Source organism: Lepidochelys kempii, chromosome 18 (assembly GCF_965140285.1).
Source record: "Lepidochelys kempii isolate rLepKem1 chromosome 18, rLepKem1.hap1, whole genome shotgun sequence".
Classification (NCBI taxonomy): domain Eukaryota; kingdom Metazoa; phylum Chordata; order Testudines; family Cheloniidae; genus Lepidochelys; species Lepidochelys kempii.
This window is the reverse complement of record NC_136397.1, coordinates 23,290,545-23,412,440: the sequence shown is the minus strand read 5'-3', so window position 1 is coordinate 23,412,440 and position 121,896 is coordinate 23,290,545. Positions and strand designations below refer to the sequence as shown.

Sequence of the window (121,896 nt, the reverse complement as noted above, 5' to 3'; positions counted from 1 at the left end):
GTTGCAGGAGAGCCCCAGGCCGGCCCCGCTGGGAGAAGGCTCTGGGCCTGGGACTCACCGGCTATGGGACATGTGGGAGGGGGCAGGCTCCCGGCAGGGAGGGGCAGGAGCACCAGCCCCTGCAGCTGTGCTGCCCCTCCCCCTGCCCATCTGCTTCCATGCCAGCTAGGCCCCTCCCCGCATTCGCACCGCCCTCGGTAGCTGTCGTGGTTTCACACCCCCCGGACTCATTTCCAGAAATGGATTTCCTCCCACAAGGGCTTGGTGTAAAAGCCTCAGCTGAGCGGGTGTGAGCTCACTCGTCGCCAGGGGGGTTACTGAGAGCATGGATTAGCTGCTGCCTCGCTCTGCCGCTGGGTTGTGACCAGCTCCCGCGAGTAACCCCCGTACCCCGCCCCGGCATGAGCTGGCTTTCTAGGGCTCGAGGATGGAGAGCTGGGCCCTGAAGGCAGCTGGGGTAAGTCCTGCTCACTCTGGGATGTTCCTCACTTGCTCTAGAGTGAAGCAGGAAGCGCCCAGGGCTGGTGCAGCCTTGCTCTGGGAAGCTAGGGGGAAGTAGGAGAGGCCAGGAGATCTGGCTGGGGATGAGGGCCAGATCTCAGCATCGGTTAGTTTGGTTCCTACAGGCCAAAATCTGGTTTCTCGGTCTGAGCTGCTGCTTGGTATCTCAGGCATGAGGGACCCAGTCAGTGGACTGCTGATGCCCCCATGAGATCTTGGGAAGTTTACAGGAAGGCAGCTGAATTCACTGATGCAGGCATTGCTTTAGAGCCCCAGGGGCTTTCCAGGAAAGGGAAGACAGGGAGGAGAGAAAATGAAAGTGTGGGGGAGCCGCCCCAAGTTAACAATAATCATAAATTCATTCATCCCGAGGGCTCTGGAGCTCTTTACAAACTAGGTATGCCAGGATCACTTCCCCAACCCTAAAATGCAGCCGCCTCTGGGCTGCACACTGAGCCAGCCAGCAGAGAGCAAAGCTTGCTGTATTGTGTGTCAGGCTGAACAAACTCTTGGCGGCAGGGGCCGGGTCTCCACCCCATATGTGTGCACAGCACCCAGCCCATCCTGCCCTGGCTGCTGAGTGCCATCATGGTTCACATGAGCAATAAGGAGACCGTAGGCGCTATTGAGGACACGGGATGGGGTGTTTCGTGGGCAGCCCAGCTGCTGGTGTCAGAGTCCAGGGGCTGAGGCCTGAGTCCTGCGCTTACAGACGAAGAAAGGGGGCTGTGCTGGGGGGCCTGGCGGAGTCCTGCATCCTGCTGCAGCGAGGACTTGTGCTCTAACTGGCTTGGCAGGAAGTTGGGGTTTAGTGCCTTACATTACTTCACACCCTGGCCAGCGGGCTGTGTGCAGGGCTGCCGTCAAGTGTCCTGCTCAAAGGTCACTTTTTAGACCAAGCTACGGCGGGGTGGGACCGGGGTCAGCTGGTGCAGGGGGCTGCACTCAGCCGGGCTCGGGTGCCGGCGTGCTCCCTGTGCCAGCCGAGCCATGTACCTGTGAAGCCTGGGGGCCGCCCTGGGCTCACTTGCATGGGGCTGGGGAGGGAAGCAGCCGGCTCTGCCCCACTGGCTGCCTGCTTGTAGGAGCAGCCTAGGAACGTGGCTGGGGCCTGCTCACTTCCCAGGGTGCTTCTGTCCAGCCTCTGCTTGGGCGATAGGGCCTGGGGCTACCAGCTGCGTTTCCTGGCCTGGAGCCCCTCCCTGCTTTGCGCACTGGGCCCACAGCCGCTCGCGCTGGGGGGACAGAAAGGCTGTGACTTCAGCCCCTGCTACCAGCCTGGAAGGGCTGTTCTCGGGGCAGGACGCTCCAGGCCCCTTCCACGGGTGCCGCTCCCCACCTCCGCCCAGCCCTGCTCCAGCCCGGTTGCTTTCCTGCCGCCCTGCTGGGCCTGCTTAGGCGAAAGTGCTTTTCTTTAAAAGGGCAGCACCTGCCCAGCTCCCCTCTCCGCAGCTCTCTGCCCCAAGGGAACGGGGAGAAGAGCAGGAGCCCGGCTCTGCACCTGGCTCTGACAGACAGTGGCTGACTGGGCCCCAGCGTGGCTCATTCATGGGCACATGCTGGCACCCTGTGGGGCAACGAGCTGGCTGGCGTTGCCAGGACAAGGCCAGCTGCAGCTGGCCGAAAAGGCTCCACCAGGCGCCAGCTCAGCAGGGAGGCTGAGGAGACAGGTTCCCCGTCCCCTCAGCACTCGGCTGGGAGGGGCGTGGGGGCCTTGGGCTGCTACTGCCTGCAGTGGGGTGAGAGCTCAGGCCGGGGCTCTCCGCTGGAAATTCACTTGAGCAGCATCTTGGGGTGACGGAGTGGGGAGTGCGAGGGGGTGACGGGGCTGAGGGGTGGAACTGTGCAGCCACGGGGGGACTGCAAGGCCACAGGGGGCGCGGGTGTGAGCCTGCGGAAGCGAGGGAGCGTGGCCATGGCGTGTGGCGCGAGGCTCCTTTCAGGGCAGCCCAGCGTGTGAGATGGGTGCAGCTGGCTGGGGGAGCGGGCCCTGCCCTGTCCCTCACCGAGCGGGCACATGGCCCGTTCCCCAGCGGGGAAACACGAAGGCAGGCAGTGGGAGCCGCAGCAGCCGCCCGGGGGAAGATCGCACCTCGACTCAGCAAGGCACCACTGACTCAGCGAGGGGGGCGGGAGGAGGGGCCCAGGCCTCCTCCCGAGCCTGCCAGCGCCAGGCCACGATCTGATCATGGAGCTATGCAAATGGGTGAGTTCATGGGCAGGTTCCAGCACAGCTGTGACAGATTTAAGAGAAAATGATGCAGCCCTTTAATCGGGGCTATCTTCACCCGGAACTCCGCCCACGGGCCAGAATCTCCAGGAATCCACACCCACGTGGCGGGGCTGGCAGGGCCCTGCAGCCCCTTTGTGGAGTGTTCGAGGGCCTTTCTGGGGATAAGGGCATCCCCTGCCCTGGCACGGGGGTTGGGGGGCCAGGCTCTGGAGAGCTGTGCGTGGGAGAGCAAGGGGGCTTGACGCTGGCCCGCCTGGTGCCACGGGAGCTTGGTGCGTGGGCGGGGAGAGCCGTGGGCCAGCGGGGCCTGTGCTCAGCCACCATCTCCAGGTGCTGGGCGGGCAGCCAGCAGGGTCTGCGTTACATCCTGGGCACCAGACCCGGGGCTGGACAGCCCAGGGGCGCCAGGGCCAGGACCAGACCCAGCTGTCATGTCTGTGGCATCCCGCCCAGAGTGACAACACACCATGTACCAGGCTCTGTGGTGGCTGGGGGGCGGGCGTGTGGCCTTCGCCTGGGGCAGGCTCCCTCCTACCCGGGGTCAGGGGCTGTGGCCGGTGGGCTGGGCATGCATCTGAGGAGGAAGGGAGTCAGGGCCAGAGCCCATCAGCTGGCCCCACGGCCGGTGCTGGAGTGTGGGCTGGCTGCCCCGCCGGAGCCACTCAGGGAGCTGGTGGGCCACGCCATGGAGCTGGCTTGTATGGCTGTGTTGTGGTCTGCAGTGCCTGGAGCCCCCTCCTTTCTGCCCCCCCCGGTCAGGGCCCCACTGCGCCAGGCTCTGCCTGCGCAACACAAAGCCTCTACCTCGAGGCGCTCGCACTGAGGGCTTGGTGACCGTCAGCTCTTGGGGGGTGGGGGTGGGGGGGCACTTGTGCGCTCATGTGTGTGTGTGGGTGCGTGTGTGTGCGTGCAGCCCGCAGCACAACAGGCCCTGAGCCGCAGGGCGGCCCCGGGCACTAAACCCTGAGCGGTACCAGGGCGCGAGACCCACCAGCGCCCTGGTGCCCCGCAGAGGGGTCAGCCCAGCCCGCAGCTGGGCCCAGTGGCCTTGGCCCTGGCATGCTGCTCCCCTCCCTGCGGGGCTGTCAGGGTGTGGCGCTCCCCGGCGGCTCCGGAGGTGGTGTGCAGCCCTGACCTACTTGGGCGGCACGTACTTGGTGCGATACCATCAGAGGCGAGGGGGAGCTGGGCCCGGCTTCCTCTAAGGGAGGAAATCACCTCAGCACCACGGCAGAGATTAAATAGGAGACTGACATTAACCCTCTGCTGCCCTGCCCGCCCCAGCGTGGCCCCCTCCCACGGCCATGGTCTCCGCCTAACCCAGCAGAGCAGCTCTGGGGCAGGGGCTGGGTACGGTGGGGCAGGGAAAGGCGAGGCAAGGAGCCCCGAGTGCCCCAGCCCATGGGCACAGCGAGTGACATAATCATGTCCCATGGGAGGCCCTGGGCTCTCCCTGCTGCCCAGCCCTGAAGGCCAGCGGCCAGGCCGACGGGGCGACGCCTCCTTGCCCTGGGGCCAGTGGAAGTGGCCGTGTGTTGGGGGCTGGCCCGCCCAACGCTATCCCACAATGCCAGGCACACGCGCAGGCTGGTGCTGTCATTCCCGCTGAGTGTCCCATGCCCCCTTTCCCCAAAGCAGCCCCCACACCTCCCCCGCCCAGGGGGGAGCCGGGAAATCACTGGCAGCACGAGACCGCCCCCCCAGGTGCCCCTGCAGCCCCGGGGTGCCTCTAGCTCCAGCCACAGTGAGCCGAACAGCTGGGAGCAGCCCCAATGGCTCAGGGAGGTGGAGCCGCCTCAGCGAGGAGATGGGGCCGTGGGGTGGGGGCAGTCAATGCCAGTAGAACAGGGCCCTGGGGAGAGGCAAAGCCTGTCCCTGGTGAGGCACTTAGTGCTGTTGGGGCAGGACCTGGCCATGATGCTACCCGCAGCTCTCCAGCCCTGTAGGGAGGGCAGCAACACACACATCCCTGCCCTGTTCCAGGGGAATAAGGGGGGCCAAGGCGGGGCTTTGCTTGTGGCTGCGTGGCACACACTGGGCATATGTGAGAGCAGTCTAGGAGCCCCAGAAGCTGCCCATGGTGCCCCAGGGGCAGGGGCCTGGGCACCATCTCTGCATGGCACCACATTGCTGGTGAAAGAACATAAGAACGGCCTGACTGGGTGAGACCAAAGGTCCATCTAGCCCAGTATCCTGTCTTCTGACAGTGGCCCATGCCAGGTGTCCCAGAGGGAATGAACAGACCAGGTGATCACCAAGTGATCCATCCCGTCGCCCATTCCCAGCTTCCGGCAAACAGAGGCTGGGGTCACCATCCCCGCCCGTGCTGGCTAATAGCCGTTGATGGGCCTGTCCTCCCGGAGCGTATCGAGTTCTCGTTTTAAAGCAGAGCCATGGGGCCTGGTTCGCACTCGCTGAGGCTGTGTCTCAGGACTGCCCCGCGCAGCGTGGCCTGGCCACAGACTCAGGTAGGGCGCGGCGCTGGCCGGTTGCCCTGATCTGGGTAGAGCAGGGTGGCCAGGAAGTAAAGGAGCAGCCAGAGATGCCCAGCTCAGACTGGCTAGGTTCAAGCTGCTGAGGTAGAATATCAGGGTTGGAAGGGACCTCAGGAGGTCATCTAGTCCAACCCCCTGCTCAAACCAGGACCAATCCCCAACTAAATCATCCCAGCCAGGACTTTGTCAAGCCTGACCTTAAAAACCTCAAAAGAAGGAGATTCTACCACCTCCCTAGGGAACACATTCCAGTGTTTCACCACCCTCCTAGTGAAAAAGTTTTTCCTAATATCCAACCTAAACCTCCCCCACTGCAACTTGAGCCCATTAGTCCTTGTCCTGTCATCTGCTACCCCTGAGAACAGTCTCGATCCATCCTCTTTGGAACCCCCTTTTAGGTAGTTGAAAGCAGGTATCAAATCCCCCCTCACTCTTCTCTTCCGCAGACTAAACAATCCCAGTTCCCTCAGCCTCTCCTGGTATGTCATGTGTTCCAGTCCCCTAATCATTTTTGTTGCCCTCCGCTGGACTCTTTCCAATTTTTCCACATCCTTCTTGTAATGTGGGGCCCAAAACTGGACACAGTACTCCAGATGAGGCCTCACCAATGTCGAGTAGAGGGGAACGATCACGTCTCTCGATCTGCTGGCAAAGCCCCTACGTATACATCCCAAAATGCCATTGGCCTTCATTGGTGCTGGCAATGCCCTGAGCTGGGGCTGCAGGGCCCTGCCTTGTGCCTGCCTGACGGGGCCCACAACCTGCTCTCTGCTGGGCTTGCCCTACACCAGGTCTCCTCCCGGGGATGGGCCAGGCCCTGGGCCTGCGCTGGGGGATCCCTGGGCTCTCGCAGTGGCTTTGTGGCTCTGTGGCAACAGGGGGGCTGGACCCCGGGGGCTGACGAGCTGGGTGGTGTCCCTGTGCGTGGGAGGGGATCCCTGAGCAGGGTTGCCAGCGCCCCCGGTCATCGCTTGGGCCTGCAGGCGCTGCAGGGGGCTGTCTCCACACCAGGCCACGGGAGCGTCCCACCCCGGGCTCCAGTAAGCTGCCACGCCAGGGAGCTGGCTGCTGCCAGACCACATACAGTCCTTCTTGGGATGGGACCCGTGAGACCGGCCCCACTGCCGCCTGGCTCCCAGCAGAAAGGAGGCTGCTCGTGGCCTGGCCTGGCCGCTGCCAGCCCAGTCCTGCCTGTGCCCAACCCTGCCCCGCTGCTCCATATCACACCCCTATGGAGATGGGTCTGGTCCCACCCCGGTACTGAGTTTGGCTCTGTCGGGCGGCATGCGGGGAGTGCTGGAGGCCCAGAAGGGCGGTCGCATCCTGCCTGCACAGCATCCTTCTTGGAGCCGCGGCAGTGGGGGGCGGGGCCCTGCCGACAGCCTCAGCACGCTAGCTGGGCTGGGAGCCCCACTTCCGCTCTGCTGAGCAGCCTGCTGCCACGAGCACCGTGCCCGCCGACTCCTAGGAAAGTGGTTAGCTCAGAGCCACTTACAGGAACAACTGCCCCAGGATGCTTATGCAACACTTTTCGGTGCCCTTTCAGTGTTAACCACACGGCCCATTTCTCCTCCTTTACCAGAATCTGTACCTATGGCAGGAGCCTGGCCTGAGGTCGCCCCTGCTTCCGGCCAGGCACCTCCGCACCCAGTGTTCCCTGCAGTGGCTCGGTGAGCCAGAGGCTGCTCTGCGCAAATGCCACACGCCAAGTGGCTGACACAGGCAGGGGAAAATACCCAGCAGGGGCTGGCAGGGGGCATTCCCAGGGGGAGGGGGCTGAGTGCTCTGGTGGGTTAGTCATGCAGAGCGCTCCACAGCCGCCCTGCCAGGAAGGGCTCTGTGCAGTGCTCCTCGCTGGCAGCTTGGCTCATGCAGGTGCTGGCCCCAGCAGTGTTGCCAACTTGGGTGATTTTAGCACGAACCTCATGCTATTTGGTGTGTTCTTAAAGCTCCAGCTCCTGGAGTCAAGTGACTGCTGAGCAGCTCGCCTTTCAGTAACAAACCCAGCAAGTGTCCTGCCCTGCTGGGTGTGGGGCAGCGCCTGGAAACAAGCCCCAACTGCAGTCCACAGCTGCAGTGGCTGGGACTTGACGTAGGGATGTTTCAGTCAAACTCAGGCCCTAAATCCAGCTGGGCTCACGTATCACCCATGGCCCCAGCCCGGCTTTCTCTCCTGACCCCCTGAGTGGTCCCCAGTGGGGTACTTGGCACCCCTGCTACGCCACAGGACAGCTAGCCCTGCCCTTACATCAGCTGGGCACCTGCAGCGGGATCAGGCTCTGCGTTTGACAGCACGCAGGCTGACAGGCAGGGCAAGCCTGGGGGTGGGAGCAAGGGTGGCTGGGTGGGCTAAGCACCATGCTAGCCCCAGGCCCGGGTGCAGGGTTTTCCTGCCGCATCTCCCAGTGAGGTTCAGGACCATGGTTGTTCCAGGACACAGGCCCCTTGCAGCTGCAATGCACTGACTCCCTCTAGCGGAGGAGCTGGGGCACCCTCACCTAAGCCAAGTGGGTTTGGTTGCAAGGGCTGATCACTTACTACTGGAACAGTAGCACCAGCTGCGATCAGCCCCCAGGCCCCCTCCCCATTATAGCAGGCCATGCACTGACCCTCAGTGAGAGACAGTTCCTGCCCTATAGAGCCGAGGCAGACAAAGGGTGGGAGGGGAAACTGAGGCACAGGGTGCAGCCGGTTCCACGGAGACTTGCCCAAGGTGACCCAGCAGGTGTGGAAGGGCCAAGAATAGCACCTAGGCCCCCTCAGTCCCAGGCCCCAGCCCTCCCCACTGGCCTGGGAGAGTCGAGAGTGCATCTGACTCCTGCACTGCCGTGGGGGATGCTCCAAGGTTCCTTCTGGTTACACCTCCCCCAGGCTCCCATGCGACAGGGTCCCCCGGAGGGCAGCGATCACAGCACCTGCTGCTCTGGACTCCGCTGGAGCCTGGGTGGGACGAGGCAGTGGGCTCTGGTCAGCCTGTCCCACCCTCGGCGCCCCAGCGCTCGGTGCAGGGCTGGGCACGAGCTACAAGTGTCAAACCAGGGCCAGCTAATGAAGCGTTAGCTGAAGGCTCCTCTTGCCAGCTGAGGCCTGGCTGCTGCTGCTGACCTGTGGCCGCCCCTCGGTTTGAGCTCTGGGCTCCCAGAGGGCGCGGGGCTGGCGGGTGCAGCAGCTCCAGTCCCTGGCAACGTTCCCCTCTCTGTTCCTAGGGCTTTCTGGCTGCACTGCTGCTGACGGGCAGTGGGTTCCCGTTGTTGGGCACCCCGAAGCCACGGGCGGCCGGGGCTGCCAGCGAGCCCAGGAGGGCGAGGAGCCCGGCTGACTCTGCCGTGGGGCTGCACCATCACCAGCGGCACAAGAGACACGTGGCTAGAAACAACTGTGCGGCTGACCAGCTCTGGTACTCGACAGACAAGCTCTGCTGCCAGAAGTGCCCGGCAGGTGAGGCTCGGCACACCCCCAGCCCAGCACCAAGGCTGTGCCCGGCTCAGCGCTCTGCAAACAGGAGCGAGTCCGGCCCCGTGCGCCGGGGAACTGGGCCAGTGGTTTGCTGAGGTTACAGAGGCGCCACGGGCAGCGCCCGGACCTGACTCAGGGCTCCCTGCTCTAGTCACGGCACGAGGACCCCCCTCCAGGAAGGAATGGGGGGGCAGGGGCAGGGCATTGCTCCAAATCACGGGGCGCGCAGAGGCTGCTGCTGGCCTGGAGGAGCCGACCCAGTCAGCCAGCCCGAGCCCCTGGGTATCCCGGGCCACCCCCGACCTGCACAGCACCTGCGACTAACCCGCATGCTCACCCCGGCTGGTGTTGTTTGCAGGAACGTTTATGAGGTCTCCCTGCACGAGCCGTGGCTATGACACGGCCTGCGAGAGCTGCCCGCACGGCACCTACCTCTCCTTCCAGAACCTGGAGCGGAAATGTCGAAAGTGCTCCGAGTGCCACGCGCAAGGTAAGGCGCTGGGCAGGCCCCTCGCTGGGACGGGAACCCAGCCGCCCTAGCACTGAGCTGCCAGCCTCTCGGCCAGCCCTTCCCCACCCCACTGGCCGGGGCCCTCGAGGGGCAGGAGAGAGCCTGGGGAACGTGGGCCACACTCTGAGAAGGAAGCAGCCCCCTTCCCCTCCCCTCCGCACAGAGGCCCGCTCAGGAAGCCTGTCCTGTGTTCAGCTTCCCAGGTCGTGCTGAAGAACTGCACTGAGACCAGCGACATCGAGTGCGGCTGTGGGGCCGGCCACTTCCGGCAGTGCACGGACCCTACCTGCAGAGACTTCACCTGCCAGGAATGCCGCAGGTGCAAGGGCAGGGTCACCCTTCAGAACTGTGAGTGCCCAGAGCACTGCCTGCTGCCTTTGGATCCTGGCACTGGCCCCTGCTGCTGTCCCTGCCCCACTGCCCCCCACGCAGCTCCCCGCCTGCCCCCTGCGCTGCCCCACTGCCCCCCGCGCAGCTCCCCGCCTGCCCCCTGCGCTGCCCCACTGCCCCCCGCGCAGCTCCCCGCCTGCCCCCTGCGCTGCCCCACTGCCCCCCGCGCAGCTCCCCGCCTGCCCCCTGCGCTGCCCCACTGCCCCCCGCGCAGCTCCCCGCCTGCCCCCTGCGCTGCCCCACTGCCCCCCGCGCAGCTCCCCGCCTGCCCTCTGCGCTGCCCCACTGCCCCCCGCGCAGCTCCCCGCCTGCCCTGCTGCCCCCTGCGCTGCCCCACTGCCCCCCGAGCAGCTCCCCGCCTGCCCCCTGCGCTGCCCCACTGCCCCCCGCGCAGCTCCCCGCCTGCCCCCTGCGCTGCCCCACTGCCCCCCGCGCAGCTCCCCGCCTGCCCTCTGCGCTGCCCCACTGCCCCCCGCGCAGCTCCCCGCCTGCCCTGCTGCCCCCTGCACTGCCCCACTGCCCCCCGAGCAGCTCCCCGCCTGCCCCCTGCGCTGCCCCACTGCCCCCCGCGCAGCTCCCCGCCTGCCCCCTGCGCTGCCCCACTGCCCCCCGAGCAGCTCCCCGCCTGCTCCCTGCGCTGCCCCACTGCCCCCCGAGCAGCTCCCCGCCTGCCCCCTGCGCTGCCCCACTGCCCCCCGAGCAGCTCCCCGCCTGCCCCCCGCGCTGCCCCCCGCCTGCCCCCTGCGCTGCCCCACTGCCCCCCGCGCAGCTCCCCGCCTGCCCCCTGCGCTGCCCCACTGCCCTCCGCGCAGCTCCCCGCCTGCCCCGCTGCCCCCTGCGCTGCCCCACTGCCCCCCGCGCAGCTCCCCGCCTGCCCTCTGCGCTGCCCCACTGCCCCCCGCGCAGCTCCCCGCCTGCCCCCTGCGCTGCCCCACTGCCCCCCGAGCAGCTCCCCGCCTGCCCCCTGCGCTGCCCCACTGCCCCCCGAGCAGCTCCCCGCCTGCCCCCTGCGCTGCCCCACTGCCCCCCGCGCAGCTCCACGCCTGCCCCCTGCGCTGCCCCACTGCCCCCCGCGCAGCTCCCCGCCTGCCCCCTGCGCTGCCCCACTGCCCCCCGAGCAGCTCCCCGCCTGCCCCCTGCGCTGCCCCACTGCCCCCCGCGCAGCTCCCCGCCTGCTCCCTGCGCTGCCCCACTGCCCCCCGAGCAGCTCCCCGCCTGCCCCCTGCGCTGCCCCACTGCCCCCCGAGCAGCTCCCCGCCTGCCCCCTGCGCTGCCCCACTGCCCCCCGAGCAGCTCCCCGCCTGCCCCCCTGCGCTGCCCCACTGCCCCTCGCGCAGCTCCCCGCCTGCTCCCTGCGCTGCCCCACTGCCCCCCGAGCAGCTCCCCGCCTGCCCCCTGTGCTGCCCCACTGCCCCCCGAGCAGCTCCCCGCCTGCCCCCTGTGCTGCCCCACTGCCCCCCGAGCAGCTCCCCGCCTGCCCTGCTGCCCCCTGCACTGCCCCTGCTGCCCCACTGCCCCTCAAGCTGCTACACCCGCCCTGCCCTCCCCGCCTCGCTGCGTTGTGCCTGCCCCCCCCCAGCCTCGCTGCGTTGTGCCCCCCCCCAGGCTTGCTGTGGCCTCAGGCCATGGCCCAGCTGGCTGAGGGAGTGCTGCTCAGTGGTGGGCTGCCATCTCCGACGCCCGCTCGGCCTACAGCCCACGCGAAGGGCGAGGGAACAGCTTTGCCTAGGCGAGCACCTGGTGGTGTGAGCTCAGCGCCCGGTGTCTGAGCCGACGCTGACCCAGCCCCTCCAGCCCAGGAGCATGTGCCGAACGCCAGCTGCTGAGCCCCTGCCGACCTGCAGCCTGCCAGCGAGGACAGGCCTGCCTCCCTTACCCCCAGGCCACACCCCTCCTCGCTGGCAGGCGCTAGCTATGTGCAATGTCTTTCAGGTTCAGAGGAGGATGCCCAGTGTGGGGACTGCCAGCCTGGCTTCTACCTGGAGGGCAGCGAGTGCCGAGCATGTGCCACGTAACTACCCTGGGCTTTCTTGGTTTGCTTCCCCCTACAGCTCTCCCATTAGACACCATCCTAGGGGATTCACCCGGCAGATCTCAGCACACTGGCTGCAGATGCCAGTCCAGCTGTTAATGAGGCGAGCTCTGTGCCCCTGGTGGTCTCCATGCCTCCCGCTGGGCAGGGGCCCTCCAGCAGGCTGGGACAATAGTTATGAGCCCCAGAACTTCACAGTGATGGTTTGTCAGCAAACTCAGGCTGGGAAGTGCCTTATCTGCGATGCTCACCTGCCACAGTTCAGTCATCCCATCCAAGAGCAGAAGCACTCTCAGGTGACTGGCTGACCACTCACACTGTCACTAGCAAATACCAGTCCCTGGGGTTTGCAAAACCCCCTGGTGTGAAACGGACGTGACCCATCCAGCAGAGCCTGTGTGTGCAAGACATGGAGCCATGTGCAGACACCAGGGTGATGGACTGGAGAACAGAGACCAGGGCTACACTCCAGATAACATGGGGATTGTCTACATGTCGCATTGTTCCTGATTAACTCCTGTCATGGAGTCCCTGGGCGATGCTCGGGAACTGCTCCCTACGAAGCCAGGCAGGACTCTGGGGAAGTCTCCTTTCTGGGAGCAGCCTGTCTGCAGGGCACACAGCTCACACAGCTTCCCCCTTCCTGGGTCTGACCTCGGAGCATTCAGCATCCTCTGCCCCTCCATGCGCTTCCCACAGTGAGTCCGCCCAGGCAGGCTCCTGAGGAAGCCAGAGGGTCCTGCCCCCCAACTTCGCAGTCAGACGGGACTCTCAGCCAGCCAGTAAAACAGAGGTTTATTAGATGACAGGAACATGGTCTAACACAGAGCTTGTAGGTGCAGAGAACAGGACCCCTCAGCTGGGTCCATTTTGCGGGGCAGTGAGCCAGACAACCACATCTGCAATTCACTCCATGTCCCAGCCAGCTCCAAACTGACTCCCCCTCCAGCCCCTCCTCTCCTGGGCTTTGTCCCTTTCCCCGGGCCAGGAGGTCACCTGATTCCTTTGTTCTCCAACCCTTTAGCTCTCACCTTGCAGGGGGGAAGGGCCCAGGCCATCCGTTGCCAGGAAACAGGGTGTCGGCCATTCTCTGTGTCCAGACCCCTGCACACACCTGCCCTCTAGGGCTCTGCAATGATCATACACCCTTACTCCACCCCCTAGATACTTAAGAACTGCCTAGGGGAAACTGAGGCACCCCCACACTATTCAGAGGAAACATTAAGAACAGTCCTGCTTCGTCACAACTCCTTGGTCTGGAATCGGAGTGGCCACACATGGAGCTGGTCAGGCACAGCTAGTACACTTGCCATTCACCCCCTGCCTTAATCTGCATTGACTGTCATGTGTAGACAAGCCCCTAGTCGAACCAAACACCAGGGGGCGTGGGAAGGCATCTCCAAAGCCGCCCATGGAACGTGGCAGGCCTGGCGGTGGGACACTGGCCCTGACCGAGCCGCACCAGAGCTAGTGCCAAGATGCTCGCTCTCCCGGCGCTCTGGGAAAGGACAGGTTAGACGCCCACTTTCTGTTTCTCTTCACCATTCTCCTCTGCAGCCAGAGCCCCGAGAAGTGCGGAGAAGCGTGCGGCAGGCCATGTGGTGGCAGCAGCCAAGGTAGGTGGGAGGGTGGCTCATGGGGAGGCGCTGGCATGGCATGGCATGGCAGGAACGGGGGGTGTCAGGACAGGGGCGGGCGCTGGGCCAGGATGTGCTCAAGGGGCTGCGGGCTCTGCCTGGCCTACAGGGGCGAACGCAGGTCTACTCGGGGGGGGGCTTGGGGCGGGTACTGCAGGGATTCAGCGCTCAGGGGAGGCCCTGCCTCCTCGCACCATTGCCTAGCCAGGAGCAGTGGTATCGAGCCCCCGGAACCCACATGCTCGTCACCGGCCCCCAGCTAACCTCGCTGCGGCTCCATCCCGTCCCCTCCTGCGGCTCGCTGGGGCAGGGCCTGGTCTGAGTAAGTGTCCTGTGATTCCTGAGCCAGGCAGCCCCTTGTGCTGGTGTCCAGGGCGGTGTGTGCCGGGAGCTGCGGCCAGGCTGAACTCTGGCACTGCTGGGCAAGACCCCAAAGCAGCTGCACCGGCCGGAGCGACCCCAGCCTTGCCTAGGCTGTCCCTGGCGCCAGGGCTTCAAGGGGGAGGTGAGCAGAGCATGCTGCAGGCAACTGAGCTGGGACCTCCCCTGCGTCTTTGTTTCAGGCTTCGGGCTGGAGTACGTCCTGCTGGGCCTCATGGGGCCCCTCTTCCTGGGAGCACTCGTCATCTACCGCAAGAGGAAGATTCTCAGTAAGGATTCCCCAGCATCTGGTAACCCACCCCCGCGATGTCCTAGTGATTAGCCTTCCCCTCGCGTTCGACTCGGAGTCTTGCACAGCAGAGCCCCTGGCCTGGGCTAAGGGAGGCCCTGTGCTCAGAGTTGACTAATGGCTCCGTCTCTCTCCTCGCAGGTGAGGCCGCAGCAGTTAAAGACTCGAGGCTGCAACAGGTGAGAGCCCAGGCCGGGCACACAATAAATCTGCAACTAGGGTTTTTGATTTCAAAAGGGCTGACTTTCAAAAATTAAGGAAATTAGTTAGGGAAGTGGATTGGACTGAAGAATTTATGGGTTTAAAGGTAGAGGAGGCCTGGGATTATTTTAAATTAAAGCTGCAGAAGCTATCGGAAGCCTGCATCCCAAGAAAGGGGAAAAAATTCATAGGCAGGAGTTGTAGACCAAGCTGGATGAGCAAGCATCTTAGAGAGGTAATTAAGAAAAAGCAGAAAGCATATAGGGAGTGGAAGAAGGGAGGGATCAGTAAGGAAAGCTACCTTATTGAGGTCAGAATATGTAGGGATAAAGTGAGACAGGCTAAAAGTCAAGTAGAGTTGGACCTTGCAAAGGGAATTAAAACCAATAGTAAAAGGTTCTATAGTCATATAAATAGGAAGAAAACAAAGAAAGAAGAAGTGGGACCGCTAAAAACTGAGGATGGAGTGGAGGTCAAGGATAATCTAGGCATGGCCCAATATCTAAACAAATACTTTGCCTCAGTCTTTAATAAGACTAAAGAGGATCTTAGGGATAATGGTAGCATGATAAATGGGAATGAGGATATGGAGGTAGACATCACCATATCTGAGGTAGAAGCGAAACTCAAACAGCTTAATGGGGCTAAATCGGGGGGCCCAGATAATCTCCATCCAAGAATATTAAAAGAATTGGCACAAGAAATTGCAAGCCCATTAGCAAGAATTTTTAATGAATCTGTAAATTCAGGGGTTGTACCATATGATTGGAGAATTGCTAACATAGTTCCTATTTTTAAGAAAGGGAAAAAAAGTGATCCAAGTAATTATAGGCCTGTTAGTTTGACATCTGTAGTATGCAAGGTCTTGGAAAAAATTTTGAAGGAGAAGGTAGTTAAGGACATTGAAGTCAATGGTAAATGGGACAAAATACAACATGGTTTTACAAAAGGTAGATCGTGCCAAACCAACCTGATTTCCTTCTTTGAGAGAGTAACAGATTTTTTAGATAAAGGAAACGCAGTGGATCTAATTTATTTAGATTTTAGTAAGGCGTTTGATACTGTGCCACATGGGGAATTATTAGTTAAATTGGATAAGATGGGCATCAATAGGAAAATTGAAAGGTGGATAGGGAATTGGTTAAAGGGGAGACTACAACGGGTCCTACTGAAAGGTGAACTGTCAAGTTGGAGGGAGGTTACCAGTGGAGTTCCTCAAGGATCAGTTTTGGGACCAATCTTATTTAATCTTTTTATTACTGACCTGGGCACAAAAAGTGGGAGTGTGCTAATAAAGTTTGCAGATGATACAAAGCTGGGAGGTATTGCTAATTTAGAGAAGGACAGGGATACCCTACAGGAGGATCTGGATGACCTTGTAAACTGGAGTAATAGGAATAGGATGAAATTTAATAGTGAGAAGTGTAAGGTCATGCATTTAGGGATTAATAACAAGAATTTTAGTTATAAGCTAGGGACGCATCAACTAGAAGTAACGGAGGAGGAAAAGGACCTTGGAGTATTGGTTGATCATAGGTTGACTATGAGCTGCCAATGTGATATGGCTGTGAAAAAAGCTAATGTCGTCTTGGGATGCATCAGGAGAGGTATTTCCAGTAGGGATAAGGAGGTTTTAGTACCGTTATATAAGGCACTGGTGAGACCTCACCTGGAATACTGTGTGCAGTTCTGGTCTCCCATGTTTAAGAAGGATGAATTCAAACTGGAACAGGTACAGAGAAGGGCTACTAGGATGATCCGAGGAATGGAAAACTTGTCTTATGAAAGGAGACTCAGGGAGCTTGGCTTGTTTAGCCTAACTAAAAGAAGGTTGAGGGGAGATATGATTGCTCTCTATAAATATATCAGAGGGATAAATACCAGAGAGGGAGAGGAATTATTTAAACTCAGTACCAATGTGGACACAAGAACAAATGGATATAAACTGGCCACTAGGAAATTTAGATTAGAAATTAGACGAAGGTTTCTAACCATCAGAGGAGTGAAGTTTTGGAATAGCCTTCCGAGGGAAGTAGTGGGGGCAAAAGATCTATCTTGCTTTAAGATTAAACTCGATAAGTTTATGGAGGAGATGGTATGATGGGATAACATGGTTTTGGTAATTAAATATTCATGGTAAATAGGCCCAATGGCCTGTGATGGGTTTTTAGATGGGGTAAGATCCAAGTTACCCGGGAAAGAATTTTCTGTAGTATCTGGCTGATGAATCTTGCCCATATGCTCAGGGTTTAGCTGATCGCCATATTTGGGGTCGGGAAGGAATTTTCCTCCAGGGCAGATTGGAAGGCCCTGGAGGTTTTTCGCCTTCCTCTGTAGCATGGGGCATGGGTCACTTGCTGGAGGATTCTCTGCTCCTTGAGGTCTTCAAACTACAATTTGAGGACTTCAATAGCACAGATATAGGTGTGAGGTCTTTTTTAGGAGTGGTGGGTGAAGTTCTGTGGCCTGCATTGTGCAGGAGGTCAGACTAGATGATCATAATGGTCCCTTCTGACCTAAATATCTATGAATCTATGAATCTATGAATCTGGCCTGGGCCTAAATGCATTGAGCATGCTGACTGCGACCCTTTGTCTGCGCCATCGGCGGGGCCCATGCGGGGTCTGGCTGCCCATGGCATGCGACAGTGCTCGCCCAGCCCCCCCCACGCTGCTTGGGATGGTCGTGGCTGCTGGCCCTGCTTGTGCTGCGACCTGGAGGCTGGGGGCATTTGCAGCCATTTATGGCTAGTTTGGATCCAGGTGAAGGGCCGTAGTTCTCCCCTGCAGGCTGGTCATTGGCACGAGGAGATGCGTTCGATGGGTCTCAGCTAGTTCCCAGTGAGCAGGTGCCCACCCCCGCTCAAGGCCCCCTCACTGGCAGCCTCAGCAGAGGGGCTGGGGACTGAATGGACGAGGCACTTTCTCCCTCTTATTTCAGAGCAACTTAACCTGGCCCAGGGTGTCTGCCCAGCCAGGAAGCCCCCACCCCCTGCCCCGGCCTGGTAGGGAGCTGCCCCTTCGGCAGACTTCTCCCCTGCCCTGCCGCACCCGGCTGCTGGCTCCCCGCCTGCCAAGAGATCAAGGCTTCCCTCGCAAACAGTGGCTTCTTTCTGTTCCAGGTCTCAGCGTGTCCGTCTGGCACCGCAGAAAAGCCCCTGGAGTCGCAGGGTTTGCTCCACCTTCAGATCACGGAGCCATCGCAAATGAACGGCAACGCCTGTCCAGTCAGGCCCCTCGGCAGCCAGGACACCTGGGAGTCGCCCACCAAGCCCCAGGACACAGCAAGTAAGCCACGCACTGCAGAAAGGCGCCTTGTGCCACGGCACATACAGCCACCCAGCGGCTTGCCACCATCCAAGCCCCCCACCCGGGGCACCGGGGCTGGCACAGGCATGCCATACAGCTCATCGCTGGCTCCCCTTCAGCCCCTCCTTCTCTGCAGGGCTGCTGTGCCCCGGGCTCTGGCTGACGCTCTGTTCCGCTGTCCCGCAGGGCCCCTCCCTGGCGTTCTCCCGCAGGGCAGCAAGCTGTACGACATCATCAACACAGTGCCCGTGCGGCGCTGGAAGGAGTTCATGCGGGTGCTGGAGCTGCACGACGGCGAGATCGAGGTGGTGGAGCTGGAGTTCACCCACGTCCGGGACCAGCAGTACGAGATGCTGAAGAGGTGGTACCAGCAGAAGAACGCCACGCTGGAGTCCATCTTCTCGGCCCTGGAGCGCATGGAGCTGGCCGGCTGCGCTGAGGAGCTGAGGCAGCGGCTGCAGAGGTGCCCGTGAGCCTGCCCAGCAGCGAGTGGCTGAGGCTGCTAGCCAGGGCTGGCTTCCCCGGCTCCCCTCCATGGGTTCTGACTTGGGACGGGAAGGAGAAGGCCTCTCCCAGGCCAGTGAAGCCAGCCCTGCTGTCGCTGTGGGCAGGGCCTGCTGTGGCCTGGCGCTTGGAGGAGCAGGTCTGGCTGCTGCTCTACATCCAGGAAGCTGCGTCCCTGGCCCCGAGTGCGGGAGGGCAGGTCTCTCAACGCCCGCAGCAGTGTTGTGCCCGGGGCCAGCACAGGCCCCTCTGCACAATGGCGGCACTGGGACGAGAGGGGACACACAGCGGGCAGCACCACTCCCTCCCCTTGTAAGGAAAGCCTGCAAGTGCCACCCGGCTTCACATCTCTGCCCGCGAGGAGCCGGGTGTGCGGATGGCAGCAGAGCTGTGCCGGGGGTCACCCTGCGAAGGACAGCGGGGGGAGCAATGCACCCCTGGAGCCACAGACTTGGTGGTGGCAGCCGACCAAGGCAGGCAGAGGGTCGGTCTCAGCATCATTGCCTCTGTGCTGCTGAGTCACGCTTCCCTCGCCCGGCCCTCAGCCTCAGCCGGGCTCCATTTCCAAACGGGCCTCTCCAGAACCCCCGCCCCACAGGACGCAGGCCCTGGAGAGCCCTCTGCACCCTCCCTGGCCGTGCCCAGTGGCAGGACGCAACAGGCCCTCTCCTGGAACCCCAGCTTTCCCTCTGAAGTGGGAATCGGGGGCTTGATGGAAAGCCCCTCCCGCATCCTGCTAGGTTTGCAAATCAAACCCTGCTCACCAGCCCCAGGAACAGGGCATGGAGCGTTCCCGCACTGGTTTGCATTAAGCAGCCATAGCTAGGCTGAGCACCACGGAGCAGCCCAGTGCGGGGGCTGCAGGAGAAGCCCAGGAGGGCTGGAGCACCTGCTGACAGCTTAGTGCTAACTCTCCCAGCCGTGGCTGGTCGTTTGGGCAGCTTCCTAGATCCCATTGGCTAAGGAAGGGAGCGTGTCTCCTGGCTAGTCAGGGCACCAGGCAGTCCCCTGGGCCCTGCTGCTGAGTCAGGGCATGACCTTGGGCCAGTCAGCTCACCGCTCTGGCCCTATTTCCCTGTGTGGGATGCTGCTAACCTGCGTCAGGCAGCGGAGCTCACTGAGCCCCGGGGGCAGGAGATGCTGCCAGCAACAGGCTGGTCCTAGTGTCAATGCCCAGGGTTCTCTGGAGGAGGGGCTCAGGACCAAGCCAGATCAGAGTTGAGCTGAGGGGCCTCATCCTGTGCTCAGTGCTGACCCGACAACACGAGCACCTGATGAAGCAGAGGGATGACTCCTCTCGTGCTCCCTATGGGCTCAGCATCCCCTGGGGCTCCCCACTGCCCATACCCGGGTCCCTCGCCTGCCCCCAGCCTGCTTAGCGACTCTAAGCCACCCCAGGGAGATGGCAGCTGTTCTAGGGGCCTCACTCCAGGGCTTGCCGTCTCTGCTGAAAAAGGCACTTTGTGTGCGTGCCTGTGTGGCCAAACTCAGGAAGAAAAATGCTCGCCAAAAATGCTGCCTCCCCCGGAAAGAACACACCTCTGCACAGAGCCTTAAAGGGACAGGCAGCTGGGTGGCACGGCCCAGGAGACCTGCCTTGTTGGCAATCTGCAAAATTCCCCCATCACGTGGGAGCCTTTAAAAGCAGCTGGGCTGGATTACTGCCACCTGGGGCCTCTGCTCGGCCCAGGTGGGGGCAGGTTTTCCAATCCCCCAGTGGCCAGCTCAGCTGTGAGTGCGTTAGTCCAGCAGCCCCCGGGGGAGGGCTGGGGCGGGGGGATTGGAGCACTGTACCAGTAAGTATTGTTACTTATCTTCTGTAGACATTTTATGTCAATTATTTGTATTGCTGGCTCTGTCCTGCAGTAGCAGGGGCAGACTCGTTCTGTTCTTGTGCTGCAACAGGTCGGTGCCTCTTCCGAGCTGGGGGCTCTCCCCACTCGCTGAGGAGAGGTGGTGGTTTTGTACCTTATTTATACCCCATGTTGCCTTGAGGAAACCGATCAGAATTGGTTACATGTCACACCCACTGCTGCTGCTTCATAACTGAAAAGGGGTCTCAGCCCTCTTGCTGGGGAGAGGGGTGGGGAAGCCCTGCCTGGGTCTCTGCTAAGGAGAGGGTGCCTAACGATGGGTGTTTGTGGTGGGGCAGGTCATGCTGAGCCCCAGGGGAGCTGGAGATGCTCAGTGTCACTGAGGTCAGACCTTAGGTGCCCTAGCTCCTAGTGCTAGGGGCTTCAGTGAGCCGTGTCTCCGTGTACAGAGAAGGAGCAGTCAGCACCTTCCTGAGCAAGTCTCTCTGCTCCAGCTGGGCCTGGGAGCACAGGCTGCCTTGCGGCAGGCTGGGGCTGCGTGTTAAAGTGGGCTCTGGAATGCTGCAGGGAACAGCAGAGCTGGGGGACAGGGACCGGGCTCTTCCCCTGTGTCTGTAACTGACAATAAATCCGTGTGGTGTTGCCCAGCCTCAGGTGTGGCTTTTCCTCTGGGAGGGGCTGGAGGCCGGGAAATCCCCTGTCCCTGAGCTTGGGGAGAACCAGCTGCTCCCAATCCCTTATTTCTGGACAGTCCCAAATACCTCATGGACCAAGGAACCAAGCAGATGCTGGGGAGCTCTTGAAATGCAATCCAGAGGGCTGGGCTGATGTCAATGCATGTGGTTAATTTTGTTAGTGCTTAGCTAATGATAATATTTGCTAACTAATTACTGTTAAATGAACTAGACTCCCCTCTGGGCTGCCTTAATGAATTTAGCAAGCTGGCTCAGGGCAATTCAAACCCACTTACTCGGGTTGCCTAGGTCCTGCTCTCCTCCCCTCGCTTGGCTTTTTCTATCTGAAGTTTGGGTAGCTAACTAGAGAGAGGCAGGAATGCAAAGGGCCCAGCTGCCCTGCCACAGGAGGACAGGGAAAGGATGCTGCCTTCTGGAAGGAGTCCGTGGCAGGGGCAGATGCAATTGGAACCAAAAGGTCGGGTACCCCCGCGGGAGCTGACTCGAGGTTGTGTCTGTAGCAGGGCAAAGTCCTGGCCCTTGTCGCCTCTCCCAGAGTCCATATTTAGATAATATCAATTTTCCAGCTGGTGGAATCGGCCTTTGCTCATGAGCTGTCTTTGGCCTCAGCAGGTCTGTTGCTCTGAAGAGGCATTGTCCGGTCAGTTGGGGCAGGTTGGCGCTGGGAATCTGTACCCAGTGCTGCACGTTCATAGTCAAAGAAAATCCACGTCAACAAGAGAGAAAATCAAGGAACTGGCAGAAGCTGTCAGGGGGTGTCCTGTGCCCAAGCAGTTCCCTGGAGAAGGGGCAGGCCTGCCCCAGCTGGGCTGTGCTGGCAGGGTCCTGCCCCTGGTCACTTGTTCCTGCCCTTGCCATGGAATGAATATTGGGGGCTAATTTAAGTCTTGGATGTGACCGAATTGAAAGCAGAGCTGACCCCCCCCCCCCGCCCTAACTCCTGGGTAGGGGCAGCTCAGTGCTCTCTGCGTTGCTGGTCCGTGCTTTCCCCGGGTGGAGTAAGGGTGGGCAATCCCAGAAGCTGGGGCCCTGGGCACCCACCTCTGGGCCTGGAAGTGACCCGCTGGAACCTGCCCAGGCCCGGGACTGGAGGGGGAAGGGTATCAGTGGATGTCTGGTGCCTTCTTCCTGAAAACAAACAGATGCCCATGCGGCAGGGGCCGCAACAGGCTGTGACTCACTGGGCAGGTTGCTCAGCCAGCCCCGCACCAGGCATGGAAAGTCCCAGCAGCTTTACAGGGCTGGCACCCATGCTCAGGCTGGCTGCAGGGTTATCAGCTAGTGCGGGCTTCCCACCCTGCCCAGGATCCCAGACTAAGCACAAACCCACTGACAGGAGCCCAGGGCTTGGAAGGCAGGGCCCGGACCCACAGCGAGTGTTGGGGGCGGGGGTGAAGTTTGGTGGGCATGGGCCTGGAAAGCCAGGGGAGGAGGGAAGGGAGGGTTGGGCAGGGACCAGAACCCAGTGCGGGAAGGGGAGGGTTGCGGGGGCAGAGCCCAGGGGAGGGGGAGGGTTGGGCAGGGGTCAGTGGGGAGGGGAGGGTTGGTCAGGGGCCAGCAGAGTGGTTGGCGGGGGCTGGAGGAGAGCTGGGCCCAGCCAGTAAGCCTTGGAGTGAGGTGGGAGAAGCAATGTCCTGGCCATGCTCTGAGACTGCATTGGGCAGCACCCAGGCAGGCCCAGCATGGATGCAGGGGAGCCCCCAGGGATTCACAACAGGCCTCCCCCTTCCCTGCGGGGGGAAAGGCTGCCCCAGGCACAGGGCCAGGGTGGCGGTGAGGGCACACACCCAGCACTGCCCCTCCTCCCGCAGGCTGGCGCTCTGGCACTGGGACCAAGGGAGAGGGGCTGTTGGGGGAAAGCCACGAGGCCCAGCCAGCAGGCCTCATGCCCCGGTGCACACCCGGCAGGCGCTCGGAGAGCAGGGCCCTGGGCTGCGTGGATAGAGCTCGTTGTGTGGCGGGCGAGAGGGGACCACAGAAGGGAACAGGAAATGCCGGGAGGTGGTTAGTGTTTTATTGGTGAAGATGTAGAAGTTCTAGGTCAGAAACAAGCTGAAAATCTCCCTCTAGAAGCTCCAGGAAACACCAGACAAAAACGTACAGAAAACAGACCGGACCCCCCCTGTTCTAATGGCCATGGTGCCAATGCGGGAGCAGGGGCTAGACGTAATATGGCAGCTGAAGAAACGGCTCGCATCAGCCTGACAGGAGCACAGAACTGTTTTTAACTATAAATTTTCTTTTAAAATGTCCATTTTGCAAAATGAAAATGACACCCAAGCATGGTCTATACGCCAGCATCTACAGGGCACCAACAGAGCATATATTAGTAGCAACTGACTCTATGTACACAACGTTCAGCCTGTCTGCATGGCCTTGTAGGGTCTCCACTATTCCTGGTAAAAGTATATTTTATGGTAAACAAATGACTGACAAGGAGTGGAAAGCCTGTGCAAGGGGACACTTAAAGGAATGCTGTTTCGTATTAAGGTGAAGGGAAGGTTTTATGTGGAACAGAACAGGCTACAGAGTCGACCATATTTACAGTCATGAGGCGTTTCTTTTGATCCCATTCACAGCTACTTACTGACTTCATTTCACTTGTGAGTTCCACTTTTGAAAACCTTACCCATGCCCTAAAACTCTTTCAAGCTAAGTTGTTTATGGACGTGGAACACCAGGGCATTGCTAGACAGGGACAGAGTTCTCTGCGATATGTTAGTGGTTACACTTATTGCATTTATTTCATTAGAGGGATGGACACTAGGCCATTAGGTAGGAAATGACTTTTCAGCTGGTAGTGTCTGCAGCGGGGCAGAGCAGCTGGCCCCTCCTCGGCCTACTGAACAGCTCACGTTAAGGAAGAAAGTTCTTAACTTCACAAGAGGAGCAATGGAATATTGAGCGCCTAATGCTTTGCTATATCCCCTTTCTTGAGGATGATTTGCCTTTGCCAGGGGGCTAGTTTTGTTTCATCGTACCCAAGAGTCCTGAGCTTTTCTGACTGCTCTTTCTCCTTCTCTGCCTCTTCTCGCTTCAATTTTTCTTGCTCTTTTCTGTTTAGAAACAAAACAAACATGGGGGTGTTGGTTGCAAAGAGCCGCCTGAGGCTGAACTGGTCGGTGTGGAGCAAGGGTATAAGTAAAGCAAAGCACACAAGCCTGCTTAGTCTGGCCCTGCCAAGGTACAAAGACCTGGCCAGGAGTGAACATACTGGGTTCTTAGGCTACTTGAGAAGTAAATGGAGAAGCAGGACTCACCGTTTTTGCTCTCTGTGAAAACAAGGAGAAAGAAAATACAATTAGCTCCCAGCGGTACAGCTATTGGGCAACCACTGTCATGCCCCAGCCCAGGGACAGCTCACCTTTCCTCTTCCATCTTCTTCCGCAGGATCTCTCGCCTCCAGGCTGGCATGGTGGCCAAGCGAGCTTCTTCTTCCTTCTCCTGTAAGACAGTAAAAGGCATTAAGGAGGCCAGCGAGCACCTGTAGAGCTGGAGAGAGGGCAGAAGGGACAGGAGAGCTGATCGGTTAGACTAGGCTGGAGGGCACGTCTCGCCTAGGCCGGCCCTATGGAGCTGGACCAGCCCAAGCAGCGACGAGGGGAGATGGCAGGTCGATTGGGCAGGGCTGCCAAAGGGGGAGAGGGAATTCCATGGCTCTCAGGTGGCGATGAAGCATCTGGAGGAGTTTTGACCCAAGAGGCTGTGGGCAAAGGCAGAGGTGCCACCATTGCCAAGGGCCGGAGAGAACCCTGAGGACACATGGAAGGTTACAAAGAACGGGCCGTTGCCCCCAGAAAGGAGGGTGTGCAACTCACCCCAGGGAACACAGCAATGGAGAGCGAGGCACCACCACTGCCCTGACGCAGCAAGCCCTGAACAGGGAGTAGCTGTGGCTAGAGTCAGACAGCTCTGGGAGGGCCAGGCCCCACTAACACACGCACCCCCACCTGGCCAAAAGTCAGCAGAAATCTCCTCAGCTGAGCGGCTTGGCCTGGAGAGGAGGGACACTTGGATAGCTCCTGGTACCCGGGGCTGGCCAGAGCTTAGCAGAGCCGTTAGGCAAGGGGCCAGGAGCTCAATGCTCCACTTGTGCTGAAGGGCTGAAATTCCCAGGAGACATCGTGCTGAGCGGGACATGGGATCTGCGGCCAGCAGAGGTTGCTGCCTTGAAGGAGCTGGAGGGTTGTTTGTACGGGCACCATCCTGCCTAGGGCCTGCCTAAGAGCAAAGTAGAAATGGCACCGCATGGAGGGGCAGATGCATGCCCTGCTTCTGGCTGGCTACACACCGGGCTCCTCTGCTGGCTGGGAACGCCACATGGGCCTTTTTGCAAATAATCCCTCCAGCGTTCCCAGTGCACTGTCCATTGCTGCACGAGCTGTGTGTGCGTGGGTGGGTGTGTCCGCAGCCCCTCTGTCCAGCTTGCTAGGACAGTTCTCAGGCACAGCTGGGGGCATCTCTCGGGACCACGGCAGGGGATGGGTTGTGTGACTCAGTGAACTCGAGCCAGAGGAAGAGTGGTGGAGGATTGCTGCAAGCTGGCGATGGCTGATCTCAACACTGCTTGGCAGGGGAGCTCACACGCAGCCAGGACCAGACTGGTCCAGCCTAGGCAGTAGCCAGTGCAAGGTTCCCATGGTCTCCCCAGCACTCTGCCTCACCCTGCCTTGGAGAGCCCCTTTGGGATGGGAGAGGTTAGTTCAGCATCCTCCCTCTGGGTAGTTGGTGGCTTTGCCCATTAGTGCTAGCCCAGGGGATGTTATTTTAGTGTTTGATGAGGGAATGGGACTAAAAGCACCAGCCTCCCCCGGGCCACCAAAGACTTGGCCAACAGGACCGTCTTTCAGCCTTTACTTCCAGAGATAGATTTGAACGGGCAGGGCCAGGCCTGCTCTCCGTCCCAGCAGTGTGATCGCAGAGTAACTCCACAGGATGGGATCCTGGCCCTTACGCCTCAGTCTTCAGCCAAGTGCTAACGATGGGCGACCAAGATGGGACCCAGTGTGGGGGCGCAGATTCCCCCAGATCTACTGCTGCAGGCCTCTTATGCCTTCCCCTGGGGCACGTGGCGCTGGCTGCTGTCAGACATGGCTCTTGGGGCTCAGCCCCATGTCCCTGCAGCCGATCGCTGCTCCCCCAACCCAACCACTTCCCTAAGACTGAAAGAACGAACCCGGCCTGGTGTGGGACCGGTCGCCTTTGGCTACAGACAGATGGCTTCTTCTCTGGGGCACTCTGACCGCAACGCAGGCAACAGCCGAGCTCTTGGCATCGAAGGGCTGGGCAGGACTAAAGCCATGTGGGAAGTCCAGGGTTCGGCACATGGCCTGACTAATCAACAGTGCCACGCATCGGAGGCAGCACCTGTGGAGCGAGCAACCCTTCCCCTAACTCCCCCTTTCCCAGGTCGCTTGATGGTTTCCGAGGAGCCGGTTCTCACCACTGCGTGCCTCCGCTTTTATGTGCGTCAGCGGGAGAAGAGTCAGCGAGCTCTCACCTGCACCAGCCCCCAGCCTCCCAGGCAGCGTTGGGGGTGTGACCTGGCGGGACGCTCCGTGGCATGGCTCTGCTGCCGTCTAACTCCTGCTTTGGTTGCGAAGAGCGATGCTCGCAGCCCCGGAGAGTCTGCCAGCCTCTCTTGGCTGGTGCGTCCCATGGGAGCGAGCTCTTGGATAATTCCTGGCTTGTGCGGGGGATGCTGGGAGAACAGCCCCTCTCGTGTCCCAGCGGGTTTTGGAACCGGGCTTGGCAACAGACCAGGCCCTGAAATGTGACTGGGATGGAGTTAGAGTCAACTACATCCTGCCCTACGAGCTCAGAGCTGGGGCAGCATTCAGGCTGGTCCTGATTTCATCTGTGTGTCTCCATGAGACAGGGCCCAACCCTGCCACCACTGAAACCACTGGCAGCAGGACTGGGCCTAAAGGGCCATGCCAGATGGAAGTTTCCCACACATTATGCTTGGATCACTCATCCCTGCTGTCTAGCCTGATTACTGGCCCATGGAAGCTTGAACCCTCAGGGCTACTCCCTGGGCTGGGGGCTCCAACAGATCAGTGTTAGCAGAAGTGAGTCTTGTCAGACACGGGGCTGCCCGCACAATCTCCCATTAGCAGGACCAAGCCATGCTCTCGGCACCAAACCAACCTGCTGCTTGACAGTGCAAGAGTGCCGTCCTTCAGGGCTTTCCTGCTGCTGGCACAGCTACGGTGAAGGATTTTTATATGCCACCCTCCCCCACACCCCCCATCTTTTCCTTTCTTTAAAGTTGGCTGTTTTGATGCTGCAGGAACCAGGCTAGTTGCTGGGCACTGGGCTTCAGGCCACATTCACCAGGACAAATATACATCTGGCCCTATTCCTTGGGTGTTTGCAGGACACTTGGCTTGGAACAGCCAGTGCCCCAGAGCAAGGTGTCGAGGGTCCCAAATCCCACTGAAACAGCCTCGACACTCCCTTCCGAGAGCAGAGAGCTTTATTCCTTCATTGTCACAAGCAGTGTCAGGGAAGATGCAAAACGCGCACAGACACACACTCCCCCCATTTAAAGCAAACCTCATTTCCAAATGTCTATACAATAAACACTCTGGTCCTATTTCCATTCCAAGCCATGCACATTCCACTAGGGCAAGCTTGGGACTCTTGGGAATCTTCAAAGAACAATGTGGTCCAAGTGGTCTTTAGTTTGAAAGCACACAGCATCAAAGGGAATTCTCCACACGGCTTTAACATGATACGGAATTGCTAATCTGGTTGCAGAACCATGCACTGTGAGACCAATTAGTACAGCACTCAGCCTGTGCTCAGTATGGACCCAGGGCAACTCTGGTGCGGTCCTCCGCCTCGCCAGAGGAAGGATGGGGATGCTCATACCAGTTCCTACTCCCAAATCACTCTCTTCCCAGCTAAAGGAAACATTAGCTAAAGAAGTGTCTGTAAAACGCAGAAAACTGGAGATAGCTCGTGTCATAGTACATTTGTCAGGGATTAGCTCTTCCTCCAGCTAATTCAGAACTACAGCAAATGTACACGCTGCTCGAGAGGAAAATCCATGGACCACCTCCTACGGAAAACGGCAAACAGCCACAACGTCACGTGACACATGGTTACAGTCGCACCCTGGTCAGTTCAGCCAGCAGGGAGCACGCAAGAAGCTTCTCTTGAGAAAGAAGGACTCTGAGACGGTCCATGTAGGGAATTCAGGATTCAACAGAACAGTGCAGACTCTGGGACTAATCCTGCAGTTCTTATGCAAACCAAACTGCCATTGAGGTCACAAGTTGCTGAAGCCCATGGGAGTTCTGCCTGAGTAACAACTGCAGGATTGGGGCCCCTCTGACGCTACTTACATGAATACTAAATTGTTTCTATTCAGAGTCCCTAGTCTGCCCAGTAGAATCCTGTACTGGGTTCAGCCGGGGAATATGTGTTTCTTTGTTCTGTTTTATAGCTCTTCACCTAGCCATCACATAAAATGATTACAGGCCTCTCCCCAAAGTTTGTCTTGGGCTCAGACAGGTTGGGCTCAGTTCATCTTGGAAATACAATGGGTCCCTCAAATAATTAACTGAGCCAAACAGCCCTTGTCAAGTCCTCTGGGGCCGGCGCATGTTTGATTGTCCCCTGCTGTCACTGGAGCTGCTTCTCAGCCAGCAATTCCCTCTATGAGATGGACCAACATCCCACCTCAAAGAGGATGCGATCGCCTTTACCTGCGACTTGAGAGCCGTGCGGGGCAAGGGCACGGAGGCCCCTGCCTGCTTCTGAGACAGCGTGCGCTGGGCACTGCTTGGGGGGCGCTCAGATATCAAACATCTCCGCCTCCTTCTCTTTCCAAAAGGAGAAGCTACGGTCTATGTAGCGACAAATGTCCTCGTTGCTGAACTCCCCTAGCTCGGAGACTAGCTGGATGGAGCTCTCCCTGCTCTTAGGGGCAGGGGCAAGGCCCAGTTCATCGGGCGCTGGAGCGGGCTGTGGGGCATCACTGACTAAGCTCTGGGAGGATTCCTGATGGAGCAGCAGTGGAGGCTGGATTCCTGCTGGGAGCTCTGGTTCCGCTGCGGCCGCTGGCTCCGGCTCCAGGCTGTCCCCAAAGAACTCCTGTTTGAGATCTTCGAAGCCATCCAGCCAGTCCCGCTTCCCGGCCTCGATCTCCTCCATCACCACCTTGTGGAACTGGCGGATGAGCTCCCAGCTGTGGCTGCCCAGCCGGTCAAACATCTCGTAGCACAGAAGGTGCCGGAACTTCCTCTCCTCGCGGCTCATGCTCATCTCCAGGAGCTGGAAGTAGCCCAGCATGAAGAGGTCCAGCGTCAGGCTGCCGTATGCTGCTGGGGAGCCACAGACGTGCGGCAGGAAGTGCTCGGGCCAGTACAACATGCTAGCACGGCTCAGGCGGCGGATCTGCCGCGTCGGGACCTGGCTGATGATGGTTCTCCAGTGGGCGATCAGCTTCCCCACCACCTGCCTTTGCTTCATGAAGTACAAGAGCCGGTCATCCTCGCTGGGTTTCTTCCCGGTCGCCATGGGGAGCGGGGCGCTGACCTCTGAGTCGAGCGTTTCGGCGAGCCCCATTTTCCTCTTGGGGCGAGCGTGGCTAACCGACTCGGTGAACGTCCACTTCTTCCAGTGCTCCAGGAAGAGGTAGACGATCCGCTCCTTCCGCATGTCGATATAATCCTGCACGCAGCTCAGCTCCGTCTGCACGGGGAGGCTTCTGGTCAGGTGGTCGGCACTAAATAGGGCCTCCCCGAAAGGCTCCGTGGCTGCACTCTGTGTCTCTGTGTCTCTGGAGGGCCGGGGCCCAGCTTCGCAGTAGGGCAAGGGAGCCTGCTCTAGCGTACTGGGTGGCTCTATGCCATCCGCTGCAGCATCTTCGCTTAGTGCACTGAACAGATCGCTGCTCGTTATATAATCCTCCTCCAGGATGGGCTCTCGGCCGTAGCTGTATGGCATGGTTCCCACAGGCAGGGACCTCTTCCGCTTGTACACCCTGCTGGACACAGCCTCCAGCAGCTGGCACTGCGTGTGCAACTCATAGTTGGCCTTCAGGTTCTTCACCGACACACCATATTGCACAATCTCCTTCTCCACCTCCTCCCGAGTGCAGCTGAAGGACTGCGATCTCCCGATGTTAGCAGAGCCCTCTTTTAGCGGTGCTGCCTTGGGCGAGGTGCTCGCGGCCTGTCTCGTGTGCTCGGATGTGTCGGGGCTCACCATATCTGCCAGGTTGACTGCCTTGCCCCCAAGCATAGCCAGGAGAATGGCCATGCTCTTTAGGAGAGTGGAGATCTTGCTGCACCAGGCCGGGAGGTCATCGGCTTGGCCTTGCATGCGCTTGGGGTTTGCCGTGAAATGCTCCTTTGCCAAGGCAGCAGAGAGTGGGAGGAGCTGCTGCATTTCGTGCTCCAGCTGTTCCAGCTCCGTCTCCACCTTCTGAACTTTGTGCATCACTTGGAGGCTCTCGATTTGCTTCTCAATGCGGATTATGTCCTCCTCAGTCATCAGCTGCCCGAAGGGTCCCAGAATGCCATTGTGTGCATGGGAATACCTCCAGCCTTCGTGATTGTAGTAACTCCCGGTCCCAAGCTAAGGCAGGGGGGGAAAAAACATCTCCCTCAGGACAGAGCTCCACATTGTCCTTTCTCTGCACACGCTCTAGACTTTACATGTCCTTAGTGGTGTAATGGCAATGGGCAGGCTGGAAATACTGAGCGCAAGGAGAGGGCAGGGGAGTGTAGACAAAGGCAGACGATACAAAGCAAATGGAGTGAGGGAATGAGGCTGGAGGAGAGAGCCTTACTGTTTGCATCGCGCACGCTCTGCTGGAGAGAGAACTTTGCTAAGAATATCTTGTTGCTAGTCCCTGATCAAAGGATACAGCAGCAGATGCTTCCAGGAACCGCTCACTCATTACACCACTGAATGACCATGTAAGACATTTAAACCTGCAGTATCTTCTCCGTATGAAATGGGAGAGTTGAGGGGTTTGGCTTTGTTCATAAACCTCCCCTTGGTCCTCATTTTAAAGTAGAAAATGGCAGTTCTGTCCCACTGCCCAGCTTGGGCGATCGTTGGTTCGGATGGAGTGGGTACCCTCTACCAGCTGTTAATGGCTGATACGTGATCAGCTTTCAGCTCCGGTGACAGGCACAGCTCATATTCGATAGCCCCGCATGTGCTAAATACTGCAGTTTAAATGCATCTCAGAGTTGACCAGAGCACTGCAAAGAGCTCAGCCTCATGCAGAATGCTTCAATTCATGCAGAACTCTCCACAGCACACACAAATCTTAACGGGTCAAACGTTTCTGAAGGGAAGCAAGTCCTCCGTGTGAACAAGGCACGTATTGCATGCCCAGAAGGAAAACACTGGGGACTGGGCTTCGGCCTTAACAAACTGTGTCTAAACGAAAATCCAAGCCCAGAAACCAACTGGAGAAAAAGAGACTTTTCAAGCTGACAGCTCCAATAATGCCTTGCACCCCCAAATCACTGACTTTTAGGGTTACTTTCTAACAGCGCTGAGATGGCCTGGCTGGAGGGATTGCGCAGTGGCAGGGTTTTATGGTAGGTTTTAATGGATTTCTTTAGAATGAATCCTTCACAACTGACCATTTACACAGCTGTAAGAGCCCTGCCAGGGGTAGGTGGCTCCAGCCAAATGGAGCTGACATCAGAACTGCTGAGATCCATTTGAGCAGGAATCTGAGGAAGGATGGCTCCCCATGAGGACCACGGGCACAACCAGGCCGAGTCCTGCCAGGATAGGCTAGCAGACCGTCCTGGCTACTGACCCGGCTGTGAGCTCCCTCTTTTCCCGAGTCCAGCTGGCATGGCTGTTGCCAGGTCACTAGTCCCTTACCCAGCATGCTCTGGCAGCTCCTACAGCAGCGCTGGGGCTGAGCCGTGGTCCCAGTTATCTACCCCGGAGCCCGTTCCATTAATAAAAAGCTTCCTGCTGCATCAGTCAGGGCTGAGATTTCTCAAAGCCCACTAGCTGCACTAACCCCCATTAACCTGGATGGGGGCCGTGCGTGGGACACTGATCAATTGTCTGGTCAGCTTCAGAAATCTCCGACCAGCCTCCCTCTTCAGAGAATCCAGACGGAGCAAGGCAACGCACGCTGTGCCAGGGTGTGGGGAGCCCCGTGGTGGGAGTCGATACAGATGCTGTGGGGTGCAAACCCTCACCACACTCCGGTGGGAATGTCGCTGCAGTGGAGGGAGGGGCCCAGCTCCCCAGGGCTCTGTCCAGCGAAGGCGGATGTTCATGCAGTTGGGGGGAGGGTTCTTTCCTTTCGCCAGGAGCCAGATTGCTGCTGCTCATTCTACTAGTTGGACTCCTCCAGAGGGACCTGCGCTGTGGCCGGGTCTCTTAGGGTCTGGCGCTGTCCCCATCACCTCACCATTGTACTTGAGCTATTGCGCCTCCCATGCTAACGAGAAAATCCCGAGTCGATGCTGTGGAACACCCACCTCATCTGCAAAGGTCTTAAATACGGGTTGACCTCGATACTTCCCCTGGCCTCCCTGCCCAGTCTGTTTACCCACTTTGCTCCGCATTTGGTTTCTGCAACGAGCCCAGGCTGACATGAGAGCGAGCGTCTCTGCAGGGCTGAAAGCAGCCGCTCACTTGCCTCTGCTCTTGGACAAAGGTGTCAGCCAGACTGCATGTTCCTTCCGCCTGGGGCTGTCTCTCATGCTAACATGCCTTGAACTGCAGGTGGCTCCTACGTGGCCCTGCTCTGGTTCTCCAGGACATGCCAGCCAGCCTTGCCTTCCATGGATCCTGTCTCTGCAGCCCTTGGGGAACGGCAGTCAAGAAGCAGCTTAGCAAAGACTGAGCTCTGGGATGGTTTGTGGCTTCGGCTTGCCTCTGGGGAGGTTTTACATCACAAAGCCTTCTTCCCGCTGTAGGGCTTCCATGGCTGCCTGGAAGGACGGAAGCCTGTCTGGGTGTGTCAGGAATGAGTGCACACCTAGTGTGGCTGCTTGGGCCCTAGCGCAGCAGGGTGTGCGTGGGTACAGACAGACTGTGCTGCACAAGTGCACCTTGGCCTCCCGCTGTCGTACCGAGCCTCACTGATGTACTCGCTGAGCGGTTCCCCCTGGTGTGAGCAAGGATGGCATGACCCATCCCTTCGCTGGCACCTGAGCCAGAGCAGGTGGGAGCCTCTCCACTCATTGCTGGGGGTGGCCCCTCTGGGCCTAGGTGTGGGGGAGCCAGGCTGTCGAGTCAGACCCCGACCCCAGCACTCTCTGATGAACACCCTAAGTGAGTGGATGTGATGGCGTACCAGCTTGCAGCTGCTGTCTGGGCAATGCTGCGTAGAATGCAAGATGTGTTTCTGCAAGTGCAAAACCCTGAACTCCTGCCTATAGGCCCAAGGGAAACTGGGGGTTAACAGGTGGTTTATGGGTTAGACGCTGGGCTGTCTGCTTTTCCTGTAGCCATTGAGATAAAGTCGCAGGCGCTGTTGGATGCCCTTCTCTACTAGCTGGTCACGCGTAATGACTCCTGCTTGTTTAGCTTTATCAACACTAGGAGCTGCTGCCTGGAACCAGCCTAACCTGCACCAGGGCTGCTAGCCTGCACCAAGCCTTGATGATTGCCTCTCCCATAATGCACTTTGCCGGCTGGGAGGGATGAGGGGTTTTTCCTCTACCTGTCCCAGAGGCCCAAATCCTGCCCTGTGCAGCCCAGCTGGCCATCCTGTGTTTCCCCATCCCGCTTTCTGAGTCACCCTGAGCCGCCGGGTCCAACCCAAGGGCGGTTAGAACGGCTGCCTCAGGCCCCTCTCGCAGCCTCGGCCCCGTCACAGCACACGGCAGGGGATGGTCACAGCACACTGCACTCCAGCACGTGGAGGGCCCCCCTCCCTCTTACCTTGCGCTTTTGCTCCTCCTCTTCCTGGATCTTCATCTGCAGCTTCCGCACCATCACCTGCCTCTTCCACTCGGGGATGGGCCGCCCCTGCTCGTCGTGGGTGGGGATCAGGGACTCGATGTCCAGCTGGCTGGGCTGCCCCGAGGCCATGAGCGGCGAGTTGCCGTTGATGACCGGCTCAGGGGAGCTGGTGGCCCAGGGGACGGAGGCTGTGTCGGGCGTGGTCGGTGGGGTGAGTGTCCTTGCGGGGGACAGGGAGGAAGCTGCAGTCTCTAGCTGGATGGCAGAAAGAGGAGAGGGCTTTAGTTCAGGGAGTGGTGTGACACAAGGGAGATGCTATGTGAGAAGGCGCTCGCTCCGAGAAAAGCTACCCCTCTCCCCGCGGGAGGGAGCCCAAGATCCTGGTCATCCGTGGACTCCCTCTGCCCCGTGCTGGCAGTGCTCAATTTGTGCTAGGGCTTGCTGGGGCTGAGCCCCGGCACCTCTGGGCCTGGCACTTCAGAGTCCCAGCACCTCTAGATTTGCTGTGTAAGTTATGAAAGTTAAAAAATTGCTTGAGTCCTGTCCCCTCTGTCATTACAAAGTAAGTCCGGTGTGTGGGACTGTGACGAAGCGGGACTGTTCTTAACGTTTCCTCTGAATAGTGTGGGGGTGCTTCAGTTTCCCCTAGGCAGTTCTTAAGTATCTAGGTGGTGGGGTAAGGGTGTATGATCATTGCAGAGCCCTAGAGGGCAGGTGTGTGCAGGGGTCTGGACACAGAGAATGGCTGACACCCTGTTTCCTGGCCACTGATGGCCTGGGCCCTTCCCTCCTGCAAGGTGAGAGCTAAAGGGTTGGAGAACAAAGGAATCAGGTGACCTCCTGGCCCGGGAAAGGGACAAAGCCCAGAGGAGGAGGGGCTGGAGGAGGAGTCAGTTTGGAGCTGGCTGGGACATGGAGTGAATTGCAGATGTGGTTGTCTGGCTCACTGCCCCCCAAAATGGACCCAGCTGAGGGGTCCTGTTCTCTGCACCTACAAGCTCTGTGTTAGACCATGTTCCTGTCGTCTAATAAACCTTCTGTTTTACTGGCTGGCCGAGAGTCCTGTCTGACTGCGAAGTTGCGGGGCAGGACCCTCTGGCTTCCCCAGGAGCCTGCCTGGGCGGACTCGCTGTGGGAAGCGCAGGGAGGGGCAGAGGATGCTGAATGCTCCGAGGTCAGACCCAGGAAGGTGGGAGCCGGGTGAGCTGTGTGTCCTGCAGACAGGCTGCTCCCAGAGAGGAGACTTCCCCAGAGTCCTGCCTGGCTTCATAGGGAGCAGTTCCCGAGCATCGCCCGGGGACTCTGTGACAGGGACATTCTGTGCTGGGGAACCGTGGGGACCAAGCCCCTTCCTCCAGGTGTCTGAGCCATTCCGGAGAGGGGCTGAGCTTTGCCATTCTCCTCCCCTCGCCCAGCATCTGTTGTATGGGGCAGCGCCTGCCACTCGCTCGGTGCTTGTACAGCGCCTGGCACAGCAGATCCTGGGGCCTTGGGGTGCAGCGTGAGACCCAGAACTGAATTCTACAGGAGGGCTCAAACAGCCCAGGGACAGGAGCCTCTTTCCTGTCAGACCTGTTGAACCCGTCCATGCGGAAGCCTCACAGCGGACCCCGGCCTCAGGCAGCCCTGCGTCTGGGGGCCAAGCCAGCTCCGGGGGTGCTCTGGGGATTCCCCACCCCAGCACTCCCTAGGAGGGCTGGTGTCCCTGTTTGAACAGCTGCTCTTGGCTGGGGTAAGCCCCCTTCTTTGCTGGGTGCTCGGCTCCCGGGGGAAGGTTACATTGACTCCTGGCCAGGGCGCTCTGTGGGGAGGGGGCTCAGGGGCTGCGGGGCGGGGGGGAGGCCTGCCATTGCCTGGGTTTTAGCACGGGAGTACCCAGCCCATTCAGGGCAGATCTCTGCCCATGACTCCCCAGGGCTGGGAGCAGCGGCTGTCTCCTGTGGAAAGTGCCCTCCCTCCTGGACCCCCAGCCCCCCCTCCCCAGCGGCTCCCTGCTTACAGCACAAAGCGGATCATGCTAAATTTTGCTGAGGATTCCAGCTGGTTGTGACAACTGCAGCCAATCAAATTTGCCGCCCTTAATTAAAAAGTTAATCCAGTTCCTAACCCAGCTCCCTGCCCCGTGGAGCTGAGCGGGGCCCGAGTGGAGTGGGGCCAGCCAGTCACCTACATTGGCCCCTGCCTGGCCGCTGCCTGAGAAGACAGTGGTGAGGCCTTTGCTCTGCGGAGTCGGCTTGAGGCTCTTCCCAGCCTTGATCTCTGCCAGCAGCTCGGAGTTGTCACCGGTTGGGGACATCATATTGAACGACTTGGAACCTGGCAGGAGGAAGAGGGGATGTGGTGAGGAGACTCACAGCAAACTCACCCCAGGGCTTTGCTAGGCCTGGCCCCCCAGAGCCTCGAGCCAGCGGATGTGGCCCCAAACTGCACCTTGGAGCTCAGCAGCTTCGGGCCACTTTGAACAGGGGGAGAGTAATCGCAGAGTCAGGGGCCCTGTGGGCAGCTTCGCTCCAGGCCCGCTGCTGCGGCTGAGCTCCCCTGCAGCAGGACGGGGAAGAGGCATTGCCCACGCAGGCAGCTCCCAAGCACCTGGGGCATTAGAGGTCAAAACCAACCCTGAAAGTGCGAGGCAGCTGGCACAGGTCCCAGAGCTGCTGCATTCTGCCTGCTGATGGACGGCAGGGCCCAGCCTTGCAACAGCTGAGTCTGGGTACAGCCCCCGGCCACAATCAGATGGGAGGGAAGACACGCTCTGAGCCATCTGAAATCACCTGGGGAACCTGCCCACCCTGAACTCTGAACCTGGAGATGAATCACCGTCTAATCTCAGCCATCTCCTGCAGCTGCTTCCCCTACACCTGCCTCTGGCTAAGCCTAGCGCCTCGGGTGCTTTGGGCCAGCTCACCCTCAGCTCAAGTGGGCTGTGCAGGGCAGAGGGCTCAGGAATCGCACCCCTGCTGGGTCCTCAGGAAGGGGTTTTACTTGCATGGGGTGTGGGCATGGTGAAGCCAGGCAGTGCTCTGCTGCCCCAGCATCATCCTGCTCTGGGGCCTAGGGCTCTTCTGGCCAAGTGGGGGGATGGTTCCCCCAACTGCCTCCTCACAATGTTACTGCCCCACAACGGAGATGGCTCCCTGTTGCTCTGAAACGACCCCGAGCCCCAGCGGGGCCAGCGCCCAGGCATGACCTCCAAACACCTCCCTTTGGGGTGTCCTCCCCTCTCCCCAGGCTGGAACGGGGACTCTCTCATGAATTCCTTTCCTTGGCTGCTCCTATTGCCAACGCGCTGCCCCTCGGAAATGCAACTGATTCTACACCAAGTGCTACAACCTAATTACTCAGCAGACAAGGAAAATGAAGTTTAAAAAGATGCTCACATGTAGTTAAAGCACAGCACAGTGGGGTCTGGGTTAATGACTGGGCCCCCAAACACCACAACAAGACAAATCATGCAGCTCTCGGGGCTCCCGGAGCATTCCCCCCTCCCGCAGAGGAATATCCACAGGGGAGAAATCTCCTCTTGCCCTAGTGAAATCCTGGCTTCCTAGATCCAGAACAAGTGTGGCCCCAGACAATTACTGGGAGGGAAGGGTCCTCACTGCTCGGGGTTGTTTCAGAGCCACAGGGAGCCGTCTCTGCTGTGGGGCAGTACTTGGACTCAGCACTGGGAAGTCTGCAAGCCTTTCAGATACCAGAAAACACAAAGCAGGAAACCAGACGGCACCACCTCCTCCAGAGTGCAAACTCCACTGAGTCGCCAATGGGCTGAGTGGAGAAGGAGGCAATCAAAGGAAGGAGCTGGCTGTGTGCTGCCCTTAGGACCCAGAGCTCTTTCTGTGCCTCACGAGCTGATCCTACAGAGCCTGCGGAAACACCAGCATCTCCACCAGCATCTCCACCGTGCAGCCCCCTCCCTCCAGCCCGCGAAGCAGGGCTCCGCCAGAGAGCTGCACACCCTGGAAATCGTTCGACAGCCCTGTTGCCTTTGCGGCAGCAGGATTTCCCTGTCTTGACTGGTCACTTCTGAAATGAAGCCTCAGCAGTAACTCTGCAGCCAAAGTTAAAGACGTACTGGCTAAGAATAAAACCGAGCACACTCACACGGGAAGTCAGGAAATGGACCCAGCCTGGCAGCCAGGGGCAGCCCGGTTCCTAATGGCCCCACGAGCGCTGAGCTCTGCTGGCAGGCTGACTCAGCAACGGGCTTCTCTTTTGCCAGCAGCACTGCCGTGCCACTAAGCCCGTGCCCCGCGCCCAATCCCTCGCTACCAACCCCATACTTGCCTTCCATGTGTGAAGCAACAGTCAGGTAAGGTTAAGAAGGGATAAAGCCGGCAGCTGCGGGGTCAGAACAAGGTCAGCCAGGTAAGCCCAACTTTCTAGTGCTCTTGAGCTTCACTGAACAGTGAAATCCAGTCTGAGCGCAGCCCTGCCAGGGCCAGGCTAGCCCAGAGGAGAGCAGGGCCACCTGGTGCCTGAAGATGCCTGTCTGGTTGGTTGCTGGCGGTATCTACAGAACTATTCTCCCCTTGCTGGGTGCATTCAGCCCCCACAAAGCAAACCTTCAGCATACACGGGAGATGAGTTTGCCCTGCAGCCAAGTAGCCCTGTTTCTATAGGACGATCTGATCATCTAACCTATCAGCAGTACCTGGTCCCACCGCTCTTGCAGGCAAACCATTGCTCTACAGCAGTTGGAAACACTAATATTCTGTGCGAGCTAAGAATTCTTGCTGCTCTTTGCAAAGACTTGCCCTGTTTTGCTTTGTCTACGGCTGTGCGTATTATGCAGCCCCAATGCTCCAGTTGACAAAACTCGCCAGCCCTTTTACCCACCATAGGTCCTGTGCCACGTGAGTGGAGTCTCCTAATGAGCCGGTATGTGGCAAGGAGGCAGAGTGCTTTCCCAGCTGTCCTCCTGCCGGAGCGAATGAATGGGCTGAAGCGCGTTTCCTTCTTGGCTGAGGCTGCGCAAGTGGACAAAAGGCTGTTTGGCTTTAATGGCCCACTTGGGAAAATGAAATGTCGTTAAGCGTCTGCTGTGCCCCCCAAATCCTCCTGGATTCAGTGGTAATAAGACCAAGCACTGAAAGGCTGCCAAACTGTAAACAGTAATAAGCTGTTGATGGCAAAAGACATGGTGGTATTCACGTGTCCAGCTAATGCTGGCCGTATGAACATGCACAAAGGCTCCACTGTGCAGTCTGCAGGGGATTCATCTTAGAGCTTTTAGGGGTTTCCTAAGGAGCCAGGGCTCGAACCAGCCCAGTTGCTGCTGCTCTTCCCGATGCAGCTCAGCATGTGGGCCATGAGAGCTGCACCAGGCACCCCAGTCATGTACCGACAGCACTGGCTACACTGAGCGCCCAGCCCTGGGGCCAGCCGTTACTTTGCAATTTCAGTAAAAGGGACGGTCACGCTGATTTCCTCACCCGCCAGTCTGACCCTGCTGCCGTCAAAGGCCCTGGCACAGCGCCTGGACTGCAACGCGACCTGGATCGTGGCCCCATGCTGCTACCAGCATCCAAATTACTGAGGCTGATGGCGCACTCAGGGAGGGGTTTTCCCTGGCTGCCAATGGCAGTTTTACCACTGATTTCAAGGGGAGCAGAGTTGGGCTAAAGCCGAGTACTTTGGAAAACCCGACCCTACTTGTGTGTGTTGCCATCCTGCTCTCTCTCAGCCCGGGCAGTGGAAGTGGGACCTTTGATGTGTTTCAATGTTGCAAATACTTGTGTTTGTTTAAAACAAACTATGTCCCCTGCCATTTACTCCCCTCCCACTTCTGGGCCTGGCTAGCTCAGGGGAAGGAGACTCGTACAAACTCTCAGTGAGGGGCCGAGGTGCCTGCCTGGCCCATTCAGGCTGGACACGGGACAGCGAGTGCCCAGGTCAGAGCTCGGCTCTGTTTCCCCAGAGCTGGGATGTGCAGTCAGATTGCAAAGGGGTCCTGCTGGCCCATTGCAAACACCCCTGGCAGGTCTGCTCTGCCCTGGGGCGCCCCCAAGCTGTGTGGCCCTGGAGGAGTGTTAAACTGTGGGGTGTGGTGGGGAGACCCTCACAACCAGGCCGAGTCAATTAGCACAACTGGGGCCCCTGTTGGGGTGCACACAGAATGGGCCCTGCGGCCTCCTCCTTGCCACTTGCTGGGGTGGGTGCTGGGTCGGGGGGGCCAGGTCCTGCTGCCCCAGCCAGTGCTGCCAACCGCCGAGTTTCCAGCACTGCTGACTGTCCCTTTGGAAAGGGAGCATGGCAGTGCAGCCCCGGGTAAAGGTGGCGGAGAATGGAGTTTAGGTCAGCCGACCCCACCACACCCCTGCGTCACCTGGGGAGGGACCAGCTCCCGCCAGCGTCCGAACCCCGGATCCCGCGCAGGCGGCAATGAGCCGGTCTCTGCGCAGCACACACAGAGCTTGTTAGCCAGTCAAAGGGAGTTTAATAAACCAGGCTCTTGCTGAGCCCACAGCCCCCAGGCATCGGAGAGCCCAGAAACCCTCCTGCCCCAGAGCACAGCTGCACCAGCCGGCTCCTGCTTGACGAATGTCCAGCTGCTTTCAACATGTTGTTTGCTTTCCCTGGATGTGTCAGCACCCTAACCTTGCTCAGCCTGGCAGCACATCACTTCAGTCAGCACAGAGTTAGAGCCAGCAGGGCCCACCTCGGCCAGCTAGGGCCTACACCGTCCCGAAGGGATCAGACGGCAGCTCCTGGGACGCAGCCATCAGCCCCCACCCACCGCAAAGCAGGACAGATTAACCAGCCAGCGCCCGGTCACCCACTGCCAATAAACATGCACACGAGCTCTCCTAGCAGCTGTAGGCCTGCCCCTGGGAGCTGCTTTGGGTTTGTAGGAGCCAAGTGAGGGCTCTTCCCTCCAGGCCAGCCGCTTCCTCGCCCGGAGGACAGCGAGGACTGCCCCTCTCCATGTGGTGCCCTGGAGCTCCAGGCTGCTGTCACAACAGAGCAGCCTCTGGCATTAGGCAGATATTTCCTGCTTGCTGCTGCTCCAGCTTTTTGGGGTTCCCGCCTTTCCTGGGCCAACTAAACTCCCAGAGCCAAGCTGCTCTGTGTGTGTGTGGGCCCACTCCCAGTGATGTGAACGGGGCAAGGCTCCTAACACACGCCTTGCACCGCCGAGTCCAGGGTGAAGGTGTGGGCTAGGAAATAAACAGCTCCAATACGGAAGAGGGAGACCAGCCCCCGGCTGGTGATTAAACACAATTATTTTCATCTGGACTCCTGTGCCCCGCCTGCTAAAGCTCCTTGAGGGAAACTGCCACGCCAGGGGAGCTGGAGGGGGGCTGTGGTGGGAGTGGAAAGGCCGGTGCCAGGCACAGGGCCTTCTCTCGCGCACTGCACAGCTGCTCATAGTAGCAAGGCTGGCCACTTTAACGCCAGCTCCCAGTGCCAATCAAGCCTAACATGGCACGAGCGTGTGTCTCTCTAGTACGGTGCTAGGGCCCCTGACTCTGCCTGTCTCCTGCTGCATGGCAGGGGGTTAGTCACCTGGTCCCCCCGGACAGAGACCATAGTGGTACCAGGGGGCTGTGGGACTAGCAGCCTCAGTAGGTGCAGTCCGTTTCCCCAGGCGCAGCAGCCAGCTCCTCGTGCCAGCATGGGTCTGTGGTGCAGTGCCAGTTACCCTGGCAGAGGAGCTGCCCCCGGGGCCCTTTCCCTGGCAGCAGGTACCTGGCATGCTCACAGTAAAATGGACACTGTCCTCAACGGCCCATGACGTGTAGCGCACAGCCAGGGCCATGGCCCACCCTGGTTCCTGGAGTGGGGCTGTATCCAAAGGGGCTGGGGAAGACATTCACGGCCAGAATGAGAAACTCTCTGTCCTTTGGCCTCTGAGGTGAATCCCCCCCGATCTAGCTGTGGCTCCTGTCAGCAGCTCTGGAAGGGCCAGTTTCACAGCAGAGGGGATGCTACTCATCGTTCTGCACCCACGTCGCTGGCTCTTTGGGCACAAACCACAGCCCCTGCAGCAACGTGGGAGAAGCGGGCACGTGGACGACTACCCGACAGGTCAGTAAGCAGGTCCTCAGTTGGACCCAGCTTGTAGTTGTGGTGACGAAGTGGGACTGTTCTTAATGTTTCCTCTGAATAGTCTGGGGGTGCCTCAGTTTCCCCTAGGCAGTTCTTAAGTATCTAGGTGGTGGGATAAGGGTGCGTGATCCTTGCAGAGCCCTAGAGGGCAGGTGTGTGCAGGGGTCTGGACACAGACAATGGCCGACACCCTGTTTCCTGGCCACTGATGGCCTGGGCCCTTCCCCCCCTGCAAGGTGAGAGCTAAAGGGTTGGAGAACAAAGGGATCAGGTGACCTCCTGGCCTGGGAAAGGGACAAAGCCCAGAGGAGGAGGAGCTGGAGAGAGTTTCAGTTTGGGGGCTGACTGGGGACATGGAGTGAAGTGCAGACATGGTTGTCTGGCTCACTGCCCCCCAAAATGGACCCAGCTGAGGGGTCCTGTTCTCTGCACCTACAAGCTCTGTTTTAGACCATGTTCCTGTCGTCTAATAAACCTTCTGTTTTACTGGCTGGCTGAGAGTCACGTCTGACTGCGGAGTTTGGGGGCAGGACCCTCTGGCTTCCCCAGGACCCCACCTGGGCGGACTGGCTGTGGGAAGCGCACGGAGGGGCAGAGGATGCTGAATGCTCTGAGGTCAGACCCAGGAAGGTGGAAGCTGTGTGAGCTGTGTGCCCTGCAGACAGGCTGCTCACGGAGAGGAGACTTCCCCAGAATCCTGATTGGCTTCATAGGGAGCAGTTCCAGAGCATCGCCCGGGGACTCCGTGACAGTTGTTCATGAGACAGAGCCTGGAAAATTGGCTCCAGCATTTTCCTTTTAAAGAGCAGATTAATCTGGAGGTATCAGCTCAGTGCATCTCATCAGAGCTCCCCTCCATCCAGCCTGTAAGCTCCTCGGCACTGGGACCGGATCTGCTAACATGCACAGTGCACATGGGGCTGGGTATGTGCCCAATCCTGCCCCACTGAAGCCACTGGGAGCTTTCACGATACTGGGAGGAGGATCAAGTCCCACATAATGGTCCTTCTCAAACCAATGTGTCATTGGTGGCCAAACTTGATGCCTCCCTCTGAATGTGGGAGCCTTGCTTTACACACAGGGGCTTGAAGCGTGTCTGATAATTGTTGGGCAGTAGAGTTGGGAGAGAATTGCACATGCAGAGTTAGAGGGAAGGGCTGGGTCACCAGCTAGGTACAACTACCCGTCTGTTACAGGAAAAGCCTCTAGAATGGCACCAAAAGTGGTCACTGTTCCATAGGGTTTCTAATCCCCCATTAGTATTATATAGACTCTGCTATGGAATTCTATAGGGTGGCTAAAAACAAGCCTGGAGAAATGATCTCATTCCTTATTAAATGGTACGGGGTTTCAGAGCAATTTCAAGAGAAACCTAGTCACTTTCTCTAGAATCCGACTGCCAGCAGACCTATTAAACCCTATGGCCTTTCTTTTGACGGGGTCTGTCTGCAAGTACTAGCATGGACCTGCACAGGCACGATACCCCCCTGTAGCCACAGCCCATGCTCCCCGTGGAGTCTCACCACTCCATGGAACAGGAAGCAAAAGAGCCCCTTGAGTCCTAAAGCTTGTGCAGAGGCAGCTGGACCAGGTGGGCAGAAAGTCCCTGTTCTAGGGAGCCCAGGGCAACAGAGCACTAAGGCAGCACAGCTCAGTGTTCTAGCAGGGAGCACTAGGCCAAGCGAGACGCAGAGGCAAAGGGATTTACTACCCTCTAAGTGCAGTGAGCGGGCCGTGGAAATGACAGCGGGCTGATGCTGAATATCTAGTTTGCGCCAGAAAATGAAGCACTTATACTGGCGATTGCTACATCACTGCCATTTGTCGAGACAAGGTTATTTGTTAATAGTTAAACACAAGGACTCCAAAGGCTCAGAGACTGAGCCCAGTGACATAGGGCAAAGCTCAGAGGCGTGAGCTGCTGACAAACAGCTGTTCTAACCCAACAGGAGGGGGGCAGTTTCTCATGGTAGCAACAGTGAGTAACTGCCACGAGCTTCGTTCCAGCTCCTGTGCCCTCCACCTGGAAAGTACAAACTGCACCCAAGTCCCCGAGCAGCAGCTGCCGAGAGCAAACGGCTGCATCACTGGTCTGGCTAGTCCACATCCAGAAAGGGAAAATTACCCCCCCAGCAACAATAACCACCAGCTAGCCATCCAGACAGGGCGACGTGGCAGCAAGCAGCAGCTTTCCCACATGAACAAGCCCTCCACCTGCACTAACGATGCATGGACGGAAACGACTCCCGACAGGGCAGCTTGAAGAGGTAACTAGCAGAGGGATGGTGTGTTACTTTGCTATCAGTATTTAAGTGGCTAAAACACAGTAACAAATTTACTAAAACAACTATTCCCCTGACAGCCACATGTAGTTTGCAGGGGTGCCCCACACATTCTCTGAGACCTGTCTTCAGGGTCAGCCCTCCCTGGGGGTGTTTATGCACTGAATTGTACTGGAAACCTTGGGGCTACAGTAAAGTGGCTGCTTAAAGGGGCTGGGGATTGTAGTTTGGATCCTCTGTGCATGTTCCCCTCTCCTGTATGCTGGTACAGTAACCCAGGAAAGTGGGGAGAAGAGATATTCCCTGCTGGGTCCTGGCTGGGCAGCTTGAGAGGGAAGCTGGAATGTGTCCTTGGCCTTACAGAAGTAATGGGAGGCATTCAGAGTTTGAGTGCCTAAATCCCGGTCCTTTCTGGCAGCCTGAGGGTCTCGGAGAAGCAGCTGTTTGTTGCCAAGAGCAGATCAAGCGGACAGGTGCCCTGGGCCATGCTGACACAGCAGCTCCTTGCCCCGAGGATACCAGCAGGGCTCTGCAGCGCCATTCGTGCCCCACCCAGCTGATCAGATTTGTGTGTGCCCCAGCAATCACCAGCGGGTCTCAAGTCATTAAATAGCCCCCATCCTAATGGCAAATAGCATCAGCCTTCCCTGTGGAGGAGAGGAGAATAAACTGGACACTGACCATTAAGGGACTAGTAGAAAGGAGCCAGGGCACTTCCCTTCCCTCGTCCCCCCCCACGCTCTGGGCACTCTGCTGACTTCCCACAGGGATGGTAAAACAGCTGCAGGACTTGGTCTCTTCCTGTGCCCCAAAGCTTTTCCTTCTAGGAGGTAGAGAGAGAAGCAGAGAAGTGCAGTTAGAAGAGGAGGCATTTGGCTCCCACAAGACAGAGAAGAGAAGCAGCCAGCAGGGAGAACAAGTGGGTACGAGCAGAAAGGAGCAATACCACGCAGACCCCAGTGAAGAGGACAGACAAGCCCATGGAGTTAAGGTTAAAAAACGAAACTAGAAACACAAGTGAGAGTGAGGCCAAGGGGGAACATTGCTAGCTGCCACAGAGAACCAACGCAAGGCTGCGTAAATTCATAAGCTGACGCTTACGCTAACGTTTTCAAGTTATTTTAAAATAAAAGTTAAGAAATATTTCCCCTGTCTGCCAGCCTGGGGGTCTGAGCCAGTCATAGCAGGTTCCCACGAATGGAAGAGAGCCTTGAAAGCTGCAGAGTGGGTTCAAGAGGAAAGCGCGATTCAGAGTCCTTGCTGACAGGGCTCACTGCACCGGAGCACAGGTGCGGGGTACTGGCGAGCAGACGCATTTCGGAGGTTTAAGTTAAGTGGCAGTTTGCTCTGCCATTGTCAGTTGTCTCTGGCTGGATTTTGCATGTGTGTCTCTATTCTTAGAAGTCCCCTTTATTCTTCTGTACTGTTCAATCAAAGCATATCTGATCTGCAAGGATACCTTTCTTTAAAGCTCTGTTTGGTTTAATAACGTGCCCGTATTGCTGGAGGAGATTCACCGTTACAGGCAATCGCCTGCACACGCTGTTATTTTAGCTACTGTTTCCCGGGTGTGGTGCAGGGTCTGCCAAAAGTTACCATTAATCCTGAGCAGTTTCTTCAGGAGAGGCGTGAGGGGAGCCAGCCTTTTGGAGGACGAGGAGATCTCCGTAAGTGTCGCCCATGTGACAGTCATGACTCTGTCCCGTCACTAGGGTGGCGGGCAGCAGAAATCCCCAGTGCAGCAGCTCTGCGGCGGGGTTATATAGCACCGTGCAGGGCACACCTACAGAGTAACTGGCTTCAGACAATCTTGACAGCTGCAGGCTCAGGTATCTGGGACACCAGTGGCTTGCTGCTCTTGGGCTGCCAGCTCCAATTGATCACTGCCTCTTAAAGACACAGCCAGACGGGCTGAGATTCGTCATGCGACGGACGTGGGGCAGGCTCTGTGGGTCTGACCCTGAGGCCAGCGAGCGAGCAGAGGGAAAAACATCCCTAATGCCCTACAGGAGCATTGCAATTAACACATGCCAGAGACGGTCACTAGGCAAAGCTCTCCCGAGGCCAGCAAGCACAGGCTCTGTGCAGGTGCCAAGGAGCAGCGCTGGGCTAATCCCCCTTGGGGTGGGTGACACTCAACTCCTGCAGCCCACTGGACGAGCACAGGAGCCCCCAAGGCAGCAAAGTGCCACATGGGGTCACCAGACAGCACCCCCAGGGCACTCTGTGGGCTGATGGATGGTGGCAGGTGCGCTCAATGGGTCTGCAGGCAACCTGGATCTGAGCAACAAGGGACCTGCCAGGTAAGATCAGACCAGGAGCCCACAGGCCCCAGTCTCCTGTCTCCCCCAGGGGCCGGCACCAGCTGCCAGAGGATGGGGCAAGAAACCCCCTAACGGACAATGCTTGGATAACCTGCCATGGGGGGTGTTTCTTCCTATCATGGGACATTGTTAACCCTGCCTGTTGTGGCTCTGGGTGGTCTCATTATCATGGCTCTGGCTAGCTCCTGGCTAGTCCTGCCCGTGGTAGGTCTCCATGATATCTTGTGGCAGTGAGTTCCACAGGCTAACTATATTGGGGGGCCCACCTTCTCCCAGGACTCTGTATGACCCAGAACTGTGCAAGGGAGATTTTTCCCCCACCCCACCCCACTCTGGGGGGACTAGCACCTAGGAGCTGCCGCCCTTCTCCCCACTATGTAGCCCTGGGGGAGAACTGTGGAGAGCTGCCAGCCAGAGCCCCAGTGGGTAGGACCAGAACCAGACAGAGCAGGGGCCACTGGGTATTCCGAGACCTTCCGACAGTTTGACCGGACTTTCTCTGCCCCCGCTCCCCCTGGTCTCTTCACCTCAGCTTCACTCCACACCTGCACCCTTACTCTCCCCTCCCCTCTCCCGTCCCCCTCAACCCTGCCCCTCCCTTCCCTGTTCTTTCCATGTAGCTGATCCCCTCCTACGTAACCCCCCCACCTCCCCAAAAGAAACAAACCAATAAATCCTGACACTGACATGCCGTTTGCTGCCATCACGTAGGTCCCTGCTGGTGCGTTCCACCCTGTGTCTGTCTGGTCTATTGCGTCTGGTGGCTCTTTGGGGCAGGGACTGCCTGCCCCTCTGGGGTTCCCTCTGAAAGAACCTGCCCCTCTGGTGGGCCCCCCTCTTCCTGCCCCTCTGGAGGGGCCTCACTCTGACACCCTAGGGGCCCCCTTCTGCCTGCCCTCCAGGGGAGCCTCCTCTGCCTGCCCCTCTGGGGGCCCCTCTCTGCCTGGCCTGTAGGGGCCCCCCTCTGCCTGCCCCCTCCACAGTCACTCACACGATCAATAATGTTCACTGTGCACCTGACACCCCCAAAGACGGGGACGGGGGCAGCAGGCCCTGGTAGCGTCTCCTCCCCCACCCTGGCTGTGACCTAGCTGCCCCCCAGCTCTGTGACCCAATGGCACAAAGCAAAACTCTTGCAGGCTCCACTGCCCAGCAGGCAGGCCCCGAATGCAGAGGGTGCAGGCACCTGTGTCCTGTCTGTGCCTAAAGCTCCCCCCCATTTGCGGGCACCAAGCCCAACCCCCACCAATGCTGAGGAGCCCAGCCCTGCCCTCTGAGAAGAGCAGCATGACTGCTGGGCACAGGGACAATGCAGGGGCCGGGCAGGGGCGGGGGGTCAGGGGAGCCTTGCAGAGCCTTGCAGGGGCGGGGGGGTCAGGGGGCCTTGCCTGCCCTAGGGCAGCTGGATGGGGGATGCGGCAGGATCCGGGGGGTCACCGCGACCAGCTCACACAGATTTAAGGGACACCGCCTCTTGTCTACATGAGGACGTTCACCGTATGCAAACACACTGTTTGCGAGCGAAGACAAGGAGGGGGCCTTGGGTCTGGTGCTTTACAGCAGCACGGCTGAGCCACTCCTGGGGCTCTTGAACAGCCTGGCTTGTCTGTTCAGCTACCCTGGGCTTTGACTGGTGGCTGGCTAGGGAAGGGTTAACCCTCTCCCCCTGGCTGGAGGAAGGAGCCCAGCTGCTGCCTCTGAGTGCAGGGATATTGGGCACAGGGCTGGGCCAGCTGTGGGCCCTTAGGGCCACCTCCCCAGCTCTACAAAAGGAGGAGGTTTGAGGCTGGGGAGCTTGATAGCAAAAGGGAGGGAGGAAGGATGGATTGATTGATATTGGCAGGAAAGGGAGGGGGATGCTATGCAGTGGAATGGGGGGGCCCTCAGAGGGGCAAGCTGTTTGACTGTTCCATGCTAACACACCCTGCAGAAGGGGCTGGCCCCACAGCCCCTCATGCTGGTGACAGGGCCTGCAGGCAAACAGCCTTGCCACTGCCAGGCACAGGGGCGCATGGTGGGTTTGGGCTGCAGGCTTTGGCAGCTGGGCCGTGTAATTCAGGGCCGAGGGACCCGCTACTTGCCTTTTTCTCTGGGGGCCTGCTTTCCTCCAGGCTGGCGGGTGCATCCCCTGCTAGGGAGCAGGCAGCTCCAGGCTGCCTCTTCTAACCCTAGCTGAGTTTGGGGACCCCCAGCAGAGCGGCTTCCCAGGGCCCCTCTGCTTGCTCAGCCAGGCTCTGGGAACAGTCCCCGAGGGCTCCCTGCGGCAGGAGCACGGTTCCATTCCAGACGCATCCGGGCTCCCAGAGGAGGGTACAAAGGGAAGGATCCAAGTGCAGCTTCTCCAGTGACAGCTGCAGAATAAAGCCTTGGGCTACAGGGTGCCGTTCTGCACTGCCCGGCAGCCACGGCAGCTCCTCATCAGGCCGGTCTGGGCTCCGGCTAGTGCTTGCTTCGAGATGCGGTTTGGACTGTAGCTTGGGCTCGGATGCCCATCCCCCTCGCTAGGCTTTGGGGTCTGAGCTGCACCTTCAAAGCGCTGTCTATACCGCTATTGTCAGCGGGCCAGCGTGAGCCCCACTCTGGGAGCTGGGCTGGGGACCCCCTGCCATAGGCTGGGCGGACAGACCTAATGGCTCCCCGGTCACTGGCACCGGCGATCCACTGAGGGAATGCTGAGGCATGTGAGGATCTGAGAGTGTCGCTTCCCAGGGGTCAGCGTTGTCTTTACCAAGAGCTCCCACATCCCAACCCCCACGGGCCACTCAGAGACAGACCCCGCATCACCTGAAGTGCTGTATGTGGCAGCCAGAGCCACAGTGCCCAGTGGGGACAGGAGCCAACTGGCCTGGTAGAGTAGGTCAGCAATACCGCCTGCTCAGTCTGAACACCCCACTGCCTCCGGCTCCCTGCTGCGGTATGCATGTGCCAGCCCATCTCCAGCTGTGCCATCCTCGGGGCACAGGGAGAGCTCCCCAGCAGGGTCCCCAGTGCCAAGAGAAAACCCAAACCCTGGCAGCTGCTCCAGAAGGGAAGCAGGGTCAGGAACAAATAACTGGAGACTGTTTATGAGGTGTGTTGCACAGAGGAAGCTCCTACTTGGCTGCCATGGGGCCCAGCTCCAAGGGGGCTGCAGGGCTGGGTTTGCCTGAAATTGGCGTCACTCAGACAAACCACTTAGAAAGATCAAAGTGTAGCATCCTGAGTGTTAATGACACGTCCCTTTTTCTCTGACACTTTGCAGCGGTACCCTCCGCTCTCCCTCCGGCTAGTTCAGGTGACAAAGGTTAGGCACCAATTCACAGTGGCAAAGGAACCAGGACTTGAACCGCAACAGCCAAGCTGCGTGTCCTGTGCCTACTTAGAACGGAAGCTCTTGGCAGCAGGGACTCACCTCCTCCCCTGTCTGTATGTGACAGAGCTAACCATGGCTTGTTGCTAGTCTCAAGCCTCTGAGGGTAAATGGCAGCTACAGTAAGGCTGGTTGGGAGGTATGTCAGCTGACTCGGTGTCTCTCTTTACTGATCCCAGCGCCCACCTGTCCCCCTCCATGCACGAAAAATCCCAAACATCCTTGTGTCACAATCATAAACCTGCTTGGGCGAGGCTGCAAGCTGGCCAGGTGTCCCCATGTGCCCCGCAGAGAAATAGCAGGGACCATGTACAGCAGAGTACCTGCATAATCTTATGTATGTTAGCCTTTGCCTCCCCCCCTCGCTCAGCTCCTAGAGACAGGGACTAGTGTGTGTCTGAAAGAACAGCCCCACATACGGTGCCGCACCCAGACTGCCAGAGCTAAAGCCTTTTGCAGGGTGTGCTCTGATGAGCTTACCTGTTCCCACTCATTTTACATCGCTCTTGAAGCCCTTGGGGCGGGGGGAATTCTGAAAACAAACCAGCAATTTTACTTGACAACCCTGGGTTCCTCCCTCGTTTGGCAGGAAGCTGCATTACCAGCCCACAGATCAGAGCCCAGGGTGTCAAACCAGCCAGAGGAGGCCCCGAATGTGCGGCAGAGAGCTCTGCAACTTACTTCCAGTGGAAGAAGACGAGCGGCGCTGGCTGAAAGAGGGCACCTGAGTCTCCGTTGGCAGTGGAGGGGGTGGGGGTGGAGGACAGATGTTCTCAGGAAGAGGAGGAGGAGGGGGAGGAGGGGGAGGGGGCGTCATCTCCCCAGAGGGCTTGTTCTCAGCTGCACTCCCATTGTGCACGTTGTCGTCGTTGGAAAGAAGAGACGCCTTAAACAAACCAACAAATAAATCCATTGAAAACAGCCAAAGAAAGGTCCAGCAAGTGCGACTGTCAGGCGATGCTAAACACTCCCTCCCGCTGTCACCCTGCCAGCTGCTGCCTGTGGCAGGGCCTGAGGGCCTCCCAGCTGGGGCTGTGATGAGTCCCCTTGCTGGGAAGAGCTGGCAATGGAGGCCAAAGCCCACCCCCCCGAGCAGGGCCAGCAGGCAGCTTCCCCACACGCTGCTCTGGGGCAACGCAGCAGGGGCTGGGCCCCAGGCAGCTCTGGGCCCCGGCTGAGGCTGCTGGCGAGATCGCCAGTTCATGCCAGCTGCGGTGGTGGGCTTTGCGATGCGGCCATCTGTGCAGTGGGAACTGGGCTGAGCCCCCCCCTCGCCCCCCAATTCATTTCATACAAGCCCTGGAGAGTCACCAGCACTGGGGTTTGGATGGGTCCCCGAGAGGGGGAGTCTGTGCTTCCCAGCCCCTGGGCCAGGCAGGTCCATGTCTGTACGAACAGGATCTGCCTGGCGGCCTGCCCTGCCCAGTCAGACCCGCTCAGACGCCGGGAGCTCACTCAGGAGTTCAGGCTCGATGCCCTGAGGGTTGGGGGCCCCAGAGAAAAGCAGCTGAAGGGTGGATGGTGGGAGCAACGGCCCTAGCGGCTCACCTCCTCGCTGTGTGCCATCTTCCAGCTGCCAGGCTGCTCCCCCACACTGTTGTCGAGGTGTTTGTAGTAATCCCCAGTGCTGGGCTGCTTGCTGAAGTTCCGAGATTTCCTGCTGGAGTCGACCCGCCGGAGGCCTTCCAGGCTGCTGTTGTGTGTCGATAACTGCAAGCAACAAGGGGTAGCAGCGTGTGCACGGGAGGGATGGGGAGGCCCCTGATGAGAGCAGGGCCCCATTTGCTGGGTGCTGTCAATACATGGAGTGGGAGACTGTCCCTGCCTTGAAATAGACAAGGGTGGGGAGGAAGGAGCAGCTTCACCCGGCACGGGTGGGAACTGGGGTCCAGAGACACAATGTGACTTGCCCCGGGTCATGCAGGGAAACTGAGGCCAGACCCTCCTCCACAGAGGCATCATTTGCTCCATGGCACACCTCGTAGCACTGCACCCCGCGCGCTGGTGAATGCCACCAGGGCTATTCTATTTCTTTGGATCATTGGAGGGTCTAGGAGCCCCAGTTATTGCTCTGGACCCAATGTGCTGGGCGCTTTACAGACATCGAACAAAAAGGCACTCTGGCCATTGTCCATTGACCGCTCCAGTGCCACTCACTGGGAGACGAACACCTGGAGAAATAACCCGGTTCTGAGCTGCTCTTCAGTTGTTTAATCATTTCCATTTCCAGCACACAGCCAGCAATGTAGTTTGCATTAATATCTCCCAGAGCTCCTCTGTGCCTCTCGTGCGATAAATAACAAAGTAGCTGAACGCAGCCCGGCCGATACTCCATGTGTGGAGCTGGGATACAGACCGCTGAGCCAAATGCCACATTTATCAGCATTAGATACCCCATCCGTTCTGTGACGGTGGCAGGTTTAGGTCCCAGAGCAGGAAACATCATGGGTAATTTTCTAGTGAACTGAAAAATCTCATTGACTGTTTTAGGTTTTCCTGGTGTGCTCATCTCTCTAGCGTCTAGCTGCTGAGGTGAGAGCAGGGGAATGCAATTCCATAAAGCCACGGAGGGCCCTGAGACCTGCCCTGCACGCAGCACTAAGAACCTGGTTGAATCTTTGCTTTCGTAACCCCTTTTGGGGAGAGTTTAGGACCCACAGCACTCAATCCCAGCCCCTGCGGATTAGCTGGGGCAGCTTATCCCTTTGCAAAACCAGCGGAGCCGGGCGCTTCCCACAGCCCCAAACTTTGCTTTCAGTGGCCATGTTCTTACATAACGGGGCTGGGAGCAGCAGCTTTAAATCGCCTTGGTGCAGATCTCAAGGGCTTTGTGCGCAGAACAGCTGAGTGGCCTGGATTTTTTTATGAGGCAGGTGATAGCACAAAGATCCTTGGAAACAGCACTAGCTGTTTTCCAGAGGCTATTGGAGCCTGAGCCAGGGTTCATTACTCTCCAGAGCGTGATTCCTCATGTGCATGGCTACAGGGACAGTTACCAGGCAGTTCTGCTGGGCGAGGGGGCAGAGTGCTGAGCCGGGGACAGCTCTCTGCGGGACAGCCTCAAGCCGGGGTAGGGAGGATGCCGTGATCACACTGCGGGGACACAGGACGATGCTGTAAGCACCTGCAATTGGAGGCTGGCCTTGAGCCCTTGGGGAGCTGGCCTGCATTGCTACAAGAGAGCTGCCCCAGGCCAGGTTTGATGTGCTCTTGGGAAGAACTGCCCAATGGTTAGGGCACCAGGCTGGGACTCAGGAGACAAGAGTTCAAGTTACCACTCTGCCATAGACTCCATGGGTGAGTCTGGCTGTGTCTTGTTCCCCCTCTGTGGAATGGGCTCGCTCGCCCTGCTCTGCTGCACACCGATGTGGTGGGGTAAATACATTAGTGATGACGAGGCACTCAGAGGGGGGACAGATACATACCAGACCTAGATCTCTGCCCCTGTGGAGCCAGTGAGCTGGGAACACAGTAGGGGCCTTGTGCTAAGCCACTGGGGCACGAAGAGTCTCCCCTTGCCCAAGTGTGAGCCTTCCTGCAACCAGACAGGGGCAGCCCGAAGAGACTGCTGCCTTGGGGCTCGCACACACAGCACAGCTGAGAACTGCTGGTTGCATCTTTGCTAGAGAATCTCAGAGTCCCTGACTCCAGCTCACAAGCTTTTTTGTTCCAGAGGCCAGGCTATTTGCATTCATCTCTCTTCCCCCTTGCATACGATTTTGCATGGCCATGATTTGTATGACTGGAACGTTAAACAGACCAATCTGCATTGGTAATTGCCTACGTGCTGCTCACACAGTCTCCTTTGGACTCAAAGCCAAATTCTGCTCTCAGTTAAATCAATCACAATCCAGAATAATGCAACTGAGGTCAGAATGACAGGGTTCAGAGTAGCAGCCGTGTTAGTCTGTATCCGCAAAAAGAAGAGGAGGACTTGTGGCACCTTAGAGACTAACCAATTTATTTGAGCATGAAGTGAGCTGTAGCCCACGAAAGCTTATGCTCAAATAAATTGGTTAGTCTCTAAGGTGCCACAAGTACTCCTGTTCTTTTTGAGGTCAGAATGTGGCCCTTAGCAAGGAAATACAGATCCAATGACACCTTGGCGAATGCACAGCGTGGACACTCAAATGCCAAGGGGCTGTGTTCTCCAAACAGACCCAGAGATTTTGGTGGCTAGTGGCAACTGGCTCTGAAGTCCTGCTCTGTGAGTGAAGAAAAGACGCTTCCTTGACTGCCTCGCTATCCACTGCTGCTGCAGGCCTCAGCTCTGGCCAGCAGCTGATGCAAAGCGAAGAGGGCAACTGCTAAAGATGGCAACTCTTGCCAGCCTCCTGCGCTCTGGGTGTTGCAAACAAGCAGGCTGGTGGCTGCATTGAGGAGATCTCTCGCTTTTTGTTCCCAAAATATAAATGACCGGGGAGGATGCAAACCACTAGTAAAGAAATGCTAACGGGGCGGCAGCATGTTCCAGTACCGTGGCCCGGCTGGGCACTGGTGAGCTAGAGGGCTCACAGATGAGCAGAGATCTGATTGCCTGATGTGCTGCAGGAGCCCTGCTAGCCAAGGCCCTTGCTGCAGCCCTACCGACCCTCATGCGAGCCGCACAGAGCTTTGCTTCCCACGGAGATAAGAGATGTGTGGGGGACAAGGGCCCAGCTGGCCGGACAGCATGTGAGCGCAGTGCTCCCTTCCTCCCTGACAGACGCCCCCGTGTTACTCTGCGTACCGATATCAGGGGGGCATGGAGAAAACCATGGAGGATGCATCGGCTCAACAGTGCCGGTGATGGAAACGGAAGGAGAGAATCAAACATGCTAAACACTCTGGTGCCAGCCACAAAGCCCACGCGTCCTCCCCAGAGGAAAGGGGCCACGAGGACAGACAGACAGACAGGGGCCACCTGCATCACTGGACAGCCCTTTGCGCCTGAAGCTCCTACCTCCCGTCTCGCTGGGCACTGCACACAGAGGCCAGCCAGGCATGAATTCATGTCATTGTTGGTAGCCCCGTAGGATCAGCCCCATACCTGCAGGGATGACTGGGATGGCTCCTCAGTCCTGCCTCCTCAGGGGCATACGGGGTGGGTCACAGACAAGGGGGGAAAGTGTCCCAGGAGCCCCTTACCGAGACACCAGCATCCCCCTCATGAGCTGCACAGTTGTGGTGCTAACAGGAGACCCCCCAGTCCTCCTCCTCCAGTCCCACTCTGCTCCCTCCACAACTAGCCACCGTCATTGCAACAACATAAGCACACTCCAGCACTGTCCCACGCAACCCGCCACCTGCAGAAGTGCCCTGGCTGTGTTCAGGGCCCACCCTGCAGAACCCAGCCCCAGCCTGTAGCAGGGCACCAAACGCTCCCTGGCCCAGCGCTGCAGGGTGAAGGACCAGGGCGTCCGTGGGAGTGCAAAGCAGAGGGAAAGAGCCCAGCAAAGACCCTCCACCCCCAGGCAATGTCTGTAGGGTAAAGTAAAAGCCCTTCTTACCTGCGCCTAGTGAGGCTAAGACCCACTGAACCTGCCAGCCTGAAACAAAAGTGCCACCTGATACCTGGCCTCAGCACACCTGCTGATATCTGAGCCAGCCTCTCCGGTTACAGCAGCTCTCGAATGAATTGCCCACACCTATCGGCTCACCTGGCAGTGACATCACTTGAGAGTCACTAGCCAATCATGGGGCAGCAGCTCCCATTTCTCTTCACAAAACTTTAACTAAAGATTAACCTTAAAATGGGCATCTCAAAAACCTGCTTTGCACACAGCATCCCTGTCCTCTGAATCCTTAATGTGGTTCTGGCCCACCCCAGGCTTGCCCCCCGGGACCACTGGGGTGGCCAATGCGAGCCCCGAGCCCCAGGAGATGCCACTGGCCTTGTCTGTGAAACACCCACAATCTCTGTGCCTTCCGCACACATGCAAGGGGCGGCCCCGGACCTGAGGACATCCCAACCTAAGGCAGGCCCAGTCCGCATCCTGGAAAGGAGCACTGGGATCATGACATGAGTGCAGCTGTTGTGTGGGTCAAACGCCAACCTCAGCTGCGCCATGTCTGCCCTGCTTTCACAGAATATCAGGGTTGGAAGGGACCTCAGGAGGTCATCTAGTCCCACCCCCAGCTCAAAGCAGGACCAATCCCCAATTAAATCAACGTGCCGATGGGGGCTGGCGTGGCATGGCATGGCTGCATCGCTGCCAGTGAATTTCCTCCGGGCACACAGAGCCCCCAGCACAGGCCAGCTGGCGCGAACGTGGCCAGCTCTGAAGCAGTGCACGGTTTGGTCAAGCCCCTCCAGTCTGTGCAGGCTTTGTTGAAGAGATGCTCGCTACGGGCAGGGTGGGGGGCTTAAGGAGGCTTCTGCTTTCGGAGGGGTTTGACAAAGGGACTGAACGGGCCAGGAATAAATGTAGCTGGAAATGAGAATGTTTGTAACCGTCAGAGGGGTGAGGGGTGGGATCAGCCTCCCAATGGCAGGAGCGGGGGCCCTAATGAGCTGGCCATGTTTGTGAAGGGGGTTAGATGACGGGGCTGCCTGTGACAACAGGGGCTGGACTCTGTCACCCGGGAGATCCCACCCAGGCCTGTGTCCCTCGCTAAGTGCAGTGTGATGGTCCCCACGCCAGGTGGCTGAGCCCTGCGGCTTTGCAGGGCACTTGGCCCCCTTTGGCTAACGCTGCAGGGGCTTTGCTGGCTCGTTGCAGGACGGCTCCTGCAGCCCTGGCGATGCCACAGCTGGGTTCCCACTGACTGCAGAGGCAGGAGGAATTGGGGGGTGGGGGGCTGCTCACCTGTTGTCTCTGCCCATCAGCACCAGAGACCCTGGCTCGGACTCTGCCAGCCGCTCCCCCCTCACTCAGCCCCCTGGGTAAGGGCAGGCCCTGCCCACACTCCCGCTGGTCCCAGCCTGGACAGGGTCCGTCTGTTATGTCTGCACCTTGGTGCTCCTTGCGGGAGATGCTCCCGGGCTCTGTTATTCCAGAGGGGGCCAGTGCCCCGTTTCCCTGAGCTCTGAACCCCCGTTCTGCAGGGTGGGTAATTGCCGGCTCCCCATGCTGCTCTTTCCAGTTTGACCGTCTCGCTACCCAGCTCGCATTACCCTGGCACCCTCCCACTGGCCCGAAGTGCAGACACATCTCTGGCAGGCATCTCTCAGCAGCACTGCGACAGGCATGGCTAGCATTACATTGGGCCCAGCCCCTGCCTGCCACGCTCCCCTCTCCGCACTGGGCGCTTGGCCCAGCCCCCAGGAGCATGTGTGGGGCGCCACAGCGGCGGGGCTCGCGGGTTCCTCACACAGAACAGCCCGGGCGCCAATGCAGTATTTATCGTCTGCGCTGCAGCAGCACCTGCGGCCTGGACTGGGAATCGGGGCCCTGCACTGCTGGGTGCTAACACGCGCACACAGACAAAACAGGCCCTGCCCAAAGAGTCTGCGAACGACCCAGTGGAGCAGCCCCTGCCGTCTGCGTGCTAAAGGCCCGGGTCCCGTTGGGCGGCTGGGAGCAGGGGGCAGGCCGGGTAGGGAATGCTGGCTCTCTGCTCTAGCCAGCTGTCAGCTCTCTGGGGCAGGGGCAGGGCCCAGCTTTCTGTTCAGTGCCTGGGCAATGGCCCGTGGCTGGGACTCCGACACACTACGGTAATACCAATAACTCAGAATCCTGCGAGAAGCCCAGTCTGTTCCCCAAGGCAGCAAACAGGCCTGCATGACACTACTCTCCACCCGCTCCATGCCCGTCAAACCTCGCTTGGCGTAGCCGCCCTGATGCACCCTCGCTGCTGCTCTCCACGCTGCTCGGCAAGCAGCGGGGACTCCCTCGCCCACTGAGCCAGACACTTCCGCTGTGTGAGGCTCCCCTCCGACCCTTGCTTCTCTGGGAGCCTTTGTGACCCCATGAATGGAGGGTGCGCTAGGAAATACAATGGTGCTAAGCCACTGGGCAGCAGTACAGGCATTCGCCGGTGCACAGGCGAGCTGAGTATTTATTGACTTTGCTAATCTCAAAGCAGCTGGACTAATACCCGCCTCTTATGGTTGTGCTGCCCAGAGACACAATGAGAACAACTCTGGGGAGCTGATAGTAACACAGCATGGGAGGTGGAGAAAAATGTCCTGCACCCTGCACGCTAGTCCCTGCAGACTCTGCCACTTTGTAATCACCCACTTTAACTAGCTTCAGTTGGGCACAAAACATCTATTTAGATATAGCTTTACAGGTTATTGTGGGTCCAGCAGTTGCTGGTGATGGAAGGAGGGTGCTGGTACACAGGTGGGCTAGGGCAAAGGATCTGATGTCTGGGGGGAGGAGTGTATGCATGAGAGTAAACCAGAGGATCACAATGGCCCCTCCTGGCCTTGGAATCTAAGAATCTATCATTCAATGACCTCACTTTCCAAAATGGTGAGCATCCAGTGGAGAACAATGGAGAACCCCTCTCCCACGGAGAACAATGGAGAACCCCTCTCCCATTGAGAGAACCCCTCTCTCATTCAGAACAAAGGAGAACCCCTCTCCCACCAAGAACAATGGGAGCCACTGGGTGTTTGTGAGCTCTGGCTGCTGGGCTGGGGTCACTGTCCCCTGTGGCAGGAGATAAGCCAGATGCAGCCTAGAAGGATACAGCTGGGGTTCCCAGAGGAGTATCTGCAGCACCACAAGGCTTAACAAATGACAAAAGCTGGTGCTGATCACAGCGTAATGTGGCTCAGAGCAACAGAAGCAAACTGCACTTGGGTGTACGTCTGTCCCCCAACACACCAGTATCCTGCTAGCACGTTGTCCCCACCCCAGCCCCACGGCAAAAAGCAAACCCAGCAAGAAGTCCATCACCATAAAGGAAATTCTGAGCATGGGAGCTGTAACCAGGACACGCCTCCCTGCCCAGACATGCCCCCGTGACTGCCATAGGGGAATGCACATGGGCATCGGGCTCATGGGGCCAGACTGGAGCCAGTGCTAGAGGAGAAAGGCCCTGGACCAGCGCAGGAGTCAGGCCAGAACGTGCACTCTCTGCTGGGAGCGGCAGGGGCATTCAGCTACATCAGACCTGGTCCCCTGTCCGGAAGGGGAGCTGGTGGCTTGTAACCTGGGTGGCCAGTTACTGGAGCGGGCCTGGAAGTGGAAAGGGGGCGAGGGCGAGAGTGCCATCTCCTCACGCCATCTCTCTCCTGGAGAGGGCAGCTGGGTCTCCCTGCGCGGCTTCACCCCCAGCCTCCAAGCTCTGCCCCTTATACCCTGACTGGGGTTTCACCCCCCGCCTCGGCCCCCAAGTATAGAGGGATCTGCCCCTTATGCCCCGCAGCAGGATACATTTTACAAGCCCAGCCCCGCAGGGAGCGTAGCGCCGTCACTGGCCCCGATGCCTGCTCTGCCAGCCGGAGCGGAGCGTGGGCCAGCATTGCGGCGGTCCTCAGCCCAATCGAGCGAGCAAGACACCAGCAGGCCCAGGACAGACCGCTGTGACTACAGCACATCGCAGGGGCAGCACGAGGTTCCCATCCTGTTTGGTCGCAGCTGCCAGGCAGGGGCGCGAGGAAAGGCAGAACCCCTCAGGCTGGTCCCCATCACGGACACCCTTGGGAGCGGGGAGCCATGGATCACACGAGTCTCAACGGAAGGGCTGAACTGCCTCTGCTACCAGCACCTGCACGAAAGGCCTCTCAGCCCCAGGCCATGCCGGACGCCGGCTCCAATAGCCGAGAACGTGGCATGCCAGCCGGCTGATGTACACACTGCATGAAAGGCCTCTCAGCCCCAGGCCATGCCGGACGCCGGCTCCAATAGCCGAGAACGTGGCATGCCAGCCGGCTGATATGCACGCTGCAATAGCCATTTAGCCCCAAGGATTTCAGACGTGTTGTCTGCTGCAAGAGGTGGCGTAACAGGGCCGGGACGCGAGTGGCCATTTCCTGGGCAGGGATCCCGTCCCCCATGCACCCCAGGAATGAACAATGGAAGAAGGTGAAGCACACAGAGGTTAGCACCTCTCCCGACTGCTGTGGCTCCGGAATCTCCCTCATCCATAACGGCTCACACGAGCCCTCCGTGGCACATGCAAATGTACTTTGCAAATGTACAATAAGGCCCAGTGGCACCAGGGACTCAAAGTGATTCTTTACTAGATTAAAAAATAAAACTGCCCAAGCCACTGTGTGCACTAGTCTTGCAGATGGCGGCGTGCGGCAGAGGGGAGAGGGCAGCATCGGCTGGGAGGGAGACAGCCTGGGCAGCTCTCCCCGCACTGGGAAGACGTGCCCCATGCCTGGAAGTGGCGTGCGGTTCCTGCCCTGCAGCGTTTGTGTCTCACCTTACAGCCCTGGGCATTTTTGCCCTATTCTTCTTATTTGTCTATTTCATTGTCAAGTGGCTTTTTCGTTCTCTGCCGGCTGGCTGAGCTGCTGGGCTCTCTTTTCTCTGGGCTGTGTGTTCAATAGTTAATGAGCCTCCAGCTGCAGGGATCATTATCTGGGCTAAGTCAGACATTGGACATGGAGGGAGCATGCAGGGCAGGCATCATTAAAGCTTCCTCGGAGGGGATACATTTCCAACCAACTGATACTCCATGCAGGAGGGCAATTTCCCTGGTTGGATGTTCCCCCCGGGAGCGGCACATCCGCCTGGGGTGGGCTCTCCTCAGGGGGCACCGGTCCATGGGAAAGCTGGGTAAAGGGCTAGAGACTCACGTGGGGGTGCTCCAGCTCAGCTGTTACAGGAGCTGTCTGGCTCTGGGGGGATTTGTGTGTGTGAAAGGGACAGTGTGGTGCAGGGGCCACTTCTGGCCATTTGCTACTCCCCTTGCACCGGACACCCACCTAGGGCCGGTTGTCCAAATTCGGCCCTACCCTGACTCAGTCTGCAGGACTGGGGCTAGCCCCAGGCCAGTGTCTGCAATCAGGGTAAGACCCATCGATAGCAGCTGGAGCTCCAGTCCGGGGTTCGGTTCAGAGGGAAGCAGGGTCTTGGGCTCGCCCATGGCCATTGGGCTCATTTCAGAACACATTGGCATGTCAGCTCTGCTCTGCTTGCTGGAACATCCGCTGCCTTGGGCAGCCTCCAAACAGCTGTGCCCCCAGGCGCGATGGCCTGAGGATAGCGGCACGTCCAGGAGGCAGTGTGGCTAGGAACTCTCACAGCACCTGCTGCTCAGTGCTAGGGCACTGGAAAACCATAGCACTGAGTCTGCGGGAAACAAGGGTGTCCCCTGTACAGGGTGGGTGAGCAGGGATAGGGGGGTCCTCAATCACCCAGGAGGTGGGGGATCACAGCTTTCCAGACTGTGGTCCAGCTTTGCCTTGTGCCTTCTGGGGTGTTTCCCACCCACCCAGGCTGCCCATCCACCCCACAGGGCCCAGCCAACAGAAACAGGCATGAGAAGTCCCCTGCTAACGCACTGCCAGTTAAACGCGTGCCTCTCACTGCCAGCCCCACAGTCCCCACACCCAAGAGGAGCCTGTGAGGCTGTCGGAGTGCCATTACACCTGCCATTCCTGGGGCTGGTAGGTGCTGGCTTTCAGTCTAATGTCCAGCAACCCAGAGCCTGCTCCTGCCAGGGCTTTCCAGAGGAAACGCTCCTGTCCTCGGGCCAGGACTCGAGCTAACTGGAACAGGAAGCTGCTGCTGGCTCTCAGGAGCCCAGGAGCCTTCTGAGCGTTGAACTGTCGCTTCTGCACTAAGCTGCCAGGGGGTCGCGTTGCAGAGAAACTGGACACTTGTGTATTTATTTTCTAGCAACGTCATCTGTGCTATGCTATTGCAGCCAGCGAGGCCCTGAGCATTGGTTGTAGCTTCTCAGCTCTGCAGCAGGATTCTTTCCTTAGTTCAGGACTTGATTCTTGCACGAACGCTCACTCATGTCAGAGACCAGACAGCGCTGCCAGCTACTCCCTCATGCCCAGAGCACCGCCAGATAGGCCCTTGCCCGGCATCCCAGGGCATGCCATGGGGCTGTGCACCACCGCAGCCCTGGGCACCCAGAACTAGAGCCCTCTCAGCCTGGCCAGAGAGGCAGCTTCATTCCAGTCAGTCTCATGTGTCACAGGTGGGTCCCAGAGCCCAGGGATGTCTGTGTCAAGGGGTGTCTGTGCTGAGGCCCCTGCTGCCCCGGAGCAGGCCTGACTGGGAGGCCCTGCCGTCCAGGTTCTGTGCTGGCAGACAGCACCAGGCACATGGCCGTGAAGTCCCAAAGGGCACCACATTCACACCCTCTGTGTTCATGCCTGTGCCGACAGCCATGCCTCATCCCAGCGAAGAGCATGGGGGCAGGAGGCAGGGAGACTGAACTTGCTGCACCCTGACAATGGTCCTTGGGGCCGAGGCTCAGGGACACAGACCAGGACCAGCTGCTGCCAGAGCCATTTGGTGGGGATGCAGAGGACGTCAGCCTCCAGGGCTGGCTGTGTGGCACTCTTCAAAGGGGGGTGCTGTCCCTGGGGGCCAGGCGCAGCCGGGGCAGGCTCTGGACAAAGGGCAAGGTTAAGCTTTTTGCTGCCTTCTGAGCTGTAATCGCCTCCTTCCAGCCTGGACGAGCCCTTGCGCAATTAGGCAAATTAGAAACTCGGCCATCATGTTTCCAAACGCAGCCTGTGGGAGAGGTGCGGATGCCAAGGAACTGCACAAAGAGCTACTGTTGTGGTTCCCAGGCTCCCGGCCTCCCATCAGACAGGCACTCCTCACGCTCACCTCTGCAATCGCCCACAGCTGGGAGCCCTGACGATACCCAGGCACTGAGGGCAGGCTGGGAAAGCGCCAGCCATGTCCCGGGAAGTGAGGGGCTCATCCTGCTCCCTGGAATACCGGGGTCAGGACTTAGAGGCCACTTTTATCCCTGGCTAATAAACATTCTTCTGAGGAGCAGAAACCCCTCAGACTGCAGTACGGGTCTGGGAAGCCCCCAGCCAGGGCCCAGACCCGACAGCAGCAAGGCCTGGGAGCACCCGCAGCAGGGGACAGAAGCTCGTCCCTTTATCCCTCGTGCAGAGGTGACTCTGGTAGAAGAGCGTCCCCGCACGTGGAACGGGAAGGGGGCAAGCCGTGGCTGTGGGCGAAGGCTGTTTCCCAGGGGCTCTGACAGAGGGTGTGGCAGCCCCCTGAGGGCAGAGGGCAGACAACAGACAAATGCCCAGGGCCAGGCTCCAGCATCAGAGGCAGAATTTTACCAGCTGTAAGTTGCCCTGCGGAGCAGACAGGCCACATTGCAGCCAGGACTGAGCCACGGGGCAGAAGCTGGCCTCTCGCTCTGCTGCTGTGCCGAGCCCCGCCCTGTGCTGGCCCCAGCCTAGAGAAAAGGCTGGGCAGGGACAGCGGCACTAGCCCTAACCTCCCCACCCCACGTCCGCACACGTTACGAGAGCTTCGAGCAGAGCACAGTCAGCTCCTGCGCCTCACCCCTCGTCCCACCGGTTCCTTGCCTGCTCCCTGCGGCACGCTCCAGGGAGACTGCAGCCTCTTTGGAGCCCCCTGTCTCTTGCTCCGAATCTGTACAAGGGGGCCCCGCTCCTGTCTGGGGCCTCTGGGTGCCACCCATCAGCAGCAACAGCTGCTCACACGCTGAGTGGGCATTTCCCACGCAGGCACACCAGGGCTGGGACTCTAGCCACAAGAGCCAGTGAACGTGCCATCGACGGATTGATCGCGGCTCTGGGGCGCCCTGGCACAGGGGAGCTGTTTGTCACCACCAGCAGCCCTGGTCAGACCTGTCAACCCCTCCCCTCCTTGGGGCTGTTGGCCGCAGCCGTCAACACCTCTGGGCTTTACTAGCCACTGCGTGGGAGGGTGGCTAGCATCCTTCCCACCCCTGCCAGCAGACTGCCCAGGAGCCTCCCACCGGGAGTCTGAGCCTTGGGACGGACCAAGCAGCTGGGCTAGGGATGGCAGATGGACACTTGGCTCTGGGGGGAGTGGACAGGGGCATCTTCTCCACGTGTCCTAGGACCTGAATCAACCACCCCCTCCTCCCGCCGCACCACGGCGCGCTTCCTGGGCCTGCTTACTGACCTGGGGGGCCGCACAGCGGCCTTGCTTGCCCACAGAGCATTGGAGCTCTGCCCGCAGCCCTGGCGTGGAACTAGGACCATCACCACTCACACAGCTGAGCCCTGCTGCCCTCCCGGGCGCACCCAGCACTATGGTACACCAACCCCAGGGAGGCCATGGCACCTGCGGCAGGGGGGAAATGTCTGGCCCCCCAGCGGGGAAAGGTGCCTTTGAAGTGCCTCCCTGTCCCAGTGGCGTCTCAGGACCCTGCAGCATCACGGGAATTACCTCTTTTTTCAGCACCTCGCTCTCCACGTGGCGCAGGTTGTTTTTCGCTTGCACATACATCTCCGCCGTGTGCTGGGCCTCGGGGGGCTCTGGCGCTGGGTAGCCGGGAGGAGGCGGTGGAAGCTTGGAGTTGGGGGGTGGAGGAGGAGGGGGGAAGCTCGGGGGAGGTGGCGGGGGCGCCTCGCCCTCCCTTTTGCCATCCCTCGGCCGAATCTCGGGGTTGAGCATGTCCATGTACGTCTGCATGTCCGTGATTGTCGTCTCGTGTCCCCCTGTAGGAGAGATGAACCACGTCAGCGTCGGCAGCCGGACACCGGGGCTCTGTCCCGCAAGCCGCTCCGCCTGCCTGGCAGCCATGGCTACAGCTCCTGCCCCGGCACTCCGGGCAGCAGCCCCCGGCTCACAGGCAGGGACTCTGAGGCCTTGGATCACAGAGTGTCCTGAACGGCTCCCTGCCCGCGAGCAAAGATCCCGGGCGCTGCAGAGGGTCCCTGCAGCGAGCAGAGAGCTGTGCTCCCATCCCAGCTCCGCGCGGCACAGCGAAGAGGTGGTCTGAGCCTGCCCCCGGCCTGGCCTGGCCTATGCTGCTGGGTCATGTTGCACACATGAGGGGCAGCACAGAGGGGATCAGCTTCCGGCCTCGGCCAGTACGCGCTGTCCCGAGCCAGCCCTGTCCTGTTCGTCTTGTTTCCTAACACCCAACACCAACCCACTGGGCACCATTTCCAGCACCGGAACCAGCTACCCTGGCCCTGTTGGCAGGCTGCTGAACGCCACCCAGAGAGGGCTGGGGCCCAGGCCCACGCTCACTGCAGGGTGTCTCAATAATCCAACAGGGGAACAAGTTCTACTCAACCAAGCTGGGGAGCCCCTGTGCTGCAGAGAACCTCTGGGCTCAGAACCCAGTGGGCAGGCAGGAGACAGACGTTTTGGGAAGGTTTGAAAGGAGAAACGGCCTGAGCCCTCCCTGTGGCTCCCCCGGAGGCAGAGACGTCTGGGGAGCATTTCCTAAGTCCAGCCTAAGTCAGAGGGCAGATGTGCCTGCAAATTGCAAAGGGAGAAGAGAGAGGCTGTGGCTGTTAGACATGGAGGGGCTATGGTTCATCTACTCAAAGCCCTTGGCACCCTTTGTCCATCACACAAACAATGCGGCTCAAACCCACGTCTGACAAGCAATAGGAACCAGGGGATGCTTTTAATAAAGGCCCTGAAAACAGGTTTTTAATACAATAAACGCTCCCCTCCAGTGCCAAGGGCCCTCAGCAGGGGCCACTGGGCTAGCACCGGAGACCCACGACTGGTTGGACTGTGACTGTCAGAGAGTGACTGGTGGGGGGCAGCTGTGGGAATGGCGGGTCTGTCTGCCCTGGCCAAGCTGAGTGAAGAGCAGCACGCCTTTAAACAGCATCAGTTTATCAGATGATCAGCATCAGTCTCTCAGCAAGCCACTGAGAGAGCTAATATCTTCCAGGGCCGTGTCAATGTGCTCGACTGAATTCAGCGGCACCTGGCCTTGTGACCATCTACTGCCTGGTCCTGCAGCGGGCTCCCTCATTAATGGGGTCCTTTTGCGGGTCCCTTGGCAGAAGCGAAGCCTAAGTCTCCTTGCTGATCCCACCCCTCCCCTGACTGTTGTCATGTCCTGTCTCATCTGACCTGGAGCTGATCCTGCCCGTATAGTTTGGTGTTGTGCTTCTCCGGGGCCCCTCTCCCTAGTCAGCACTGCAGCGGGGAGTGCATGTGCGGGACCCTGGCCCACCTGGGGAGTGTGTGTGTGCCTCCGGGCAGGGACCACATCTGCAAAGTGCAGATCACCCCCAGGGCACTGAAGCATTAATCAATAACAGCAGCAGAAATTCCACTGGGAAACTCCGTGCGTGCCAAGCGCTGGCCACAAATGACTTTTGACCCCAGAACTTAGCCCAAGAGCAGCTTCATTTATGGAGCCCGGAGTCTGTGGCTGGAAACACCCCAGCACTGGTTGCATTCAGGTGGTTTAACATTCCTGGCCCTGGGCCGGGGGAGTGGAGCTGACGGGCCTGGCACGATGCAGGCGTGGCGATTCCACCAGATGGCAGTGAAGAAGTCAGTGCCCACCCTGAGTATTTCAGCCGCAGCAAAACACTGAGTGCTCCCGCATGGCAGACCTGGCTGCACACAGGCAGTGAACTGGACACGGTGCTGGCAATGGTGCCGAGATAGCAAGCGTCCTCCCACCCCTGACACCTCGTCCCTCCTTCTGGCAAACGCCTCCAGCTGCTCAGAACGGCAGGACAGGTCCCTGTCTCTCCACATACCAGTATCAGGAGCAGCTCTCGTTGCCATCTGAGTTACACTGACTGGGATTCAGCACCATATTTCTTGGCAAAAATGAGCAGGGGGCCCGGCTGGCAGGAGGCAGCATCGGAGTCCGACCGCCGCAGCACTGCAATGTCCAGCCAGCCCCAGCTCTCGCCAACTCCTCACCCGCGCTGCACATCTGCGCGGACAGGCCCCCGCCGCCATCTCCCAGAGAGCTTGGCCCGTTCACGCCGTGCGCCTCAGCCGGAGCGCTCCCACACCCGCTCTGGTTGTTGTGATGTATCTGAGGAGCTCGGGGCTGCCCTGTGGCACCCCCTATCAGGAGAGTGGCATGAACGAGGGGCCAGCGCTTTGGCACTTCTTGGGGCATCGCAGACGAGAGACAATGCCAGGCAGGTCACTACAGCTACTGGAAACCTTGTGCAAATCCTTGTCTCCTGATCAGCTACAGCCCAGAACCACCAGCCACATGGCCAGCCAAGTCTCACGCAGCATTAGACATTTCTCCAGAACAGCAGCTCCCGCCGTTCCTTATTCACCATCGCTGGCCCTATAAGCAGTTCAGCCTCGGGGCCTGTCGATCCAGGGGGCAGGCTCCCGAGGGAAGAGCTAGCACCAATACCCCCATTACCCGTCCCTCGGGGGATGTCTGCACTACAGCTAACATCTGCGGCTGGCCCGGGCCAGCCGCGGGTGTCTAACTGCAGCGTAGACAGTGCAGACCCTCGGAGACATCCAGCCTCACCTCTTCTGACCCACGCCCAGAGGGCTGTGCCATTGTCGTTAGAGGGGCAGAGACCTGGATGTGAGCAGGGCCTGGGGGGCTTTGCAGTGCCCAGCTCTGGCCCCCAGCCCTGCCCGCTGCTTTCTCTTTGCAGCCAGACTCTGTGCTCCAGATGTTTCTGAGCAGTAGCTTTGTGAGAGCAGAAGGAGCCTGTTGCGGGGCCGGACTTACTTGAGCCTTCACCCGCGGGCTGGCTGCTCCTCTTGTCCCCAGTGCTGGATTGGCTTGAGTTACAGGAATCGTAGTTGGAGAGGGTGCTGGTTGGCGAGCCGAGGTCGAAGTGAGCCTGCTGCGCAGACATGGTTGTGTTGGGGGAAGACATGCCGGAATCGGGTTGTTTGAACTCCAGCTCGGCCGAGGGGTCTCGGGACAGGACTCTGTGCTCCATGCTCTGCAGGCCAAGCACACGCAGGGGTTAGTCACAGGCAAACACTGCGGCCAGGAATTCACTAGCATCACTTTGTGCCCATGGTGGGACCTCAGCACCCAGCTCCAGAGAGAACCGGCAACTGAGCGGCACCGGTTGGAATCAGCAGAATCCTGCCTGGGGCCACTCAGAGAGACGCGCCCGGAAAGGCCCTTGCTTTCGTAACGCCCAGAAGTTTTATTAGCTGACAGCAAATCTGCTGCCTGCTGGCTCCAAGTCACACTTCATAACTAGAGATGGACTGAACCCCAGAGCAACCAACCCGAGCTGCTGAACTCTGGGGGACCTGCCTAAATGGGACTTGCCTGGAGCCATCAGGGCAAGCCCCACGAGCCCGTGATGTGCCATCCTGGAGGGGATCCAATGAACTGTCTGTCCCAGACCCCCGGTGCTGCTCACACCTGCTCCGGGGGGAGGCACATGAGCATCCACAGGCCCAGGGCCTCTGTTCTCCAAAACAGAGGAAAAATTTCCTCCAGTGAGTAGCCCGGCAACCTGCGCACTGTGCCCAGCTCCCCCCTCTGTGGGGCCTGCACCCCAGGGACTGACTAGACCCCAAAGCATGAACTTCCTGGCCCTTCACTGACCAGAACTGGATTGATCTCTCTTTGCTAACAGGGAAGGGGCATACAAAGTGTTTGCAGGGATGGAAGCTCCTCCTTGGCCTCCCTGCAGTGAGCGGGTCAGACACAAGTGCCAGAGCTGTGGAGAGAAACCCCCGGGGGGTGCTTTGCTCCCCACGTTTTATACCAACTGCCTTTCACTGGGCTGGCGAGGTGCCCAGCATGAGGTGCAGCAGGAGGTGTCCGTGTCACCGTGGGTTAGACTAGAGACCGTAACCGCTGCCCCGCTGAATGAGTGACACGGCAGAAGCGGAGTGAGCGTCTCAGGGCTTGTCTATACTTGAAAGGCTATGACGGCAGAGCTGCGCCACTGTAGGGGTCCAGCATGGTCCCCACCTCCACCCACAGGAGAGGTTCCCACCGGCTCAGCTAATCCACCTCCACGAGACAGCTGACAGATGAATTCTTGTCGCCCTAGCGCTGTCTACACAGGGACTCGATGGCTTACCTGTGTCGCTCCAGGGTGTGGATTTTTCAGGGGTGCAGTCCGCAGATCAGCCAGACCCTCCCCCCAAAGATTCCAGTCCCCGCTGAGAGCCAGCAGGATGCCACACACTCGCCTCAGGCCACGTGGTGATGTGGGAGGACACCACGCTCTCAGGGGAATCTCCTGCTCCCTGAATCCCGCACCGGCCAGGGCTCTGGCAATGCGGCAGCTGCCCCTGCCAGCAAGGGCCCCGCACCCACAGACCCTTCCTGTTCTGGGAAGCTGGAGGCAGTGAGCATGGTCCTGGCCCTATGAACAAACAGCACCTGTGGGTCTGGAGAGCTCCGCCTTGTCACTGAGAGGATGTGCCAACAGACAGGACTTTGGTGAGCAAAGGGTTAACGTGCAGGGAGGTGAGAGCTGCCCAGCCTCTCCTCAGTCTCGCTGCAAAAGGCCCTGAGAGAAGGTGCAGTTTCCATCCCCTGAGAGGGGGCACAGGAGCCCCGCCCTCTGAGGGCCGGCCTGGCACCCTGTGCTGCGCCTGGCACCCTGGCACGGCTGCAGAAACACTTGCACTGACTGGGCAGAGCTAGCAAGGAGCCCCCATCCTCCTGCCCCTCCCCCCCCAGCACCCCAGAGACCCAGCTTACGTTGCCTGGGCTAATGGTTGCCCAGTGGCTTGGGGACGCTCCTCCTCGGCGGCCCGCTCACCCGCTGTGGCACAGGCTCACGGAGCAGCCGGGCACAAGCTCATAACCAGCAGCAGCCTGGCTCCCGCCACGGGGCCAGTACACGTGCCACAGGTCCTCAGGGAGCCCCCGGGCAACCGTTATGCCCGCTGCTCAGGGTAACGTCCAGCTGCCAGGCGCTCATTGGCCCTCGTAAATAGCAAGCCTAAGTAATACTGGTTTCCAGGAATGGCGTCCTTGGAGTCTCTGCAGAGCTGAGCTGGGGCCGGGAAACACACCAAGGCTGCTCAGCTCCTGCAGCGTGGCTGGGCACAGCGTCCCTCGGGAGCTGGGTGTGGTGCTCCCACCCCGCAGCAACAACGGGCAACAAAGGGGCCCGGCAGCAGCCGGCAAGTCACCAGCAAATCAGCTGCTGCTGAGCACAATGGGCTGGTGGAAAATCCAGCAATGAGCAACGCGGCAGTGGGCTCTGCAAGGAGGGAGGCCAGGGGCCCTGGTTCCAGTGGGCTGGGGGCCCCGGGACCTGGGAGTGGGCGTGTCTGTGCACGGGAAGGGCCCTGCTTCTGGAGGGAGGGGCAGCGCCTGCAGGTGGCTCCACTGGTACATGGCTGGCACTGGCTGGGGGGCTCTGGCCATCCCCCGCTCTCTGGCTCTGGGCTCTACGGGTGAGTTTGGGACACTGATTGAGGTCTGGCAGGAGAGGCAGAGCCTATTGGTGCTAGGAGAAGGCACTTGGCCCAGCTGCTACTGAATGTCCAGCCCTGAGCGGTTTCTGAAGTCCGCTCCCCTGTGTCTGAACTTAGCAAACGTGAGATAAAAATGCAACCAGAGCCATGCCCCTCCTGGTACTCGTGTGCCCCAGCCCCTACACCAGCCTCTGCCTGCCTCTCTGCTCCACACTCTTCCTCGTGCCCGCCCCGGGGGGCACCTCTCTGAACGGGGGAGCCAGAGCAAAGGGGCCGCGTGGCGGGAGCTGGCAGCGCGCGGGGCCGCACCATGTTCTCGACGGTACGGAGGTACTTGGCGCAGTGGCTATGCCCGTTGTAATCAGCGAGGTCAGCGGCCGTGTAGCCATCCTGGTCACGGAGCCCCAAGTTGACACCATTCACCACGAGGATCTGACAGCACTGGAAGGAGATACAAGGAAGGCGTGATGGAGGGTTTGGCAGGGGCAGATCCCACTCAGGCACGATCCAGCTGGGGGAGGGGCTGCTACACACCTGACCCAAGATGAACCTGAGCCACACTCGGACTGGGGTGGCAGGGAGGGGGTGAGGCCAGACCCCACTCCGTATGGTGCGTCAGAACAGTGCCATGCCAGGATCTTACACAGGGTGGTATTGTGCTGGTGTGCCATGGCAGGCTGATACTGTGTTGGGCTGCTATAGCTGGGTGGTACCGTGGAAGGGCGATACTGTGGCAGGGTGATACCGTGGCAGATTGGTGCTGTGGCAGGGCAATGTTGTGCCAGTGTGGACTGGTGCCGTGGCAGGACGGTGCCGTGGCAGGGTGGTGTTGTCTCCATGTGGACTGGTGCCGTGGCAGGATGGTGCCGTGGCAGGGCGGTATTGTCTCAGTGTGGACTGGTGCCGTGGCAGGGTGGTGTTGTCCCAGTGTGGACTGGTGCCGTGGCAGGGTGGTGTTGTCCCAGTGTGGACTGGTGCCGTGGCAGGATGCCATCACTGCCCTCACCCTCTGATATATTTTCATTGACTGGAGCTTTCCCAGTGCAGAACCAACTCTTGTCACAATCAGATCTGCCCCGAGGCAGCTCCATTTCCTCCCACAGCTCAGCCCCCCCCCAGGGCAAAGCCTGCAGCAGCTTCGCTCTGTGCTCCACCCGCACCACACTGACCTCCAGCTCTCCGTTCTCAGCTGCGTCGTGCAGCGGTGTCCCCCCCCACTGGTCGGTGGTGATCTCTCCCCCGTGCAGAAGCAGCCAGCTCAGCACTTTGGCGTGGCCGCGGCTGGCAGCAAAGTGCATGGCCGTCGCCCCGTCATCATCCTGCTCCGACAGGCTGATGCTGGTGAAGCTCATCTGTAAAATGGAGAGAGGCAGCATGGGCCAAGCCCTGTCCATGGAGTGACACTGCAGCAGCCAGGACCCCAGCAGCATGGCCTTCTGACGGACAGCAGTGCCTGGCGCCCCTGGGCCAACGGAGCAGGAGCCTGGAGTCCCCGGCAGCTCGGGGGGGCGCGCCGGCAGGGCGACTGGGGCCCGTCTGCACCAGAACGTCAAGGTGAGCCTTAACCAGCGCCAGAGGATGCGTGGCAGGCACCCGGTGCAGGAGCGGCAGCCTGGGCTCAGCGCAAGTTGCTCGGAGCAGGGGTAACCAGCCCCCCGCCAGCTGTTTTGTGCTGACCCTGGTACTCTCGCAGAGTCAAGGCCAGTTCAAGTGACCCCAGAGCGAGCGGCCGCTCAGACCAGCCCTTCGACAGGGTCTGGGCGGTGCCCGGCTCCGAGTTCCCGCACGGCCGTGGGCACGGCCCTTTAATCTGTAGCAGCCTCAGCTCCCCGCGCCCCCTGTGACACTGGGTGCAAATTCCACGGGCCTGGAAATGGGGACGTGACCCAGCCCGGGGCTGAGCGCCCCCCGGCACCATGTGCAATTACACCGGCGTCGCCAAGGCAAGCTCCTGCTCTCAACCCCGCCCCCAAAGCCCCTCCCACCCCGTGCCCAGACCGCCCTCGGCGCGATCGCCTGCCAGGCGGCCGTGGCTGCAGGGGCCTGGCACAGGAAGGACTCACCAGCCAGACGATGACGCTGTTGTGGCCCATCTGAGCAGCCGCATGGAGCGGGGTCATGCCGTCGTTGGCGCGCACGTGGGGCTCTGCCCCGCAGTCCTTCACCAAGTACTGGATGATTTCCAGGTGGCCTTCCTGGCAGGCTAGGTAGAGGGGAGTGGCACCGTTCTTGGTCTGGGCACTGACACTGCTGCAAATGAGAAGAAGGCAGGCAGGGGAGCTGGTTGCTTTAAATCTCCTTTGCCCCGCCCCAAACGAAGTCACGCAGCCGGGGGAAAACACTGCTCTGGGTTCCTGGGTCTCAGGCGGTTGTCAGCAGGGATGGGGAGATGCCTCCTGCCCTGTTATGGCATGACCCAGCCTCCCGGGTACAACACACTGGCTCAGCTGCCCTGCGCCCTGCTATGGGGTGACCGCCCCAGGGGTCTGACACATTGTGACGGGTTTCCAGGTGCCGTCCGGACCAGCGAGAGGCTGTGTCAACCCTTGCCTGTAACCCTGGGTGCCTCACAATGCTTTGCCACTGCATCTCCCAGCCTGGGACACTCCCAACCAGCCTACCAGCGTGCAGGTCACACCCTGAGTCAGAACCGTCCCTTGGGTAGGGCGAATCGGGGAGACCGCTCCAGGCCCCGCACTTTGGGGGGCCCCGTGGGCCAGTGCAGTCGGTCCCGGAAGACATAAGTGTGGGAACTAGGGGAGCAGGGGACGGGTGTGGGGCTGCAGCACCCCCGGGCTCCAGGCTGCCGGCCCTGCACACCCGGGGATCTGCTGCTGCCCCACGCCTGGGGCCCTGATGCCAATGCAGAGTGGGGCACCCAAGCCAGTGGGGGCTGATTTGTCCTGGGACCCGCATCCCCCTAGGGAAGGCCCTGCCATGCCCTGAGTGTCTGTGTAGCAGACAGCCCTGGGCCAGCAGCTCCGACCCCAGCAGCCTGGCTACAGTCCCACCATCCCCTTCTGGCTCCCTCCAGCCTTGGTTGCAACCAACAAGGTGACTCCAACACACTCCCCATCCCGAATGTTCCCCAAACCGTGTGCTTTGCAATGGCCAGCCCTCTCTTGGACAGATCAGAGAAACTAAGGGGCCCTTCATTCCTCTAAAGACACAAAAGCACATCCAGCAAGGTTCAGTCTTTGCCTAAGCAGGTTTCTCATTCAGTTCCCAGAGACTTTAAGCCCCCTTGGTCCAAGGACCCATCTTTCTCAGCTTGCAAGGGTATCTGTCTAGTGATGGATGCCAGGATGGCTTCTCTCCTGGCTTATGTCTTCCAAAGTTCAATGGACTTGTTTCAAGGGCAGGATGACCTCATGCTGTTCTTCCCTTTCTGTGGGCTTCCTGTCCCCGTATGATTTCTGTGTCAATGGAGCTTCCACTGTTTTCATTCCACCCTGCTTAATTTACACAGGAGACAGGTAGAGAGCTGTGACTTTCCCTCCTGTGGGAGGGAACCTCTTTCTCCCTGTTTGGCCACAGACTTTAAAGCATAATATCATTCAGTAACCCTCTTTCCTCATAGAGCAACATTATGGACAAGTCCCAAAGATATCAGCCACCAGCGTGTCATGAATGTTCAGAAAAGACCTCTCTCTATCCACTGTTGTAGTACAGTAATATGGGATACAATCATTGATTCAATAGCTTATCACTAGAGTTCCAGCCCCCTTCCCCCTCATCTTTATCGACCAGTAAATCTTTGAAATGGATTCTTCGGAAAAGTAAAACTACACTGCAAAATTGTGTCAACCTAAGGTACATCTGCATGGAGCCACCGCCGTAATGAAATGGCTTTTGAGTGTCCACATTACACTCCTTGTGTCGAGAGCGTGCATCCTCACCCGGAGCGCTTGGACCGACAGTCACGGCTGACGTAAGCGACGCAGGTTTGCACGGACACTGCATCCCCCTAACTACATTGACGTTGACTCTGACCACTTGTGGAGGTGCAGTTATTACATCAGTGTAAAGGGGTGGGTACGTCGACGGGAGCGAAATCTTAGTCTAGACACTCAGAGTTAGGTCAACAAGCTGCCTTGTGTCGCCCTAGCTCGGTAGTGTACCAGGCCGTTGTCTAGTCAACCTTGTTGACAACTCCTCCTGACACGCCTGATTTAAACGCACTGTAGTGATAATTCCAGCATGTAGCCACCACTCCTTACACCCACCACGTACATACCTCACACACAAATATTAATGATCAGAGTTATTCGTTTTCAAATGAAACCTCACAAAGCATATTCCGTACAAAGATCATTACAATAGTGTGTAGGGTGTGACTATAGGGGTGCTTTGTGTCACACACAACATCACTTAATTGCCCTCTCTAGGGGCTGGTCTGCATGGAGGATAAAAGCCTGCAGCAGCTACCAGACTTACCCCTGTAGTTCTGGTGGAAGAGAGCTGAGCTTTCTAGTGGTCCAGGCCCTAGGTTCAGTCCCTGCTGACCCATGGCAGGGGCTGTTACATGTTCGTTGGGATGCTCGCTGCTCTGCCGGGGAAGCCACTGAAGGGGTTGGTGCAGAGCTTCCACACCAGTTAAATAATGCCACATCCTCCCAGACATTTTGGGATTCCCAAACACCTCCCAGGCACGTGCCCCAGGCTGCCTGGACATGCACACGCCCCACACCACTTGGCTGTGCTGGCAGAGAGGGCACGTGGGCTGGAGATGCCTATAGGGACACAGGCACCCCAGCAGGAGAAGTGGCCAGGATAAGGCCAAGAGCCCGGGGAACACGAATCGGGGAGGGGAAAGGATAAATCTCCAGTGAGGGGCTGAGCGCTTGGATCCTGTGGGGACTGGCATGACGTGATGCCCAGACAGGCCGGGCACAGGGAAGGATGCAGCAGCTCGCTGGAGATGCTCAGGGCAGGCAGGAGCCAGGAGGACAGAGAGGCTGAGAGGGCCCTGTTGCAGACAGCAGAGCACATGCCACAGGCAGGGGGAGCAGCCTCCCCTGCACTGCCCCCACCCAGCCGTCCTCCAGAAGGGAGCGCCATGTGTGACCATGGGGGGGTGCATTACGCCTGTGTTAGCCCCCAAGGCTAACACCCCTCTGCTCTGCTCTCGCTCGGCGTTTCCCTTGTTCCCCGTGCAGATGCAGCAGCCGCCACAGGAGGTCATCCCGTTAATAAGTGTGCTTAGGCTAATCTCGTTCCTTCGGCTGTTTTTGGACACTGCAATTTCGCAGTATTTTCAAATAAGCAGATTAGGCGTCCAATAAACACAGACACTGCGGCCGGCCCTGCCCATCACAGCAGAGGAAGAAGCTGTAATGAAATAATTGGGATGATGAAGAACCCACCCAGCAATGTAATTGTGATGAAGCGGGACTGTTCTTAATGTTTGCTCTGAATATTGTGGGGTTGCCTAAGTTTCCCCTAGGCAGTTCTGAAGTATCTAGGTGGTGGGGTAAGGGTGTATGATCCTTGCAGAGCCCTGGAAGGCAGGTGTGTGCAGGGGTCTGGACACAGAGAATGGCCAACACCCTGTTTCCTGGCAACTGATGGCCTGGGCCCTTCCCCTCTGCAAAGTGAGAGCTAAAGGGTTGGAGAACAAAGGAATCAGGTGACGGGAAAGGGACAAAGCCCAGAGGAGGAGGGGCTGGAGAGAGTTTCAGTTTGGGCTGGCTGGGGACATGGAGTGAAGGGCAGACGTGGTTGTCTGGCTCACTGCCCCCCAAAATGGACCCAGCTGAGGGGTCCTGTTCTCTGCACCTACAAGCTCTGTTTTAGACCATGTTCCTGTCGTCTAATAAACCTTCTGTTTTACTGGCTGGCAGAGAGTCCTGTCTGACTGTGGAGTTGGGGGGCAGGACCCTCTGGCTTCCCCAGGACCCCGCCGGGGCGGACTCGCTGTGGGAAGCGCACGGAGGGGCAGAGGAGGCTGAATGCTCCGAGGTCAGACCCAGGAAGGGGGAAGCTGTGTGAGCTGTGTGTCCTGAAGACAGGCTGCTCACAGAGAGGAGGCTTCCCCAGAGTCCTGCCTGGCTTCGTAGGGAGCAGTTCCCGAGCATTGCCCGGGGACTCCATGACAGTAATTACTTGGGCTGGTGGCTTGAACAATACGCCCAACCCGAGTGTTAGCAACGAGAGGAGCTGGCAGAATCGCCTCAGCTCTGGGATTCCTCCGGCTGGGTGCAAGGCGAGGCCCCCATGGCAGCGTGGGCTCCCCCTCAGCTCACAGCTCTGGTTCCCTTTCAGCTGGGACCCAGAAGTGCAGCAGAGAGTGAGCTGAGGGGGGCAAAGCCCGCCAGCCCGCCCTGAGTGTCCAGGCTCGGTAATGGGCCGGTTTGAGGGCCGCCACTGTCCCTGGCTGATCGGCTCGGAGCAGGGCTCCGCAGGGCCTGCCTCAGACACGCTCCGCGGGGATGTGCTAATATGGTCATGAGCTATTTTTTAGGCTTCTGGCACTTCCGTACGCAGTCTCATTGGTGCCCCGGCCCTGACAGTGCCGATGGGCAGGCGGTGTTCAGAGCCCGCAGATCCCCCCAGCCCCATCCTGTCGCAGCGAAGCCCCGTGCAGCCCTGCCGTGCAGTGGGGCAAAGCGGCAGCGTGGCAGTGGCCATGGGCATGAGGGCCAGATCCCACACTCCTTCCACCAGCACCGCTCCCGGTGCCTGCAGTACGGACTGCGGGGGGAGGGGCTGAGAGGGTGGCGGGTCTCCGTTCTCCCTCCCCAGGGGAAGCAATTGGCTGCATGGAGTACGACTCCACTTTGAGACACGCTGCTTTTGCAGGGCCCTGCACTGCGCAGTATCACGCAGACCACGGACGGCTGGGCAGCCCGCTGTACGACAGGCCCTGACAGCTGGCCTAGAACTGTGAGTTTCGCCCTGGGAAAGGGGAGCGAAGGAGATGCCAGCGTTGGGCACAAGCACTAGGCAGCGGCGAGCAATGCCCCTTCAACTGGGAAGGCCCTACGCCAGCTGGCACAGCGAGGGGAGCCTCCCATAGCAAGGGCTCTTGAGACGTGAGCTCAGCTGGGATCCAGGAGCAGTTGCACCACACAATGGCTGGCATCCCTCGGGATAGCCGGCCATGAATGCAGGACACCCGCTGCAGCTCAGGGGGCTCATCCAAACGGGTCCAAATTCAGGCCTCGCCCATCCCCCAGCACACTCCACGGGTTCAGCCTGGCACTGAGCTGACCAATCCCATGACGTGTTATTGCTGGGGGCTAATGCCAGGTGGGGACACAGCAATGCCAGGGCATGGGAGGTGCTGCCCAGTCAGGCCCTCGCCTACAGCCCGGTGCCCCCGAGTCCACTGGCAGACACAGGGATTGACCAGGATTGCTGGGGTGGGGTGCAATGAAGCACAAAGAATTCCTTCACTCCAGCCCCCTCCCCAGGCCATGCCCTGAGCACACCTGGCCCCCAGGCCCAGCGCAGGGCAGTGCCACCCTTGGCATTTTCCCTGCCAGCGCTAGAATGTCTCCCCAGCGCCACCTGCCCGGAGCCGGGGTGGCGGGAACAGTTCTCCTCCTCCTCTGAGAGCGGGACCAACAGGCACGCAGAGCGGACGGCTGGGCCGAGGCTACGTGGCAAGCCGGCAGCACAGCCCGGGAACAGAGCTGCCACGCGGCAGTGCCCTCCTTGAGCTAGGAATGGGGGGAGACCCCTCCCGACACACACTGCAGCAATTCTCTCAGCAGTTAACCTGCTCATGGAGGGGTGTTCTGCTCAGCCCCACTCGCTCCACCCAGAGCTTATTCTGAACACCGTTCTCCCAGGGAGCGGTCTCTGGGCTCAGCGGCCTGAAAGCCACGGGGACCTGTTCAAACTACCCCAGCACTCACAGAGGGCCAGTGAAACTCCCTAGGGCAGTGCCCAACTCCGAGAAAGCCGCGCTTGCTATCCGCTGCGTCGGGGCTGGGAACGCCGACGGGCCAGGCCTGCATGGACCCAGCCTGGGTCCCAGGGATCACGGGATGCCGCTCTGCTGAAGGCAGGTGCCCAGCGCTCAGCACTTTACCAGGAAGAAATTCCCCCAGTGAAAGCCCTGTGATGTCAGGATAAATCGAGACCAGTGGGCTACCAAGGGTCTGCTATTAGTAGCCTGCTGCTAACCACTGGTGGCCAACAATCCTAGGGACAGTATCTAGGCGGTAACTACACTCAGCTGGGCTACAGGCTGTCCTCAGGTGCCAGGCGCCCCACTCCCTCCGTCCCCCGCCCCTTTTCTCTCTCCACTTGCTCATGCCCAGGTCCGGCACCACATCGACCCGCGCTAAGCGTACAGTTGGCAGCTCCCCTGCACCTGAACTCACAGCTGCAGCCCATTGCTCCTGAGGATTTCTTTTCAGCGCTCTCCTACGGCTTCCTTCCTCCCTCCAGTGCACATGGCTGCAGGTTACCCGCCCCAAGGCTGCAGAGACTCACGCGCTCACAGCCTGCACCACAGGACAGCACTAGAGCGGTGCGAATCCATCGCCCAGCTGCAGCCACAAGCCATGGCTGCAACTTTGCAAATAGACTGACTGGCCCCAAAAGGGCACATTTATTCTGCACAATCATTAGAAGCAAAGAGCTTTGGGCCAAATCTATCGCCGATGTAAATCCCTGGGATTCAGTGAAGTTGCACCGAGCATGACTCAGCCCGCGGTGCCCGGTGCTTCCCTGCCCAGGCCTTGCCTCAAGTCCGGGAACTCAGAGCAAGTCGCTGTAGGACAGAGAACTCCAGCCTGCTTCCCTGTCTCAACAGGGGGGTGGGCAAATGGGCTGTGGCTGGGATTGTAAAAGCTCCACACAAGCGATCAGGCGAAGCCCATCCTGCCAGGGAGGGGGCCTGGCACTGCTACTGAGCAGGCTGTCAAGCCACGGTGCGGCTGGTAGAGACACAACACAAGAGGAGGAAAACCGGCCAATGTATGGGGGGGGGAAGGGAGGGGCAGGAGGCGACGGCTTGGGGGAGCCAGGGAATAGGAATTTGGTGATTTCCCCTTCAGCCCTAGTTGTCACCACTGAGCCGCTGCTTGTTGGTGGGGTCTATTTTAGGGCCTTGGGCGTTACACCAGGGACGAGGCCAGAATGTGATGTCGGTGCACGGTCTCCTGTAGGCCGTGGCAGGTGGGAAGGGAACTGGGCCCCGGAGGTGGCACTGAAGGTAGTGGGGGATGCAGAGAGAGAAGCAGCCGGTCACTGGGTCACTGCCATGCGCTCTGCATGGGGTTTGAGGGAACAGGTCGGGACGGATGCCAGGCTGAGAGCAGCTCCAGAGAGGACCGCGGCCTGCTCAGGATAAACCCGCGGCAGGCAGCGGGCAGCAGCATCACAAGCTTCACCCATAGCCGCCCTCCTGATCAGCCCGGGCCCCTGCACAGGGGTGCCTCCTGCTTGCACGTGTATCCAGGGCGCTCTGCCAACCGCAGCCCCACTGCCCAGCAGGGACGGTGTTTTCCCGGGTGTGGAGACCTGCTCAAGGGGATCTGCAGCCACCACCCAGACTCATTTCCTAGCCGGCCGGCGCTGGATTTCATGCAGCGACTGGTGCTAGCTCCGACCAGCCCAAGTGCCACGCATGCTAGGAACACACCTGGGGGGCTGCCAATTAGAAACCAGCCCTTGGAGCCAGTGGCTCTACAGAGCCCCCAGAATACGCTGGCTCTGGGGCTTGCCACAGGGAGCTGGGTCATTGAGCCCTCAATAAAAACCTGTTGAATATTTTAAGAAGGAAGAGCAATAAATACTCTGCTCTGTTATCCAAAAGATCCCAGGCACCTTAATAATTGATCCCTGTAACTCTGAGAAGGGCTGAGGCTGCAGCTGAGGTGCAGCGGCTGCCCTGGACCCAGGGCTTGGGCGACCTGTGGGGAGCACAGTCACTGCTTCCATGTGTGGGGAGCTAGCGGGAGGGGCAGGGTCTCGTGCCCTCTCTGGGCGGGCAGGCGGTGACACCTCCAGGGAGGCTGGAACCAGCCCTTTGCAGTCAATCAGGATGGGATGTTCCGCCAACACCCCTCCCCCCGTGCCCACTGCCCCACGCCCACCGCCGCCCCTGCATGCCAACAGCTCCTGCCACCCCCACACACTGCCACCCCGTGCCCACTGCCCCACGCCCACCGCCGCCCCTGCATGCCAACAGCTCCTGCCACCCCCACACACTGCCACCCCGTGCCCACTGCCCCACGCCCACCGCCGCCCCTGCATGCCAACAGCTCCTGCCACCCCCACACACTGCCACCCCGTGCCCACTGCCCCACGCCCACCACCGCCCCTGCATGCCAACAGCTCCTGCCACCCCACACACTGCCACCCCGTGCCCACTGCCCCACGCCCACCGCCGCCCCTGCATGCCAACAGCTCCTGCCACCCCACACACTGCCACCCTGTGCCCACTGCCCCATGCCCACCGCCGACCCTGCATGCCAACAGCTCCTGCCACCCCCACACACTGCCACCCCGTGCCCACTGCCCCACGCCCACCGCCGACCCTGCATGCCAACAGCTCCTGCCACCCCCACACACTGCCACCCTGTGCCCACTGCCCCATGCCCACCGCCGCCCCTGCATGCCAACAGCTCCTGCCACCCCCACACACTGCCACCCCGTGCCCACTGCCCCACGCCCACCGCCGCCCCTGCATGCCAACAGCTCCTGCCACCCCACACACTGCCACCCCGTGCCCACTGCCCCACGCCGACCCTGCATGCCAACAGCTCCTGCCACCCCCACACACTGCCACCCCGTGCCCACTGCCCCACGCCCACCGCCGACCCTGCATGCCAACAGCTCCTGCCACCCCCACACACTGCCACCCCGTGCCCACTGCCCCACGCCCACCGCCGCCCCTGCATGCCAACAGCTCCTGCCACCCCCACACACTGCCACCCCGTGCCCACTGCCCCACACCCACCGCCGCCCCTGCATGCCAACAGCTCCTGCCACCCCCACACACTGCCACCCCGTGCCCACTGCCCCATGCCCACTGCCGCCCCTGCATGCCAACAGCTCCTGCCACCCCCACACTGCCACCCTGTGCCCACTGCCCCACGCCCACTGCCGCCCCTGCATGCCAACAGCTCCTGCCACCCCCACACACTGCCACCCCGTGCCCACTGCCCCACGCCCACCGCCGACCCTGCATGCCAACAGCTCCTGCCACCCCCACACACTGCCACCCCGTGCCCACTGCCCCACGCCCACCACCGACCCTGCATGCCAACAGCTCCTGCCACCCCGTGCCCACTGCCCCACGCCCACTGCCGCCCCTGCATGCCAACAGCTCCTGCCACCCCCACACACTGCCCCATGCCCACCGCCGCCCCTGCATGCCAACAGCTCCTGCCACCCCACACACTGCCACCCCGTGCCCACTGCCCCATGCCCACCACCGCCCCTGCATGCCAACAGCTCCTGCCACCCCCACACACTGCCATCCCATGCCCACTGCCCATGCCCACCGCCGCCCCTGCATGCCAACAGCTCCTGCCACCCCCACACACTGCCACCCCGTGCCCACTGCCCCACGCCCACCGCCGCCTCTGCATGCCAACAGCTCCTGCCACCCCGTGCCCACCACCACGCCTGTCGCAGGCTTCCTGGCCAGTGCTTCCAGAGCAGCATATGGATGTGCAGGCAAAGGGCCCACATGTGGGTAGCACTTAAGTGCTCTTCTGTTTTTTAACATTTTAAATCTGTTAATTAACTCACGGCTAATGGCACTTGACCGGATTAGCTGCTAATCGTGTGAATGGGCACATTTTAAATCCATAATTGCCAGTTCCCAAGTAATCTAGAATGGGTTAATCTGTGCAGGTTCAGTTTTGCTTAATGCAGCCTATGATTTGGGCCTATCGGCAAATTGAATGTGTGAGTGAAGTGCTTTGCCATATGCCAGTGACCTCCGGATTGTCTCCGCACCAGCTGCTGGGTTTTGTAGCTCTCTCTGGTCTGCCCATGGGACACCCGGTCTGTTTAATACCCTGGCAGCACTGACGGTCTGTGCTAAACCCACCATCATCCAGAGCTGCACCCGGTGTTGTCACCTCTTGGGGGAGATGGGTGGGTCATGGTCACTGTGTTGAGTGAACCTGCACAGGGCCTGACTCTGACCGCCTGCTGGTTTTCCTCTGGTGCAATTCCTTTGACTTCAGCCTGGTTACTCCTGATTTACACAGGTGGCAGTGACAGCAGAATCTGGCCCTGGAGCGCTAATATCACATTTGCTGGGGCTGGTTCTGAGCGTGCTCAGGTTTGCCATTTCCCGTGGGCAGAATGTGAGCAATCCAGGCGCAAGAGCCAGAAGGGCATGAGGAACGAACCGGCAGCTCTGTTCAGTGGAGATGCTGGGAAGGACTCGGGGGAATGCGGCCTCTGCAAAGGGCACCTGGGAAAGGGTACACGGTGCAACACTGCTCAGGTGCAGAAACCTGGGCCATGAGCCTGGCTTTGGAAACATCCCTGTGCGCACATGGCTCGACTGCTCGGTTCCGACTGGCGGCGGGCGCTGCCCAGCGGGAGGCGGAAGGGGTCAAGCCGTTATCTGAAGTACAAACCCTGCGCTCCACTTCACAGACTCCAGGCTAAAAAACAACTCCAGCAAAACATTGGGGGATGGGCTGGATTATGACCCAAGTTTTGGCAAATGGGGACGGGCCTTTCTTCTGCTTCCCAGACCCTGGGTGAAAGGTGCCCCTGCACTGACTGCTGGGGAAATTGAAGGGCCCCGGAAGCAAAGTGTTGCCATTTTGAACAAGGTAAAATGTCCTTTTGAAACCCCGAAACGGCATTTGCTGCAAGTGGCAACTTTACGTCTGGGATGAAATGTGCCAATGACCCTGCGAGGAGCTGGCGCTGCCCAGGAATGCCTGGAACTCGCTGTCCCCATGGGTGAATGAACAGCTCTGAGTGCTGATCACGCCCGGGCATTTCAGAGCACGCTCCACTGGGGGCTCCTACTCCTTCAGCCCAGCAGGGGCCCTGCTGCCATTCAGATACGCCATATCGCCTCATTGCACGAGCAGAAGGAGCCTGCTGCACAAGGTACAGCCCTGTGCCTGCTGCCAGGCTAACAGACTGCGGTAAATCGTTGCTTAGGGGACCTGCTCCGTTGTGCTGGGGGTTCGATAGCTAGAGTTGCTCTGAAGTGGCTATGGGCTGCAAGAAACACGGGGGCAAAACTGGGCAGGCGTTGCCCAACCCCCAGGCAGAGCACAGCTTGCTCTGCACCAGCTCCAGGAGGCGACAGTGAGACAAGCAGCAGCCTCAGAGCCGGAACAGACACAGTAATGGGCAGTGTCATTATCAGCTGGGTCGCTGCAGCCTGCGGTTCGAGACCCCCCGCCTCCCCTTGCTGCAGCTCAACGGGAGTGCTTGGGAGCAGCTGCCAGCGCAGTGGGGGTTTCCTGTCACCAAAAGAGGCAGCTCTCCGGGGAGTGGTCCCAGGCCTAGACATCACCCCACTCCCACTGGAGCAGGTCTGAAGTGGTGCAAGTTTGTCCTGTCCTTCTGCGTGGGCGCGAATTTCACCCTAGTAGGGATCTCCAGCTCTTTCCGCCCGCAAGGGGCGAAGCACGTGTCCAGGAGCAAAGGGAATCCAGTGGGCATCGTTCTCTCCCTGTTTTCATGCTAGGCTGCCTCCGCCAACCCAGCGTGGCAGGCTGAGACGTGCCATGTGCTCAGCGCCGGGGGCTGCCCCACTGCCTCCGGCCTACACTGAGACAACCTCTGAGGCCACGATCCCCGGACAGGCCCAGGCTCATGGCCAGGGCCTGCAAGAAGCCTGGAAGGGCTGGACTCCTGCTGCTCCCCAGGACAAGAGGGCAGCCTCTCTCCTGTGCTCCAGAGAGCTTGTCCCTGAACTTTCCCTTCCTTCGCTCAGGCCACGAACCCTTGTCCTACCATCACCCAGGCTGCTGATAATCCCTCCCTGCCTCAGGCTGCTCCCCTGATTCTCCTGTATCTGAGCTGCTCAGCAGAGGGGTCTGCAGCCGCTAAGGGGGAGCAAAACCAAGGGAGGTGCTACATAGCCAGGAGGCAGGGGAAGCATCCCAGCTGAGGAGAGGCAGGGAGCAGAGTTAAAGGAGGGGAGGGGCAGAGGATTGCACCAGATTCTCCTACAAATAATCAGGGCTTATCCTCTGCCAGGGGAGTAGGCCGTGTCCCCTTCCCCGCCCACTCCCAGACCACAGGGGCACATGGGCGAAGGAGAGCCAGCCCTGGCCCTCCATCCAGGTTAGCTTTCTACAGGTTCGCTCTGCCGGTTACCATAGTGATCACAGCAAACAATGCGGGATGGAAACCAGCCACTTGTTCCCAGCGATGGCCACTAGCCAAGCTGATTAAGAATTAACGAGACAAAGCCTGCAGCTTGAGCCTGTGGCAGGGAGCGGGTTTAAAGTGTGCAGATTAGGGGCAGGCTTAGGAGGCCCGAACCAAGAGAGCTCCATCCAACGTCCTGAGACTTAACGGAACTAACCTGGTAGCGGCGGGAGTGCAGCAGCCTATTAATAACTTAAATTACTGTTGCTAATAATACTAGTTAAATTCATTTAATCGTTAAAGTTTAATGCATTCTTCAGGCTGGCCCCAGCTTGGGGACAGCATGTAGGCGGGAGCTGGCTAATGTCTCCAAAAGCAAACCTAGGGGTCTTTACGTCTCACTGTTTGCTGCAATAAGCAGCCCTAGAATACAGTCTCCCCAGTGCAGAAATAACTCAGTAGAGAGGGCGGGATTGGCCTGGTCCTGCTCTGAGCGCCACAGTCTGGCAGCTGGAAGCTATAGTTCATTTCGGGGTTCAATGTGTCAGATTGGTACTTAGCAGCAGGTGCCCATAGTGAAGGATCCTTTAGAAATACAAGGGGCAGACCGCTCATTGGCACCCATGCCACCAGGTGAGGCCAGACAGGCCAGCAGGTCCACCTTGTACCCAGGAACTCTGGCACCTGAGCTCAGACGTATGCCACATTCTGGAAACGAGCCATTGCTCGGAGGGCCAGGGAGTGCTTGTTGGGAATGCTTCCCCTTGTGCCAGGAGGTAGAGGGAAAGGTGGCACCAGCATCCCAGCAATGGAGTCTCTCCTGGTAGCTCAGCCTGCAGAAGCCCAAGGGATTGGCTTTCTGGGAGCAAAGAGCATGAAACCAGCATTTCTGGGCTGGCCCAGCAGCCTGCTGGCTCATGCCCATCCCCCCTGAGCATCTCACTCAACCCAGGCGAATGAGATCTGAAAAGCCAGACCCACCCCCACCAGCTATTGTCCTGTGGCTTGGCTGGTGCAACAGACACTCAGAGGGGCGGGGAGTCCCACACACTCGTGCTAGCAATTGGCACACCGTAAAGAGTCATTCAGAAGAACGTCCCAGAGCCTGGGTGCTTCTCTGAACTATCAGCCGCTCTCCCGTCGACTTAATGAATCCAGCCCCAACAAGCAGAGATAGCTGTGTTGCTGGGAGAAGCTCTGTCCACACAAGCACTTGTGTCGGTGTAACTTACATCACTCAGGGGGGTGATTTATTCACCCCGCTGAGCCACATACATTCTGCCGACATACGGTGTAGGGTAGCCTCAGGGGCACCCAGCACGTGGGGTTGCGTACCTGACCATCTCGGCTAATAGCCATTGGAGGACCTATCCTCCATGGACTTATCTAGCTCATTGTTGAACCAAGTTATACTTTTGTGTATACTTTCACAACATTCCCTGGCCAGAGGCTGACTGTGCATTGTGAAGTAGCACTCCCTGATGTTTATTTTAAACCTGCTGCCTATTAATCTCAATGGGTGACCCCTGTGTTACGTGAAGGGGTAACTAACACTTCCCCATTCACTTTCTCTACAGCAGTCGTGATTTTACAGCCCTCTGTCATCTCCTCCCCCAGTCGTCTCTTTTCCAAGCTGAACAGTTCCAGTCATATTAATCTCTCCTCCTGCTGAAGCTGTTCCAGACCCTCAGTCATCTGTGGGCCCTTCTCTGTGCTTTTCCCAATTTCAATATATCTTTTTTGAGATGGGGTGACCAGCCCTGGGTGCAGTATTCAAGGTGTGGGTGTGCCGTGGGTTTATATAGTGGCATTAGGATATTTACTGTCATCTTATCTGTCCTCTTCCTGATGGTTCCTAGCGTTCTGTTAGCGTAGTTAGGTTGCCCAGCACTTTCCATTAGAAGTGCCTGTTTGCAGTTGCTTATGACTTTGTCACGCTATAACCATTTGGGCTGAAATTTTCCAGACCAGGCATCTGCCTCAAGCTGTTTCTTTGGGGTAAATTTCAGCAAAATCAGTTCAGCCATGTCCATGCTCTGCCTTGAGTGCAGGGGACTGGACTAGATGACCTCTCGAGGTCCCTGCCAGTCCTGCACTTCTATGAAAAACGAAATAAAGGAAAAATATGGTTTGTTTGGTCAAGGTTAAAAAAATTTTTACAGCTGTTTTGTTGAGGAGCTTCACGTTCCAGAGCAGGCCCTTGAAAAGCAGCAGGGCAGGGGGTGAGCATGGGCTATTATTCTGTGTTCAGGAAGGCTCCTGTCCCTGTAAAAATCCACCAAATTTGGCCAGGTTCTGAGCTCAGAAAATCAGTTCACAAAAGCTCAGGCAGCATGGCGGAGAAGGAGGAAGTAATCTGATGTGAATGCAGAAGGTGGGGGCAGGGGTAAAGCCAGGTGGTGGGTAACAGGAACAAACTGGAGGGGGCAGGGGGCAGGGTGTGTCTGAGTGTCTGTGTGGGGGGGGGGGGAATGAGGGGGCAAAAGGGTCTGTAGCCACTAGAGAACACTCCTGTCCAGAACATGGAATGGTATCCAGGATTCCTGAGGCCCAACGTTCCCCTGCTGCCTGGCAAATGGTGCGGCTCATTGCCCTCTCGTGACTAGTCCACAGAGAAGATAAAAACCTTCTACTACTACCAGTTACTGATTTCCTCAGGTGCAAAAAGGAGCCTTAATTCTGGCATTTCCTAGCTTCTGGGTGCTTGACTTTGCAGCCTTTCCTGGTCTTTCAGCACAGCTTTTGTCTGCAATACAGATACAAACACACTGTCGTTCCTCCCCATTTGAACTGTAACGCTGCAGCCTGCCCGTTAGCTGGTGTTGCGGCTCCCAGAGGTAGAATTTCAAGGCTTGTAATGGAGCCTCCCATCGGGCAGTTGGCAGGAAGTACTGTGAGCACAGCAGTAAATAATTGATGGGATTTCTTAACTAAAGGCGGCAGGTGCTCACAGCAAAAGTAACTGCAGGAGAAGCATAAAATTAAATGTAAAAGGGCTGTGACCAAGAAATGCTTAATTAAGAGCCTACTTAGCAAAACTCCGGGACCCTTCTTCTGTTGAGTGAGTTGGGGGGGGTGACTGTGAAGTCTTTTCCCACTGATAACTGGGGTTTTGCCATATCACCTGCATGGATTTTGCTGGGAGTCTTACTACATGGACAGTCAATGATTCCACTGCCGAGCTTCCCATTTGTAGTTTGTGAGTTTGGTCTGGAACAACCTCCCTGCCCCAGTGGAGCCCCTGACTCTTTCCAGCTCATCTGCGTTGCCTTGCCCCGTCCCTAACTAGGGCACCATGCGTGCAGCCTCCTAGTGTGCTCCCTCGCCTGTCTGGGCTCAGGTGTTTCGCCTAGAAGCTGCACAGCGAGCTCTGCACTGCCAGCAGCCTGAGACACTGTAATCCACTTAGTTTACTTGTATTTACCTGTATGGGTTAATCTGCTGGGAAGGGTCTGATTCCCTGTGCTGGAGACAGTATGTAAACGTAAAGGGCACGGGGTGCATTTGTGCAAGTCATGCTCGTTCTGGTGCTCCCACAGTAGCATGGGCATAGTCAGGACACTACTCATTCAGTTGTGAAAATCCGATACGTTTGCACGCTGACCCCATTTCCGGCCCCCAGGGGAGCTGACTATAGCTGGAATTCAGGGAATATTCAGGTCAACGCATTAGCAGCAGCTGCTGCTGCGCTGCTCTCAGATCAGTGGATTGCAGGATGAACCTGATCCGCAGGCCGCTAGTCCAGGGCAGCCAAGGAAAGGTGCACACACATGTTGCATAAGACTTTGCAGGCAGTGGCTGCACCAGGAGAGGGTCCTGTTAAAGTTTTTGCCTGAACACACATTGGTCCCAAAGCAGTGACGGCGTCTGAGAGCAATTGCCATGGTTACTACAATAATTGGTTAAGATTTTACATTAAGGATATAAAATATACACAAAGGAAAGGCTGCTGCTTATGGGAAAGCAATCAGGGTAAATTCCCTCTTGATCTTAACTTCAAGCTCTCCAGCTGTAATAGCCAATTCGTGGGGTGGAAACATTAAAACCACATTTTGTTGTTCATTTAAAAGAGAAAAATATTTTGGCCCTTTCCTTTGTTTGTACAAACAGAGTCGTGATGTGTATAATAGACAGCAAAACGTGCAAAACTACTCCAGACACTCCAGCGACTCTGTCTTGTCAAGGAACGTGCGCTGGTGACTGTCTAACCAACCTTCTGACGTGTCTTTGTGTTCCTTTTGCTCCATAACACACCCAGTGCAGAGATGAGATTCTGCACACACCATCCGTCGGCAGAGCAAAGACCAAGTGGTGTGTCCCCAGGGCCAGAGTGGTGTGTCCTCTGGCCCATCACCTAGTTCGCTTCCCAACCTCAGTGAATACTTTAGTGACTCAGTGGCTTGGCTCCATACCTGTGTACGAGACCTTACACTGACTCCATGTGCGGGAGGACAATGCACAGGGGGGTTCTAGAGCAGCCTCCTCACCAGTCATCTGTCATCAACTAACGGGTCAGCTTCAAGCCAGCAAAGGCTTTGCTCTCACTAGATCTCGGTTCTTCCAGCCTGCGTATGTAAAAAGCGGCCGTAGCGAGCCCATGCTATCAAACCCCTCATGAGGCTTGTGCAATGTGGCTCTGCCAGCGCTTCCGAATGGAAACACTCGAGGGGCCTTAGCACGGCTCAGAGCTGGAGCTCTTGATTTTTATTCTTCCGCAGCAGGGGTACGCAGAATGTAGCCAATGAGTCACATGCAGCTAAACCCGAGGGAGTCCAGCACACTCCTGTCACATTGGCAGGCAGGCCCGGGGCTCGCAAAGTTTCTATAGTCAGGCTTGCTGTAGCGATCTGCTGGGGAGCAGAGACCCAAGCGGGCTCCGGCAGGGATGGGGTTAAAGCATCTCTTCAAAAGCCAGTGCATTCTGCTAGCTAGCAGGGTGGGGGGCAGCAGGGAGCCTCATTAGCAGCAGGCAGCTTTCCAGGAGGGCCAGAGCCTGGGAGCAGTGGGACGGGGAGCTCTGGAGCTTGGCTGATAGGAGGCACAGATTAGACCTGGCTGCAGGAAGCCCTGTTGGGTGGAGGTTTGGCATTTAAAGGGCGTGGGATACTTTTACATTTGCTATCTTGGCTTTCCATAGAGCCTGGCTATTTAAACTTCCCCTAGCCAGTCAGAATCCTCTCCTGGCCTAGCTATTGCTGTGATCACCTCACACCCCCAGACCCAAGGTTTCAAGCACTCTGAGCCCCCCCACGCCAGCTGCTGCACCCACAAGGATCCTGCCTGCCTGAGCACTACCAGAGGTGGACACACAGCTCTCAAAAGCTTCTGCAGTGGCATGCGAGGCTGAGTGAGGACGTCCCTTTGAGAGAGCAGCTGCAAAATCCGCCAGTGGTAAATATTTCTTACACAGCACTTGAAGAATTCCCTCCGTTCCTGTGAAAGCAGGAAAAGTGGAGCAAGCCAGGCTTCCTGCTGCCCTTACAGCCGTTCTCACAAGGCCAGGCTGGAGTGACACCCAAATGACGTTCAGATTCATCTCCTCCTTGTGAAATGGGGAGCATTTCTAGCCTCAAATTCTAACATTCGGCCTGAATAACCGATAACTCTGGGGCTAACCTCAGACACCTGCCTCTGCTCTCAGAAGCCAAAGCCCTGCCATGCCTCTCTCTCCTACCCACAAATATCCCCTTCTCCCCCACTGCTTTTGGGGTAGACCCAGAACAGACAATCCTGGATGTGGGGGGTTGGATTTGTTATTTTCCATGCGTCTGCCTGTGGCAGAAACTCCCGTCCTTCCGCCAGCCATGCGAGGGACAGAGGGCTGGCTAGGCCAGGCCAGATCTGGGATCCAGCCTCCAGCACACACCTAGGCCTGATTCTTCTGAAGCAGCCAGCCCGCAGTGACACAGCCATCCCAGGAATTGTGTTTTCCACATTGAGGCCTTTTATTCTAAGGCCCATTTCTCTAGGGCGAGGGGAGGGGGAGCACTGCACAGGTGAGACAGCCAGCCCCCAAACAGAGGGCAATGCTGCTACCCAGTGCCAGCAGGCTCACTCCTCCCTACCCTTTCCACCTCCCACCCGCTACCCGAGGGGCTGACTCTCCTGATTCGATTGGGGCCTCGCAGAGGGCTGGGGGCAGGAGCCTTTCGCCCACAACCCCACCCAAAATCCGTCAGGTTTCAAAATATTTCACAACACAAGCCCCTTGCCCTGAAAATTCCCCACTTCGAACTCTCCCGGGAGGGGTTTTAATGAACCAGCAGAGGAGGAGGGTTTCCCCTGCAAACATTCCTGCAGGAGGCATATTCCTCCTGCTCTTCTGGCAACTGCCTGCCCGCCCCATGAAGGGTGTTCTTTCACCTCCACAGGCCCGGACAGCTCTCCTGTCTCGAGTTCACATCCCATCAGTCTCCACTGGTCCCTTTCAGCAGCTCTCTCCATCCCCAGGGAAATGCAGGCGTGGGCAGTTCTGGGTTCCATGGGCTTTGGAACACCGGAGAGACGTCTGCCGGCCTGTCCATTAGGGAGGGACGATGGGGCTGGGGTGTCGATGTGTCCTGCTCGGCAGCCTTCCAGCACACTGCTTTCATCAGCTATGGGGCGTCATCTGAAGGGGTAGAGATGCTGAGCACAGGGCCCCTCTGCCTGCCCTGTCTAAGTCCTGGGCATTGCACTGCCCATCAGCTGGGAAACATCTGCTGACAAACGTGGCAGCCCCTGACCAGCATGGCACAAAGGTCATCCTGACCCCTCCCCAACACACACAGAGTCCCACGGGTGGAAGGTGGGTGAGGATACAGGGGCAGAGTGAAGGCTGGTGCTGAGTACCATAGAAATGCCTATCAATAAACAGAGACAGTCTCTGTCTATCTGTATTTCCATTGCAGCCATCGCACAAGCAATGGACAGTTCTGTCTGCTACCAGCGCTAAGGAAGGGTTGGGTTTTGTGTCCCTGGGCATCCCAGGGTATCCTGCCCCGCCACACAGCTGTCCTGGCCCTCACCGTGATCAATGCAGCTAGCGATAGCTGACACGCCTGCCCCACCTCCTGCAGGAATCCTGTCCTGTGGGTGCTCTCAGACCTCCAGTCAATGCTAGGGTTGTCAGCACATGGTTCCCAGCCAACCCCATGAGTTAACACACCACTTCTCTTTGGACAGTGCATCAGTTGAAAGCTATCCTGAGCCATGATTTGCAGACTGGCTTTGGCCAAGGCCTCGAATGCATTTGTATGTTGCTGTGGGAAAACTGGGTAGATTTAACCAGCTTTGACATCCCTCTCCAAGGGATCTGGAGTGCACATTGCCGGCCGATGAAAGGCCCCAGACTTGTGCAATGCTCTTGGACACACAAGAGCACATCTGGCTCATGTGGCTGTCCTCCCCTGCCCGTCTTATGCCCTGCCCACCATATACTTTTCATCATGGTGCTTGGTTATCAGAGTTGTTGGCGCCTTATTTATGACCCAGAATCATCGCTTGCTGCCTTGTGGTCCCTGCGCCCAGTTGGTGGGGTGGGGTGGGGTAGGGGGGTTGGTGTTTTTGCCAGGAGTTACACTGGAAGGGACTTACTTTGTTCTCCCACATTCTGCTGCTACATGAGTGGGAGCTGTTCAGGGGGGAGGGCGGGGTTTGCTGACACTCACTAAAGACCCAGAGGTGGCTGCATTTTGGATGTTGTCATTACTGAGAATTTGATTCTGTTCCGCTTTGTCAAAAGTGTGTTTGCATTGTTAAGAATCTTTCTGGGAAAAGTCCCCGAGTGAGTGACCGTTAATTACCATGCGCGTTCCCCAAAGAGCTGCAGGGTATTTATAACCCCGTCCTCCAGCCCGTCACGGAAAATAAGATTAGAAGTTGTGTAATCTGCAGTGCACAGATCCATGATGTTTGGGTAACCTGCTTTTCTCACCCCTGATCATTTTATATTTGCTCTTTGTTGACCTTCTAGCATTTTGGCTCCACATCCAGCAGGCTATGGGAGAACTTGTATAGGGTCCCGGTCAAGAGCTGGGACCCCCATTCCCAGCTGCAAAGAGAATGCAGCTATTTTGGGGACAGACGTCTAAGTGTTTTAATCACCAGGTGGGAGCATTAAACCCAGAGAGAGGCTCATGGTCAGAGAACAGAGATTATCAGCACAGGTGAAATTCCCCCCTCCGTGGAGGGCCAGTCCTAGGTCTGGACACCACTATAGGATTTATGTGGAATTTACGGCTTCCCTACACTTTCTGCTGTCTCTACATAAGGATGGGTTTCACACACACACACACAGCATACATGGGCAGAGCTCCCTGGAAGTCACCAGAGCCACACTCATGTCAACAGTGAGCTTGTCCCAAATTTCTGACAACATCATGGGGTTTGATTGCGAGCTTGGATCTGGGCAAGTTCTAAGCACCAGAAAGCAGGAGTTAGAATGGAAGGGCCATGCTAGGCCATAACCAGCAGCGCTGGCTATCACTGGCCCAGGAACGGGTTTGTTTTCAGAGCACCCTGGAATTCTGAGGTTACTCTGTAATAACCAATGAAAAGTACCCCAGTACTCCCGGACTTTACCATGCACACAATATGTCACCTGAAAACACACAGGGGCCTTGACGTCCGCAGCCCTCTCTCACAAGTCTACATTCCTTAAACAAGGCGGAAGCTTGTCTTTCCACACATTGGAACAGCCTTTTTAATCCTGCAGGGCAGCCTAATCCATTTACATAACTATAGCCTGGACAAAGGCGACTGTGTTATCGCCCAGTTCCAAAAGCGCAGGGAACAAATCCTCCTCAGCCCCACCTGCAACAGGGAGCAATATTTCCATCAAAAGTGAAAATCCAGCCTCTTGCCCTTTGTTACTAGGGTAATAAAGAACGGACGTTTGACTTCCCACTGTGATAAAGCTGTCATGTTGTTAGCAAGCCCAGGTTTTACAAATGAGAACAATTCTTTTAGCAGCCAAAGCAGGCTCTGTGCCGACTGTTTGTTGAATGGCCTTGTGTCCAAGCCAGATGAGCCTCACTAGGGCCAGATGCTGCAAAGGCTTAGGCAGGTGAGTAACTTTATTCAGCTGAGAGCTCTCAAGTCCTGTGAATAGAGTCGCTCACCTGCACTAGCCTTGGCAGGATGGGGCCCTAGGGCAGAAGACACAGGGCACATACAGTTCAGCAAGCACTTTACACAGTATCCTGCCACTTGTGGAAGAAAGGACTAAAGAGACTCAAAAGGATTGTAATGTAATTGACCAGTGCAAGACACACCATGGGCCAGATTCTCCAGCACCTGTAGGAAGGATTCTTCCCTGGTGGTGTTTTACATGCAGTTTGCACCGGTGTAAGTGGCTACAGCCAGGTCCCACGGGGTGGAGAATCCGCACGTATGGATTTAGCAATCCAGGCATTGCAGGGTTCTCATTACTCACACTACACTCGAAAAACTCATACGACTTGGAATCTGAAGTTAACGTTGAAATTTGCTACTATGTTCTTGTTAGTATTTATTTTCAGCAATGCCCACCATGTTTTCAAACAGTCTTGGCACCGAGGAATTCACAATCTAAGGAAAATTAGATTTGATTCGAGAATTAGATCCTAAGGAATCTTTCCTTGGGTAAGAAAGCCCTTTTGCTTGGTTTACAAAAATAAAACTAGCTGTAACCATGCATCAGATGAAAATTGTACGAATGTATAAAAAGGGGAATCTTAATATGAATGTGCAAATTTGCCATAAGATCAGGCACATTAATTTTCACTACAGGATGGGAGGGCAAAGTTACAGAAATGTTAGCAGTGCTGTAATTACAGCTTTAGCAGTGTGGACTCCATAAACCCAAGACCTGGGTTACTTCTATTGTGCACAAGCTGAAGAACAACTAAACGCTATAATTGCTCTAGATACTCTGACAAGGCCAACACACACACAAAACCAACCACCTGAACTCCCTGCAAATCCATCCCCTACAAACAAAATTCTCTTACTTTGGACAGTGCCCTAAGAGAAGTCGCAATGAAGGGAAATCTCCTTTGGCTGCAGCATAGTGAACAGGTAACGCTCCTGTGTCCGTGGCTATCATCGGGTCACTGCCTCCAAATCGCAGTAGCCAGTCTATTACTTCGTGGTGACCAAAGCGGGCTGCGAGATGCAGGATGGTGGCACCGGAATTGTCTGTGTCCTGCAGAAACGAAACAAGACAGTTCCTATTACGATCCGCTCCTCGCGATGCTTCAATGAGTAGGTGGCGAGGTTTTCTGGACTGCCCACTCAGATGCACACAACCATGGCAGATCCTCCGACCCTGGTTAGCAGCAGTGCTTTATCAATGGCTGCAAATCTGGGAAACTGCAGCGCCATCCTGCACCGAGCGTCTCGCACGAATGGTCAGTGGCCTCTGTGAGACGCGTTCAGGGGGTGAGCCAGGTTCCTGGTGTCCACATCACCCCCCCCCCCACACACACACACACCTGGTATTAAATAAATAAATAGCATCCTTCTCGGGAGACTCAGCCGAGAGGCCAAGGGCTAGAGTGGAGTGTGGGGGGGGGAAGGCTGCACCAGTTCTGGGGACAAAGAGAGGCCTTCAGTAGCACCAAGCTCACAGATGCAGAAGGCAAGAACAGCTGCAGGAGAGCCCCCACCTATGAAATGGGAACCGATGGGCATGCGGAGAGGGAGCCGCACAAAGCTATTAAAGCAACACAAAGCAAAGCAGCCAGTATCCAAAGGAACGTGGTTGCCACTCTGCCAGTCTTGGGGGCACAGAGAGACAACGTGCAGGCTAGAAGCAAACACTGGATATTGTGAGACCCTCTGAACTCCCACCTCTCATCCCTTTGTGCTGCTCCAGACAGAACGCCCTGTGACTGCACTCCTGACACTCCCCGACACAGAGGAACCCCACAGAGCTGACGCAGTGCCCTTAGCCACCAGTATACAGGGCTGGGTGCGAGGGCTGTGGTCCAGTGAGCCCAGCACCAGAGCATCACCATGGGCTGCTCTAAGCCATGCAGGGACAAACCACAAAGCAGCTTCTGAAGGGCCTCAGGATAGGAGAGCTTCGCTCTCCCTTCCCAGCCTCGCCAGGCCGGAATATTCGGCCCACTGGGTCTATCTGCATGCGTAAGAGCTACTCATCGTGAATAAGAGCTGGAATCAGGGCATCAGAGCCCAGTACAGCACTAGGTCTGGGACCTTAGCCATCTCCTGAGAAACTTCAAAAAAGAAATGAGCCGAACAGGTAGGGAACCTTGAACCTGTGCCAAACGCTAGGCCTGCTCAGTCGCGAAGGACGTGCACTTCTGCGAACAAGGCCTTGGTTGGACAAAGTCAGCGTTGAAAGTTCCATGACTATTAACATTGCTGAGACCCAATTACACTGGCTTTGCCCCAGCATCTGAGCCTGTTAATTCTTCCAGCTTCTCATCTGGTGACTTTTCACATAGTGCAATAACCCAAGTGCTTTTGGGGAGACTTACAAAACTCCGACAACAAGCTAGGACCTTGCAAGAAATGCTGTTGGGGCATCTAGAACCCCAAAGTCGGAAGAAGGTGAGGAATGGGACTAAGCTACTGAAGAGGAGAGATGTGGCTGCTGTAAGACGTGCATAGTGACTTACCCACAACTTAGGCAATAAAGAACCTTTTTCATATTCACATGCTCAGATTGCCGGGCCCTGGCCCTACAGCTCTGCCCTGCACAAGTTACCAGAGCCCCTGCCCTTTCCTCAGCCCTCATGTATTGATCTCAGGAAACTGACTCTCATCAAAATCCCAGAGCAGAAAGGATTAAACAAGTTCTCCCTGCTGTGTTTAATCACAGTGTTGCCAACTCAAGTGATTTTATTGCAAGACTCATGATATTGGGTGTTTGACTTAAAGACCCAGCTCCTGGAGTCAGGTGATTATGCGAGGATCTGAGCTTTCATTAACAAAAAGGCAGTTTCCAGCCCACGTGGCCAGGCAATCTGAGCATGTGAATATGAAAAAGGTTCTTTAATGCCTCAGTTGTGGGTAAGTCACTATGCATGAGTGGTTTCTGGCCTTTATGGTGCACTCAGGCCACATGTTCAAGAAGACAAAGAACAATAATCCAACATATATTATTCTTTTAATATCTCATGATTTTAAAGCTGGCCTCATGAGCTTTGGGGCCTGATTCATGATTCTTGAATGTAGGGAGCTAGCAAAACTGCACTTAGCCATTAATGCAGAGACATGAGCTGGGTCGTTTCCACTTGCTGTAGTACGTCCAGGTGAAAGTGAAGGGGCTATTTAAAAATAGCAACATACAGATCTTTGGAGATGACAGCACCTCTTAGTTACATGGGAATGTATGTGCAACCCACTGACACTCAAGACCTACTACCCAGTAATTTGTTACATTTAAACTGAGAGCACATTTGGGAGTGTATGTTCAGCCATCCCCTTAACTGATACTTCTGCCCGTGAATGGATAATTTGCTGATTGTTCTTCCTGGGCACTGACCTGCCTGTTAATGGGAACGGCATTCCACCACTCCATTGGTCCTGCCCCAGGGAAAGCTGGCATTGTACTGCATGGCCACAGCAGAAGAGTAATGCTGTGTTGGCTGCTTTGGCATGCAGTCCCTTGGTTACGGCACAGCCCCACTGCGGTCACCAGCACTCATGACAATGTAGAACAGCAAGTGGAATTCGTCCAAGATGGCTCCTAATTGTGCTGAGCCTGTCCTTCCAGCTTGATCATCTCTCCCCCCTCCTCAGATGGCTTTTTAAATCACAGGAACATCACATGTTTTCACCTCTCAACCCACATCATGCAAGCAGCTTATCCCTCAAGTGTCTGCACTGATTGCATACTGAGGTGAAAGAACCACTCAGACAGAATGCAGCGTGCTACCCAAAGGCATGAACCATTTACATTTCAGCCTTCCTGCCTCCAAAACCGTGCCACGCTGTGCGGAAGGAATCTGGGGTGCTTGTCGTTAGTTTCAGTGGGTTCAGCAATGTCTGGGCCACAGAGAAATACTGGGTCCAGCCTTGTGGCCAGCTTTTAATCTGATCACTGAACTTTGACTGCCTGACTGACAAGAACAGTAACAAACAGAGCTTAAGCTGATAGGTTTCAGAGTAACAGCCGTGTTAGTCTGTATTCGCAAAAAGAAAAGGAGGACTTGTGGCACCTTAGAGACTAACCAATTTATTTGAGCATGAGCTTTCGTGAGCTACAGCTCACTTCATCGGATGCATCACGAAAGCTCACGAAAGCTCATGCTCAAATAAATTGGTTAGTCTCTAAGGTGCCACAAGTACTCCTTTTCTTTTAGCTTAAGCTGAGTAACCCAGCCCCAGCAATCACACACCAGATGCTCTGGGGATACTGAACTCCTAGAGGAAATAGTAACTTTATTTGGTTTTATCCTTGCATATACTAGGGCCAAACCCTGTGGTCTGGGCTCCAGTAAACACCTGCTGAAGTCAATAACATTCATATGCAAGAGCCACTGTATGTAAATACAATACGAGCTGCGTAAAAACTAGATTCAGCCCCTGTGCCACTGAATTGCCGAGTACATTCCTCCCGATCACCTCTGGGTCCAGGGCGAGGTTTCTGAAGGTCATTAGACTGCAGGGAATTTCAAGTGTTGCGCAATTTCGATGAGGTGCCTGGTGCCTCTGAATGGGGCACTGGAGGAGACAGTGTCTGCGATGCTCCAGCAGACTGGCTATTGGAGATGGCAGGACTTGTAACGCATCGTGTGCGTTTGGAGGGGAGGAGTGGGCAGGGCAAGTCCTGCTGCATCCAGTCCTGAGTGATCTTCTCCACACAGTGCGGGAGAATGTAACTCCACACTCACGTTCTCCCTTGCAGCTCCCTGCTATCACAGCCCGGGGCCTCTCCGGAGTAGAAACGGCCCAGTCCGGCAGACTGCGTCTGTGGTGGACACGTCCCTGCCGGTGACCAGCTTGGGACCAAAGTCATTTGCGTGGGACCTAGGCCCCACTTCAACCCACGCCACCAATTTCCAACGAGTGTTTTAGCTGGCTGTGCTAGCTAGTCCCTCACCCACCTCCAGCCCGTGACATCAACTGCCTCGCCCGCTGGGCCACCTGTCCTGTCCTCGTCTCTCTAGCTGATGCACCCACTCTGCCACCCCCGCCCACCCCCACCCCCTCCGCCGCCCCTGCCCGCCTCCTTAGCCCAGAGGCAGCTGTTAACCAGCTGGCAGAACCCATTACCCCTTGGCCCAGCCAGGCCCCACCGTGTCCGGGGCCCAGTCCAGGCTGACTGCCCCCGCGATGCGTCTGATCCACACACCCGGGGACACAGGGAAAGTTCCGAGCTGGCTCTGAATATCATGGCTGCACGGCAGAAACCAACCCTCTATGGGTCTGGCTTCCAAAGCGCCCAAGCTGCAAGCCCTGGGACGCCCCCTCTGGAAGGTCTGATGGATAACTCCTCCCCACTGCATTTTAAAAGGGTTTCCAATGGGGTGTGGCCCAGGCACGACACTGGTCATCTGTCCCCTCTCCTCACACAGGCACAAAGGCTCAGGTTCTCCTGACACACCTGCACTGTGGGAAGTGCCCTGAAATTGGCAGTGCAGGTTAACCGGCTCCAAGCGTGGGTGGCTCCAGGCGGGACTGCTGATCACAACAGAGCTTGGTCCCATCCTGCGATCAATAAAAGTCCTGTGCTCACGGTTCAGCACGGCGAGCACAGGCCTGGGAGTCAGAGACTGCTGAGCTCCAATCGTGACTACGGCACTGGCTCCCGCTGTGGAGCAAGGCACAGCCCTCCCTCCGCAGCTCTGGCAAAGTGGAGCTGACACATCTGCAGCGGCTTTCCAGACCTGAGCAGAGAGGGAAATTGACCCCGTGGATGTGTCCATGCTGCAAAGCACCTTTCAGCCTGACCCTGCTCGAACATATGCGGCCCTGACTTTTCTTAGCACAACTGGCTACCGAAAACGGCTGCTTAGCATCAACCCTTGATGCCCTGAAGGCAGCTCGTTTCAGGCTGTGTCGTGGATTGTAAAATGGGCAGTTCACAGCTTGCACCATGCTGGGCAGGCCGGTGGCATTAGTTCTGTTCTGTTTTAAGGAATTAACCCACACGATGTGAACGGTGAAGATTACAATTTGGAATTGACGCTGTCGGTTAGTGACATGAGCTCCATAGCCACCTGCACTTTGCAAACTGCGGGTGAAACTGATTTGATAATTTGATAATTTCAGCAAACAGATAAATCAGCAACTCTCACAATCTGTTCCTGGACAACACACAGACAAGACAAGAGAGGTGAAATTTGCTGCATTCATGAGGGGAGGGTGTTTGTGGCGAGTGAGGAGTGACTGTTTGTAAAGCGCTGTGGAGATGATGAACAGTGCTTGGTAAAGGTCACGTCTGGTTGTTAGGACCAGCCCGTGGGTCCACAGGGCAGGCTGCATCACCAGTGAGCACCAGGACTCCTGCTTGGAAGGGAGCAGGCAGGCGAGGAAGATAAGGCTGTGGGACGCTGTGGGACTGCGGGGCTCTCAGCACCAGCTCCCTTCCCGCTCTGTGCTCCTGCTTCCCCTCCACCCTTTAGCTGCAGTGGCTAGTCCGAGTGCAAGCTCATAGGCCCGACCTGTGCTGCTGTCTCTGCCTGGGGCCAGGGCCTCGAGAAATACCAGTGATGATGAGGTGTCACCCAGACATCGTCCATCCTTCTGTCTAGGTCTGGGCTGGAATCCAGCACCAAAGCGAAGGGCACCGTGTGGGGCCTGAGGAGCAGGACCATCCTCCCACCTTAGCAATACATGCGGCTGGAGACATGGCACAGCCTGGCAGAGCCTAGCAGGGCTTCCAGCCACCATCCAAGTCCAGGGCCTCTCCTAGTGTACACGGCACCTTTGCAGCAGTTCCCTGACACCCTGGGAGGCAGGGGGAAGGAAGTGGAGTCCTGGAGAGGGGAAGTGACTGTGTGTGGGAGGCCCTGGCCCCAAACTCAGCCCACTGCTCTCCTGCCCATGGAGGGCTGTCAGCTTCCAGGCAAGGCCCCGCACAAGGGAGCTAACTGTGTTCCAGCAAGGCGGACACAACAGCAGGCCCTGGGGAAACAGCTACTTGGTGCGGGGGGAGGCCAACATGGGACCATCCTGCCAGAGGCCTCTTGCATTTGTGGAAACCAGCTTCTCTGACACAGGCGACGCCATTCCCCAAAGACAGGTGAACAATCCCGTGTCCAGACACCCCCCACCCCAGCTGGGCCAGTCTCCACTCTGCCTGCCATGCCGCTGCAGGAAGCTCAGGACAGGAGAGCGCCCGCTCCCCTTAATCCAGCCTTGGTTACATTCCCCTTGCCTGCGGCCACCCCAGAGCTCCATGGTGCGGCCAGGAACGCCAGGCTCTTGCCCAGCCCCCACAGTGCCCTGTACCCAGTGCGGCTGCCCGCCTAGAGGGGCACTGCCCAGCAGTGGAGCGCTGCTTGCCCCATAGGTCCTCAGCTAGAGGGCCAGGGCAGGGGGGGCTGGTCCCGGGCCCCGCCAGGCGAGAGGCCCCAGCTTCCCAGCACCCAGGCACACCCGGGCTCCCGCAGCAGGCGGCCCCAGGAGCCCTGGAGGCAGGGTGGGGCTGGGCCCCGGGGGAGGGAAGCCGCGCGCGGTGCCCACCTGAACGCAGCAGCCTCCCTGGGTCAGCAGCCACTGGAGACAGGCCAGGCTGCCGGTGGCCGCCGCGTCGTGGCCCGGGGTGGCCCCGTTGCGGGCCCGGCCGTTGCCCCGCAGCGCCGCCTCCTCCACCAGGTAGCGCAGACAGTTCAGCTTGCCGGCCCGGGCGGCGTGGTGAGCGGGCGAGGCGCCCAGCGGGTCCCGGAGCCCCGGCTGCAGCAGCCGCTGCGCCTGCAGAGCCTTCAGGGTGTCCACGTCGCCCTGGCGGGCGGCGACCAGAGCCCGCTCCAGGGCCATCTCCTCGGCCGGGGAGCCGGAGCCGCGGGCCCCTCACCAGCCCGGGGGCGCCATAGGGCTGCCCGGAGCGCCGAGCCGCTGGCGTGCGCTTAGCTCCCGGGAGGTGGCCGCTGCCAGCGAGCCCCGGGAAGGAGCTGCCGGCCGGGCACTGCGAGATCTGTGCCCCGGGACCCCTCCTGCCCCGCGCGCCCTCCGGGACCTCTCCTGCCCTGTGCGCCCCCGGACCCCTCCTGCGCTGCGCCCTCCGGGACCTCTCCTGCCCCGGGACCTCTCCTGCCCCGTGCGCCCCCCGGGACCTCTCCTGCGCTGCGCCCCCCGGACCCCTCCTGCGCTGCGCCCTCCGGGACCTCTCCTGCCCCGGGACCTCTCCTGCCCCGTGCGCCCCCCGGACCCCTCCTGCGCTGCGCCCCGAGGAGCTGCCCGGGGTGTCTCCTGCCCGGGGACCTGCGCCTTGCGGGGTCTCTCGCTCCGGCTGTCAGGCTGGCTGGGGCTCCCGGGCACTCCGAGTCGCACAGCGCAGCATGGCCCCTGGTCTTGGCACTTCCCGTCCCCCCGGTCAGACTCCAGCTGCCCCGCTCCCCTCCGGCTCCGCAGCCCTCCCTGCCTCCGGGGAACAGCAGCCAGGCGGCGGCAGGAGCTCGCAGCGATCCCACCGCCAGGACGGCTCCTCCTTCCCTCAGTGTCTGTCTGGGGAATCGCAGGGGCCGCTGTGATCTTCCCCTCCCCTGCGCTTCCCGCCCAGCTCCTCCTGCTGACACCCCACTGCTAATTCCCAGGGCCAGGAAGGGGTTAAACTGTCTGGCTCCCTGCTGCCGGGGGACCTGGCTAGAGTCCCTGCACTCCGGGCTGGCAGGAGCTGTGGGGAGGGGAAATGCCCCAGTGACTAGCAGGGCCCAGGGCGTGGGGAAGGGCCCACAGGCGGGTAGCTCTGTGCCTCTGGCAGGGGAGTCCGTGTCCTGCATGGCTGTTGGCTGGAGCCAGGGCTGGCCCTACCCCAGTTAGAGCGGGGGGATCACGTAGCCAGTGGTTTTGTGGCCCTTTCCCTGCTTACTGACCCTCCCTGGTCTCTGCAAGTGGCCCAAGTAGATTCCTACCTATAACCCCCCCAACCCTTCAGCTGTACCCTGTCGGTGGCATGTGAGGTCCCTGAAGTCACACAGTGTTGTGGGTTACAGATGTCAGGGCCTTGCAGAGGGGTGTCCCATTGGAAGAGGAATCAGTGATGGGGAGTCGGGGTCTTTTCTTGGTGTAGTCTAGATACACCAGTCCTAGAACAGAGCGAGTCACTAATGGCACCAGACAACCCCCCTCCGCCCCCCGCCAGGAACCTCAGCCCAACACCAATGCCTGGTTCCCAGGAAACAACTCTGCCCCAAGAATTTGCTCTGGCTAGAGCGATTAAAGCAGAGAGCAAAACTCTCTTGCTGTTTGCCACAGCTCCCCCCAGAAAATCACATCACAAAACTCACAACAACACAACCTTGTATCCAAGATTGTGCACTGCTGCCATACTGAGATGAAGGCTGTTTGTACAGGTGCCATCTGGTGGCTTCTGCCCTCAGAGTGTTGTTCATGTTCCCTGTTTCAAACATAGAGCTTTTATGACAGGATAAAGACATGTGGATACTAGTGGTAATTATAATGGTGATTATTTGTGTTACAGCAGCATCCAGAGGCCTCACTCAGGATCAGGGCCCCCATGTGCTGGACACTGCACACCCAGAGGAGCATGTGGCCTATTCTAGTTTGCGTGTGATTGCAGGAGCGCCTTCCTCTAACACTAATGTGACCAGAACCCTGCTTGCGAAGGAGATACGGCCAAACTGGGCAGCTGTTTGGGGTTTGATAAAACCGGATCATGTGCGTAATTACACAAGACTCTTTGCTACACAGGAGAAGTTTGGTCTGCTGGCCACTGGATCTCTCCCTAGTTTGTTCATGTCACTCTGCCCGCAGGGACTCAAGAGCGAGTCCCATGTCAGGGCAGACTGTTCGGAAGCCCAAAATGGATGTGAGTTGTGTACTTAGATTTCACCAAGTAATGATCTACTGTAAACTCCTCAGGCACTTTAACAGTGTGATCAGGTAGTCACAGGCAGTCCCCATGGATACTCCGGTCTGTCTAACAACCACAGTGAGCTTGCCTTTGTGAGAGATGGTCCTTTACACCAAGGATCACAGCAATATTCAGGTTATTCCCAGTCCCAAAGGATCAGTCATTTACCCCACCAGAGACGATGCTTATAGCCAGTACTATAATAAACTATCTAAAGATTTATTAAGTAGGAAAAGAAAAAGAGAGTTATTGACAAGGTTAGTGCAGGTAAAGGCGCACACACAAACGAGTTACAATCTTAATTAAAAAATAATAATAGTGACTTCTCTAATCAGCAAGCTTTATATGACTTTTAGGGCTAACCCCGGCTGAGCAGCTGGGGATCTCTTGCCTATGCCTAGAGACCTCGTCCCCCAGAGTCCAAGCCACATAGAGACACAGTTCCTTCTTGTTAGGGGTTTCTATCTCCCTCCTTCTTCACGAACAAGGTCAGCTCCCAGACTACTGCGCTTGGCATCACAACATGGGGAATAGATGGCCAGCCCTCTGTGGAGAAAGAGGTGGTTAGGGACTATTTAGAAAAGCTGGACGTGCACAAGTCCATGGGGCCGGACGAGTTGCATCCAAGAGTGCTAAAGGAACTGGTGGCTGTGATTGCAGAGCCATTGGCCATTATCTTTGAAAACTCGTGGCGAACGGGGGAAGTCCCGGATGACTGGAAAAAGGCTAATGTAGTGCCAATCTTTTAAAAAGGGAAGAAGGAGGATCCTGGGAACTACAGGCCAGTGAGCCTCACTTCAGTCCCTGGAAAAATCATGGAGCAGGTCCTCAAAGAATCAATCCTGAAGCATTTACATGACAGGAAAGTGATCAGGAACAGTCAGCATGGATTCACCAAGGGAAGGTCATGCCTGACTAATCTAATCGCCTTCTATGATGAGATTACTGGTTCTGTGGATGAAGGGAAAGCAGTGGATGTATTGAATCTTGACTTTAGCAAAGCTTTCGACACGGTCTCCCACAGTATTCTTGTCAGCAAGTTAAAGAAGTATGGGCTGGATGAATGCACTATAAGGTGGGTAGAAAGTTGGCTAGATTGTCGGGCTCAACGGGTAGTGATCAATGGCTCCATGTCTAGTTGGCAGCCGGTGTCAAGTGGAGTGCCCCAGGGGCGGTCCTGGGGCCGGTTTTGTTCAATATCTTCATAAATGATCTGGAGGATGGTGTGGATTGCACTCTCAGCAAATTTGCGGATGGTACTAAACTGGGAGGAGAGGTAGATACGCTGGAGGGTAGGGATAGGATACAGAGGGCCCTAGACAAATTGGAGGATTGGGCCAAAAGAAATCTGATGAGGTTCAATAAGAATAAGTGCAGGGTCCTGCACTTAGGATGGAAGAACCCAATGCACCGCTACAGACTAGGGACCGAATGGCTCGGCAGCAGTTCTGCGGAAAAGGACCTAGGGGTGACAGTGGACGAGAGGCTGGATATGAGTCAGCAGTGTGCCCTTGTTGCCAAGAAGGCCAGTGGCATTTTGGGATGTATAAGTAGGGGCATAGCGAGCAGATCGAGGGACGTGATCGTCCCCCTCTATTCGACATTGTTGAGGCCTCATCTGGAGTACTGTGTCCAGTTTTGGGCCCCACACTACAAGAAGGATATGGATAAATTGGAGAGAGTCCAGCGAAGGGCAACAAAAATGATTAGGGGACTGGAACACATGACTTATGAGGAGAGGCTGAGGGAGCTGGGATTGTTTAGTCTGCAGAAGAGAAGAATGAGGGGGGATTTGATAGCTGCTTTCAACTACCTGAGAGGTGGTTCCAGAGAGGATGGATCTAGACTATTCTCAGTGGTAGAAGAGGACAGGACAAGGAGTAATGGTCTCAAGTTGCAGTGGGGGAGGTTTAGATTGGATATTAGGAAAAACTTTTTCACTAGGAGGGTGGTGAAGCACTGGAATGCGTTACCTAGGGAGGTGGTGGAATCTCCTTCCTTAGAAGTTTTTAAGGTCAGGCTTGACAAAGCCCTGGCTGGGATGATTTAATTGGGGATGGGTCCTGCTTTTTGAGCAGGGGGTTGGACTAGATGACCTTCAGGGGTCCCTTCCAACCCTGATAGTCTATGATTCTATGATTCCTTTCTTGTGCTCTGAGCTGCAAGATCAGCTGACGGAAGAAATCCACTTGCATGACTGATCTTCATGGTGGGGGAGGGCAAATATCTTTTATCCTCTTTATCCTCCCAAACTGTCCACCCGGAGTCCAGGGACCTTTCCCGCGGGGCAGGATGTAGCACCGTTTGTTGCAGATTAGCACGCCACACTAGTTAGTGTCTCTCTCCTGTCCGGTGACTTACGTAGATTTTCTCAGTACAGCAGCTCGAAGAACGCAGGCAGCAACTCGCAAGCATTCAATAAAGTCGAAACACGAAACACATTCTTATCATGCTAATACCTATATTAAGAAAACGAACACACAGGTGAGCCAGACTGTCTCCGGCTATTTAGAAGCCAGGGCTCCCTGGAGGCATGGGGGCCTTGGCATGAGCTGGCATCTGCTCTGCCAGTGTCACCATTTATATGACACATTATGTCCCCACATGAAAGTGCTCCCCGCGCTACCCAGGACCAACAACCACCCTTTGCATCAGGCTTCCTTTAAACAAGGTCAAGCACCCTGTGACCCTCAGTCGTCTGAGGCTCCACCCCCAGACAGCAGTGTGGCTCCATGAAGTGTATCATAGGGATGTGGGGCTGGAAGGAAACTCGAGAGGTCATCAAGTCCAGCCCCCTGCGCTGCAGCAGGACTGAGGAAATCCAGACCATCCCTGACAGGGGTTTGTCCAGCCTGGTCTTAAAAACCTCCATCACGGGGATTCCACAACCTCCCTTGGACGCCTGTTCCAGAGCATCACTATCCTGAGAGTTAGACCCTAATCCCCCCACATCCCTCAGCCACCAGAGTCTGGCTGAGCCTCGTCTGTCCACTAGCTGCTGGCTCTCCGCGTCACTCCTCACTCCCCCATCTCGAGGAGGAGGGACACAGCGAACAGCCGAGAACTTCGGGGGGCGGGGGTGGAGTGGAGGAGGAGGCGGGGGCCTCAGGGAAGGGGGGGGGCACCGCAGCCCAGTTGTCCCGCGGTGGGTCGGCGGTAGCGCCAGGGAAGTCCCCCCCGGTCATTTCTCAAGATTAACTGTGCCCAGTTTTTTGACCCTTTCCTCTTGGGTCAGGTTTTCTACACTTTGCACCGTTGTTGTGGTTCTGCAGGGTACTCGCTCCGGTTTGCCCACATCTTGCTTTAAGCGCGCTGCCCAGAACGGCACACAGGACTCCAGCTGAGGCCTCACCAGTGCCAAGTAGGGGAAAACTTCCAAAAGCAGGGCAGAAAATGGAGTCTTCAAAGGCTAAACCAAAGGGAATGTGATGACATATTGGGCACTACAGACAAAGCGTTCACGTCACATTGTCTCTCTCGGCTCATATGACAGCGCAGAGCACTGAATTAGCAGCACGTAGCTTTTACCTGCCTGGACTCAAACTTTAGTTTGACGTCTTATTTAACGCATGCAAAGCTGGCCAAAGCGATACGCGAATAGCATAGGCCAGGAGAGCTGGGGGATACGTTGCATGGCCTGTTCCACCTGACCTTAGATACCAAAGAAATCTAGCAGGGAAACATGTCAAATGTATCCCTTACTTTAGCCTAATCCATGGGAAACAGTATCTGAGAAACGCTCACAAAGCAGATCTCCCAGCCTTTCCAAGCACAGAGCTGTGTCAAACATCACCAATCTTTCAGTGTCCTCCGAGCCTGATGTCCTCAGGCTCAGGAAATCTCTTCCCGCTCACACATACGTACGCACAATGTCCAAGCCAGCAGTGCACCCACTCTCAGCTACTTCCTTCACTGCATTTGCCCTGGGATCCTTTGTAAACAGGACTTCATAGCAGGATACAGCAGCTGCAACAATAGCCCCTAGGCTGCCCCCCACAGCCATCCATAGGGAGTAGCCGCATTCAAAGCTTGGGAACCCTGGGATTTTTAGAGACACCTGTAAAACAAAAGCAAAGTGCCAAGACAACTGAGTGTGAGCAGTAGAAAATGTGTCCTGGTCACCCTGGGGTCACTGCAGTAGCTCCAGCATAAAAGTGGCGAATGACATCTATTGTTAAAGCTACCGCAGGCAACCTGTCTGCAAGGGTAGAAAGCCCAGGTCCTGAGCTGGGTCAGATATGCTGAGGGAGCATTTCCCCAGCGTGGTGTTTTGTTGCCATACACGATATTTGTGAGGCTCCTCATTCATTCAACTGGCTGAACTTGATGAACTCACGGAGGGCCAAATTCTGCACCCAGTTACACTCTCACAGCCCTAGTTAGCTGGCTACGGGTGCAGGTGCATAAAGAGAGCGTGGTGTGGCCCAAAGGAAATAGAAATGCATTGCATGGTGCTCGCCCTGTGTTACATAGAGTGATCCTGGATCCCTTGGGCCTCTCCCAAAGAGTGGGGTCAGTAACACTTCTCTGTCTGCCCTCTGTTCAGATTAGGATGAGACCTGAACGGGATCTGTAGGTGCCTTCCAGACAGATCTCTTGCTGACAGCACCAAACCAAAACAGCTGTTAGTCAAAAACCAGCTCATTCATCAAAGCGATGGGTGGATGAGCGTTATGTGAAGCCTTTCAAAAGTGACCAAAACACCATTATTCCTATGGCAGCTCCAGCTCATTGTGTCCCCTCAGATCCTGTGTCTGAACTGCCTTGTCTGGTTCCGAACTCAATTGTAAGCTCCCTGGGGCAGGGGCTGTGTCTCTTACGTATATGTAAAGTGCCAGGTGACCGGGGGGGGGCTCAGTAAATAACCAACAGTAGGTGCTGGTGACAGTACCTCGTACTGGTGCAGGGAGTAGACATACACGCAGTATCTTACGACCCCAACAGAGGTTGAAATGCCTGAAACAAAGCAGAGAACTCTGTGATTCCCGCAGGCTTGGGGTAGACCCCAGAGAGCAAAACCTCCTGTCTGCTGGCATGTGAGTTTGGGTAGGTCCTGATGTGTGCTGGGCCCCTGGGGAGATTTCGAAAGGGCAGAGGGTGAAAAGAAGAGACACTCCCCAGCTACCCTCAGATCTTGTCGTAAATGATCATTTAGAAATGTGTGTGGGGAGTTCCAGCTTTTTCTTATGATATTTGTAAGCAAGTGGCATTCCACTCTGCTCCTAACATGGTTACACACACTCCTGTGTGCACACCCACAGACACACACTGCACAGCTTCCCCCGCCCCCACACACACATGCATGGCACAACTTCCCCCTAAACACACACACAGCACAGCACAGCTTCCCCCTACACACACACACACACAGAGACTTGTTCAGCTTCCCCCTGAACACACACACACGCTGCCTGGGGTTTCTTTATAACTCAACTTTCATAACAGCAAACATAAACATCCAGTCCGCTCTTGTTCCCAAGTGTGGCTGGTCCCTGCAGGACCCCCCTGTTCCTGACCCTGGTTCCCTCTGCCACAGAGAGAGAGAGAGAGAGAGGCTTAAACCTCCTTACGCCCAGGGTTGGCGCTAATGGGGCACACCTGGTCCAGCTGCCAGGCTAAGTCAGGGGAATCAGAGAATCATAGACTATCAGGGTTGGAAGGGACCTCAGGAGGTCATCTAGTCCAACCCCCTGCTCACAGCAGGACCCATCCCCAATTAAATCATCCCAGCCAGGGCTTTGTCAAGCCTGACCTTAAAAACTTCTAAGGAGGGAGATTCCACCACCTCCCTAGGTAACGCATTCCAGTGTTTCACCACCCTCCTAGTGAAAAAGTTTTTCCTAATATCCAATCTAAACCTCCCCCACTGCAACTTGAGACCATTACTCCTCGTTCTGGCCTCTGCTACCACTGAGAACAGTCTAGAGCCATCCTCTTTGGGGAAGAGCCCTGCATCTCGGCGGCGGGCCCTATAACCTTCCATCCTGCTGTGTGATGGGGCTGGAGTCATCCCGGGCTTAGTCTGTTTAATAAGAGCCTGGTGTCTGAGCCCTACACATACCACTACAGCTATCCCTACAGGTACCCCTACAGCTACCCCCTACAGATACCCCTACAGCTACCCCCTACAGATACCCCTACAGCTATCCCCTACAGCTATCCTTACAGATACCCCTACAGCTACCCCCTACAGCTATCCCTACAGGTACCCCTACAGCTATCCCTACAGGTACCCCTACAGCTACCCCCTACAGATACCCCTACAGCTATCCCTACAGGTACCCCTACAGCTATCCCCTACAGCTACCCCCTACAGATACCCCTACAGCTATCCCTACAGGTACCCCTACAGCTATCCCCTACAGCTATCCCTACAGATACCCCTACAGCTACCCCCTACAGCTATCCTTACAGATACCCCTACAGCTACCCCCTACAGCTACCCCTTACAGATACCCCTACAGCTACCCCCTACAGCTATCCTTACAGATACCCCTACAGCTATCCCTACAGGTACCCCTACAGCTATCCCTACAGATACCCCTACAGCTATCCCTACAGGTACCCCTACAGCTACCCCCTACAGATACCCCTACAGCTATCCCTACAGGTACCCCTACAGCTACCCCCTACAGATACCCCTACAGCTATCCCTACAGGTACCCCTACAGCTACCCCCTACAGATACCCCTACAGCTATCCCTACAGGTACCCCTACAGCTATCCCTACAGGTACCTCTACAGCTATCCCCTACAGCTATCCCTACAGATACCCCTACAGCTATCCCCTACAGCTATCCCTACAGATACCCCTACAGCTACCCCCTACAGCTATCCTTACAGATACCCCTACAGCTATCCCTACAGGTACCCCTACAGCTATCCCCTACAGCTATCCCTACAGATACCCCTACAGCTACCCCCTACAGCTATCCTTACAGATACCCCTACAGCTACCCCCTACAGCTACCCCCTACAGATACCCCCTACAGATACCCCTACAGCTACCCCCTACAGCTATCCCTACAGGTACCCCTACAGCTATCCCCTACAGCTATCCTTACAGATACCCCTACAGCTATCCCTACAGGTACCCCTACAGCTATCCCCTACAGCTATCCTTACAGATACCCCTACAGCTATCCCCTACAGCTATCCCTACAGATACCCCTACAGCTACCCCCTACAGCTATCCTTACAGATACCCCTACAGCTATCCCTACAGGTACCCCTACAGCTATCCTCTACAGCTATCCCTACAGATACCCCTACAGCTACCCCCTACAGCTATCCTTACAGATACCCCTACAGCTATCCTTACAGATACCCCTACAGCTATCCCTACAGGTACCTCTACAGCTATCCCCTACAGCTATCCTTACAGATACCCCTACAGCTATCCCTACAGGTACCCCTACAGCTACCCCCTACAGCTACCCCTACAGATACCCCTACAGCTACCCCCTACAGCTATCCTTACAGATACCCCTACAGCTATCCCTACAGGTACCCCTACAGCTACCCCCTACAGCTACCCCTACAGATACCCCTACAGCTATCCTTACAGATACCCCTACAGCTATCCCTACAGGTACCCCTACAGCTATCCCTACAGATACCCCTACAGCTATCCCCTACAGCTATCCTTACAGATACCCCTACAGCTACCCCCTACAGCTATCCCTACAGATACCCCTACAGCTATCCCCTACAGCTATCCCCTACAGCTATCCTCTACAGCTATCCTTACACATTCCTCTACACAGCTATCCATACACAGCTACCCCTACAGGTATCCCTACACATATCCCTACAGTACCCCTACAGCTATCCATACACAGCTACCCCTACAGCTACCCCCTACACATATCCACACACATATCCCTACAGCTATCCATACACAGATACCCCTACACATATCCATACAGCTATCCCTACACACCATTTTCAAATAGTTTGATTTTGATTTTAAAATTTTTATTTGTTTTGTTTGTGGAAACTGAAAAGGGAAAGTTTTTGTTTTTTACATTAACATTTTCCATAGAAAACTTTTGACAAAAATTGAATTTTTTCATGGTGGAAAAAAACAAATTATTTCCTGACCGTCCCTAATGGCCACATGGCCAGGTGCATGGGCACACATGCACCCGTGTGAGGGCATTTTCACGTGTGTGTGGTCTTCCCTAGCTGACTGACCTCGCACGCCCTTTCAGGCACCCAGCCAGCTTCACAACTTGGGATGGCATCTCCTAGAGGTTTCAGAGTAACAGCCGTGTTAGTCTGTATTCACAAAAAGAAAAGGAGGATTTGTGGCACCTTAGAGACTAACCAATTTATCTGAGCATGAGCTTTCGTGAGCTACAGCTCACTTCATCGGATGCTGTAGCTCATGAAAGCTTATGCTCAAATAAATTGGTTAGTCTCTAAGGTGCCACAAGTCCTCCTTTTCCTTTTGCATCTCCTAGAGGGAGTTCATTTGTTTTAACAGGTTTTATTTTAGAGTTTGGGGAGAACCTACCTACGAGGAAGAAGAGTCCGGCAGCCAGGCGGAGACAGCGTTGTTTAGCCAGAGGCCCCTGACAGCAGCTGAGATATTCAGATCCCAGGAGCAGGCAGAGGAATGCCCCAGCACTGGCGATGCTGGAAGTGATCAGCAGCGTCCGTGTGAGAATGATTGCAGCTTATAAAAAGAAGCAAACAAAGCATGAGCGGGAGAGGGCTAGAGAGCGTGCCCAGAGACGGGGGGCTAGTGGGTGCGGTCCTGGATGTAGGGCTGTACCAGCAGAGGATGGACGGTGCAGGGGGTGGTAACGGGCTACGGTGCTGGCCACCAGTCTGACCCCATTGCAGATCAGTGGTGACTGCTGCGCAGTATCCGCTGATGGACTGAATGAAACATTCAAAAAATGGGAAAAATCAGTGGCAATTTCCTGGACGTTGTTCCAGCCGGGGGGAGAGGGGTGCCAACATTGTGAATTTTTCGGATGAGCTGTAGAGCTGGGGACAGACAGTGTGTGGGCTGTGGGGCTGAAGGATTTAAACGGGAAGCAAGGACTTGTGCAGCTGGCAGGCTTTAACGTGTGTTACCAACGGCGTTCGGCGCAGTACAGATGAGCCAGGAACACAGAGAAGTAGTCAAGGCCTCACTCCGCATCGGGAGCTGCCAGCGCGCACCTGGTTGAATCCAAGTGCTCAGGTGTAACCATGAGCCATTCGAGAGACCCTGCTAGGCTGGCAGCCTCATCCGCGGCCTTCCGCTTCCCGAAGTCCATGGCATTCTCGCGTACGCGCCCTCCCCTCCTCGGTCAGTGCTTAGCCTCTGTCTCGCAGTGCCACCTAGCCCTAGGAAGGGGGATTCGCCTGCTCTGAACAGTCAGCTGGGTGCGGCGCCCTCCTGCCTCTCTCCCCAGCCCCATGTCCCGGGGAAGAATGTGCCCCTCCAAAGGAAAATGACCAGGAGCTTTCTGGAGTGGGACAGTGGGCTGGCTGAAGGGAAGGGCCCCATGTCAAGAGACTCTGGAAAGCCCCATTTTGCACGGAGTTTCCCTGACTCTAGAATGAAGTTTTATTTGTAGAACTTCACCGTCTGCAGCACTCTGATCTGACTGAAAGTCATCCCCAAAGCGCAGAGGGTAGGTGCTATTGGTAGGAACACAAGAACAGCGGGTGGGTCAGCCCCAAGGCCGCTCTAGCAAAAGATCTGGCTCCAACAGTGCCAGGTGCTCAGAGCAAGGTGCAGAACCACGCAGTAGCGGGTGTGAGATAATCTGTCCCACAGGAAGGGCTCAGCCTACCCCGGTAGTTAGCGAGTGGTCTAAATCCTTGGGCAGGGGGGCTGAGCGCCCTTTCATATACCATTTGTTGTGTTCTGATACATCAGCCTCAGGGCCTCGCTCTTTGTTACCTGGATGTGGATTCAGGTAGGAGTTGAAAACATCACAGGTCCAGATCTTCACAAACTTGTCCCAGACACATTCTCTCCAGAGGCCACGACACCGGGTGCTCAGAACAACTGAGCCTTTGCTGTTAATCTGAGAGGGGAGAAGGTGCAAGTCATGGGGCTTCGTATCCTGCCGTACAGTACAGCCGCCTGGTGCCTGGTTTAACATCAGGGTTTCCTCTCACCAGGAGAGAGAAAGAAAGTGTTATCGCATTTCCCCCCATCCCCTTGACTATCCCGTCACGCTATACAAGACACCCTGCTTTTATTCTAACTCTCTCCTCTACCGTCCTCAGACCCTGGCCTCCCTCAGGGCCTGCTCTAGCACCTGTATGGGCGGTAGATGCCACGCTCTCCGGAAAGCACCAGGCCCTGTTTGCCAACAACACTCTTCAGCTCTGGTCAGTAGCAGCATTTGACTGGTCATTATAATGTGCTCCCCTGGGGCCAGAGTTCGAGGCTCAGCACCACCAGCTGGGGCCAGATTTTCCGCAGAGCTCAGTACCCCGTGCGCAGTGCTCGTTCAATAACCCGGGCTGGAGCGACTCCAGGGCAGCGAAGCCTCATCGCTCCACTTCACCACCCTAGTTCTGCTCTGAATGTGCTGTCTGGAGCGCGCCGGCTAATTACACCAACCCAGAGTCTGCGTAGATCCCGACAAGCCCCATTCTTCAGGAGAGCGAGGGAAGTGCTCAGATACCACGGTGATGGGCCCTGCGTAAGAACCTGGCTAGACTAGAATTTACAGCTCCTCTTTGATGTATGGGGCATGTTTGTCAGAGCAGAGGCTGGGGGGTTTCATGCTGCTCGGGGGATTTCCTAGGCATGACGACCCAGGGCAGATAGGAGAGTTTGCTGAGGGATGCTGCATTGCCCCGTGTGAGTGCACACACCAGCCCAGGAGCCCGCCTCAGCAGGGAGGTCTCCATAGCCCAGTGGCATTTACCTTCCCAGATGGGACAGAAAGGACACCAAAGTGCATATTACCTGCCAACAGTCTGTGCAGAGCGAGGTGATGGTGCTGGCCACGGCAAAGACCCCACAAAGGATGGAGAAGATGGTCACGGCACCGCCCATGGGATCTGAGAGCGGGCGGCAGAGCTGCGGAGGCCTGGCTGTGGAGCTGCTGAAGGTGATTCTGATCCTGCCCCGGCCTGGCAGCACCTGGCTTGGCTTTGCAGACAGCAGAGCCCAGCGGCTAGGGGTGACCTCTGAGTCCCTCCAGAGAAGCCTGCAGGCCTTTGCTGGGCATCTCTCAGTTCTGAGCTGGCCTTGGAGATCCTTTTGTCATTCGCTCAGGAGCAGGATGTTCTCCTCGCAAGCACAAACCAGCTCTGAGGCAGTGGAGAGCTGCAGAGGAGCTGACTCTGGAGCAGCCCCTTGCACTGCGGAAATGTCATGTGGAACAAATGAGGCAGGCCAGAGCGCGGGGCCCCGCTGGTTAAATCTCGCTCCAGGAGCCCCTGACATTAAATCTCCAGGCAGATGATCATTATTGCATCACTCGGTTTCCTTCTAAACCTCAGAACTGGACCCTTTCATTGCTGAGCTGGCCTGCCTTTTCCAGCTGGGGATGGGGAAAAGGAGGCTTTTCCCATGCTGAGGCCCCTGGGTCTTGCCTTCATCATGTCTCTAATAAACCTTTGCTTGTATGTTTTAGAGAGACGTATTTGACCACACTCCCTGCTAGGCCAGCAGCACTTACGTGGTCTGCTCAGAACCACGTCGATGATACGGCAGCTCAGAACAGTCCCCTGAATCCCATCATGGTGAATCCCAGATGTAGCCATTAAACGCTTCCACCACAAGATGGTGCTAGCCACTAAACCACTGAAAACTCAGAACAACCCCCTCAAGCCCCAGGCCACAGAGGAGAAGTCAGGGTGTCCCAGGGTGCCAGGGGATGTGACAAGTGCTCAGGGCTTTTCCTTCTGGCTGCCCATCTCTGCGCTAAACCTGGTGACCACTGTATAAATCTGTCTGGGAGAAATCAAAGCTCCATTTTCTCCATCCACAAGCATCACTGACCTTTCTGTGTAAATCCGCAGCCTCTCAAGCTCTGATACTGAGTGTCGTGAGTGTCATTCTCGTGGTGGCAAGGCCCTTTCCTCCAAACATGCAATAAAACTCTCTTGAAATCTATACAGAGGCAAAAGCAAAGGAGTAAACCTCAGGCATAAACACACCCAGTGTGAACTCCCCAGCGCCAGGTCACAGAAGGGTGTTAATGAGGTTATTTTCCTACGCACAGTATAGGGCAGCACATTGGACAATGTCACGGATTTCTGTTGGTGTCACTTGGTTTTCTGACTATTGCTGCACAGTCAGCTTCCAGGAATGAATTCTCTTCTTTAGGGCAAGGTGTAAATCACTGGGTGGGGCTCTAAGGCACACGCTTGCCAGTGGAAGTGGAGATTGAAGGGGCCAGACATGTGCTCCCCCTCCACCCACACACCAGCGGACAAGCCCGGCTGCAGCACTGTATTTTGTAAAGTAATCTTTGGCCTTCCAAAGACGGGAGGAGAGCAATCTCTAGCTAGCCTGTTCCTTCCTGCCAAGAGCCACCAAGGCCTCTCTCTCAGGACGGACACATCTGATCTGATCTTCTAAGCAACTGCTCTAAAATTAAAGTCTGAATGTGTAAGTAAGTAGCTGGCCAAGGACTATTGTGAGGGGAACTGGCCTTCCTTTGTGCCCAGAAATGACAGCACTGTATTGTTTCAGCTCCGCCTACAGACAAGGGAAGCAGAACATATTTACCTCATTAGTTGCACATGACATGAGAGTGACTGATGCTTCCCTTTACACTGAAGTGAGCTCCCAGGCTCCCCGCAGCCAACATCAATGCAAGCTCTGGGCCCCCGGGAAGGACCTAGGCCTTTCAACAGGTGTAGGCCTTGCATGAATAATGAAAGAAAACCGACATGAGGACACAGAGGTTAGCAATGGACAATGCATAAACTTACAAGTGCCCTGTGAATAACGTAGTTAGTAGATAATGAGCCAGTACGAGGGGTGATGAGCTTTCAGCTGCAGCGTTGCTCGCTAGCATGCTTTGCAGACCGTGGACAGTTCATGATCTGTGCAGGGATTGGTTACAAACACTGGCAGACCAATCATAAAGTGTAGGGTACGATGTGTTAACCAATAGTATCAAATGCAAGTGTAAAGACAAACGTATGTACGCTGGATGTGTGGTATACCCTATACCCAGCCCCTACGCTTCAGCCTGAACAACTCAAGTGTAGTTTGATTGTATGCCAGTGAGGAAACCTCAGTGAGGAGCCCAGAGTTGAGCTGTTGGATGCCCAGAGAACTGGATGAAGTGTTCTCCCAGAACTGGACAGGGTTGTTCACGATAAGATGAATGGAAAATATCTCAGCAAGCCCAACACCAGACAGTTTAACTACAAAGGTGTAGGAAGGATTGTGTCATTTTATTCTTTATGTCTTCCCTTTTCTCACTGGATTGACATTTCTCTGCATCTAACAGCAGAACGGCCTAAGGGATGGGCAGAGTCTCCTGGCTCCGTGGAGGGTCTGACCACTCTGATAAGAAGCCACAAAAGAGAAAAGAATGGAGAACTCTACCGCTGCTGGGACATGCCAGGTAGGGTGACCAGACAGCAAGTGTGAAAATTCGGGACAGGGGGTGGGTGCCTATATAAGACAAAGCCCCAAATATCGGGACTGTGCCTATAAGATTGGGACATCTGGTCACCCTAATGCCAGGTACCGAGCCAACGTCTGTCCAAACTGCCAGGGAGGGGACCCTTGGAATTACATAGAATACATCAGCATTAGCATAGGACCTTGCACTTACAGTAGGTGGAACTTACTTGGCATTACAGATATTGCCAGATGTCCCTGGGGTAGGTTTGCAGAAATTTCTCTATACAACAGGGAGGAACAGGGTATACATTCCTCGGCAGAGAGAAGCACTATCTCCACTTCAGGGATGGAGAGGCCACAGAGAAAGTCAGGGCCAGAACTGGGGCTTCAGCTCAGCAATCCCAGCTGCCAAGCCCTGCCCTGCCGCCCTAGTAACTCTCCAGGGCCGGTTCAAATGGGGCACTGGCAGCAGGCCCTCTCCAGCCCTGGGTTCCTCCCCGGGCCTTTCCCAGGCCCACTTAGGAGAGATGTGTGGGAAGTAATGGGCTTTATACTTAATCCAGATAGATAGATAGATAGATTAGATAGATAGACAGATGATAGATAGTGGGAGGATGGACAGACAGCTAGATGGGGGAGTGGGGGGTATGGGGATGGATAGATTCTGCTTCTATCTATCTATCTATCTATCTATCTATCTATCTATCTATCTATCTATCTATCTATCTAGGTACCCCGGTAGCCAGCGCTGTCACGGCCTGGATCCCACCCCAGCCAGCCTTGCCCCGCGGGGCTGGTTCTCTGTCAGATCCTCCCCCGCCCCCCATTGTCCGGCAGCGTGGGGAGGCGATCGCGGCCTGTCTGTCTGTCCGTCTGTCTGTCTCGCGGCAGTTAGGGCAGCAGACGTGCCCCCCATCCTGTGGCTGCTCCGGCGGCTGTCTGGGGCGGGGGTCGCCCTGGGACCGATTCCAAGGGCAGGGGGATGAAGCTGATCGCGGCCCCCGGGGCGCTCGAGGCGTTTGGCTTTGCGGAGAAGGGCTGAGCGCGGATTTCAGCCCCGTCTCTCTTCCAGCCCACGGGTCTGTCACGCCGGGGCTTGGCTGCAAGGGCTGAGGAGCAAAAGGAAAGAAACCCAGGGGGAGCTTCTGGCTTTGCACAGGCTCGGCGAGCCGCGAACCCCGGACGGAAGTGGCTCCCCAGCAGCCCCCGCTGGTGGCTCTTGACAGCTCAGCAGCCTCTGACTGCCCCTGCCCTGCCTGGAGTGCTCGGCGCTGCACCGAGCTGGGAGCGCAGCCAGCCGGTCCTGGGCAGCTCTTCGGGGTTGCTTCTGAGGCACAAATTCAGGAGAGCCCGAGGAAAGACGAGTCCCCCAGGCAGCCGCCGGCGCTTGCATCCCGCCCAACCCCCACTGGGTCCAGGGCCGGAACAGGCAAGCCGCGGCCCTGGGCACACCGGGGCAGTCCCTGCCCCTCCCTGCCCAGGGACCCCCTGCCTTCTTCCTAGACAGGGGCGGGCAGCCCCACGGAGCGCCCATCGCCCCCCGAGGCAGCCTCAAGGCCCCCTCCGCTGGAGAGGAAAGGTGGCGGCACTGGGTGCCCACTACTGACCCCAACTGCGGGGTGTCTGCTGGGGGAGAGCCCCACTGCGCTCCTTCCCTCCTGCCACATGCAGAGCCCCCAGCGGGGGTGGGCTTCGCAACCCCCTCCCCCAGCAATGGGGTTTACACCCCACTGCGCTGCATGGGTCGGAACGACTGGCCCAGGCTCTCAGCAGCCCCAGGCAGCCCCCTGCTATTGCACTGGAGGCCCCCCCGTCGTCCCCCCCCGGAGTTGTAGCTTTTTTGTCGGTTGCTCAGGGAAGCGTCTGGGCGCGGCGCTATTGTCCCGGGCCCCCCGCTGCCTCGGGCAGATGGCGGCGTGTTTCCTACCCTCGCCTCCCTTCCCGAGAGCCCCTTCCGAGCACGGGGCCGGGGCACTAACTCCAGTGACCCCGGGACCTGCTGGGCCTGACCTTGCTGTGATCCAACACGCCCGCGCTGCCCCCGGCCACAGGCGGCTCTGGCAGCTTGGGCCCGCCCGGGGAATAACCTCGGTCGCCCGCGGATCCTTTCGCCCTCCCCGGGCCAGGCCGGAGCGTGGTGAGGTGACTTCTCAGCCCTGGCTCCCCTCCACCGCTGCGGACGGGCAGCCCCAGCCCCAGGAGCAAATCTGCCGGCCGCACCAGCCCAGCGGTTGTTGGGGGCTGGATGCCCCCTTAGCTAGCCCTGGATGCCCCCTTCGCTAGCCCTGACCCCCCCTTAGCTAGCCCTGGATGCCTCCTTAGCTAATCCTGGCCGCCCCCTTAGCTAGCCCTGGCCGCCCCCTTAGCTAGCTCTGCTCCCCCTCTTAGCTAGCCCTGGATGCCTCCTTAGCTAGCCCTGCCCCCCCTCGCTAGCCCTGCGCCCCCTTAGCTAGCCATGGCCCCCCCTTTGCTAGCCCTGCTCCCCCTCTTAGCTAGCCCTGGATGCCTCCTTAGCTAGCCCTGCCCCCCCTCGCTAGCCCTGCGCCCCCTTAGCTAGCCCTGGCCCCCCCTTTGCTAGCCCTGCTCCCCCTCTTAGCTAGCCCTGGATGCCTCCTTAGCTAGCCCTGCCCCCCCTCGCTAGCCCTGCGCCCCCTTAGCTAGCCCTGGCCCCCCTTTGCTAGCCCTGCTCCCCCTCTTAGCTAGCCCTGGATGCCTCCTTAGCTAGCCCTGCCCCCCCTCGCTAGCTCTGCCCCGCCTTAGCTAGCCCTGCCCCTCTCGCTAGCCCTGCGCCCCCTTAGCTAGCCCTGGCCGCCCCCTTAGCTAGCCCTGGCCGCCCCCTTAGCTAGCCCTGGCCCCTCCTTCGCTAGCCCTGGCCGCCCCGGGGTCCCAAGTACCACGCTGGAGCTCAGGGCTCCGGGCTAGTGTCCAAACCCCGCTGCTCAGCCTCGCAGCCAGCACCGGGCCCAGCCGGGGCACCCCCGGGTGCCAGGGCTTAGCTCTAACCACCCATCCCCGCACCGTCCCGTCTGGGCACGGCCCTCGCAGGCTGCTCCTCTTCTTCCCTGGCGCGGGGCTCCGGCGGGGTCGGACCTGGGCTCCCGCCGGCAGCCGCGTGAGACCCGAGTGGCTCCCGGCCGCCTCCGTGGGTCACATCCTGCGGCGCAGAGACCCGGCGAGGGCGGCCGGAGACGGTCGCTGAAGCGGCCCCACCCAGAGGCTCACGCCGGGCCCTGCGCTCAGCACCCTGGTCAGCAGCCCGGGCGGGCGGCGGCCGGGGCCGGGGGCTGGTGCTGACAGGAGACGCTGCTCCGGGGGAGCCTGGGCAAACTCTCCCCCCGGGGGGCAACCAGCTGTCTCTGTGCCCCCCCCGGTGGGCCTGGGGAGCCGAGAGCGGCCGGGAACCCCCAGCCCAGGGACCAGGCGCCGCTGCCCTCTGGCCCTGGGACCTGCCATCACCCCACTGAGACTTAACTGTCGTAATTCCCAAAGATATCCTGCCCAGAGAGAGGAAACCAGATGACATCACCCTTCCACTGGACTGAGCAAAATCCTGAACAGCACTTGGATGTGAGCCCCTTTGACGTGCCCCGTCCCCTTCCCTACCACACGGCTGCTCTTTCCTGTTTAACACGCTCTGTCTCCTGTCCCATAAGAGTCTGGCTTAGCCAAGCAAGACAATGCCACCTTTTGCAACACTGGTGTGATAATGTGAATAGAAAGACAAGCTAAATGTAACGCCTTAAACAGCTCAACGCTGCTGTGAAAAATAATACATAACAAATAGAAGAAATGGGGAAGTTGATAGGAATGAATATAAATCACAAGTAAAGAAATGTAGAAAATAAGGGAAGCCAAGGGACACAAGGAGAAATCAATGGCCAGCAAAGGGAAGGAGAATAAGAAGTTTTAAAATCTATTAGGAACACCAGCAATCCTGAGAATGGTATCAGTCCATTACTGGATGGAAGTGGTAGAATTATCAATAACAATGCAGAAAAGCCAGAGGGGTTCAATAAATATTTCTGCTCCCTACTTGGGGTAAAACAGCTGATATAGTCTCATCATATGGGGATGATAATACTCTTTCCATTCCACTAGTATCACTGAAGGATGTTAAACAGAAGCTACTAAAGGCAGACATTTAAAAATCAACAGGCCCAGATAACTTGTAACCAAGCATTTTAAAAGACCTGGCTGAGGGCTTCCTTGGACCATTAATGTTGATTTTTCAATTCATCTCAGAGCATTGGGGAACTTCCAGATGCCTGGAAGAAAAGTAATGTAATGCCAATTTTTTAAAAGAGTAGACGTGGGTAATTAAAGGCCTGTCAGCCTGGTAATGATCCCAGCCAAAATAATGGCATAGCTGGTACAGGACTTGCTTACTAATGAACTAAAGGAGGGTAATATAATTAATGCAAATCAACATGGATTTATGGAAAATGTTAGTTATTAAACTAACTTGATATCTTATTTTTTTAAATGAGATCACAAGTTTGGTAGACAAAGGTGATAGTGTTGATGTAATATACCTAGACTTCTGTAAGGCATTTGACTTGGTATCACTTGACATTTTGACTAGAAATCTAGAACTGGAAAGAAGGCATAGGCTCTGTACAGTGAGGGCCATTAATCCCTGGAACAGTTGACCAAGGGTCCTGGTGGATTCTCCATCACTGAGGAGTTTTAAACCAAGGTTGGATGTCTTTCTGAAAAATCTGTTCCAGCGCTTCTTTGGGGCAGGTCTCTGGCCTGTATTAGACAGGAGCTCAGACTAGATGATCACAATGGTCCCTTCTGGCCTTAAAATGAGCTGCCAATGGCAGACAGGCCCTTGTGCTGGGTTGGGTCTCTCATTTTCCAGCAGCTAGGCCTCAAGACAGGTGCTGCCTTTTCTGTCTTCACGAGTCTCTTCTCCCTCTCCGCCTTGTTGTGTCCTTAGAAGAGAGAGGATAGGCCTGCCAAACAGCCGCAGCAGCGGCTCAGAGCCCCTTCGTTTCCCCCAGAAGGACGGTTAATGCACTTTGGTACCATAAGAGACTGTCAGACAAGGAGTTTCCCCTGTAAAGATTAGTCCCTGGCAGGAAGGGGTGAAGGGACACCTGCACCTGGCTGCATGGTTGCAGGTGCGGGACCCGTTTCCCTCCCGGCTGACTGGTAGCAGTTAACTAAGGGGCTTTGCAGCCGCTAACCGTCCTTGGGGGAGCTGTCCACCCCCCTCGGCAATACAGGCCCTCGCTCAGCGCCCTCCCCGGACCCTCCCCTCGCGGGGCAGCAGGTGGTGGTTTGAAGCTCCGCTGAACGGCCCCCCCGCCAGCCCTACTGGGCCGAGCTCAGCCCCGGGAGGCCAACACCCCGGCGGTGCCGCACAAGGGCCCGTTGCTGCCCGTGCCGGGGTGCGGGTCAGAGCCCCCCTCCCCAGGCAGGGGGTGACCGGGGCTGACTCCCTGCGGCTCCCAGCGGGGGCAGGGACGGAACCACCCGGCCCCAGCAGCCGGGCGGCGGGAGACGGTCCCTGAAGCGGCCCCCTCCGGAGGCGAGTGCGGGG

The 121,896-nt window shown here is 57.7% G+C and overlaps 3 protein-coding genes across 4 annotated transcripts; 1 reads left to right on the top strand and 2 right to left on the bottom strand.

The window, feature by feature from the left end:
• The first annotated feature begins 427 nt into the window (after nucleotides 1-427).
• On the top strand, nucleotides 428-20,539 carry TNFRSF25 (TNF receptor superfamily member 25). The gene is made up of 10 exons (XM_073317105.1): nucleotides 428-457; nucleotides 8,436-8,667; nucleotides 9,044-9,175; nucleotides 9,392-9,544; nucleotides 11,519-11,597; nucleotides 13,176-13,234; nucleotides 13,819-13,905; nucleotides 14,067-14,104; nucleotides 17,248-17,413; nucleotides 17,621-20,539. The coding sequence occupies exons 1-10, from the start codon at nucleotides 428-430 to the stop codon at nucleotides 17,905-17,907; spliced, it is 1,263 nt and encodes a 420-aa protein (XP_073173206.1). The 3' UTR covers nucleotides 17,908-20,539.
• A 1,911-nt stretch (nucleotides 20,540-22,450) lies between these two features.
• On the bottom strand, nucleotides 22,451-100,917 carry ESPN (espin). 2 transcript variants are annotated; one of them, XM_073316602.2, is made up of 14 exons: nucleotides 100,447-100,917; nucleotides 93,795-93,988; nucleotides 71,622-71,808; nucleotides 70,728-70,910; nucleotides 69,868-69,999; nucleotides 66,878-67,097; nucleotides 63,622-63,893; nucleotides 50,912-51,073; nucleotides 50,045-50,249; nucleotides 35,530-35,675; nucleotides 33,339-33,614; nucleotides 23,812-23,891; nucleotides 23,708-23,719; nucleotides 22,451-23,503 (listed from the first exon to the last, which is right to left on the bottom strand). In XM_073316602.2, the coding sequence occupies exons 1-14, from the start codon at nucleotides 100,738-100,740 to the stop codon at nucleotides 23,356-23,358; spliced, it is 2,511 nt and encodes an 836-aa protein (XP_073172703.1). In that variant the 5' UTR covers nucleotides 100,741-100,917; the 3' UTR covers nucleotides 22,451-23,355. The 2 variants fall into 2 exon arrangements, with proteins under 2 accessions (XP_073172703.1, XP_073172704.1); XM_073316603.2 differs by lacking the exon at nucleotides 23,708-23,719.
• On the bottom strand, nucleotides 26,711-30,359 carry LOC140900052 (espin-like protein). The gene has a single exon (XM_073316604.1). The coding sequence runs from the start codon at nucleotides 29,952-29,954 to the stop codon at nucleotides 28,251-28,253; it is 1,704 nt and encodes a 567-aa protein (XP_073172705.1). The 5' UTR covers nucleotides 29,955-30,359; the 3' UTR covers nucleotides 26,711-28,250.
• Nucleotides 100,918-121,896: the final 20,979 nt, after the last annotated feature.

What these genes read in the sequence shown, in the direction of transcription:
- LOC140900052 (XM_073316604.1), bottom strand. Translation starts at nt 29,954, where the DNA reads ATGACTGAGGAGGACATAATCCGCATTGAGAAGCAAATCGAGAGCCTC.
- TNFRSF25 (XM_073317105.1), top strand. Translation starts at nt 428, where the DNA reads ATGGAGAGCTGGGCCCTGAAGGCAGCTGGG. An exon ending in CAGGGTCACCCTTCAGAACT is followed by an intron (nt 9,545 to 11,518) that starts GTGAGTGCCCAG and finishes AATGTCTTTCAG; the next exon opens with GTTCAGAGGAGGATGCCCAG. An exon ending in ATGTGGTGGCAGCAGCCAAG is followed by an intron (nt 13,235 to 13,818) that starts GTAGGTGGGAGG and finishes TCTTTGTTTCAG; the next exon opens with GCTTCGGGCTGGAGTACGTC.
- ESPN (XM_073316602.2), bottom strand. Translation starts at nt 100,740, where the DNA reads ATGGCCCTGGAGCGGGCTCTGGTCGCCGCCCGCCAGGGCGACGTGGAC. An exon ending in AGGGAGGCTGCTGCGTTCAG is followed by an intron (nt 93,989 to 100,446) that starts GTGGGCACCGCG and finishes TCGTTTCTGCAG; the next exon opens with GACACAGACAATTCCGGTGC. An exon ending in GCGGCCAGGCAGGGGCCAAT is followed by an intron (nt 33,615 to 35,529) that starts GTAGGTGACTGG and finishes TCTGCCATCCAG; the next exon opens with CTAGAGACTGCAGCTTCCTC.